The sequence below is a fragment of the Lutra lutra genome, chromosome X (assembly GCF_902655055.1).
Source record: "Lutra lutra chromosome X, mLutLut1.2, whole genome shotgun sequence".
Taxonomy (NCBI): Eukaryota; Metazoa; Chordata; class Mammalia; order Carnivora; family Mustelidae; genus Lutra; species Lutra lutra.
This window is the reverse complement of record NC_062296.1, coordinates 36122340-36266518: the sequence shown is the minus strand read 5'-3', so window position 1 is coordinate 36266518 and position 144179 is coordinate 36122340. Positions and strand designations below refer to the sequence as shown.

The 144179-nt window shown below is 42.0% G+C and overlaps 2 protein-coding genes across 11 annotated transcripts; both read right to left on the bottom strand.

Moving 5' to 3' along the window:
- Positions 1-43916: 43916 nt before the first annotated feature.
- Positions 43917-45347, bottom strand: KCNE5 (potassium voltage-gated channel subfamily E regulatory subunit 5). Its single transcript, XM_047715967.1, has 2 exons — positions 44649-45347; positions 43917-44546 (listed from the first exon to the last, which is right to left on the bottom strand). The coding sequence occupies exon 1, from the start codon at positions 45248-45250 to the stop codon at positions 44837-44839; it is 414 nt and encodes a 137-aa protein (XP_047571923.1). The 5' UTR covers positions 45251-45347; the 3' UTR covers positions 43917-44546; positions 44649-44836.
- A 14619-nt stretch (positions 45348-59966) lies between these two features.
- On the bottom strand, positions 59967-141761 carry ACSL4 (acyl-CoA synthetase long chain family member 4). 10 transcript variants are annotated; one of them, XM_047715537.1, is made up of 17 exons: positions 141574-141761; positions 115662-115736; positions 109325-109379; positions 96511-97041; positions 96100-96277; positions 94652-94761; positions 94397-94535; positions 89907-90057; positions 89631-89754; positions 86727-86798; positions 82407-82546; positions 81312-81484; positions 79233-79307; positions 76987-77178; positions 75600-75714; positions 71365-71522; positions 59967-62848 (listed from the first exon to the last, which is right to left on the bottom strand). In XM_047715537.1, exons 4-17 carry the CDS (start codon positions 96859-96861, stop codon positions 62691-62693), a joined length of 2136 nt encoding a protein of 711 aa, XP_047571493.1. In that variant the 5' UTR covers positions 96862-97041; positions 109325-109379; positions 115662-115736; positions 141574-141761; the 3' UTR covers positions 59967-62690. The 10 variants fall into 10 exon arrangements, with proteins under 10 accessions (XP_047571493.1, XP_047571502.1, XP_047571499.1 ...); XM_047715546.1 differs by having other exon boundaries at positions 96511-96793; positions 141574-141760; XM_047715543.1 differs by having other exon boundaries at positions 96511-96750; positions 141574-141760.
- Between the last annotated feature and the right edge of the window lie 2418 nt (positions 141762-144179).

Below are 144179 nucleotides of genomic sequence, written 5' to 3'. Positions count from 1 at the left end.
GCTGATGTTTCAGTTTGGGATCAAATGCTGGAAAAGACCAACATCCATCTCAAACACTCAGGCAAAAGGAGTCCTCTCTTCCTCAGGCTTTTTGTTCTATGTAGGCCTTCAGCTGATTAGATGATGCCCACCCACACTGGGAGGATGATCTGCTTTACTCAGTCTACCAACGCAAATGTTAATCTTATCCAAAAACATCCTCACAGATATCCCCAGGATAATGTTAGACTGAAGAGATGGACACCCATAGCCTAATCAAGCTGGCACATAAAATTAACCAGCACACCATCCTTCCTAAAAAGGCACTTTTTTAAAGATTTTTTATTTATTTATTTCACAGAGATCACAAGTAGGCAGAGAGGCAGGCAGAGAGAGAGAGAAGCAGGCTCCCTGCCGAGCAGAGAGCCCGATGTGGGGCTCGATCCCAGGACCCTGGGATCATGACCCGAGCCGAAGGCAGAGGCTTTAACCCACTGAGCCACCCAGGCACCCCAAAAAGACACTTTTTATATCACTCTCTATCCCTCTACTCTGTTTTATTTTGTTCCAGAGCACTTTCCCCCACTGATAAATTATATATCTCAGTTTTCACTGTTTATCTTTCTCCACTGTAAGTTCCAAGGCAGAGACATTGTATATTTTGTTCACCTAGTAGTTTGTAGTTTGTAGTTGCTCACTAAATATTTGTTAAATAAATGCATGATTGAACTGAGTATTAATGAGTATGAACATTTATAGCACTTCATCTGTGAAATACCACTTCATTTCCTTTGCCAGGTTTTCCACTAAAATTTCCTTTTCTTTTTCTTAATTTTTATACCTTTGGCCATGCAGATATTTTATGTCCTTTATCCAGTCAAATATGGCACTCCTTTCTTTTTTAACTTCTAATGTTCATAGTCAGCTTAGGGCAGTATTCCCTATCCCCAAATGATAACTATATCCTCTCATATTTTCTTCCAGAACTTATAGAGGTTTGGGGATATTTGATACTCTTGGACTTTTATAAAGTTTAGATTCATTTGATTTTTTTTTCACCAGGCATAAGCTGTAAATAGAGAACTGACTTTATTTTTGCATTCCTATTTTAGGAAAATGTGTGTCAGGCTTGCTAATATAACTGGCCAGCAAACACTGAGTTCGTGATTCCCATAACCGATTTTCCTGCCAATCTCTGCCATGAAGAGAAATAAGGTAACCTCACCCACCTCCACTCTCTCCTATTGTCAGATGAGAAACCAAGGGATTAGGGAAAAAATCTCTGAAACAGAACTCTGGACAGAGGAGGGGCGAGTGCCTTTTAAAAAAGATTTTTAATTTATTTATTCAAGATAGATAGAGAATGGGAGAGGAGCAGAGGAAGAGGGACAAGCAGGCTCCGTGCTGAGTGCAGAGCCTGATTTGGGGCTTGATCCCAGGACCCTGAGATGATGAGCTGAGCAGAAACCAAGAGTCCAAGGCTTAATGGACGGAACCACCCAGACACCCCAGGGTGAGTGCTTTATTGACATAATATATGCCATCTACTCCCAAGAGACTATCTTTCCTTAAACCTGTCCTCTGAGCTCCCGTCTCATTTATCCAACTGTCTGATTGGCATCCTTTCTTGGACAGCTAATTGCCATATCTGACTTATGTCCAAAAGTGAACTCGCCATCTCCCCTACAAACTGGTTCCTCCTCAATGAATGACACCGCTGTTGCCTTAATTGTCTCTCCACCCTAGAGCAAGCCACTGTGCGATCATCTCTTGCCTGAGCTGCTTCAGTATCTTCCAGCATGATCTCCTTGCTTCTGCTCTTGCCTCGCTAGAGCCCATTCTCTGCCACACAGCAGCCAGTGATCTGAAACAGAAAATCAGATTATGTTACATCCCTCACAAAACCACTGGGGGATTTTCTTCTAAGGTTCTGTCTAGTTGGAATCTTTACACCTCTACAAATCAGTTGTCCACAGGCCTGGAGCAAAGTGACAGAAACTAATGATTGTCTTTCAATATATACCTTTCACTTTTTCTTTTAATGATAGAAACCCCAAGTTTTAGATTGGTACTGGCCTCCCGGCTATAGACTATATTTCCCAGCCTCCACTGCAGCTAGGTTGAGGTCATGTGACTGGAATAAAAACAGAAGTCATATGTGCAAACTTCTGAAATACACCTTTAAAGGGAAGGTACACATAGAAACATGACAGTAAGAGCTGGAGAAGCTATCTTAGATCTTGAGATAGAATCTTTGTATTAGAACACTTTATCTCCATTTCCTTTTCTTCTGACCTCTGTTACTATCACCATACTTTAATAAATTCTGCATATTATTTTGTTAATTTTTTATTTTTTCAGCATAACAGTATTCATTATTTTTGCACCACACCCAGTGCTCCATGCAATCCGTGCCCTCTACAATACCCACCACCTGGTGCCCCCAACCTCCCACCCCCCACCCCTTCAAAATTCTCAGATCGTTTTTCAGAGTCCATAGTCTCTCATGGTTCACCTCCCCTTCCAATTTCCCTCAACTCCCTTCTCCTCTCCATCTCCCCTTGTCCTCCATGCTATTTGTTATGCTCCACAAATAAGTGAAACCATATGATAATTGACTCTCTCTGCTTGACTTATTTCACTCAGCATAATCTCTTCCAGTCCCGTCCATGTTGCTACAAAACTTGGGTATTCATCCTTTCTTTTTCTTTTTCTTTTTTTTTTTACAGCTTTATAAACATATATTTTTATCCCCAGGGGTACAGGTCTGCGAATCGCCAGGTTTACACACTTCACAGCACTCACCATAGCACATACCCTCCCCAATATCCATAACCCCACCCCCTCTCCCAACCCCCTTCCCCCATCAACCCTCAGTTTGTTTTGTGAGATTAAGAGTCACTTATGGTTTGTCTCCCTCCCAATCCTATCTTGTTTCATTTATTCTTCTCCAACCCCCTTAACCCCCCATGTTGCATCTCCACTTCCTCATATCAGGGAGATCATATGATAGTTGTCTTTCTCCGATTGACTTATTTCACTAAGTATGATACCCTCTAGTTCCATCCACGTCGTCGCAAATGGCAAGATTTCTTTTGATGGCTGCATAGTATTCCATTGTGTATATATACCACATCTTCTTTATCCATTCGTCTGTAGATGGACATCTAGGTTCTTTCCATAGTTTGGCTATTGTAGACATTGCTGCTATAAACATTCGGGTGCACGTGCCCCTTCGGATCACTACATTTGTATCTTTAGGGTAAATACCCAGCAGTGCAATTGCAGGGTCATAGGGTAGTTCTATTTTCAACATTTTGAGGAACCTCCATGCTGTTTTCCAGAGTGGTTGCACCAGCTTGCATTCCCACCAACAGTGTAGGAGGGTTCCCCTTTCTCCGCATCCTCGCCAGCATCTGTCATTTCCTGACTTGTTAATTTTAGCCATTCTGACTGGTGTGAGGTGATATCTCATGGTGGTTTTGATTTGTATTTCCCTGACTGCATATTATTTTGAACTCTAAAAGACATTATTTTGTTTTTTTTTAAGTGGATATTTATTTAGGTTTATCCCTTTCATTTCTATTCATTCCTTCCTGCATTTTTACGCTTTTACCTGGGACCATTTTGCTTCTACCAAAGGATGGCCTTTATTATTTCTTCCAGCATGGGTTTGGTGGTTTCTCAGGGTTTTTTTGTTTGGAAAAGTATTTTACCTTCCTATTTCAAGATGTTTTCATCATGTATAGAATTCAAGATTGGCCATTAATCTCTTTCAGCACTAAATCCAGCACTCTGTATTCTAACTTCCATTATTTCTATTGAGAAGTTAGCTAATATCTTATCATTGTCCCTTTGAACATAATGTGTCTTCTTTCTTTTGGCTTCTTTTAAGACTTTCTCTTTAATTTAGTTTTCAGAAATTTGAATGTGATGTACCCTGTGGCTTTCTATGTATACTTGGTGTTTGTGGTGCTCTTGAGTCTGTGATTTTATATATCTTTAAACAAGTTCTGTTCATTCATCTTCTTTATGTCCAATCTGCTGTTAACCCATCTAGTGATTTATTTTTGTATATTTTATCTTTATAGTTCCAGAATAGTCATTTGTGTGTTTTTTTTAAGATTCCAGTTCTCTCGTGATGCTCTCCACATTGTCACCTATGTTCTTAGACATATTAATAACATTTATTTTAAAGCCCATGTCAGATAACTCTAATGTCTGTGTCACTGAGCCTTTCTCTATTGTCTGTTGGCTTTTGAGGGGGGTTGCTCCCATTACTTTGTATGCATGGTAATTTCTTATTGAAATGCTGAAAATTGTATTTGAAAATTTGGAGAAGCTCTGAATTATGCTATCTTTCTCTAGAGAGGGTCCCCCTATCTTCTAATAGTCACTGTGGGAGGTCAGAATTCACCTAAACCCAATAGGGGACTAAACAGATGTGAAGGTCAGCTTCAATCTTTGTAAGGCTTAGTCTACCCCTGGTACACTCCCAGTCCCAAGGTGTAGCCCTTTCGTAACTGAGAGCCTGAGGGGTCTTAGTAGGGCTCTCAGTTCTTGGCAAGTACTAAATTCAAAAGTTTTTCCTTTAAGTGTTACAGGATGTCTGAGAACTCCAGACTGCTTTTCAGTGGCTTTCTACTTGGTTCCTTAGCCTCTTGCTCTCCACTGCTTAAGAATTTGGCAATTGTCGGGAGCCTGAGTGGCTCAGTTGGTTGAGCAACTGCCTTGGGCTCAGGTCATGATCCTGGAGTCCTGGGATCGGGTCCCACATCGGCTTCCTGCTTGGTGAGGAGTCTGCTCCTCCCTCTGACCCTCTCCCCTCTCATGCTCTCTCTCTCATTCTATCTCAGATAAATAAATTCTTTAAAAAAAAAAAAAAGAATTTGGCAATCGTCTTGAGTCAAAAAGCACTGAGTGCCTGGCTAACTTCTCCGCGCTTCACCTCTGTCTGGGATATTAGCCCCTTGGCAGCTCCAAACCCCAATTGTTTTCTCCTCAGCTCCATGCAATTTCTGAAAGCTCTGATGGTTTCACTGCCCCTTGACAGACAACTTGGTCCAGATTCTCAGTTTCTTGTCCTGCACCAAGAGTCAACAAATGCCCAAAAGCTTTACCCAGAGGCTCTCTTCTCTGTTGTCTCCTTTTCTCCAGGATCTTCAATCCTCGAGGTATCTCTGACTGTTTCAGCAATTCCTGATACCTTCAAATAGATGGCTTTTCTAAGTTGTTTTCATACATTTGTTCTGCAACAATGTGTTCTATCATAACTAGAAGCAGAAATCTCTAATTAATACATGCAGATATAAAGCCATTAATAAAATATTCCCTAATATGTTTCTGATGTATGATCTTCAACACTCATCTTCCTAGAATGTTCCCTAAGATGTCAAAGAATCTGGAAAGTTGTCCGGAGCTGCTCCCTTTTCACACATCCCATATCCCACTTACGGCAAACTGTTTCCTCGTAGTGCTTAGCTTTCCCTTCAACCTCTTTTCGGTCCTTAGCACAGTGGAGGAATCTCCAAAGTTATAATTTGGTCAACTTTGTTCCTGGGTTCCTTTTCCCTTGGAGCCTTTGATGAGACTTGTCAGGGACTTTCCTCTTGTATGTCCTGCCTTCTATGTGGTTGATGCCTTAGCACTCAGGACGGGAGTGAAGAAACTAGAAGATACTCGTCCCTGGTCATTTCCTAAACCATATCTAGTCCTTACCCAAAAGAGGCTGGAGCTGGTAATGAATTCACCTATTTAAATCAGACCTGTTGGCTCTGAACACATCAGTACTCACCACCTCACCACCCCATGTCCCCCACAATCACTGCCCTCTCTCTGGTCTTCAGGAACTCCAGGATCCACACAATTTATTCCAAGTATGGGAAACTCTGCACTCAGATCACAGTACCTAGCCCTGTCTAGTCTTCTAAGGGACCATGAGTCAGAGACTATAAAATAACCCAAATATAATAGCTATTTGAGACTCACTCTATAGTTCCTCTTGGCATAAACCTTCCACCATTCCACCACATCAGTGGTTCTCAATCCTGGCTGCACATTAGAATCATTTGTAGAGCTTTTAAACCATGGCCTCTTTTCAAAGATTCAAAATTAATTGGTCTGGAGCAGGCCTCTTCACCGGTGATCCCACTAGCCTCATGGGAAAAGGCTGGAGATGCCGAGTGACAGATCTGATGGGAAGAAGTTGGACTGCCCCTGAGAAATGGGGCCTATTATTTCTTGGAGCCTGGCTAGCTCCAGCCTGAGAGCCCCAAGCCTATTTATTTCCAAACCACTCTAAGCATTCATGAACATTTTCCCAACTTTTTCCCAACTTTAGGGAAGCATTCCCTCCACTGATACATTCAATTTGCTGACAAATACTTCTTATTTGTTGGCAGTGGGGTGGGGAAGGCAAAACTATGAGCTTCCCAGGAGTTCCTTCCTGCCTTTCCAAAGCCTGCGAAGATTTTTCTGAATTTAATTTTCTTTTCTTTTCTTTCCTTCTCTTCTCTTCTCTTTTCCTTTCCTTTTCTTTTTTCTTCTTTTTTTCCTTTTCTTTTCCCTCCTTTCCTTTCCCATTCTTTCTTTCTTCCTTTCTTTTGAGTGAGAGAGAGGGGAGAGAGAGAGTGGTGGGGAGGGGGACAGAGTGAGAGGGAGAGAGAATATTAAGGAGGCTCCACACTCAGCATGGAGCCTGATGCAGGGTTCAATCTCATGACGCTGAGATCTTGACCTAAGCCAAAATCAAGAGTCAGACACTTAATCAGCTGAGACACCCAGGCGCCCCTGAGTCTAATTCTTCTTAATGCAGCCACAAACACCTTAAAGTGTCACTCTACCATGACTCCTGCCTGCCCCATTAGGCTGAAGATCCAAAAAAAAAAAGTTCTCACACATACACAAAAATTTCTCACAATCCTGTTTCTTTCTTTCATTCAAAATCTCCAGCGTCCTCTTTCCCACACTCCACACCCCTCTCCACCTTTCCAGTTTGATAGTAATCAGAAAAATGGAGAGAGGCACATACTTTAGACCCTTCATCAGCCCCAGGTTGGCTGGCAGAACCTGGCTTTACTGTCTTCCCCAGTACATGTTTGATCCTTGCCTGCTGGTATGATCCTATCCCACAGTCCCAATGGGAACATTTATTTCATCTTATCACCACTTTCCTCTTCTGTCTGTAAGAAGGTCAAGAACTCATCATACCTTTTTCACCATTTTCCATTGTGGATAGTCAGAGGCCTTCCTTTGTTCCCCACAATCCAGTCCTTTTCCTCCTGGAAATCTTTCACATCCCCATCCCAAGCTTTCAGTCCCTGGCCTCATCTACCATAGATCCCATTGCTTGTCCCAAGTCAGCCCAGGGGGCCCAGTGTGAGAAGAGCTACATCCAGGGATAAGCCCACTCTGGCTTATGAGAGCAGCTTATCCACATGGCCTCCTTAACCCATGTTCAGTGATGTCACTTTAGTAACTTGAAATCAACCACAGTTGTAAGTTTTTACATCATAGAAATTGGAGAATGTTACAAAACGGAGCTCCTCCCCACCTCTCAGAAAGCCAGTTGTTAGACACTTACTAACAGCCAATGGAGCCTGGCTCCAATGTTGGTTAAAAAAGGGATGGAAAGAATAGTGTTACACACCATTCACTCTAGGCACCAGTTCTGTGAAATCTGCAGTACCTTTCCTCCTGTGATCACCTTTCTAAACCTACAGAGTAACATGGAGTCCCAGCTTCTAGATGAAACAAGGCTACAGGATCCCTAGTGGTGGGGAAATGCCAGTCTCTTCTTTGGATGGAAATGCTATGGAGAGATGTTCCTAGCATCGCACTGGGATTACCTGGATTGCTTCGATTCTCAGCACCATTTGGTTAATGGTTCTGTGGCCGTGGAGAATCATTACTGTACTGATTTTGTATAGTAGGGCTTGAATCAGTCATTGCTAGTTACCACCAACACCTCAACAGCCCCACACAGTAGCCCCCCAGGTGTCAGCTCCTATAACCCTCACCCCAGACCACCACCAAAAATCTAATCAAGACCTTGTTTGGGATCCAAAGGATGGTGTGTTTTGTCCTAGCATGCCTCACATGGTTCTCGGAAGTTTTTTTTTTCTTTTTCTCTTCTTCTCTTCCCCCAACTCTGACTTTATCCCAATTCTGTTTCTCATGCTTGAGCTAACAAGTTTCATTTTGTAGTTGTCCATGTAATTTGAAGCATCAAGTCCAATTTGCTTTTGACTGTCACATCCTTCTGAAGGAAAATTCCTATGAAGGAAATTCCCAAACATTCACCCTGTCTCACAGCATAACTTTGATGGATTAGTATTCTAGAAAACCCTCACACACTAGAGGTGAGGATGGGGAAGAGTGAAAGGAGAACTTGCATCTCCCATTGTACTTGAAAGTATGACCATGTCAGAAGGAAGGAAAGACAGAGGTATGGAGCAAGGGGGGAGGGAAGGAAAGAAGGAAGGAAGGAAGGGAGGGAGGGAGAGAGGAAGGGAGGGGGGAAAGGAGGAAGGGGAGGAGGGAGGAAGGAAGGGGTTTTGGGTTGACATTTAGAGACATTTAGAGCTAAGGACTACCAGAAAACTTCAAACCTCATGTATAACCTGGATTTTCATTATTAAACGGAAGAAGGAAAAAGTGAGGCCATAACTGCTATTATATTCCAGTCTGAATTCAAGATCTGGGAACTGACACAGGACGTATTATGTTAAGACAGATTAGGGGGTGCCTGGGTGACTCAATCAGTTAAGTGTCTGCCTTCAGCTTGGGTCAGGATCCCAGGGACCTGGGATCGAGCCCTGAACTGGGTTCCCTGCTCACCAGGGAATCTGCTTCTCCCTCTGCCTCTGCCCCTTCTCCTGCTCGTGTTCTCTCTCTGACTAATAAATAAAAAGTTAAAAAAAAAAAAAACAGATTGGAGTATTGGCAACAGCTTTAAAACTCCAAACTCCACCCTTTGAGAAGAGAAGACTTGTAGGCTCACACCCAAGTGAACATGTCCCAGCTTTCTTTCTTTCTTTTTCTTTCTTTCTCTTATTTGCGGGGGGGGGAGGGGGCACCAATGTGTACAAAATTTGAAATGGCTGGCAAGCTGAATACTTCCTGGGGAATCACTCCCTGGTGCTGGAGAAGATGCATGGGAATGGTTCTGGAATCAAAGGCCTAAAATGGGACAGTGCAATCATAACTAGGCTCCACTTTACCGAGCAACTCTAGGCCCATCTTTGTTACTCCAAGGTTAGTTGGCAAACCCTGGTGTCACCTGGCTCTACCAGCTCTTGTTTGATGTTTAACTGCTCAATTGATCCCAATTTATACTTCCCTTGTTCACTGCCCATATTCGGAACCTTGGCCCCTACAAGTACCAAGCAGCACCACTGAATGAGACAACTCTTTCTAGGAATTCCACACAAATCCCAAATTTCCAATCTCTGATGGCCTCCACCATAGATGGCAATGCTTTGTATCAGAACCTTTTTGCTATAGGAGTGCGTGTCCTAGGCAGACAGAAATTGTCATTCAAAAATGAAGACGAAATAAGAATATTTACAGATCCAAGAAAGAGAATATAAATTCCAAACCAATAGCGGAAAAAAACTATAATTTTTTTAAATAAATGGTAATAACAATAAAATCAATCCCTTAAGAAAAAATGAGAAGAGAAAAGACAGGACATAAAATTAAGATGATAGAAATAAGCTCAGATACCTGAATAATTGCAATAATGTACATAGACTTAATTGACTAGGTAACAGATTGTCAAATTGAATTTAGTTTTTTTAAATTTATTTATATGCTAATTGCCAAAGACCCATTAAAACAACACAAAGAAGTTGAAAATAAAAGGTTAGGAAAATATGTACAAAACAAATACTAACAAAACATTTTCTCTTGCTGCATTAATATCTGACAAAGAAGCACTATTAGGGGTATAGAACATCACTACGTAATTATAAAAGGTGAACTTCCCCAAGAAGACAAGGCAATCCTAAACTTGTATATGCCAAATTAAGTAGCCTTGAAATATGTGAAACAAAAATTGACAAAATTTCAGGAAGAAATGGACAGACCCACCACTGAAGTGGAAATTTTCATTCTACCTTTCTCAATTATTGATAGGTCAAGAAGACAAAGAATTAATGATGATACAGGAGATTTGAGGAATAAAATTAACATGTATTAAACACATGGGATGTTAAAAAAAAATCATGTTTTTGGGGCACCTGGGTGGCTAATTTGGTTAAGCATCCGACTCTTGATCTTGGCTCAGTTCATGATCTCTGGGTCCTGGAATTGAGCCCCTAGTTGGGCTCTACATTCAGTGGGAAGTCTGCTTGTCCCTCTGCCTCTCCCCACTTCATGCTTGCTCTCTGTGTCTGTCAAATAAATAAACAAAATCTTTTTTAAAGATCACATTCTAGGCATTTTTAACAACCCCCCAAAATAACTATCCTATAAATCTCATTTTTTCACCAGCATGCAATTGGGTGTGAAATCAAGAGCAACAAGAATGGAAAAATCCTCTGTGCACTTCAAAAAATTAAAAAAGAACACTTCAAAATGGTTCATGGATCAAAGGAAAAAAAATCATTAGATATTAGGGGAATACATAATAAAATCACAACGAGATCCCACTTTATGCCCACTAGAATGGTTATAATAGGAAAGACTGACAATAACAAATATTATAGAGGGTGCAGAGCAATTGGAACTCTCCTACATTGGTGCAGCCACTTTGGCAAGCAGTTTGGCAGTTCCTCCAAAGGTCAACATAAAGTTATCATATGAGTCAGCAATTCCAGTCCTAAGTATATCCCCATGAGAACTGAAAACATATGTCCACACAAAAATCTGACCAATGGTCAGAACAAGATTATTCATAATAGCAAAGGTTCAAAATAACCCATGCCTATGAACTGAAGAATGGATAAATACAATGCTGTGTATCTATTCAGTGGAATATTACTCATCCATAAGAAAGAGTGAAATTATGACTCTAAGTTCTATTTTGGGCCACCTTACCAGTACTGACCTGTTAGACATGCCTGTATCTAGTACAGGACCCTTGATATGTCCCATCAGGGTTAGCCTATTAGGATTACCTAATCTGTATATGTGTAAAAGTCACAACCAGTTGGGGGAGGAAAGGACAGTGCCATTATTTGCACTAAATCATATTTAGAACCAACCTATGCAGATTCAGTAACCATTAAAACCCTGAGTTTTCACAGATGACTTGACATATGATGCTTATACCCACGATGGGGATACATGCTGTCCTACTGCTCTCCTCACACTACAAGCCCAATCATCTGGACCGACACTCTAGACTGCACTCTAAGGATAGCCCTCACAGTGGTTTCAACCCACACAGAAGGCCTATACTGCCACAGGGGAGAGATAGAGAATGCATACCATACCTACAAAGAAACTAAGGTAATGTGGCCTTCTACCTAGATCCCAAAGACTGTGTTTGTGTGGTGTGCAAAGTAATAGGAAGTTTTCATTTAGAAAGATTAGATCATTTTATTTGCGGAAATGTTTTGGTTGCATTGCATAATTGTATAATGGCTGTAATTTGAAAAGCCTACCTCTGATTAATTTCAACTTTATTAAATAAAAACTAATGGAGGGAATATAACAAAATTCACTCTAGGTATCAGGTCCTCCCATAACTTCAAAAGTTGGCTACACAAGTGCGTTCACTTTGTAAAAATTCATAAAGTTGTACCCTGATGATTTGTACACTTTTTGCTTTTTGTATCTATATGTAATATAGATTTAGGTGTGGAAACATATAGATAGATAGATGATAGATAGAGAGATAGATATCCATGTCTTACACCAGACAACAATACTAGATAACTAAATGTTAATTATGCCAAACTTTCAGGGAACAGGCTACTCTAAATTCATACAAAGTCTTCCAGAAAATAGAAAAAGGGAGAATCCTCCCCAACTCATTCCAAGGTTGGTATAACCTGATATCAAAACTGAATAAACAATGTATAAGAAGGACAATATAAGTCATTCTTGCTCATGGATATACATAAAAACATTATAAGCAAAAATATTAGCAAACTGAGCTCAGCAGTTGATAAAAAAAAAAAAGTTGATAAAACAGCAGTTGATAAAACAAAAGAAGACCAACAATAAATATAAGTTCTGAAATGAAAATGTTAGAAACATTTTGTTACAATCAGAAACATGATATGGATGACCACTATTACTGCTTCTATTCATTATTATACTGAAGGACCAAGTCAGAAAAGTGAATGTAGGGCGCCTGGGTGGCTCAGTGGGTTAAGCCTCTGCCTTCGGCTCAGGTCATGATCTCAGGGTCCTGGGATAGAGCCCGGCATTGGGCTCTTTGCTCAGTGGGGAGCCTGTTTCTCCCTCTCTCTCTGCCTGCCTCTCTGCCTACTTGTGACTTCTCTCTCTCTCTCTCTGTCAAATAAATAAATAAATAAATAAATAAATAAATAAATATCTTTTAAAAAAAAGTAAATGTAAAGAAAAATAAATCAACAAGGTATGAATTACAAAAGAAGGAACTAAGACACCATTATTTGCAGATAATATAGTTATTATTAAAATAACCCTTAAAATCTACAAATTATGAGATTTATCAAGTTAATCTGCTAAAAGATCAATATTCAAAAATCATTTGCATCTCTATATTAGCAACAAAGAGTTAGAAAATTCAGTGATAAAAAAACCATTCACAGCAGCAATGAAAAACATAAGGTACCTAGAACAAAGTAGATCAAAAGAATGCAAGACCTAATCAAAAAAAATTATACCACTTCTTAAAAAAACATTAAAGAAGATTTAAATAAATGAAACCAAGTTACAAGCTTATAAATAGGCACACTCAATAATCATAAAAATACCAATTCTCCCCAAATTTATTTCTAGATTCAATGAAATTCCAATCAAAATCCCAATAGGACTTTTCACTGAATTCAACAACTGATTCTAAAATGTATATGGGGTGTAGGGTAGCTCTATTCTTAACATCTTGAGGAACCTCCAGACTGTTTTCTAGAGTGGCGGTATGTACCCGAAAGATACAGATGTAGTGAAAAGAAGGGGCATGTGCGTCCCAATGTTCATAGGAGCAATGTCCACAATAGCCAAACTGTGGAAGAAGAAGGGATGCCCTTCAACAGATGAATGGATAAAGAAGAATTGGTCCATATATACAATGAACTATTACTCAGCCATCAGAAAGGATGAATACCTACCATTTACCTCAACATGTACGGAACTGGAGGGGATTATGCTAAGTGAAATAAGTCATGCAAAGAAAGACACTCATATGTGGAACATAAGCAATAACACGGAGGAGCATAGGGGAAAGGAGGGAAATCTGAAGGGGGGTAAATCAGAGAAGGAGATGAACCATGAGATACTATGGACTTTGAGAAACAATCTGGGGGTTTCAGAGGGGAAGAAGGTGTAGAGAGGACGTAACCGGGTGATGGGTATTAAGGAGGGCACGTGTGGTGATGAGCACTGGGTGTTATACTTAACTAATGAATCACTGAACACTGCATCAGAAACTAATGATGTACTATACAGTGGCTAACTGAACATAATAAAAAATAAATAAATAAGATAAAACGTATATGGGACAACAAATTTCCAAGAATAGCCAAAATTACTCCTAGAGAAGAATAATAAGGTGGGGAGATTTGCCTGAACAGATATTAAGACTTATTACAAAGCTATAGTAATAAAGACACTGTGCTCCCAATGCAGGAATTGACCAATTGGCCAACAGAAGTAAATGAGTGCTCCGAAATAGACCGAGACTTGTATGGCACTGTGATACATGAGAGAGGTAGCACTGCAGATTATTGAGGAAGGAGTGATTATTTAATAACTGGTCTAGATCAAGTAGTTATCTATATGCCAAAAAAGAAACTAGATCCTTGTTATACACCATACACACAATAATACCTGGATGGATTAAAGACTTAGAAGCAAAAAGCTAAACTTCTAAAACATAACAGAACATCTCTACAACTTTAAGGTAGTAGTGGATTTCTTTTTGTTTGTTTGTTTTATGGAAGTATAGCCGACACACAATGTTCCATTAGTTTCACGTGTACAAAATGGTGATTTGACAACTCTAGACGATATGCTATCCTTACCAACAAGGGTAGGGGATAGTAATGGATTTCTTGAACAAATCACACACACAAAAAAACACTAACCATAAAAAAAAGACCGACGAATCCAATGACATTAACACAGAGAACTTCTATTTTTCAAAAGGGACCATAATGAAAATGAAAAGGTAGCAACAAATTTGGAGATATTTGTAATATATATAACTAAAAAAGGATTCCTAACCAGAAATGTAAAGAATTTTTACAAATTACAAATATATATATAATTCTTGAATCACTATATTGTATACCTGAAACTAATGTAACATGGTATGTTAATTACACCAGCAATAAATAAATAAAAATAAAACATGGGCTAAGGCCACGAACAGTCATTTGACAGAAGAAACACAAATGGTCGGTAAGCCTATGAAAAGAGGCTAAACTTCATTAGTAATCAGGACAATACAAATTAAGGCCACAGTGAAACTACCTTAAGCCCATGGCAAAAATTAAGATGTCTGATACCACCAACTGTGGCAAAGGATGTGGATCAATAAGAAACTTTGTGCATTTCTTGTGTGATTGTCAACGGGGCCAGTCCCTTTTGGAAACGAGCTGGCTTTATTTTGTATTTGCATACTCTACAATCCAGCAACTCTACTCCTTGGTCTTCTCTCTTGCATATGTGTTTCAGGAGTCAAAAATAGAAATTTTCATTTAAGTACTGTTGATAGTACCAAATATTTGGTGGCAACCCAAGTATTTATCAATAAGGAAATGGATAAATATATAATGGGATATCATGTAGCTGTAGGAATGAATGAAATACGGTTACAAAAATAACATGGATGGATCTTAGTAACATTATGGTCAGGACAAAAGAAAGTCCAAGAAAAGACTATATCCAGTAGGATATCCTTTATGTACCTTAAGAAATAATCTTTAGCCTTGCATAAATACATAATAAAACTATTCTTTAAAGCAAAGAATAAAAACTCAAAATTCAGGATACTAGTTATCTCTGGATTTAGGAAGAGAGTAGGATGGCATAGATAAGTATCAATTACTAATAATGTTCTATTTCTTGAGTTGAGTGGGCTATTATATTATTATGAATTTTGATATATATGTGTTATGTTTATAGCTTTATGTATCAAAGAACAGATTTAAAGAGATAAAGAAAAAATAAGTGTGAGGAATATAAGAATTCACATTTCAATATGTACCTACTTGGTTATGATTTCACTAGAGAAACACTGAAGCATTCAGTAGTTTGTACTTTTTTGTCAAAGCAATCATGACTACAACAGGCATAAATGTAGACTGATAAACGTTTGTGGTATTTTCAACTCAAATACCACGACAGATCAGTGTTGTGGTTTTCCAAAATGGCAAACAATTCTTGGTAAAGTTTCAAACAAGACGTAGCACATTTTTCTATGTATAAGATAGTTACGTTCTTGGAAAACGCAATACATATTCAAATCTTCTATAAGTTCCTTTCTGTGTGTACTCAACATAGAATTAGGTCCTGGGCTCAGATCATCAGATTGTGCACCCATGTGACTATCCAGCAGCGCTTTTGAAAATCTTGTGGGACTATTTTTCATTGTGTGGGATGATTCCAAGCATTACTAAGGTTAACTATCCTCAGCCCCCATCCGCTAAATGTTAATAATGTCTCCAAATCACTGTGACAACCAAAAGCATCCCTATCAATTTCTCAGTTGCTCCCCAGAAGGGACAGTATCACCAGGACCACTGCCCTAGCAGAAGCGGGTGAGGGTGGGCAATTACCAGCTTTTCTGTCATTCAGGTTCTTATTTGGAGAAACCAGTTGGCTCATGGGAGAATCTTCCACACTTGACCATTGAGGATGGGGAGAAAAGAGAGAAAATTTATTTAAAGTGGATAAAGTGGATAAAGTGGGCAGGAGCCAGAGACAGAAGAAGGCAGAAAAGAAACAGAAGCCTGAATGCCAGGCAGGTCCCCAAACTGGTAAAGTTATTCAGAAGAGCATGCTGTGAACGGTCTAACACTGCAAAACTACTCCAGAAGGGGCCTACCTTCCAGGACCATTTTAAGACTTCAGGGGACCTTGGGGCACCTAATGGGTGAAGGGGAAGACCCTATACCAGACTTTGGAGTGAGTGGGAAGGGTGTAAATTGGATCCAAACCATGAGAGTACAACAGTCCGGGTCAGTGGAAAATGGACCTCACAGTTACATAACTAGCAAAAGTGTAGAGATGTTGTACCCTGAGCAAAAGGGGCAATGAAGCCAGCATGTGGCTTTCCAGGCAATGCCCACAAATGACACCAGGAAGGACTCCAGCAGGTTTACTCACCCTTTACTGATTTTTGCACTGAAGCCCCAGCTGTCCACTGACCTCAGCTTCGGGGTAGAGGGCAGGGTGAAGAAGGAAACAGACTTAACAGATACGCAACTGAGCCAAAGGATAAGGTGGCCCAGAATAACCTAACAAGACAAATAAAACACCTGATATACAGGTGCAGTGCCAGGAGTCGAGGACCGGAGATTGGGTCCAGTTGTGGAAACTGGGCATCCTGAGTCCGTCTAAGATAGCTAAGGGTTGGAAGGGCACACAGTATGTGGTAGGGAACAACAAGAATGACTGCCAACATATAAAGGCCAGCCTGCGGGAAGCCAGGAATGGGGGGAAGCAGCTGTCAAGGTGATATATTGTAATAATCATCTGCCCATTAGGCAGCTGGAAGGGCAAGGTCAGGGGAATGAACTCTGAGGCCACAGGTACTGGCTCACAAGAAGTAAGTTAGAAGTTATGTTAAGAGAAGAAATATGAATCTTCCTTACCAATGCCACTGGAGGAGAGGGAGTTGAAAAGAAAATTAATCCTTGTGGAATCCAGTCTAAAGTGAAAGGCTGGGGCGCCTGGGTGGCTCAGTCGGTGAAGTGTCTGGTTCTGATTCTGGCTCAGGTCATGATCTCAGGGTCCTGAGATCAAGCCCCTTGTCAGGCTCAGTGAGGAGTTTGCTGGACATTCTTCTTCTCCTTCTCCTTCTGCCCCTCCCTTCCCTTTCTCATTCTCTCACCGTCTCTCAAATAAATAAATAAATCTTTAAAAACAAAAAACAAAATAAAGTGGAAGGCTTCCTCCCCACATATCAGAGTTCCTTCAACCCCACCACTCACAGGATCAAAAGACAATAAATTGACATATCGTTTGAAGGGGCAAATTGCACAGTAACGCATTGGCTATAATACCTTTTAAATATTTTTTCTAATATAGGGAAAACAGATACATGCCCACATACACACTTGTAAGAATGTAGAGAAAGATGTGAAATGATACACACTAAGCTGTTAGCACTGGTTACTTTAGGAGATGTAATTAGTAATGGGGGTGGACAAAGAAGTCAATATTTTTCTTCTTATACCTCTCTGCCACTTCACTTGTTCAACTAGCATGCGAACATTTTAAAACAATGAAATCTGATAGAAAGACTTCAGAACTCAAGTTCTGAACTCAAGTCTCACCCCTCCCCTCTGCAGATGCAGCAGACATGGGGCAGGGGAGGAAAGCCATCGACATTCAACAAACACCAAAGGCAGCAAAAGACATGGGACATGATCACTTCTACAGGAATGGGTGGGACATGTTCTCAGAAAAGGAGAGGCAGGGACATGGCGGAAGAAAAGATGAACGGCGAGAGGACGAAAAAAAGAATCGGCGAGAGGACGAAAAAAAGAATAAAGAAAGGGACAAATCAGAGAAGGATGGCCTCTGTCTGAAGACCTGGGAAGGTTTTACGTGTGATGCCTGCAAGGACCAAAGCAGTGAGGGCTCTTGTCCCTTTGTACATGAGGCAGCTAGGCCAAGGGCACAATGCCTACCCTCACCCTCAACTTGATGTGGCCTTTGATCAGTCACTTGAGCTCTAAGAACTGCTTAAACCTTCTTTAGGATCCAAGGTATATGGTAAACTTTAAAGGCAAGTGCAGCAGCAGAACAGGGAACCGAAGAGAAAAATACTCCTCTGTGTATATGAACAGCACCCTCGTGTGGACAATGGGGTAGCAAGGAATGCCTACCTGCAAAGGATTGTGGGCCACAGGGTTTCAAGGATTAACCACCATCACCATCCAAAGATGGTGATGCAGCTGGAGAGACAGTAAAGTCCAATTCCCCTACTCCCCCCACCAGTGATAGCTAGAGACTCACCTTGAGGGTCAGAAAATAGAAGGGACCATCACCCCCATGCTGCTGCATCTGGAAGCATGCTTGACCCAAGCGCCCTCTGCATCATCAAAGAAAAAATGCATCCGTTTAGGGACAGTTCCGATGATTTTTTTAAATTTAAGTTTTGAAAATTATTGATATGATGTATCAGCTCAGTCATTCTCTCTGAGTACAGGGTGTTCAGAATTATCTGAGGGTGGCAGGAGTGCTTTTAAAAACTAGATATTTTGGTCCCCAGCCACTGAGAATCTCTGCCTTTGAGAGCCATTGCTATGAGCAGAAGTGTGTCATAGCACTCAGATGTGCTGGGACAGAAATGAACAAACAAAAAGGTAAGAACCACTCTTTTGGCCCAGTTGTTTTCAAAGTATGGTTCCCACACCAGCAGCATCAGCATCACCTGGAAACTGGGTCAAAATGCATATTATTTTCACCCTAACCCTAACCTTACTGAATCAGAAACTCTGGGTTGAGACCCAGAAATCTGAGACCCAACAAACCCTCCAGGGGATTCTGAGGAAAGCTCAAGTTAGAGAATCACTGCTCTAGCCAAATCCCAAGCGTTAAAGAATTATCAACTCCTTGGCAGACCATCCACTTCTACAACCCCCTTGTAATTATTGAACCCTTTAGACCACCGCCTTTTGCTTTAATACCTTCTCCTTGAGTTTCTGCAGTTCCTATTTTTTGTTGCTCCTTTGATGTCTTTTTTCCTCTTCCCTTTTCCAAAATGCGATTGTATGCCCAATGCTCAGACATCTACCCGTACATGCCTTCTCCGTTCTTCTACCTTCACCCATCATCATGATTCCAGTGATCATTTCTATGCTAATGTAGCTTGACCTCTAAGCCCTTCATGACCAAATACCTACAAACTAACATCAGTGTTTCCTACCAAGTGAGTATCTAGTCATTGCTTCAAATTCAACATCTCCAACCCTCCCCATTCTCCACTGTAGCCTCTCCAAACTAAAAAAGCTCATGTTTGCCTTTGATAGCTCCTTCTTTCTTATCATCTAATCTATCCAAACATCCCACTGAATGTTTCTTCATACAGTCTTCTGGATATGTCGCTCTCTAGTCCTTGGCACCACCGAAGTCTAAATTCTTTCCAGCTCCCACGCAAACCTCCTAAATGATCTTTGAGATCATTCCCAGTCTCTGCTCCTTCAAAGCCTTCCCAAACGTCAGACATCTTGTTCACAATAACATTGTCTGTAGCACATTAGCTCCCTGATTAAAAGTCTACTGATAGCTTCCTATTATTCACAGCTTCAAATCTAAATTGCTCAGCCTGGTTTTTGAGACCAAGCACAATCTGGCCTTTTTCTTCGCATCCAACCATCTCTCCTCCAGGGAGCAAGACCCTCTTATAGCTGCCATATTGTAGCAGACACCTAAATGTTAGCCATGACTATGGCAAGCCATCTCCCTAGACTATTTCTGGTTTCTCTTAATTGGCTGCCTCTTATCTCCCTGGATCTCCAATCCCTGACCTTTGCTCTCAATATCTTTTTTTAGCCCCTTGGTTTTGGTGAATTTGTCCAAATTTCCTCTCTGCCTTCAACACCACACTCCTTCAGCTTAGGGAAAGAAGATTGTTGTACCAGCATTGGCCACAAAGAATCCTTCCAGGTATAGAGCTCATCCTGTACCTCCCAGTCCTCCTCCATCAGAAGAACTTCTTGGACACTGTCTCTACATTAAACCTGCCATTCCAGTAACCTGGCTACTCATTGATAACACCCTGTGCACATACACACACTTCTCTCATCTTCATGGTCAGCTCTTTGCTCTTTCTGCTCCTCTCATACCCTGTCTTTATTTTTTTGAAGATTTTACTGACTCTCTGAGAGAGAGAGAAAGGGAACACTAAAGGTTGGGGAGAGGAGAGGCAGAGGACAAGGGAGAAGCAGGCTCCCTTCTGAGCAGGGATTCCCCACCTGGGATCGAGACCCTGGAATCACAACCTGAGCCAAAAGCAGCTGCTTAACTGACAGAGCCACCCAGGGGCCCCTCCTCTCTGTCTTTAGAGACCCGTCCTGTACAGCCTGTCTGAATTCCCTGCACTCATAGGGCAGACTGGCTCAGATACTAGCTAGCAGATCAGAGTCTGAGGTGGGGTTCCAAGGGCCACAAAGGCAGGTACTCTTTTCCAGGCTGCCCAAATCAGGATGTGAAGGAGAGTAGTGGGTCCAGTCCAAGCCCAAGTCTTGAAAGGGAGTAAAAGATCAAGAACTAGTGAGAAAAGATGCATTCAGTACCAAGGATGAGGGTAGGGTTATAAAAAAAATGTTGATTTTTTTAATTGGATTGTTACATATTGGAAGTAATTGCAGGTCAGAAAAAAATGAAAGAATATATTGGAGCAGGGAGAGCTGTGGAATATCTGCCAGGAACAATGTTGGACATTCATGGCTCACTTTACAAGATGGCAGAAGCATGAAGGTGACGATATTGATTGAAAGTTTCAAGGTTGAAACAGATATCATTTCTACCTCCTTCTTGGCTTCCAGATTATGGCATAAAATTAATTTTTTCCTGCTCACACTGAACTCTCCCTCTGTATGTTCTTTTGTACCTACAATCTGTGTTTCATAATCACTACCTTTCTCAATTCTGTTCTTCCCTCTAAATATCACTCCATTTTTTTCAGTCCTCATAACTTTGTTGGATTGTATTATAAATTTAATGATAAATACAATTCACATAAATTAGATTTAATTAGAAGACATAAGAGTTACTGGAACTCAAAACAAAATGATTGTCAAATGCAAAACTTCAGGAGAGACATGGTTACTGCTGAAAACAAAATTAGTTTTCCAGAGAATGAACTAAAGAAATAGCCCACAACATTAGAGCAAAAGAACAGGGAAATTGAAATTATGACTGAAAAGATAAAAGATACAGATCTAGCCTGACAACCTGACATACAAATAAAATAAGAGTTCAGGAAGGAGAAAAAATGAACAAGTATAAACCTGACAATTAAGGAAATGATTGAAAAAAACTTCCCTGCATTTACAAATTCCACAGAGAAAGGAAAAAAAAAAACATACAAATCTTCAGACAAAAAAAGAGAGTTTTTTTTTATTTGATTTTACATTTGATTTTGCATTTACTAAGGAAGGAAACAGACAGGAATCCGAGTTCCCATCTTCCTCACCGAGAGGAGGAAAATGATAGAATAATATCTATACTCAACAGACAGAACTATAATTCAAAAATTTACTTTTTTGAAGAGTTATTTATTTATTTATTTGAGAGAGAGAGAACCCCATGGTTGGGGGGACAGCACAGAAGGAAACAGAAACTCAAGCAGGCTCCTCACTGAGCACAGAGCCTGACAGGCAGCTCCATCTCACGACCCTGAGATCAGGCCCTGATCCAAAACCAAGAGTCTGATTCTTAACACGCCGTACCACCCAGGTGCCCCTCATTTAATAATTTTATATTCATCCAAGATATCATTGGTCTGCCTGGACAAAAGACATTTTCAGACACCCATGGCCTCAAAAACTTATGAAAGAAACAATTCTAATTGAGTTAAAATGAAATCAAAACAAAGATTTCAAGATACATAAAGATTTAAGGTCCAAGAAACAGTGGTTATAATATTTATAGCTAATTCTAAAAGGATGATAATGCGACAGTTGACCGTATAGTATGTGTTAAGAGTACAAACAAAAGATAGATGATAGATGGATAGATATACTCGAAGGGAAAACTACCTATTTGAGCTGGAGTGATTACCGTGTAATTGATCTCCCCACCTTCTGTTGAGTCCTCTCTAATCAATTCACCTCGCAATAGCCACTGATCTTAGTGAAATGTGTGGCAGAATGAAGAAACATGCTTAAATGTGAGTGTTAAAAATAGGAATGGAACCACTAGCAAAAACAGAGCTATATTTATAAAACTTCTAAATTCCTCAGGGAGAGGACGAGGGCAAATAAAAATGTTTTACAACTTGATACATCTAGCAAAAGCTAGCAAATGTAAAGAAACAGGAAAAGAGGAACAACAAGTATGACAAAACACGAGGGAAGATCCAATACAGTTGTTATCAAAGTAAGTGAGGATGGGTTAAATTACACTTTCCTCCAAATAAAGAAATAAATAAAAAGGATTCCCTCCATTTGGGTTTTAGAAAAAAAAAAAAACTATATGGTATTTCTAATGAATACGCCTGAAAAAAATAAAGATTGACAATGAAGCTACAGAAAGACCATCTTAGACAAGTGCAAGCAATAAAACAATATTAAAACAAAATAAAGTGAAATTCAAGGTCAAGAGAATTAAACAGAACAAGGATAAGTTCTTGTAATGATAAAAGGCACATTCGCAGAGAATTTATAAGTCATAAATCATATGCAGTAAACAATGCATCAGTGAATGCATAAGGAAAAAACTAAAAACACAAACACAAGGACAACTTAATAGAAAACCATAGTTTTGATGGGAAAAGTTATTTATCTGTAAATATTTAACAAACAAAACACAAAAATTAACCAAGGATATAAAGAATCTAAAAAATGTAATGAACAAATTCAGTTTAACATAAAATTGAACTTTAACAGAGAATACACAGTCCTAACATATATCCATATACCATTTCTAAAAATCAGTCATGCACTTGGCCATAAAGAAAGTCTGATAAATTCCAGTAGGGAGAACTTTACGGGCCACATTTTCTGACTAAAACAAAATAAAAGTAACAAAAAAGATAACTCCCCAAAATTTCATATTTGGAAAGGAAGAAAGACTCTCCTGAACATTTACTGGATCAAACAGGAAATCAACACTGAATTTACAAATTTTTAGAAATTAATCAAAGAAGAAAATTTCATAAAAGAAAATGTTTAAGATGTAGCAAAAGAAATTTTAAGGAAAATGTATAGCCTCAAATAGTTTTATTGTTAAAGAAAGAGTGAAGGAGCGCCTGGGCGATGTCTGACCCTTGATTTAGGCTCCATACTCAGCCGGGGGTCTGCTTGAAGGCTCTCTCTCTCCCTCTCCCTCTGCTCCTCCCCCACCCCTGTTCCTGTGCTCTCTCTAAAAAAAAAAATAGAGAGAGAACATGAACTTAAAGAAAGTAGAAAGAGAGAATTAATAAAGATAGAAGCTAAAATTAAAGAAATAGAAACTACCACCACCACACAGAGCCACCTCCCCACCTCCCACAAACATTGACACACAAAGGAGAATGGATAAATAAGATCAAAATCAACAGATTTATAAAATAAACCCCCTCCTTCAGCAGCCTATTGTTTTAAAAAAAAAGATTGCAATGTATACTGTTGGTATACAATTGGTATACAATACAATATACCAATATACTATTGGTATACAATGTATACTATTAGTATACAATGTATACTAAATCTGAGGTATAACCACTTCAGTAAAACACTGATAAACAAAATCATAAGCAACATTGTCAACAACATTGAAAATGTCAAGAAAATGAACATATTTCTGGCAGGACATAGAATGTCATAATGAACACAAGACGTGGTGGGAAACATGAACAGACCAGTAAGCACAGGGGAAAAAAAAAAAAACATAGGAAATTGTTCAGTTCTATTTATCTTTAAAAAAAAATAGAATTTGTGTTGCTCAAACTGTCCCAGACTTAGAGAAGGCAACCTTAAAGCATTCTACACATAAGCTTTTACAAACGTGATGAAAGAATGTGACAAAGAAAAACAAAAAACATGGACCGCCTTTATTTATGAATATAGACGCAAAATGTTTTCATAAAATATCAGCAAATAGCTTCCAGCATAGTATTAAAAACATAATTCACTCTGATGAAGCAGGGAATATTCGTGGAACGCAAATATGGTTAAATTAAGCCATCTATCATCGTTCATTACATCTACAAATTAAAGGGAATGCATGCTATCCAACTGTATCAAACAGGAACAAAGAAATATGTGATACAACCCCTCCGGCATGGATAATAATAAAACCTTTGAAAAAGAAACTTAGAAACAAACCAATGTGAGCTGGGAAGGCCATCAAGCCTGTGATGCCCCAGGCTCGTTACAAAACCAGCCCCTTCTCTTCCAGCGCTGAAACAAAAGAGTGAAGTTCAATGAGAAACATCTTGTCTATTGTGGTCCTGGTGCAGAACTCCCCCTGCATAAGGCTTGTCCGTGAGTTGCCTCAGGCCCGCAAGGCTAGAACTCCCTATCGGATAAAGCAGACATTGTTTTTCACTGAGAGAGAAACGTCCTTTGGTTAGATAACTGGGAGCAAATTGTTAGACCGTTAGTTACCTTGTTGCCACAGACACCATCAATTCCAGATGGATTAAAGATTTAAATTTTCACACAGAAAAAAAAAAAAAAAAAACTAAGAAAACAAGTGATTTCTAGAACCAGAGTGGGAGAGGCCTTCGTCAGCAAGATAGGGAACTCAGAAGCCATAAACTGACAAATGATCATTTGAAACTTAACAAGGCTGACATGAAGGACAAGGCAATGTAAAACTTTCTGAGGAGCGAAAAGACTCTGTAAAGATCCCACTGAGAAAAAAAAAAAATAGTTACAATTAAGTAAAACCGACCAGTAGCCCATACTGGAGAGAATTCCTAAAACTTTCTATGAAAAAGACAACAACCCAAAGATGATGGCAAAGGCCATGTTGAGGCAAATCACAGAAGAGCGAAAAAAAAAAAAAAAAAACAGATAATAAGCACCTGAGATGTTTCCCACCTCATAGGTTGTCAAGGAGATATAAAATATTAGACGTGGTGGAAAGGACCCTTTTTTTTTTTTTAACCTTCAGGCTGGCACCATTTAATATAAATTGATACTATTCAGTCCTGGCAAGAATCTGGGGAAACAGCACCACTCTTACAACTACCTCTGAGTAGAAGACTTGAGTTGCTACAACCATTTTGGAAGGTCCTCTGGTAGGAACTACCAAAAACGTAAGTACAAACCTTTGATCTGGCAAGATGTCTTCTAGAAATGGATCCTAAGACGTTATTTTTACCAGCGAGCAGAGACCTCTGCCTGGGGATGTTCACTACAGTTGGCAGTGGCGAAATAGAGGATAACAATCTGGAAGTCCGTCAGAATTGTAATAGTTGAGTAAGTTACTGGAGCCACACCCCGGGATACTGAAATGCTGGAAAAAGTGTAAGTTAGAGCTCTGTATCTGTTGGCCAGAAAAGTTGTTCATGATGTATTGTTGTGGGGTTTTTTGTTATGAGGCAGATTATTGTGTGCATTATGATGGTCTTTTTATTCTAAAATAGGTGGGGGAAGGGGCCATATACCTGTGTGCATACATGCCTGTATTGGGTAGAGCTCAGGGAGGATCCGTCCACACTCACAGATACTAATCCCAAATCTTCCTCTGAATTCTACTCAGTGCACTTCATGAAATGTATTTGAATAACAAGCTACAGGGGAATATTTATATGGGAAATATGTGCCCATGTCTCTCAAACCAAAATGCTTCACTTCTGTCACAAGATTGTGATACCGTGGCTATCCTGATACATTTATGAAAGGGATACGCAGCAAGCCAGAAGTTTGCAAGTAACCGAGAACAATCTTGCAGTTTAGGCGAGGTTTTCAAATCTGAAGAAAGCATGCATCAAACTTAGACTAAGTTTGTGTGTGTGTGTGTGTGTGTGTGTGAGAGAGAGAGAGAACGCTTGTTAGTATACTCATGGAGAAAAATGTGAAAGGACAAAGGAAGGGGACGGGCGGGAAGGGAAGGGAGGGGAGGGGAGGGGAAGGCAAGAGGAGGGGAGGGGAGGAGCAGAGGAGGGGAGGGGACGGAGGAGGGAAAGAGGGAAGGGAAGGGGGAAGAAAAGAAAAGGAGAGAAGGGAAAAGAAGAGAAAAAAGAAGAGAAGAGAAAAAAAAAGAAGCAGGCACTGAGTGGGAGGGGAAGATGGGGATGCGGGGCGCGGAGAGCCAGGGTCTGGAGCTCCTGGCAGCCCGGGAGCTGCCAATCCCCGAGCCTGCGGCCAGCTTCGGGCCGAAGGGCTTGAGTGGCGGGGGCTCCACTAACGTGGGAAGAAACAGGAGCTCGCATAGAAATTTTCAGAAATCAAACCTAAGGTGAGGAGAGCAAGCCTCTGAATACGTGCAGATGGGAGCAGCTGCTGCGGTTGGAGCCCGCCGGTGCAGGAGATGACTTGCCCGGAGACGCCTCGGTCTACGTGTTTGGGCTGCACTACCACATCCTGCTTCTGCCTAGGCAAGGGCCGCCTACCCCCTTGAGCCATTAAGCTCCTATATAGCAAGGACCTCTTGTCACAAGAGGGTGAGGATCTGGAGGAGGAGGAAGCGAGGAAGCATGGTTGATCACAGAGAACAGGACAGGAGCCGGGCCCCACAAGCCAGGGCTTCCCATTCCTCCGCTCTTTTTTAAATTGAATTATAGTTGACATACACTATTATGTTAGTTTCAGGAGCACAACATAGAGATCCGATATTTTTCTATATTTCCAAATTATCACCAAGATAGATCTAGTTAACTAACCATCGTCACTGTGCAAAGGTTTTACAATATATCTTCAGTATATTCTCAATGCTTGACAGTAAATCCCTGTGGCTTGTTTTAAAACTGGCAGTTTGTACCTCTTTCACCCATTGCCCCACCGCCCTCTCCTCTGGCACCCACCAGCTTGCTGTCTGTGTCTCTGCCTTTGAAGGGGAGTTGGTAGAAAGCTCCTCTCTCCACACCTTGTAGATGGACAGGCCACTGGGCTACAGACGGGAGGACTCTTCCTGGGGAGAGGTGGAGGCCGAACTCTGGGAAGGAAAAGTCTGCAGTTGGTGACATCTGCTAGAAACTGAGCCCCCTTATCCAGCCCACCCTGCCCATTTACCTCCAGGCCTTTCACCCAAGACAAGAAGTTGAGCAGGTAGGCCCCACATTCCGATCCCAACCCTGCCACTTGCTAATTGCGACCTTGTGCAAGCTAGTTGACCTCTCTGGGGTTCAGTGTCTTCTTTGTAACCCGGGGACAAGATTATTAAGCCTCCCACAGGGTACTGAAGAAGCAGAGAAAGAAAGAGAAAAAAGAGAGACTTAAGATGATCGGGTATATGCAGTATATAGGGCCGGGAAAATTTAAGTTCTCAATATATCTTAGTTATTATTAGAACATTAATTAATGTGTCAGTTGTGGACAGAGCCTCAGACCAAGTGCAGCCTTAATAGCCACAGAGGCTGCTAGATTCCATCTCCTTCCACCGTCTCCAACCCCTCCCCATCTCTCCTTCCTGCCCCCACCAGTGCCGGAACTAAAATTCTATCTTGCCTTGGAGTGTCTCCAGCTGTTTGCTCATTTTCCACCAGCCCGCTGTGGGTACCCCCCCCACCCTGCATTCCCGTGGGGCGCACCTTCACTTGGAGAGAGAAGCACACGCACACCCCGCCCCCACGAAGCCTCCCGTCTTCCAAGTCACTTGGCAGAACAGAGGGGAGTATGGACTTTAAAGGGGGGAGTCTTAAGTCGCAGACAGACACCCAGAGAGAATCAAGAAAGGACACAGAGCCCTGCTTGAGAAGCCTTTCAGGGTGCTCGAGGCAGCCAGCAAATAGCAAATGTTGAAGGTTGTTTTTTGTTGTTGTTTTTTCCATTGAGCATCTGCAGTTGCTGGGTGTAACCCTAGCCTCCTTCCTCTGTGAAATGTGTGAATGTGCTATCGTCAAGCATTCCACATATTGATTCTCTCACATTTCACTGACTTGATCCCTCTCTGCCCCCATTAACCCCACATAATGGGCGCTTTGCTCTTTCAAATCCAGGTCGACCCCCGCAGATGGCCCAAGGCTGATAAGGAATGGTTAACCAGCTAGCCCGTGCTCTCTGTCTCTGTGCAGAAGGTGTTATTCTGGAGATGAAAATGTGGGGTGTAAGGAGGAAGCCAAGGATTATTTCTTTGAACCTTCGCTTGTTTTGCCAGAGTCTAAATATGATGCTGCAGAATATGTCCAAATGTTCCTAAAATAGACCCAGCGCTGAGGAGACTGTGCTCATGCCTGGGCATTCCCAGAACTGGCTTCACTAGCCAGCTTGAAGTCACTCTCTGTCCACAAGGGGGTGAGGAATTCTCACTTGATGGGGTGCTGAAGAGTCAATCCTTCAAGATTAGGAAAGCTTCTTGATTTAGGAGACATTTGTTATGGAAAGATCTCGGTCCTTTGGGGGCATCTCTCCCCTCCCATATCCTCCGCCCCTTCTCTGGCAGGTTAGAGCCCTGGGGCAAATGTACCAGTCCCTGGTCAGCCTGGACCACTCTGCACAAGCACAGCTCTCCACATTCTCATTTTCTTTCTCCAAGTCCCACAAAGGGATTATTTTTAATAACATCATCAGCCCCCTCACTCCTCCTCATCAGCAACCACTGTGTCTTGAAATATGCATCTTAAGCACGAGTAGGGAAGTTAAGCATGATTATCATAAATATGACAAAGTTACGGGATCACAGTCTAACCATAAGGAACACATCAGTCATGCCTAAATTGAAGGACATTGGATAAGATACCTGACGAGTGCTCCTCAAAGCTGTCAAAGCCATCAAAAGCGAGGAAAGCCTGAGAAACTGTCACAGCCCGGAGGAGCCAAGAGAATGATAGCTAGTATAATATGGTACCCTGGATGGCATCTTCGAACAGAAAAACTAGTGGAAAAACTAGTGAAATCTGAATAAAATGTGGACCTCAGTTAATAATAATGTGTCAGTGTCCATTCATTAGTTAGTGATAGTGATGTAAGAAGTTAACAGCAGGGGAAACTAGGTGTGGAGGTACACAAGAACCATGTATTATTTTACAGTTTTTGGAAATTTCAAAATATTCTTAAAGTCAAAGTTTATTTATATATTTTCAAAGTGACAAAAGGGGGTGGGATGTGATTGATTGGAATGGGCAGAAGGGAGCTTTTCTCAGGTGACGTTAATGTTCGATGTCTTGATAGACTCTCGGGTTACACAGGTTATCCATTCATCCTCACCTATTGAATGGTGCACTTAAGATTTGTGCAATTTGTTGTGTATACATTTTATCACAAAAAGGAAAAAAACTGTAAAGAAATAGTGAAATCCAGCAAATAATATGCATGCTGAAGTGTTTCAGGGAGAGTACAAATGTCAGCAACTTTCTTCGAAGTTAAAGTGAATATAAAATCTTTTTTTTAAGAGAGAGAGAGTGAGCAAACTTACGGCCAGGCGAGAACAGAGAGGTGAGGGGAGGAACAGAGAGAGAGAAAAAATCCCTAGCAGACTCCACACCCAGAATGGAGCCCAACTTGGGGCTCAATCCCTAAAACCCCAAGATCATGACCTGAGCTGAAATCCAGATTCAGACACTTAACCAATTGAGCCACCCAGGCACCCCTCCATCATATGTTTATATAACAATTTTCTTTTGTAGGAAATTTGAGTTGTGCACAGGGGTTTTTGTCTGGTGGCTTATTTTTTGTTATTACGAACTTTGACACAGTGGCTATCATTACACATATATCTGTGTACCTGTGTGAGTATACCTGTGGCACCACTTGCTAGAAATGGAATTCCTGGGTTAAAAATATTGTGGGGGTGCCTGGGTGGCTCAGTCGTTAAGCATCTGCCTTCAGCTCAGGTCATGATTCCAGGGTCCTGGGATCAAGCCCCACATCAGGCTCCCTGCTCGGTGGAAGCCTGCTTCTCCCTCTCCCACTCCTCCTGCTTGTGCTCCTGCTCTTGCTGTCTCTCTCTGTCAAATAAGTAAAATCTTTTAAAATATATACATATATATATAGTGTCAGTTTGTACTCCTGCCAATAGTGTATGAGAATGTGTGTGTCCCCATACCTTGAACGACACTTGTTATTACTGATTTGTTTTAATTTTCATAAATCTGAGAGGGGAAAAATACACAATTATTGTTTCAATTCGAATTTCTGTATTAGCGAGGCTGAACGTCTTTTCTGTGTTTATGGCTCTTTGTAGTTCCATTCATTGCTTACTTATTCTTTTTGCCCATTTTTTTCTACTTTTTTTTAATTTGCAAGTGCTCTTTGTAATATGTCTTGCAAATGTTTTTCTCTTATTTTTAACTTTCCCACAAGGTAGCTTTCAAAGTGTTTCTGGTCGAAGTGTTTTTCAGTTTCTCGGGTTTTGCCATTTTCCTGCTCTGTGTATGGATTTTGTTGATCATCATGGCCTTTCTTTCACATCACAGCACTTTGGGGTACATCAGACAGGAGATGTGAAAAGATCACATTAATGGTCTCACGGTCACACAGCTAACAACGAAACACTGGACTTGAACCTGGGTCTCCTCAGTCCTAGCCCAGGGTCTTTTCCATTACCAAGAAAGGGCCAGAATTGTTATTTCCACTTAAGAGAAGGGAGAATGTCTTTCTTCATGCCTGTTGCCAAGCCCTGCTGGAGAAAGGCCCAGCTGGCAGATGGTTCCAGATTCTACAGTCCAGACTGCGATCTCAACTGGGCCTTACTGCTGCCCCAGGATCCTTTTGGTTTCCTAATTAGTTCATTCAAACCTCCCCCACAACAACAATTGCAAACATTCTTCTCTTTTATCAAACCTCTGGTTGCCATCCCTCACCATCCCACTCTCTCTCTCTTTCATTTCACAGACAGAACAGAAATTCTCAGGTGGGAATGCTCAACTTCCTCCCCCACCCCTCCCAAATCTCCTAACTGGGTGGGTCCCCTTCAGTAGGGGAGACAAGACTGTTTGGTTGCGGGGGGGTGCGGCAAATGGGGTTTTAGCTGAGCAGAGAGGAGACCAACTTGGGAGACTGGTCTGGCTCCTGGTCCCCTTCTGGCCCCCAGGGTTGGGTTGAAGGCCCTGCAGTGGGAAAAGCAGACAAAGCCACAGGTGTTGTAAGCTACTTGGGGAGCGCTGAAGTTCAAGGACTGATGGATCAATTTGCTGGGGACTTCATGAGACTCGAGGCAAAAGCGGGCCCAGCTTTGGGCCCCACTAACCCAGCATGGAAGGGAATGAGAGAAAGGATGGTTTGTCCAGCCTTGGCCCAGAGCTCTGCCCTCCAGCAGCTCTCAGAGGGGCACAGGTGTCCCTAGAACACCAGCATGGTCGCCCTCAGCAGCAGCAATGCAGGTGGACAATGGGCTCTGGAGTGGAAAGAAGAGAGCAGAGCCCCAGTCTCTGAAGAGAATGTGAGTTCTGCCTTGGGCGTGTCTGGGAGCGATTGGCCATGGTCAATGGACTGGCGCCACCTCATCTTTCTTCTCTCCCAAAGGATGACCAGTGTATATGGAAGACAGGGCTCCAGCAGTCAGGGGAAAGGCCTTTCTGCTCCCTAAAGGAATGAACATGATGAGAAGTATGCTCTGTCAGTGTATTTGGATTGGGTCTGGGTTTGCAGGAGAAATGCTGCTTTTCTATAGATGGATACGAGCAGGTTTATTTCATGGAAGCCTGGGGCTCCCTTCTGATCAGCTAACAGGGCTCAGTGGCAGGCTTCTTTGAATCTGCAACAGAAACCACTTGCTCCCTGCCCCATTTCCCCTTCTAGGCATTTTGCTTGGATTCTGATTCCCTACTGAAACAGTCTCCCCCCTTGGAAAGCTCTAGTCAGTGTCACCGGATGTGCACAGGCAGCAACTTCAGCCATGGGAGAAATCCTTTCCAACTGGCAGTCAGTTCTGACACTGACCTAGATGAGAGAGAAGGAGAGGTTGTAACTGTGGGTGGTCACTCCAACGACTCAAGGAAACGGGGCAGAAGAACAAAGACAAGGGAGATTTTTTAAAATGAGAGTGGGGTAGAGAGGAAATACGTGGAGGAGAAGTGTAACATCCCTTTACGTGTCAGTTGCTTTTTTTGCTAGAAACTCCTAGAAGCCTACATGTTGCTCAGACAGCACTTGTTCTCAGTGGGTCTGTAAGGTGAACACTGAAGTTATCTAGGAGCCTCAGTTTCATGAATGCCACTGTATGCCTTGAGTGCTGGCAGAATTTTCCCTGAGGAAAGCATGTCTCTGATGGACTTCTGTTGATCCTGATCTAGGAGATCTCAAATGATCTCAAATGACACATAGTGACCCAAAGTCTGCCTTTGGGTCACCATGCATCAAAGTTTGAGGAGAAGAAGATGGCAGGAGAGAAAGTTTTTTACATGAAAGCAACTGTCAAGGAATGACATGAAGTCAATGCGGATTTCAGAATTTTTTTCCACAGCTCTTAGAGATACCAACCTGAATAACAGATACTTCTGACTTCTGGGTTCTTGCAAGATCCTTAAACACATTCAGAATGCTGCCAGAAAAAAAAATAAGTAACATTGAGGATTTGGGCATCACACGCATTCCATCTTATTCTTGTTTTTAAGAAGACATAGTATTTGTGTGGAGTTTATGGAAGTTTGCGAGAGAGAGGGAGGAAGAGAGAGAGAATTTCTCATCTTGCGAGTGTGCAAATCTCCCTAAACACCTAATGCCAAGATGCTTTCATCTTGATTTGCTCCCTTAGGTGCTCAGAAAAGCCAGGCCAGAGAAAGGTCTGTGATAAGTCATTCCCCCTTCGAAGTTCTGGCTCTCTATGTAGTCACTCACAGAGTTCACACAAGTTGTACCCATTTCACTGTATGGGAGGTGATGGGTTGAAGAGTCATCTAGCTTAAGCTGTCGGAATTTGAGTTTAACCCCCACGACTTGACTCTGGTCCAAAGTGACCCCCAAAAGGGCCTTTCTATTGACAGCCGTTGGCAACTCCAGTCTGGTCATCCGTGATCTCAAAGACCCTGAAGAGGTTGGCTTCCAGAATTTTCTGGATACTCAAGATCGTTGAACTAGAGTCATTGGCATTTATCTAACAATTAATAACCGTAGCTCATCAATGGATGTTGTACATGCATCTTCTCAGTTCCTAACCCCATTGTAACAGGAAGGCCCTGTTATTACCATGACCAAACTGAGGCTCCTGGAAGCTAAATCACTTAACCAAGGTCACTCAGCATGTAAGTGGCAGGACAGGAGTCTGATCTGTCTGCATGATCCAAGAGGTGGCACTGACTCCTTCCAAAACTTTATCAATCATTTTTCCCCTTCAATTCATTTCCAAGACTCTCAAGAACAGCCCACACTGGTTGCCTTCTGTTCCTACCACCAAATCACTCCTTAACCCTTTCCCTACTCCCCACTAACCAGCCATCTGGAAGGGGACCAGTGACAATCACCAGCAAATCCAGTGTCCTCTTCTCAGCCCCTCAGTTATAACACATCTGCAGGATCAGACACTCCCTCCTTCTTGGAACGCTCCTCTCCTTTGGTCTCTGCAAATTTCCCGTTTTCCTGTTACCCTCCTGATCTCTTCTCTGTTTTATTCAGTGGACCCCTCTTATGCCTTTTACCCCCCTCCCCATAGATGTAGATTTTCCTTAAGGATCTGTCCTCAGCCTTGCCCCTATCCCTCCCAGATTCTAGTATTAGCCCTCTGCTGATGAAATGGCCTCTGGGAGAGGCATCACAAAGTAATTGCTATGAGCACTGACCCTAGAATCAGTCTGCCTGAGTTCCAATCTCCTCTCTGTCACATGCTAGTAAATCTGGTGAGTTACACTGTACCTCTGTTTGCTCATCTGTAACATGAGGACTCCTGGGGATCATGTACATAGTGCCCTAGTCCAGTGTCTGACAAGCAGTGAGCTTCACGCAAACATTTGCTGCTACATAGTCCGGGCACCCCTTCACCTTCCCCCAGGCCCCAACTTCCACCTGCACTCCAGATCCACTCCAACTGGTTGCATCATATTTCTGCCCTGAAGGTCACTAAGAAATTCACCATGTCCGTGATTGCCTTCATGTCTCCTTATTTCTCCCCACGAAATATCCTGCTTGTTATTTACTTGTCTATGTTGGAGATCACCACTACCCGGATCAGTATGCCATCCAGGCCCTCCCTTTCACTCACCATGGATATTCCATTGGTTATACAGCACCTCTCCCCCCAGTCCTACATTTTCAGATTCTCTAATCTGGGCTATGTAAATGTTCTGAAATGGATCATGGCTGAGCACCATGTGAATGGAGTAAATGCCACTGAACCACACACTTTCACTAATTAATTAATTAATTTCTTTATTTTGAGAGAGAGAACATGAGCATGCATTGGGGGGAGGGGCAGAGGGAGAGGGAAAGAGAGAATCCCAAGCAGGCTCCATGCTCAGCATTGAGTCTGGCACAGGGCTTGATCCCACCACCCTGAGATCATGACCTGAGCCAAAATCAAGATTTGGATGCTTAACCAACTGAGCCACACAGGTGTCCCTGAATGGCACACTTTAAAACAGTTGAAAGGGTAGATTTCATTTTATGTGAATTTTATCACAATAAAAAACGTCATGTGTGTCTCTCCACCTCTGTAGCTTACCACCATAGTCCAGGCCACTGGAATACCATCAGAGCCTCCTAAGTGATCTTTGATGTTTCTACTTTTGCCTACCCCCAAAGGCACGGATCCAGTGGGTCTGAGGGTAGGGCCTGGGGACATGCCCTACTAACAAGTACTCCTCAGAGTGCTTACTTAAAGTTTAGGAATCTCTGCCACAGGATGAAGTTCCAACTCCTTTCTCTGGCAAGATCCTTCACGTTTTTCTCTAGTGTGCCCCCTTCCCCTTTATTTCACTTTTTCCTATAGTTGCTTTATGTTGTGGCCAAGAGTGCTAATAGGTCATGAACTAAGGAGTAGGATTAAGAGAACACTCTGAACTTCAAGGGAAAAGAAAGCAAAAGAGAGAGCAAGAAGGGGGGGAGAAGAAAAGAGAGAACTCTGGATTTAAATCTTAGTTCAAGTCCTAGCTTCCCCACTTACTAGCTCTATGATCCAAAGGAATTTACTTTACTTGTCTGATCACCAGTCTTCTTCTCTGTTGTTGTTGTTGTTGTTGTTGTTTTAAATAGTACTATGCTACAATCTGGCTGTGAAGATCAGATTAGGTAACATATGCCAAGTCCTTAGTGTGTGCAATACTTTTGTAAAAAAAATTAATGGGTTTTTAAGCTTTGAGAAAAAAATGATACATGTTAAAGACATAGTTTTTCAGTGAATATTATAGTTGTTTCCTTAGTACTTAGCCCAGTGTGTGGTCCATATCCAGAGCGAGATACATTCTCTTTGGCTGTTGTTGTTAGTACTAAGATCATAATAGCTGGGGCTAGGATCAAGCACACCAGCAGAGAGCCTAACCTTGGCAAGGTGAAGGAGCAGGTCTTCCTGAGTGTCGGAAGAGTTTGAGATGGCTGTGTGCAGATGGGTCGGATGGAAGCTGAAGAAGCTTCTGTCATTTGCCCTCAGTCTTTTCAGTAATGAAGGAGGTGAAGTCATCTCCTGAGAATGAGCGGGAGGGATGGGGCTGGGGGCTTGAGAAGAGGGCAGGAAGTTTAGAGCAGCTGCTGCAGGGAATGTGATAGGGAGTCAGCAAGCGAGGAATGAACGGATTGTCGAACAGCCAGAGGGGCCAGTTTAGGCTAGAGAGCAAGTATTGGCAGTGAACCCAATGAGTAGGGTTTCTCCAGCAAGCCAACCATGGAAATAGTCACCTTCCAGGGGTCACCCGGGGGTGCAGATTGGAAAGGCAGGACTAGGACAAAAGTTAAGGAGGTGATGGATTCTTGGGTGGCCACAGGCATAGTGGAAATGCCCACGGACCTGGGCTAAAAGGGAAGGCTCACTTATTCATTCAAAAGATATTTAACTACCACATACTGTATAAATATTATGCAAGTACCTGACATGGGAGATACTGTAAAGGACCAGACCCACAAAATCCCTGCTTTCAACATATATCTATGCAAAGACTTGCCTACAAATATTCATAGAAGCTTAGCTCATCATTGCAAAAACCTGGAAACAATCCGATGTCCTTCAGTAGGTGAATAGATAAACTTTGGTACATCCTACAACAGGTGAATAAACTTTGGTACATCCTACAATTACTGTGTAATAAGAAGAAACAAAGTAGCAATACATGCAACAACATGTCAAAATCAGTGGGCTGAGTAAAGGAAATGCATACTGCATGATTACATTTATACAAAATTCTAGAAAATGCAAATTAATCAATAATGACAAAAAGCAGATCACTGCTGGTCTAGACCAGCAGGAAAAAGGCACAAATAATCAAGGGGAAATTTTTGGTGGTGATTGATATGTCCTGTTCATTAACTTGATTTTGGTGATGATTTCACAGGTGCATACATATGTTAAAATCAATCACAGTATATATATTAAATATTTTTTTTTGGAGAGAGAGAGAGTGTTCATGAGTCGGGAAGGGGAGTCAGAGGGAGAGGGAGAGAAAGAATCCCAAGCAGGCTCCATGCCCAGTGCAGAGCCCGATGCAGGGCTTGAACTCACGACCCCAAGATCATGACCTGAGCCCAAATCAAGAGTCAGATGCTCAACTGACTGAGCCACCCAGGTGTCCCTCATGTTGTATATTTTAAATGTGTGGACTTTTTACATTTTGGCCTGAAGAAAATCCCTGCCTTCATGGAAACTTACAGCCTAAATGGGAGAGACTGGTAATAGACCAGTAAGTAAACAAACATGGTATTTTTAGACAGTGCTTCATACTGTGAAATTAAAATAAACAAGATAATGGGATAGAGAATAGGGTGGGGGCTGGGAGAAAGGAACAACTATAGATAGGATGGTCAAGGAAGGCCTCTGGAAAAGTGGCATTTGAGCTGAGACTTGAATGAAGAGAAGGAAAACAGCCATGAGAAGATGTGGAGGAAGAATATTCCAGGCAAAGAAGCAGCACAGGAGGCAGGAGTGAGCTTGATGCATTCAAGGAACAACAAAAAGATTAGTGTAATTTGAGTTTAGTGAGCAAGAGGGAAGGGTATCCAGGAGATGAGGTTTAGAGAGGTCTTGTAGACCACGGGGAGGAGTTGGGATTGTATTCTAATTGTGTGGGTAATCCAATGGAGGTCCTTACATAGACACATAGAGACGAGACATGATCTGCTTTATACTTTAACACTCCTCTGGCTGTTGTGTGAAGAACTGATTCCAAGGGGTCAAAGGTAAAGGCAAGAAGACCAGTTAGAAAGTGCTATATTAAACCAGGTAAGAAATGATGGGGTGCAGACAACGGTGGTAGAAGAGATCATGAGAAATGGTTATATGTAGAATTCCTTTTGAAAGTACAGTTGAAAGGACTTGTCTCCTAAATTGAATATGGAGGGGTGAGGGGAAATGGAGAATCAGTGTGACTTCTGTTTTGGCCTAAGCAGCTAGATAAATAATGGTAGTACCATTTACAAAAGAAGAAAGAGGAGGAGAAGAAGAAGGGAAGATTCATATGGCAATCCCCACCTTCCAAAGACCACCAGGAACAAACCCGTGGTTGAACAAATTGGGTTTATGATTCATGGCAAGAAGGAGAATTAATACCACGGGTAATCATGGGTGTCTCGATAAGAGGTATTAGAAAGCACTTACTAATGGATTGGAGCTTCTCTTGGGCGATTTGGGGAATGGCCCAAGGAAGTGATCATTTGCTCTGGATTGGATGCTATTAGGAGGGGAGGCTAATTCTGGGATCAGGTATCTTAATAGCTCTTATCTAGAATGAAGGAAGACTAAAGCTATAAGCGGGGAGAGAAGTAGCAGTTAGCTGGGAAGAGAGGATGTCTGGTATTTTCGAGCTTCACAATGACCTTGTTTGTGTCTGTACTTAGATAATGTTATGTAGTGGTCTTGTTTGGTATCACTTTATCATGATCACAGAGATACGTTTTGTCATTAAACTTATCCGATATTGGTGTTCTGTGAGATGGTTTACATTCAACACGAGAATAATGTGACCAATTCATGAACACCAGGCCAGCTTCTAACCAATAGTAAGGCCTACATGTAATTGTCAGACTGGTTCCCTGATGACAAGGGCTGTTTTTTTTTTCTCAAGTAGAAGAGCAAATTTGGGGTACAAAGTGTCAAAAGCTCTGTTTTGGACATGTTTATGTTTAGACAGGTTTCAACACTCAAGTAGAGATGTTAAGTAGGCAGTCAGATATGCAGGTCTGGAGCTCAGAATAGGAGTTTGGGGGGATTTAAAGAAACATAAATTTGGGGATCATCATAGTTAAGATGGTATTTATATACGAAGAAGACATTTTTGCATGTTGGGACTACTCAACATCACCAAGGGAGAGAAAATAGAGGAAGGAGAGAAGGGGTCTCGGGATGGAGCCTTAGGCAATTGAATGGCAGGGGGAACCAGCAAAGGAGACCAAGAATAAAAAGGACTGGTGAAGAAGGAGATGAACCAGGGGTTGTGAAAGTCAAGAGAAAGTTTTAAGAAAGGAGCATGAAATGCTGCTGAGCTGTCATAGAGATGAAGACTGAGAATCAAGCAACACGCAGGCCATTTGTCACCATGACAAAGCTGTCTGTCTCACTGCTGTGGTGTAGGTGACAGCACAGCTGCAGTGGATTGGGGCAAGACTGGAAATTACCATTACTGAGCCTTGACTATGAACCAGGCATTATGTTAAGCTACTCAATCTTCACCACAACCCTGGGAGGTAGGTGCTATTTCTTACATCCATTCTACAAATGCAGAAAGGGGCTTGGAAAAGGTTTAGCAATGGCCCTCACATTACACAGGTGGTCGAGCTCTAGAGCTCATGCCACACGCACTGTGCTAGTCTGCATTAGCAGATGATGGAGACCGTGAAGAGGTGGGGCTCTTGAACTGATCTGCCCTTGGACTTGCTGGAGGGAACGTTGAACCTCTGAGGGAGGGTGCCAGTTCCTTCGGACATGATAGGAATTCCATCCTTCCAGGTCCTCAGAGACTCTGTCCTGGTATTTATTCCCTCAGTCTCCTCAGCCATTCCTCTCCAGCATCCTGTTTGCTAAGTTAGCCTTCCAACAGACAGAGTCTAACTGGGGAGCAGGCCAAGGGCTTCTCTCCCCTTCTGTCTGTCCCACTTAGTCCCATCTCCACCCCATCCCACCCTCCACCCCGGGAGATTCACATAGAAATGCAAATACCCTTCTAGAGGGTTAAGGGTCGAATCTTCCCAACAACCCCAGAGGTAGTGGGACAAATTAAAAAAAAAAAAAAAAAAAGCCAAAGTGCTGTTCTTGAGCTAATCACAATGGTTGGTATCACCAGAGCAGCCTTATCCATCTCAGGTTTGGGAGTCTAGGACAAGCCCCCTTCACAACTCCCACCCTCACAGGTGTGGCCATGACAAACAAGGTTTCCCCATGAAGCAGGAGCTCTTAACCCTTGGCCGTGTCTGCCTGCTAATGGGTAAGGGGCATTCCTGCTGCAGACCAAGGAGGACGGGGGAAGAAGGCACAAATCCGGGTGGGGTTGCATTGTGGGTGCCAATCTCAGTGCTCTCAACTTGGTTACTATGAAAATAAAAGGAAGAGGAAAAGGATATTCCTGGACTCACTGATACTATTGTGCCTCGTTGCCAGGGGCCCCCAGACTCTCTCAGAATCCACAGACTCTTCCATATAAAGAAGATGATGTCCACCAGTATGTTGTGAGAAAGCACCTGAACTAAGAAGGTAAGCATCCTAGGACCCAACTGCCCAAGATTCAGCATCTTGGTCCTCCACATGTCCTATAACACAAACGTCAGATTACTCTGAAGAAACAGTATGCCAAGCAAAATAAGAAAGAGGCCACAGAATATACTAAGCTTTTGGCCAAGAGAATGAAAGAAGCCAAAGAAAAACACCAGGAGCAGATTGTCAAGAGATGGAGGTTGTCCTCTCTTCAGAGAGCTTCTCTCTTGGGGCCTGAGTCCAGCCAAAATGGAGAGTTTTCCAAAAGTAACAAATCAACAAGATCAGACATCAACAAGGATGATTCCTTGGGTCATCATGGGGAAGAACAGCAGATGAGATGTAAATGAGTAAGAACATAGCCCCTGGCACCAGGGAAGGAACTGTTCTGGAAGCTGGGACTGAGAGTGACAGTGAAGCTTGGAACAGAAAGGGAACACATGAGATCAAAACCGATCCCACAGTTCCACCCAAGGCTGGTCCTGCCCACCATGCCCCCAGAGGAGTGGCCCCGTGAGAAGAGGAGCAAAATTAACGTGCCCTCCTTGTCTCCATTCTTTCTCTTCCAGGACTGTTGGAGGTGGACCCCCTGCTAGATCATCCTGAGATCCTAAAAGAGCCAAGGCGAGGCCCCCTGTTTCTTCAGGGACCTGATGTGTTTTCAGGACTGGACATCTCATGGGTCAGGTACGTGGGAATTCAGCAAATGCATCCAGCAAGCCAGTCCTTTGCGACCACCTGAGTCCTCTGCAGGGTTCTAAGTGTAGCTGGCAGTAAGAGGAGGATGTGACTTGAGAAGCTGTGGGAAGTTATGCCCCTTCCCACCCAGCCGGCCCCAACACACACAAACCCTTCAAGATATCACTCTTTCCAGATTTCACCAAAATCCACAACTAGAGATTCTTTCCTTGGGTTTCACATTTACATTGTCCTGAGTGATCTATTATAAACCGTGAACACCCCTTCAGGGGCTGAGAGAGAGCTCGGTACTCCACATGTGCTGTGCTCTGAGATCCAGCACAAATGGAAGAGTTGCTTTAATCACATTATTTGTCTTCCTGGACTGGTGGTAGGTTGTGTTAAGTGACAACAGGGGCTGAAAAAGTGACTTCTCATCCAGCTTCTTCTCCCAGAAGCCATTTTGATAGGTGATTCAAATTCACCTGGGGTTGGCTATTGACCCATGTGATCCATTCTCTCTTGGTGGTCCTCAGTCTCCCTCCCTAACCTTCACAGAACATTCTAAATTGCTCTTCCTCCTACCTCCCTCATGAAGCCTGTGATTCCTTCCCTTCATTCTCTTCTCTTCTGCCTTCTCTCAATCCTTGACCTGCGTCTTCAAAGTCTAGGCTCCAGTCCTGGTGGAACCCTGAAAATACAGTATTATTGTCGTATTTTTTTTAAACAGGTTACTGTGGGCCTGCGGGAAGAGGGGATGAGTAGGATGGTGAGATGGTTATGCACAGACTCCTAGTCATCCAAGATTCTGAGAATGGGGGAGATGGGCTCAGAAATCTGGGAGGTAGTGGCCAAGTCCCTACAATCCTTTCTCTGAGCAATAAGAGCAGGCTCTCCTGAATGGAGAATTTTCTCTCCCCACACCCCCCGCCCGTCCTCCCCCATAGGACTGTTCAAAGGCACTCCCCCAAGGAGGGGAAAAAGGGAAATATAAACTTAACACCTTATGCTTCTTATAGCTGTTGTACTTCCAGCTTTTTCCCATGCATTATCTTACTTGATCCTCAAATCCCCACAGCTGTGGAGACAGGCCCGGGGAGGTTAGGCAGCTCGTTCTCAGAAACAAAGCCGGCTAAATGGCAGAGCCAGGGCTGGACCCCGGCTCTCCCAATTCTGGTCCTGTGCTCTCCACCACACCACACACATTTGCTTGAGCTGTCAGGCAAGATCCTTTGGAAAGCAGCCCAGCCCCTTTTCTCTTTGTTGATACAAATCATGTTCAGATCTTTGGTTTCTAAAAGAGATGGAAAATTGAAAAGGAGAAGGTGGTAACTACAAACAAATGAAAGACCCCATTAACAGCCCTCTAGAAAAGTGAATTGACAACACAGAACTATGTCTGGAATGGAAGTAAAGTTTCCGTTTAGTTTTGCACTGTCGATGAGGGCTTCCAGACACTGGAACTCCAAACATCTCCTAGTTGTGCTCTGGTGAAAGCCTCAAGTTACAATTAAGAAAGCATGGGTCTCTTTCTGCATTATTATTATGGAGCAAAGATCTGACCTGACCTAAAACAGGATCTGCTTACACAGAAGGGAGAAATCGGCTGCCGGGTAGGTTGGGGAAAAAAAGAAAGAAAAAGAAAAAGAAATCACTCCAATTTATTAGAATCACGTTCAGGAGAAGGCTAACGGTTCCCCAGTTTGGACAGTTAGCTCATGCTATTCAGGAATATTTTATGAAAACGGCCAAGCCCCTGGTTTTCCTTTCTTCTATGTTTTGCTAACCACAATATGAACATTTCAATGGTGTTCACAGCCCACCCCCCTTCCTGCTGGTAGAGATTCATGTGTCTGGGCTTCTGGGAAACTCCATTATCTGGGACAGAGTCGTAACCCTGGATGTACTTGGGAAAAGTGACTGGACAGTAAAGCAAATCGTCCTCCCCACTCCAGGTCACTTTTCTCACTGGAAGAGTTCTGTGGCTCCTCTTACTACATGTTCTTCACAGTTCCCCTAATCGTCATTAAAAAGTTAAAATGTTTTTGAAAGCAGAAATAGTTTTGCAGCAGAATTGGTTTTCCCGCAGCTGACACATTAATGTTAATTATGGGCATTGCCTGGGAGCAGTTTCCTTTATATATATATTATTTTGGGCAGTATGTTTTTTTAATGTCTGTGAAAAATGGTACCTAATTTGTCAACACCTAACCAGTGATTATGCTCATTATCAGAACAACTTTGTGTCCCCATTCATGCTGGATAAATGGGGGACAATGTTGTACTTGACATATGGGGCTGAGGACTGTTCCCCCCCACCCCCACCACACTCACCCCTGGCGTGGCTGGGTATCCGTGCCCTCCCCCAACATCCCACTCAGGCCTTCCTGCCTGACCCTGGGGAGGCTCTCACAGCATCTCCTTTCTCCCTGTCATTGTCTTGGACTGCTGCCCAATCCCCGATCCCCACCTGCACGGCCTTAAGGCTGAAACCAAGACTGGAGATCAGCCAAGGCAGCAAGGCCAGCTGATCTTTGGGGAGTGGAGTGGATCCTGGGAACGAAAGTATGTTCATTTAACTTATTAACAGCTCCAATAAAATGCCAGATGGGCTACAAGATCAAAACCAATGACTTGAATATGGTTTATATCTTATCAGCTCATTGAAGTGCCCCACAATATACTTGCTTTGCTGTCACAGAAACCACAACTGTATTGAAACTAGTTGGCTTAATGCTAAGAGGTGATTTATTTGTGTTCAATGAAGACCAAACAGCCACCATCAGGTCTAAGCTGTTAAGCCCTAGCAGGCAAGTTCTGCTGACCTTCTTGAGACAAGGGAGAATACATCAAAAAGTGTGCACCTGTAGCTTTACCCATCACTGGCTGAGATTGCTCAGCTGAAGCACTGTCCCTCCCACTCATGACTTATGCTATTTGATGGCTTTTCTCTTTTAGTACGCCACATGTTTGAGACTTGCAAAGGTGGCTTCTAAAAATTAACTTTGATAATAGCTAATAGCGATGGGCATGAGAGGTTTTTTAAGTGTAGCCTGAAAAACTGCTTCAGTGGGAGAGCCTCATTTAGCATTGTGATATTTCAAGGTGCTTCAGAATTAAGGGGGGGGGGAAGAACTTTTGAAACCCTTGAAAAAACGACCCATTTAGCCATATCAACCTTTCCTTCCCCCACAATCACCTCTACCATGTTGGAATTGAATATACAGATATAGACACCATAACAACCCAACCCTCAAATCTAAACATCATTTCCAAAAGCAAAAAGGATTCTTTTTCTACATAGTACCTGGTCTCAAGGCTGGCATCTCTGAGACAAGAGTCTTAGGTTATTGCTTCAACAACATTTATTACCTGCCTCTGACATTCCCCAGGTTACAGAGGAGGCAAACGTCTGAGCCTCGTGTTCCACACAAGAAGCAGACAGCTGCGGTAAAAACTGAATCCACACAGCGGGGAGGGGGGCGGCATTTGCAGGTATGGAGGGGATACACCCAGCCATGGTTACCCACATCAGAAGACGGCAGAGCTGCTCAAAATCGGGCAAGTTACCTTTGGGATGAGAACTGGATGCAAGAAAGCCATACAGTTGGGGTCATAGGTCTTCCCCTGCCCTTGAGCTTCCCTCCCCCTTCAGTCCCCATTCAGTCCATTCTAGCCCACAGACTGGTCCTAGTGTCCTGCGAGCTCCCTGCGGCAAGAGGGAGGGAGGAGAAAGATGTCTGAGGTCTCTTGATCTTCTTTGTCTTGGTCCCTAAGGCAACAAGAAGCTGGAGCTGCTGCGGCCTGCCTGGCAGCGATGGCAAGCCCGCTGGCTCTGCAGAGCGAGCAGTCCCTGGCAGGCCCTGGAGCAGCTGCCCGTTAGACGGACCAGAGTTCTGATGGACTTCATGGCTCCCCTTCAATGCCAGGTGTTGGACGTTGTGGGTTCAGTTTCCCAGAGGGCTGGAGCGTGCTGTCAGGGCTGTCTGAAGACAAGAGAGCAGAGGCAGTTTAGTGCAGTTGGGTGTGGGGGGCGGGGCGGGGGGAAGGAATAGGGGGTGGAGAGAGGAGGGAGAGGAGGGAGAAACCTGGCTGGGCTGGGTAAGGGGGTGCTTCTTCCAGAGCCTGTCAGACAAGGTCTGCGGGCCTTTCCTTGTCTGGGCCTCGGGTGAGGCGGCGCCTGGAAGGGAAGGAAAGGAGCAGGCGGGCGCCGCGCCCTCGGTGGACGCGGCAGCTGAAGAGAGCGCGCGCGCGTGGGGCAAGCGGGGCGGCGGGTCTAGACCCCCTCCGTGCCCGTGGCCTGGATGGTAGGCGCCCCGGGGGCGAGCTGGCGGCGGCCGGCGGCCGGAGAGCCAGCTGCGGTCTCGGCGTCGGCGGCGGCCCACTCGTGCGCCGCGCAGGCCTGGGCCGGCTCGTCCTTGGCCTCGACGAGCTTGCGGGAGCGGGTGTAGGCCAGGATGAGGCCTCCGGCCAAGCAGGCGTAGAAGATCATGATGAGCAGGATGTAGAGATAGGCGTCGTCGCCCTTGGCGCTGGTCGCCTCGCGGCCCACGAACGGGTCGGGCACGACCCCCATGCCCATGCTCGGGCCGGGGCCGGCGCCCAGGCCGCTGGCGTTGCCCCGGTGGTGCAGCTCGAGCAGCAGGCGGCTGAGGAGGGTGCGCAGCCGCTGGCTCTCGCTGCAGTTCATGGCTGTCGGGGAGGGGCACGGCGGCTCCAGGACGCTGCTGACCTTTCCCCCGAGGCGAGGGGAAGCGGGCAAGAGGCGGCGGCGGCACCCGGCTCCCGGGCGGGCAGTGGCTGGGGGCGCGGGCAGCGCGGGCCTCCTTATCCCCTCACCCCCGCCCTCCTCCCCTTCCCCACCACGCCCCCTCCGGCCCGAGGCCGCCTCTTCCCAGGCTCCGGCTGTCTGGGCGCTCGGGGAAAGGGGACAGCTGGTGGGGGGAGGAGAAGGGGACAAGGGAGGGGGCGAGGCCCCCGGAGGGGCGGACGGGCGGGGGCGCGGAATGCGCTAGGCCCCAGGCAGCGGAGGCTGGCAGGGCAGCTCGCCGGGGCCAAGCCTGGACCCTGGGCTGCGGAAGAGAATTCCTTCCAAGTTCTGGCCACCTGCCCTTGCAGGCCCGGCTTTGGCCCAGAGACAGCATCTGGCCCCCCAAGACAAGCCCTGCCCCCCGGGGTTTCCATCTGTGCTGCCTGCCCATAACGGGGCCGCCAAGGCCGCCTGTCCACGTCCTATGACAACTGCTCCCACAGACAAGGACCCTGGCCTATCTTTCCAGCCCGTTCTCCCCCCCCCCTCCCCCGCGCGCGCGCAGAGGAGGAGAGCATCTCATTCCGAAGATGCTCAGGACAAATTGGGTGGCTGAAGCAGAGTACGACTCCCTGGTCTCCCAGAAGGGGGGCTGACATACACCAGCCTCCTTGGAAGGACCCCTGCCCCGACCTCCTATCCCATTTTTAGAGAGGCCTACACATCTTAGCATATGACTATACCTTCCACGATGTGACCCTGTTTCCCGCCAGCAAGCCCTCTTCCCAGAAAGGAAACCAAGTTCTTCCATTAAAAGGAGCACAGACATTAAAAAGGCCCTTGGATGACAGTCTCTAGATGTATCAGGATGTGAAAAGTGCGTCTTCTAGAGAATACGCACACCTGCTTTCTCTGCGTCCGGTTAGGCCCTCCGGCCCCCAGCCCTGAGCCCCTCCAGGCCTAGGCCCTGCCGGCTTGTTGTGAGGCAGCCATTTTTCCCCCAGAGGGTATCTTCTTTTAGGGGAAAGCAAGGCCCTGAGACCAATAGCCTGGGCTTCACCAAGGAAACATACCCAAAGGATTGATTTGTAGACAGTGAGTAGGAAAAAAAAAAAATCAACAACAACAGGAGATCGTGCCGATCAGGTCTGGTTACCGAGTGAGAATAGAAGGAATGAAAAAAGGATATGTCTTTATGCACGCCTTGAGAATCAAGCTGCCTGTTCGAGACAGTTTGGTCCAACAGCCATTCAGTCTGCAGGTGCCATGGGTCAAAAAAGGAGGCCTTTTGGGTGCCTCTGCCCCAGCTGCCCTTCAGAGAATGCAGGCTTCTGCATCTTGGGGTGAGATTGGCACACTGGGGAACTATATCCAGGGTCTCAAACAGAGCCTTGCTTAATAGCTTCTACCCCGGTCTCAGAGGCATTCCACGTAGCCCTGAACACTGATTCCCTCCCAACCACCGTACCTCAAGGTCCTCAACTCCAACGGGCTCAGGAAAGAATTGTTAAAGTGACTTGGCATGAATTGAATGCCAGAGGACACAACTAGAAAATTCTCAAAACAGTATCAAACCAGGGACAGGACTAAAAAACTAAAAGACTTCGGTTACCTATTACATCATGCCCAGAAATCTCTAGGGCTTGGGGGTCTGTGGGTGAGGAAGAAGCCCCTTCGCTGTCACATAAAAGTCATCATTTAAATTTCTGTTGTACTTTCAACAGCCTTATGGACTAATATAGGATTATTCCCATTTTCTGAAGAGGAAATGAGTTCAAGTAGTTAAGTAGCGGGACTAGAATGATAAAGTTTAACCTTGTTCTTCTCACTCCTAACACATTATTCTTGTCACATGGATGGTATCCATGAACTGCCTCCATTTTTTCACCTCTCCCTGCCGTGGAACCTTCTAGATTCTGGCACATTTTGCCAAACCGCTCTCTGTAAGTTCACTAATGACCTCCTGACCAAATTCAAGGGTCTCTGCTCAGTTTGCATCTCTGACCTCAAAGATGAATTTGATACTATCAACCACCCACTCCTTCCTGTAAGTGTCCTACCCTTGGCTCTCATGGCATTGCAGTCTCAAGTTTCTCTTCTTATCTCTCTGAGCCATCATTCTCTGTCTCCTTTGCTGGCTCCTCTTCTTTCCTTTCCTCCTCCCGTTAACTGTTGGAATCCCTGAAGACTCAGTCCTCAGCTTTTCTCTCTTAACATCCATTTCCTTGGAAAACTTCTCCTTACATGGTTTCACAGACCACCTGACATGTATGTAGCCAAATCTGAATCTCTAGCTCTGATTCTTTCTCAGATCCACCCCCTCCTTCCTTTCTGGTTTTGCTACCATAAGCTTAACCCAAGCCCTCATTACCTCAGGTCAAATAGGCAAACTGCAGAGTCTTCTGGCAGATCACCCTGACTGTAACCCAATCCTCCCTGCTCTGGCTAGAATACAGATCTTCCTCGACTTACAATGAGGTTATGTCCCAATAAACCCAACGTAAGTTGAAAAGACCTTAAATCGAAAATGCACTTATTATACGTAACCTGTAACACAGCTTAGCCTAGCCTATGGTAGACGTGCTCAAAATTCTTCCATTAGCCTCCAGTTGGGCAAAGTCCTCTAACACAAAGCCTATTTGATAATGAAGTGTTGAATGTCTCGTGTAACTTACTGAATACTGTGCTGAAAACAGAATGGCTGTGAGTGTATTGGTTATTAATGAGAGTGAATCAGAACACGTACAGCCAGTCCGGGAAGAGATCCAAATTCAAAACAATTTCAAGTACACTTTCTAAGAACATGTATTGCTTTTGTACTATTGCAACATCAAAGAATTATTAGTCAAGCCATCCTAAGTCAGAGACTGTCTGTCATTGTCTTCCAACACCGCTTCTGCCAATTCCCTTCTATGTTCAGAAACCCAGAGTCACTTCCTTTTGCTTCTTTAATGAAATCCAATCTTTTTGGCTGGGCCTGAGGTCCTCACCAGCAGTGGACACCATCTCCTCCCCTTGAATTTGAAGAACAGCTTATTTTGAAAAGCAAAACCCTGCAAATAACCAGAAATCTTACGATAAGAGCTAAAACGATTATATAAATATATACAAAGCTAACTCTAATTCCATTAAATGAAATAATTGCTAGAGAGAGAACATGTTATTAATTTACAGAAGACTGGCATGGTGGGGCCGGAGATGTGGAGAAGGGGGTGGAATCAGGAATGGAGACTAGTCATAAAATTTTAAAAGGCCCAACCCTCAGCAAAAAAAACAACAGGTGTATGTGTGGGGATTCTGGCCTTCTTTTCACTCAAGGGGCTGCTGGGCATCCCTTCAAATCCCAGTCCCAGGCCAGCCCTGAATGGCTGAGATGCCAACCCCATTTCCCCACCACACTTAATGAAACTACATCAGACAAGGATTCAGTCTCATTCCTCCCTACTCTTCCACCCCACCCCGCCCCTAAACCTGCCTCCATACCTGTCACATAATCATCTGTTTATCCATCCTAGTCTAGAACTCACTTACTTCCTGGATGGTAATCAAGTGTGTCGACAAAGGGAAGTAATTTATAATCATGTATTTAGACTTTCAAAAAGTCTCGGAAAAGGTTCTGTCCCATGCCAAGTTTGTTTTAAAAGTACAATTGAGGCGCCATGGGCTAGGAAATGCTCTCGCCATTCCTTGAGACTGTGAGTGCTTCCTGCCAATAGTGCAGCTCCATGGAAGTTGGTTGAATTGAACCAGAGTCGAATTTGGCTCCTGGCCAAGGGACAGGCGCAGATGGTAAGCACTGTTGGAGTCCAGAAGGCTGGCAGACCCACAATGGGCTCTGAGGAAGTGGCAGAAAGGAGGCTTCGTGAAGCATGAAGTCCAGACCAAGAAGGAATCATTCATTCGTTCATTCATTCCACAACTATTGATTGCATGTTTCGCTGGGCAGGGTGCTGTGCTGGGTCCTATAGACACATGGATCAAAGAGTTATCCTGGTGAACTGTCTGTGGCTTCATGACTCTCACAGCCACTTGGGAAGCTGCAAAAAAGCAGGGAGCGAAAGGATCCAGAATGAAATGCATAGTGGGTGTGAAGTCTCACCGGAGTTCTGTTTCGGAGAGAATGCGAACCCTGGACCCACACGTGAAACACTAGAGTCCAAAGCCTTGTTTGAAGAAGGAGATACCTGGTGGTCTGAATTTACTGTTATGGCAACCCACCCTACCCCTTCCCACTCCTCCAGGGCAGGTGCATTCTCAAAAGAGGGAGGAGAACAAATGAGAAATTTCCTGGGTCCAACTGAGGCTTCTCAGTTGTTCCATAAGAAAATGTGTGGTGTTTGGGGAGAGGGAGTTGGCTGGAGTTTGACAAAGGTCACAATATTTATGGGCTGGAACGGGCCTGAGGGACTTTAAGTGCCTACTTTAGAGACTTTGAGACATCTCGGCGGGCTTGTGCTGAGGACATCCTCTATCGAAGCCACAAACCCGAGCATCAGATGCGGTTCTCTGATCCTCGTGGATTGAATGCTTAACATGTGCTGGGCAGATTCCATGTGTTATGTTCATTAACCTTACAGCAACCCTGCGAGGCGGGTAGGGGTGACGTCACACATATTTACCAGCAGCCTGTCTTGGGCACTGGCCGTGCAGAATAGACTAGAATTCGGAACAGACACTGGCTGTAAACGACCAGTTTAGCCTCACAGAACCACAATCTAGTGGAACAAAGAAGTAAGAGAAGGGCATAGACTAAACAGCTTCCTCTTTCCCAGAAGACGGGAAGGAGGAGAATCTCATCTCCTCGACACTGCCTGGGTCATTGTGCACCTCCCTCCCCTCCATGTACGCTTCCATCTGTTCTCTCTGCTCATTGTATGTACATAAAAAGCTCCCTTGCCTGCCAACCCCTCTAAAGCAATGATATCTGTTGCAGCTGCCCCTTTTCTCCCAGCGATTTTCCAAGGATGTCACTCGTTGGCTTAAAATTCTTGAATGGGCCCCATTGGATCGCCAAATTATCACCTTAGTGCAGCCTTCCAGACTCTCTGCTCTGGCTTGAAAATCCCTTCCAATCATATTTGCAGCAATAACTACCCACACGTCTTCAATGCCAGGCACTTCTCCTTTTGTAATTATTATTATTATTATTATTATTATTATCGCCCTGCAGTTGACTTACAACATTATGTCAGCTTCGGGTATCCAACCTGTAGGTTTGATACATTTATATGTTGCAGTATGATTACACTGTAGCATGAGCTAACACGTCTGCCATGTGACATACCACTTCTTTCTTGCGGTGAGAACAATTAAGACATTTTCCCACCAGATGAAATTTCACTCTCCTAAGCATCCCCACTGGGTGGGATAACAGGGACATGTGGGCTTGTCAGATGGTCCCTGCAGTCCTTTTGAGGGCAAGTGCTGCTTTCTTCCTTGTGTCCCTCCCCTAGCGTGGCGCAGTGCCTGTCAGATCATAGGTGTTCAGGAAATATTTACCTAGGTTTGCGGTCTGCCTTCCTCCGATGAAACCTTTTTACATTTGAAAAAAAAATTCACTCCATGCAGTATGCCAAACCTGGTGGTTACATTTTTGTTCACAAAGAAAAACTTCATTGTGCAAAATTTCAAACGCACAGCAAAGCTGGAAAAATTTTATGGTGGAAACCTTATCACTTCCTAGCTAGTTTCCACCACTAATGTTTTCCCATATGGGCTTTATCCACCCATCACTTGGCCATCTCTCCACTTGTCTGTCTAGCCACTGTCTTTTTTCTTTTCGAAGATGCAGACATCAGCGCACTTCACTCCTAAGCCCTTTCCACCTGCCTAGCCTTAACTTGAATTCAGTATTTGCTTATGATTGTTCTCCTGCCGAGGTAAAATACCCCTAAGATCATGCATAGACATTAACCGAATATTTGCTGAGTTTTGACAAGTGTAACTGTATAACTGAACTGCCACTAAGATATAGAACCTTCTCACCACTCAAGAAGGCTTCCTCTTGTCCCTTCCCAGACGTTCCCTTCCCTTCCTCCCCAGGGGCAGCCTCTTTTCTAATTTCTTTTTTTCCCCATCATTGGTTAGTTTTGCCTGTTACATAACTTCATAAAAATGGAAGCAAACAGTATGAATCCTTTTGTATAAGACTTTTTTTACTCAGCCTCATGTTTTTGAGAATCAGCTACATCATTACATTGTCTGTGATCACAGTGCAGTTTCATTTACCATTATCCATTCTCCTACTGATGGATCCCTGAGATATTTCCGGTTTCTGGCCATGAAAAGCAAAGCCTTGGCACCTGGGACACCTGGCTGGCTCAGTCAGCAGAGCATGTGACTCTTGATCTTGGGGTTGTGAGTTTAAGCACCCGTTCTGGGTGTAGAGATTGCTTAGGAATGAAATCTTTAAAAAAAAAAAAAAAAGACAGCTGCTACGAATGTTTTCATACAAATCCTTTCGTGAACATGGGTTTTCCTTTTCCTTGGGTAAATACCTAGGGGTGGGAATGCTGGGTCACAGGGAAGATGGTTTTAGAAGACACAGCCAGACTGTTTCCCAAAGTGGTTGTATCTTTTTATACTCCCAAGGTTTGTGGTTGCTTTTAACCTTGACTTGTACCCGTAAAATGCATTTACTCTTATACTTCTGAAGGGGCCCGTCCCGACCATTTGTGGTTTATTACTTAAAGACTTCCCCCTGTTTTGCTGAGTGCTAAATGTACATCCAAAGTGTAGATAAAGTTGCTAAAATGTGAGAGTCAATTATGTGTGAGGACAGCTTTCGCTGAAAGCTTATGTGTACCAAGCACTGGGAGAAGAACTTCATTGGCACTATCCCACTCAGTCCTTACAAGAACCCTGTGAGGTAGGTATAGTACCATTCCCACTAGACAGACGAGGAAACTGAGGCCCAGAGAGGTTATGTAACTTGCCCAATGCCACACAGCATGCAGGTGGCCAGGGTCGGTAATCTTCATTACTGTCATGCTCTAATGCTGCTGTATAACTTCCTTCAGACAGAGGTTAAGGAGGGGAAAAAAAAACCTTCTGTGTCAGAAGACTCATCCGACCCCCCTTATTTTGCAACAGAAGACACAGAGGTCCAGGCAGAGGGGACTTGCCTAAAGTCCTCCATCGGTTCATACCGAGCCATCTGAATCCAGCCCAGAGGCCTTTCCACTCCACTGCACAGCCCTCTTCAATGCTTTGCACAGGTCCGATTTTATTTCTAGCTTTTTAATGATGACAAGAGTCTGTAACTCCTCTTGAGGTCTTTCAAAGCAGTGCATGAAATCAAAATGGGTGGCAGATCAACCCCTCTTTTGGGGCCCAAACACAAGGTCATAAAGTCAATTGTCAAATTTGTGTCAATACACGCCTCGACCTTATCTTAAAAATGTTTCTCCCACCCATTCAGTTTTCTCTGGAAGGGGAAAGAAAACAATGTGGGTACTTGGTGTTTTCTGTGGGAAAGGAAGCGTCCGGGGGGGGGGGGGGGGGGGCACTTTTCTCTTGGACTCCCACAGCGCCATCTGGTGGAAGCCCGGAGTTTTCGAGCCGCTTCCTTCAGAATGTTTTTCAACCGGAGCATTTGATGCCGGTTTCTGTGCCAGGCACTGCGTTAGGAGGTTAAGCACCGGGGATCCAGAGAGAGCCTCCTTCTAGCATAGAGCTCACTTTCCAGGGGTCAACAGCTACCTAGACCATTGCAAGGCGGTATGGTGGATACCCTATAGGAGGCAAAGAGTAGAGTATGGTAGTTGAGAGCAGCCGCCGCTCTCAGCATTTTAATTCTGGTTTGGCCACCTCCTGGCTGTGCTACCAGGAGACATCACTCAACCTCTCTGTGCTCGTTGCCTCTTCTGCAAAATGGAAATACTAGTAAAAGTGCTCCCCGCAAACATCCCTGAAGATGTGACACTTGGGATGTTTTGAGTTCTCCATGTGCATAACATATGGGTAAGCGAAACAACAAGGTTCGCCTCCCTGCACCCCTGCATCATGAGGGATGGCAGAACAGCCTTTGGTTCGGGGTTTGGGGGTGGATGTGTGTGCCAGGGAGTTCAGGGAGGGCCTTTGAGCTGGGAGATGATCTGGGAACATTTAGAAAGCACTGGAATCGGGACCCAGACCAAATGAGAAATTGGTTCCCACAGTGAGTAGGCACAGCTTGACATAAAATTAGATGCTAAGAGAAAAATCAAGACCAGTTGTGTCAACTGCCGTGTGTTTGTTTTAATTTTTGGCTTTGTTTTGGGGCAATAATGCTTCAGTGGCTCTATTTATCCAGCACTATGCTAAATAGGCATGATGGGGCTTGTTAATTTCCCACTGCCTCCAAACAAGATCAGTTCTCAGCCCCTCAGCTTTTTTTCCCAAATTGTGTCTGGTGCACACCACGACTGTATATGTCTCTGTTTGTGCTGTTCTTCCCTGCAAATGTTTAACTCTTCCATGTTATTCAAATCTTACTCATCCTCCAAGGTCTGAACTCTCTTGTTCATTTACCCATTCATGAAATCTTTTCTTTTCTTTTTTTAAATTGAGACATAATTGACATGTTAGTTTCAGGTATACAACATAATGATTCAATACTTGTATATAATGTGAAATGGTTGAGTGAACATATGTCACCATATGCAGTTACAGATTTTTTTTCTCATGATGAGAACTTTTGAGATCTACACCCTTAGCAACTTTCCAATACGCATCACAGTACCACTAACTATAGTCACCATGCTGGACATGACATCCCCATGACTTATTTATTTTATAACTGGAAGTGTGTACCCTTTGACCCCCTTTACCCATTTCAACCACCACCCAACCCACTCTGTCTTTGGCACCCAACTACCAATCTGTTCTTTGAATCTATGAGCTTTTTTTTTTTTTTTTAAGATTCTACATATAGGTGAGATCATACAATATTTGTCTTTCTCTCTCTGGACATTTCCCTTAGCACAATGCCTTCAAGATTCATTCATATTTTCAGAGATGGCAACATTTCCTTCTTTTATAGCTAAATAATATTCCTCTGTGTTTGTGCACGTGCACACGTACTTCCTGTATTTTCTTAATTCATTCATCCATCAGTGAACGCTTAGGTTGTTTCTATATCTTGGCTGTTGAAAATGATGCTGCAATCAACACAGTGCTACAGATCTCTTTTTGAGTTAATGCCTTATATTCTTCAGATAAATACCCAGAAGTGGAATTGCTGGATCGTATGATAGCACTATTTTTTACCTTTCTGAGGAAACTCCATACTGTGTGCCACTGTGGCTGTACCCATTTACAGCAGTGTACAAGTGTTCCCTTTTCTCCACATCCTCACCAACACTTGTTATTTCTTGTCTGTTTGGCACTAGCCATTTGCACAGGTGTGAGGTGATATCTCATTGTGGATCTGACTTGCTTGAAATATTTTCCTGAGAACTCACCACATGCCAGGCACAGTGGCAGGCCCTGGAGAGAGAGCAGTGAATGAGACAGACATTGTCTACCTTCCCAGACCTGACAGTCTGCCTGGGACTACAGGCATGGCATCATGGCCACGTGTTACCAAGGTTTTCCAAGATGAGGGATGTATCTAGAAGTGTATTTCCCATAGTTTTCACCACAAAGCACACACAGATAACGTCTATGATGCCCTGGGATGAATGAATAAGAAAGTTAACCTTCCAGGGAGCCCTGGCCACTCCCAAGGGCAGAGGGCATCAATAATTCAGCACACCTGGAATCTCTGGGCAATCTCTGGTCTAGAGTCTCAAGCTACGAGATCGCTATCGCTCTCACTCCACTTCATCCTTGCGGGCTGATGGGCACAAAAGCGATGCTGCTACAGATGAGTACACACTCTTCGATATTAGCTAGAAGCTGCTAAGAGTCACTCGTGTCTCTTCAGCATTAGGCTCAGGCTGGAGGCTCCAAGGAAGACCTCCCGGACAACTGAATCCTAAAGGGATCTCTGCCTTTGCCAAATTCCTACATACTTAGAGACTTCAGCTCACAGTCCAGCTTCTATTGCATGCCCATCGTCTGATACTAAGTGCTGACAGCACAAGCCCTTCTTCTGTCTCCCTTAGAGAGACACAGAGAGAGTGAGAGGGAGAAAACACAAGCGGGGTGAGGGGCAGAGGGAGAAGCAGACTCCCTGCTGAGCAGGGAGTCCAATGTGGGACTAAGACCTGGGACTTGGAGATCATGACCTCAGCCGAAGCTTAGCCGACTGAGCCACCAGGGGCCCCTCAGGAGTACTTCTTAACTTTAATCACCTTAAAAAAAACTTTACAGAGAGAAAGTTACAAAGTTGTAAGAGGATACACAGTTACAAAGTTGTAAGAGGATAAAGTCCTACAGCCTTCCTCCAGGAGGCAGAATGCTGAATTCCCACAGCTCCCAGGCCAGTTTGGAGTTTTTCCTTCTCTGAGTGAAACCAAAAGCCAACCAAGATACCCCACAACCCCGGGGTGGAGGAGATTGGGTCGAGAGAGCTCTTGTTTATATCATAAGCCCAAGGAAAGACTTCACAAGCAAAGAGAGCCCAAGAGCCCTCTCGCAGACAAACCAAAGGCTCCTGCTGAAATGAAACAGAAGACCCCATGTCCTTTCCTTCACTCAGACCCCCCACCCAGGGAGGTTAATGTTCTTGCCACAGGGAGTCTCTATGGCTAATGAAATGCAGATCCGGATTAGAAACAACGCAGACTCCCCCAAATCCACCTTTCCCTCCCCCTCCAGGGAGAAGGCTGGGTATCAAACTGGACGGAGTTTTAACTCATCTCTTAGATCCCTCATTTCGTTCATGCTTCCAACAGTCACTGTCTGGGCAGGAAGACATCCCTGGGCTTCCCTCTCTGGCCCCGTCCCTTATCCACTCTTGGGGAGCTACGTTACAACTCCTTACTACTCTTCTGTGAGGATATGTGCGGTTCACCATCCCAAACTGAATTAGGGCATTGGAATGCCCTGCCCTAAGGAATGTGGAAGTTACCCCTAAGGTAGGGCTGTTGGCCATGAAGAAGAAAATACGTTTGGACATGTCCGTAATAGATACGTGCGTGTGTGCGTGTGTATATCTGATTCTGAGCTTCCTATAACTCTGTGGGCTTGCCAAGAGCCAGGCACAGGAAGAAATATCTGACTTTGAAAGACTCCTTTTCAGATTTATGCTGCAAAAGTCACTCTGGAGAGATAACAAGATATGGGAGTCTCTTGACTTGTTTTGTTTGACTGATCTCTTACAACCCCAAGGCAAAAATATAAATTATTTAGAGTTGATAATTAGCACTTTTGAGTGGCCCCACCACAAAAGCCTGTTTCTGATTCTTGATACCTTTAGGAATGCCACCTGAGAAACATTCATTCTCTAGAAACCTCTCAGGTTTGCAAGCATCAAAGGAAATCGTCTGCCAAAGCAAAAGAAAACTCAGTCTTGCATAAATAAGAGAGGGTTATGGGAGCCGACTGTTAACCAGGAGCCTCCTTCCTTGGTAACCTATGAAGACCGTCCTCTCCTCTAGGAATTATTTTGTGGCTTAGTCGTAAAAAGAGGTGCTTCTGGTGGGGGCCTGGGTGGCTTGGTCGGTGAAGCGTCTGCCTTTGGCTCAGGTGATGATCCTGGAGTCCTGGAATCCAGCCCCGCATCGGGCTCCCTGCTGGGTGGGGAGTCTGCTTCTTCCCCTGCTCCTCCCTCTGCTCGTGCTCTCACTCTCTCTCTCCCTCTCTCTCAAATAAATAATAATGTATTTAAAAAAATAAAAATAAATACAAAGAGGTGCTTTTTGTTTATTTGGGTTTTTGTTGTCATTGTTGTTCATCTTGAAGTGCAGCCAGGGTGAAGAACCACTTAAATGGATGAGCTCGCCTTACTAGGGATCCAGGGATTTGAATACCAAGCTGACATTTTGATTTGAATAAGAATAGCATCAACAAGGTGGTATTTTAGCAAGATAAGTTTGATGTTTTTTTTTTAAGATTTATTTCTTTGTCAGAGAGAGAGCCAGAGAGAGCACAAGCAGGGGGAGGGGCAAAGGGAGAAGCAGGCTCCCCGCTGAGCAGGGAGCCTGACACGGGGCTCCATCCCAGGACCCCAGGGTCATGACCTGAGCCCAAAGCAGATGCTTAACCGACTGAGCCACCCAGGTGTCCCCCGTTTGGCAGGTTTACATACGAGAGAGTAGACCAGCAGTGAAGGAAGGAGTGGACTTGCCAAGAAACAGGTTAGGAGGTCGATGTGTAGTTCTAGGGGGAAAGGACTGAAGGTCCGGTCTAGGGTGGTAAGAGTGGGAAGCAAATAAGAGATGAACTGTAGGTATGTGAAGATGCCATGTCTCACAAACGAAGCTCAGCGGAAACGACAAGCGGGTGCCAACACTGACAGACACTCATCTGTGAGCAGGTGTTTTAAGGTCACTGGAGTTGTCTTGTCCCCTTCTTCACAGCCGTCAGGCCCACAGAGATGTTTCTCATGACCTGAGCCTCGGGCTCTCCTGCACCCTTATCGGAACACGCTAGTTCCAAAGACTGATCCTTCTGAGGCTTAGCACGTTCTGGACAGAAAGTGATGAACCTAAGTGATTCATCTTTTTCACCCTCAACGTACCCAAATACACCCATCCTTCAACCTCTTCACTGTATTACCTATCTTACCTGTCTACGCCAACCATCCTACTCAGGATGCTCCTAAGAAAAAGACAGAGGACAGGGGCGCCTGGGTGGCTCACTCAGGTGTCTGACTCTTGGTTTTAGCTCTAGTTGTGATCTCAGGGTCCTGAGATCAAGCCCCGCCTACATTGAGCCCCACGTTGGGCTCCACACTCAGTGCGGAGTCTGCTTTAGATTCTCTTGCCCGTGGTGTGCCTGGGTGGATAAGTTGGTTAAGCATCTGCCTTGGGCTCAGGTCATGATCCTGGGGTCCTGGAATTGAGCCCTGCATCAGGCTCCCTGCTAGGTGGAGAGTCTGCTTCAACCTTTCCCTCTGCTGCTCTCCCAACTTGTACTCTCTATGTCTCTATCTCTGTCAAATAAATAAATAAAATCTTTAAAAATGAAAAAAAAAAAAACCTCTTTCCTGCTCCTTGTGCCCCTCCCCTACCTAAAATAAATAAACAGTTTAATTAAAAAGTAGAGGTACAGAGGCTGGGGCCCAAATCAGGACTAGTTGAGAACTGTTGTTATGGACTAACCGTTCGTGTCCTCCTTGCCAGAAAAAAAAAAAATTTTTTAAGATTGTATTTATTTGAGAGAGAGAGAGAGAGATCGAGAGAGAGAGCAGGAGAATCCACACTTCTTGTGATGTATTCATCTACAGCCTCATATCCTTCTAGGAAAATTCGGGACCTAGGGTGTCGTTAACAAACCACAGTCACAGTGGAAAGCTAGAAGTTCTCAACCCTATAGGCAACATGACATGCCTTATTTCCTCTGTCGTTCGCCGTTCCATTTTTACAAAGGGTGTCTTCTTCAAGGTTTGGTCCTTTGATTTATTTATTTTTAAATAAAGGAAGAAGAAACTGAGGCTAAGAGGGTATCATGAGATTTGTCCAGGGTTACAAAGCTAGTGATAGAATGAGCCAGGCCTCCTCTCCTCTATATCCAGAACCCTCCATGGTCTTCTGGGACCAGCAAGCCTGAAAGCCTTAAAGCCCTCAGTGTGCTAAGTAATACGTGAAACCACCTCGCTGAGGAAATTGCTTGGCTAAGGAAGCCCTGATCCAAACACTTTACATGGACTAATGTGTTTTAATCCTCGCAACCACCATGTGGGGTAGATCCTCTGATCAACCAACCCCATTTATTCAGATGGAAAAATGCAGCAGGCACACATTCATGAACTTGCTCACAGTCATAGAGCGTGTGAGGAGCAGAGCCAGAAAAGAGACTGAGGACAGTGTTTTATTCCACAGTATCAGGTGTTCCAAACAACCAACCCCATTCATTCAGATGGAAAAATGCAGCGGGCACACATTCATGAACTTGCTCACAGTCATAGAGCGTGTGAGGAGCAGAGCCAGAAAAGAGACTGAGGACAGTGTTTTATTCCACAGTATCAGGTGTTCCAAAGCAGTTCTACTCTATTAATTCTATCAGTGTAACAGCTTTATGTTCAGATGCTCCAAACTAATGGGTGGGACATATACAGGCCGGATGAACTGCTTAATGCAAATCCATAAACCTACAGATGAGTGCTTTTAAAATATGTGCTTAAAAGTCTGGCTAAGGGGCACTTGGGTGGCTCAGTTGGTTAAGTGTCTGCCTTCGGACTCAGGTTATGATCCCAGGGTCCTGGGACAGAGCCCCGCATCGGGCTCCCTGCTCAGTGGGGAGCCTGCTTCTCCCTCTCCCACTCCCCCTCCCCCTGCTCACACTCTCACATGCTCATTCTCAAATAAATAAAGTCTTCAAAAAATAAACATAAATAAAAGTCTGGCTATTTAGGGGTGACAGGCTGGCTCCACTGGAGGAGCGTGTGACTCTTGATCATGGCGTTGTGAGTTTGAGCCCCATGTTGGGTACAGAGCTTACTTAAAAAAAAAAAAACTAAATATACTTTAAAAATCACCCAATTTAAATGAATAAAGAAATAATGGCTGACTAGCAGTCTCCAAACCTCTGGGTTTTATCTTGGCGCATCAATGAGGTACAAATCAGCTTGATAACATGTGTGGATTTATTTCTTAAGATTCGAGTGCAAACTTAAAAAACAAGAACAAACCAAGCTTTTCATTAGGAATAAACACAAAAATCGAAGTAACAACCCCACGATCATGCATTTTAACAGAAAGTACAAAAAATGAATACATTCTAATTTGTAACTACATTCGAAAATTAAAATATTCCTCTGGAGTTCCAAATACGACACAATCATTAACCTGTTCTCATTCTGTCCCCTCAGACATATCCATCATATGCTATCAGGAAAACACAGGCATGGATTATTATTAATCAGCCTTTATGCCCGAAAGAAACATTCCTCTCCTTAACTTCTGACTCTTTGAATCATTTACCTGTATCTCAGTTCTGAAAGCTATACAATTATACCTCTGCTCTAAGAAAAAGAAAAGAAGCAATACAAGTATCAGGGAGGCAAGATATTTTCATGTCATTAAAGCAAAAGTCACAAGTGTTCAACTTAGAAATGTACAGAATTGTAGTAAATTTTTAAAGTACAACTCCATTTGATGGCTGACACGTCATAACAGTGAACAATTTAAACAGGTATAAAAATGTAGGATTAAAATCTTTAGGCTCAAATACTTGAAAAGTCACTATGAATATGGTAAGATCGGTTTACATAACCATGTATTTTTTTTTTTTCTGATGAAAAATCAGGTGGGTAGTGGCATCTCCCTTGGTCCCTTAACAATATTTGGATTTTCTCAAAGAATTAGCAGCACCCAACTTTAAGTGTTGATTCCATGTTTCTAAAGGACCTTATACAACAGATTAGTTGGCAGTGTTCTAGCTTTCAGGAGATGGGACTGGGCAGGGGTGCAAACACGGGAGTATGCATGCATTCACATATTTGAAATCACCATTCCAGACGGGAAAACAATTCACATATTGAAAAAAAAATCTAAGGGACTTGTCCTTGAAGGATCAACAGTGGGCCAGAACAGTAGAAGCTGAATAGTAGTCTACTTGATGACTGGTTTTTCACGCTTCCAAGGCAAGTTGGGAAAAATGAAAATACTCACATACACATAACTTCAGAGAGAACTTGCCTTGAATTGGACACTGCAGAACACTGAACAAAAATCTTTACAAAAACCTTCATTCTTGCTTATAATAACATCAGATTATTTTTTCCTTTTCACCACCATATACATAATATTTAAATATTTTCATTATAAATATCTTAGAGCAAAAAAGAATGTATTTAATTGCAGTGGTGGCCCACATCTGTACAAAGCAATGTAAGCAACATATATATATATATATATATATATATATATATATATGCATATGTGTGTGTGTGTGTATAAAATGATTAAGAAAAAAGTGCAAATAACAGTATTAAGAATTTTTGCTTTTTACAGTAACTATGGTTCAAGTGTGAAAACCTGTCAGATCTAGAATCCCAGATTTTAATGAAAGAGTCAAAAAGAAGCCAAAATGCTGCACAAGTATCTTCCCTTTGCCCAAACCGAGCATTTCCAGTCTCTAAACTTTTCACACAATCAGGAAAATAGTGGTAACAGTGTGTTCTTTCCCTGTCACTTCCCCAAACCCATCCATGTTAAGTCATCACTCAGAGATCCAAACAAGATACTGGGGAAGTCAGTCATCATAACCCGCTTTGCTCACATTAAAGCTAAATGAAAGGCTTTCTGAAATAAACTACGGATCAAGAATCAAATCAGTAACAGCAAAGAGACCTTCAGTTCCAAGTGTAATTTAATACGAGGACATTTGCAAATCAATCCCTGTTATCATAGGTAAATTCCAAATGGAAATCCTTTCCTAGGTTAGGTGCTATGCAAGGATCAGAATTCTAAGTATTTACGATGCTTTCACCTTTTCGAACAAAGAAAGTGCTTCCTGTTAAAATTGGATTCATTTTTTATCATCTTACTCTTGGTCTCAGTTTTTTCTTTTGAAAAGACAGACAATTTTTGGCAGTCTTTAACATAATTTACCCTTAATCATTCGAATAATTAGTTACTGATTTTAAGACCTCCAAGTTTCAGAAAACCAGTTCAATATCCCTTTAAAAATATATTACTAAATATTTTTGGTGTGTTTAACGTTGTTGTACTCAGACTTCGGGCACTGTAATTATTCACAATATTACAATGATTCTATGTCTAACTTATGCCAACAATTATGAATCCTAAAATGGTTTCCAAGGTACTACTATTTGATTCTATTATATTGTGATTGAATTTTGCCTTCAAGAGAAATGGTTGGAAGAGAATTTCAAAGCCCTGCAGAACTCCTGCTTTGAGTAGTGTTAATACATATTTTTTTGTCATGCTTAGTAGTTTAAGCTTCTTCTGAACTAGGAAGACAATAGACATTGGAAGATACGAATTGCTGCAAACTACATTCTACTCCAATTTATTTTGTTCCACATTATTTTCCTTTAAGAAAACAAGCATATCTTGGGCTGATTTTTAAAACAGAATTTTTGCTCTAAAATTAATAACACAGCTAAAGGGAAACAACTTCTCAATTTCAGCCACATGAGAACTAGGCAAAACTAAGTTAAAGTAGACTCAACGACTATCTTAATCACTTTGGGTTTTTTTTTTAAATTACCATGTCTTTAGAATGATACACCCCTTACATTCTAACAGCTCAACAAGGCTTAAAACTCTAAAACCGAAAACCCGCCAAGCCACCTCCTGCACAGCTGTAAATGAGAGGCAGCATTCTACTTGCCCCCGTACATTCGCTCAATGTCTTTGAGGTAATGGTTCTTCAGCTCCTTCCTCTTCAGTTTGAAAGCATCTGTGACCAAACCAGTTTCAGGTGTCCATGGCTCTGGACTTAGGCGAACCTTGATTGGAATTTCAAATCGCTCCAATTTCACTGAAATGAGAAGGGGGGAGGTAGGAGAGAGGGAGGGACAGGGGAGAGGGGAAGGGTTGGTTAATTTAGGGTGCCAGTATCTTACAATCTCAGTTTCATTGTAGAGTTCTTGAAGTGTACATAAATCGTTTCAGTTGCATGTAGTTTAGCCCACACATTTTTTTTAATTCTATTGTATATGTAGACACCCTCCTCTTTTGAGTCTTCCTATTTGTCATTTCCTCTGCCTGGGCTTGTCTTCCCTGTTGGTAGCTGCCTAGCTCACTTTCTTACTCCATCTTGGTGTCTGCTCAAATGCTACTCCTCAGAGAAGGCCTCCTGGACCCTTCAGAACAGGAGTCCCTGTGTCTGCTTAGCCTCTCTATCCTCTGACATTACACTTTTTTTAAAAGATTTTATTTATTTATTTGACAGAGAGAGACACAGCAAGAGAGAGAACACAAGCAGGGGGAGCAGACTGGAGAGGAAAAGCAGGCTTCCCTCTGAGCAGGGAGCCAGAAGCAGTGCTCCATCCTAGGACCCTGGGATCATGACCTGAGCTGAAGGTAGACACCCAACTGACTGGGCCACCCAGGCGCCCCATACATTACACTTTCTTCAGAATGCTTCTCACCAGCCCACAGATTATACGACCCCGTCTGACCTACTAGAAGGCAAGCTCCATGCAAGCAGGGGTCTTTTGTTCCCTGCCATCCATGGGCTCCATCAAGAGGCCTCAATAAATGTGGACGTATGTATTCATTCATTCTGCGGAAAACTATGCCTCTAGACAACTGTTCTTCAGGAGCTGTATTCGACACTCAAGGAAGAATCAAAAGGGGGATGGTGAATTTCACACTTCAGCAGCATAAGGATGTGAGACAGCACGTACCGTATCAGAGTTAAACAACTCAGCGCGTGCGGAGAGGTAATGAGGCCACGCAATCAATCAACCAAGTACTCCATAATTTTAAATTCAATTATATCCCCTCAAGCTACTTACTATTAATACGGGCTCATCCTGAAAATCCTGACGGCCCCTTAACCGCAATGTCAAGCTACAGAGGAGCTTTATTTCACATGCCATGAGGTGAAGGGACATGGACCTGCATGGGTACAGTCTACCGCTAACCAGCCTGGGTGACTTTAGAAACAACTAGGTTTCCATGACAGGTGCCAAAACCTCAAATTCATGGAATTTTTGACCTAATACTGGCCTGGAGGTTTAGGAAAGCTTGCTTCGATTACTGAATTTCTCATTAAAAATGAGAGAAAAATAGCTGAGTGTGGAAAAATAATCCTTCAAATTACATAGAACCAAATTCCTAAAAGTAGTCCCTGAAGAGGCAGTAAAAGAACAGGAAACTTGCTCAAATTTACCACATCTATTCTGTCGACACATCACAGCTCAGTTACGGGGAGGGGGAGGTCCAAAGTAAACCCATCTGCTCCCCAAGCTCACATGTGGTTCTCAAAGAAACACTTCCATTCTCAAGTATAGATTTGGCTCCAGAACCTTTTATTTCATATTCCTTTCCTTATTTACATAGGCCCTATTCATAAAAGTCACTATATTTCATTTTTATTAACTAAATTCCTGTTCAAAGTGGGGAAAAGGCTACATGAGAGGTTTCATTTTGGGAACTCCTAAATATTATCTAGTACCACAAGCTTTAGAGAACAATGGGCAATCACCTCGTTTCTTATAAACAGGATATACTGCCAGCAAGTGAGAAAGAGCAGGGGGAAGAAAAAACAAACAGTATTTTACGCATGCCATTTTATTTTATGGGAATTACCTACATTATGAAACAGAGCCTGTAGGTGGCAGCAAATGTCGACATTTCAAGCCACTGGTCTTTCTCAAATAACCACAAAACTACTAATTTGTATCCTTCTCTTTTAAATTAGACTTTATTTAAGAGCGAGCTAGCGAGCACACCTATGAGCAGGTAGGGAGAGGGTTAGTGGCAGAGAGAGAGAGAGAGCAAGAGAGAGAGAGAGACTCTCAAGCAGGCTCCATGCCTAGCATAATGCCCAACCTGGAGCTCCATGCCATGACCCTGAGATCATGACCTGAGCCAAATTAAGAGTCCAACACTTACCTGACTGAGCTACCCAGACGCCCCTATTACTTTGTATTCTTAAGATAGATACTACTTATACCTGAAACCATGCCCATAAGGTCAATGAGGCTGAAATGAATAGGAAATTTCAAGCTTGTTTTTCAGAGACCTGTTTCTCCCGAATCTGCTACTCTTTCTTTCCAGACCCCAACAACGAATCCACTAGCCCCCCTGGTGGAGGCATAAACTGAAGGTCAAGGGTATGGTTTTAGCCTGTGAACAAGCAAGGCTCTGCAAGCATTCCTTCCCAGAGATAAGGAATCCGAGACCCCATTTAGTTTATACTGGTTCATGGAGCTTGCACCAAGCCCTTCACCTTGTCCTAAGACGACCTCCTGAAGGCAGGGGCCAAATTTTGCCTCATTTTAATATTAAGTCTGTATCCCCAACAACACAGCATACAGGTTACAAATGTTTGCTCAAAGTCCACGCTCCATCTTTCTTAAGAATCATTAAGTTTCCCATGCGGGGGGTGGCTCAGTCAGTTAAGCATCCGACTCTTGGTTTCTGTTCAGGTCATGATCTCGGGGTTGTGAGGTCCAGCCCCCGCCTCAGGCTCCCCGCTCAGCATGGAGTCTCCTTAACACTCACTCTCCTTCTCCTCTTTCCCCCACACTCTTTCTCTCAATAAATAAATCTTAAAAAAAAGAGGCATGTTCCCCCACCCTTTTCATCAATATGTATATAATCTCAACCCCTGTAAATGTTAAAAACCAACAAACAAATAAACAAACCTTGTCCTCTCCTGAACAGGTAGTAAAGGAACATGAAAGTTGCTCAAATTAACCATGTCTACCTGCTGAAACATTACAGCTCAGTTATGGGGAGGCGTCTGGAACTGTGGAATCACTATATTGTACCCTAGAAACTAACATAACACTGTATGTTAACTATACTGGCATTAAAATAAAATTGAAAAAATAAAAATAAAAAAGGCTTTGTGGATGTCGGATGCTACTTCTGATTAACTGTTTTTTGAGTGTTTGTTGTTTCCCTATAAAACCTGGCCGGGTACTGATTTCTTCTCCCTGAGTATCTGCCTATGACCCTTCCAACCAAGGCGTCCAACTTTCTCTCAGTCCCTCGACTTGAAGTGATTTAAAATGAAAACAGCCCTTTTTCTAAAGCCCTAGGAACAGATGCTAGGCTACTTGAAATGAATGTCAGCGAAATGGCCACAGCGGCTCAACTTTAGACAACCTTTTTACCTGCTGCTGTGCATGGGCCACTCGGAAAGATCACCAGAGACATTAGAATGGCAAGCCAGGGAAATCTGTCCAGGGGCCACCGCCTGCCTCCCTCCAACTAAAGATGCTTCACACCTGATAGCTAGAAACCATCTCCCTGGCAGCTCTCAGGACTCAGGACAGGGGGTTTATACTTTCCCCCAACCACGAACGTCTATTTTCCTTTTGTTTCCAGAGAAATGTCACTTATTAGTTCCTTGACCGCTTGCATAATATAGGCCTAAGTGTGAAAGCCCACCTGCCCCACCGCCTCCCGAAATGAGACAGCTGTTTAACTGAACTGAACTTCTCTAAGACTACTGCATGAGATGAGAAGCACACCTCTTCCCTAAGGTCCACAACACAACTCCGGCTACAAGGGAACAATGCACACAATCTGTGTGATGTTTTTCTAAGAAAAATCTTGGTCTAAAGGGGGATCTCCCCACTACTTCTAACCAGATCTGGGGGAGCCGTGTCTTGGCAGTTGGAAGATAAATCTGTTGATTTAAAAATTTGGTCCCCCCTTTCTCTAGTCACAATCCCAAGGAACCCCTTTCTCACATGTGCTGTCTCTCTCAAATAAATCTTAAAAAAAAATGTATACTATTATTTTTTTAAAGGCTGTGTCTCCTGCAGAGCATGACTCCTTCTGAACAAGTCTGGGGCTCTCTCTCACTTTGCGTTTCAAGGTTAGGAGTCCTGTGTCTTCTCCAGGGGTCATAACCAGAGGGGGCCCTACCTTCAGGTGCAACCCCCTTCTCTTTACAGATACACTTCTCAACACACAACAACTGCTTAAAAGGAACATAACAAGGGAAGCCTGGGTGGCAAAGTCAGCTAAACATCTGACTCTTGGTTTCAGCTCAGGTCATGATCTTGGGGTGTTGGGATTGAGCCTCGGGTCAGGCTCCATGCTAAGTGGGGAGTCTGCTTAGGACTCTCTCTCCCTCTGCCTCTCTCTCACCCCTTTCTCACATGTGCTGTCTCTCTCAAATAAATCTTAAAAAAAAAATGAGGTTGAAACGAACAGGAAATTTCGAGCTTATTTTTCAGAGACCTGTTTCTCCCGAATTAGCTACTCTTTCTTTCCAGACCCCAACAACAAATCCACTAGCCCCCTTGGCAGAGGCATAAACTGAAGGTCATGGGTATGGTTTCAGCCTATGAACCAGCAAGGCTCTGTATACATTCCTTCCCGGAGATAAGGAGCCCGAGACCCCATCCAATTTATACTGGTTCACAGAGTTTGCACCTAGCCCCTCACCTTGTCCTAAGATGACCTCCTGAGGGCAGGGGCCAAATTTTGTCTCACGTTAATGTTAAGTCTCTACCCTAAAGTGAAATGAGATGTATATTACCTGTCTGTTCAATGCACAAGCTCCGTCTTTCCTCATTAAGAGTCGTAAATCCGCCCCCCTTCCTCCGTATGTATGTATTCCCAATCACTATGATTATTTGAAAAAACAAAAAGAAAAACCAAAAACCTAAGAAAAAACCCTGTGCTCTCCCCCCTCGGGGAGGTGGATGTGAGACTTGCCCTCCTGTTGGTTCGGCTGCCTCTCAATTAAGCCCTCTCCTTCCTGCACACTCGCTGTCTCAGTGACTGGCTTTGCTGTGTGGCTGCACCCATGCTGGGTCGGGTTAGGTACCTCATGCTTCTATTTAAAACATGAAGAGGCCGTCTATAAAAGATGTATGATTTCAGGCAGATTTAGCTGAATACAACCAAGACTATTTTATACTTTTTGCATTCAGTCTCTGAAATTGTCATTGGAAGCAAAAGTTTGGCAAGATAAGTATTTTGTGGCACAGGAAAACTAGGATTTATACATTGAAGCTCATGATTATTGTGTATTATCAAAATCATCAACTGTTTGATTTCCCGCCTCAGTCTAGGAAAATTATGAGGACCTAGAATTTTATTCCATTTTTCATCTGATTGTGATCCAGGTTGACTTTCCCCATTATTGCTTTTACACAGTGAAATGTACAATGACAAATTATTTAAGTTGCACTTTCCCCATCAGTACATTCAGAGAGTGACTAAGAATAACAGCTTATTGGCTGAAATACTTTTTGAAATAGTGAATTTAAAAAAAATTAGGATCTGTACCAAAGAAAATTCTGGGAGCCCAGTGACAGTAGTATAAAAAGTGTGGTATATCAATAATACTATAACTGACAAAGCCATCTTCAGGAAAAAAACAGTAAGTGCCTGTTTTCAGGGTCATAAACTTAATTTTGTATCTGTTAATAGGCCATCTGTCATTTAAAACTTTATAGTGTCTAGAGTTAACTATAAGAATGCTCTTCTTGGCGGAACTGGGGGGCCTGGGTGGCTTGGTGGGTTAAGTGTCTGCCTTCAACTCAGGTCATGATCTCAGGGTCCTGGATCAAGCCCCATGTTGGGCTCCCGGGTCAGTGGGGAGCCTGCTTCTCCTTCTCTGTCTGAACCTCCCCATGCTCATGCTCATTCACTCTCTCCCTCTCTCTCTCAAATAAATAAACAAAATCTTTAAAAAAAAGAATGTTCTTCTTGGGGAAAAAAATTTTTTTTTATTTCAACCTGGTAGTTAATATTATCAAGTAGTGAGTAGAACCTAAATAGTTAATTTAAAAGAATAAATTATAGTAGACTAGTTAGGGAAATAGCGGTGCTTATATACCTCAGATAAAAGCATAAACATGTCTACAGGTTTTCTGAGAGACGAGGAACTTATACAGCAACAGAGTTGGAAACAAGCCTTTAAAATATACATTTTCTTTGACTCAGAAATTCCATTTCTGGGGATTCATACTTACTGACTAACTAAATAACTAAATAAATAAATGAGTATACATGACAATATGTTACATTTGTTTATAGTGTGTTGCCAGGGAGAGGAACTCACCCTAAAATCCAACAAAGACTTAAGGGGATATTCCTATGCTGGAATACTATTTAGCTATTGAAAATGACAATGCAATTCTTTATCTACTAACTTAGAGATATGTCACTGATGCTGACAGGCTGGGTACATATACCATAAACAATGTAACATTACCACCAAAGATACCACTACTAGAAAGTGATTTTTTTACTTCCTCCTTTATAATTTTCTGTACTGTCTGGTATTTTATGATGAATATACATAACCTAATCAGGAAAATTATGTCTTCATTTTTTAGGAGGGAAAGCAACAGGGTAAAACTAGGTTAATAGCTTCTTCATAAACATGAAGAGTTGGGTGCCTTGTTGGCTCAGTTGTTAAGCGTGTCTTCGGCTCAGGTCATGATCCCAGGGTCCTGGGATCGAGTCCCACATCGGGCTCCCTGCTCGCTGGGAAACCTGCTTCTCCCTCTCCTCCACTTCCCCTGCTTGTGTTCCCTATCTTGCTGTGTCTCTCTCTGTCACATAAATAAATAAAATCTTAAAAAAAAACACAAACATGAGGAGTTCACAGTTTCTCTCTGTTCCCTTGGAAAGTAATTTAATCAGTTTAAAATAATCTTTTAAATTAAAAAAGGTAGTAACCACAAGGAAACAGCTGAAATGAGAGAAAGAGGACACTGGGTGAGTGTTCAACAAAATTTTGGAAGACCCAAAGCAAACGGACTAGCGGTAACTGATGGAGAGTTGAGGGACTTAAAGCTCACTGTCAAAAAAAGAGAAAAGAAAGCTATAAAAGCTCACTGCCAACAGAGGACACCAGTGAGAGGCAAATGGACCTCTTGAGCCCATGCCTCTGAAGACAGAGGTGAGGGATACACTGAAAAGAGAGTTCTGGCCCTCGGCCCTTTTTCAGAGGACAGCTCTTCTCCCTCGCCTTGCTCTTCTCCAAGCAGGATGGCAACAGGTTTACTTTCTGGAAAGGCTGAACTAGAGAGACTCTGGACTCCAAGGACACTAGGAACGACAGAAGGAGGGAACAGAGCTGAAAACAAAAGGATGCTGTGAGGGTAAGAGCCACCCACCCCACCCTCAGCCCCTTTCCAATTTCTTCTTTTTGGGTCCCCAAATAGGCAGTCATGCTACTATCCTCCAGGCAAGAGACTCAAGAAATCTTTACAGAAATGGTATGACTTCAGATACTAACTTTGAATAACCTCTCAGTGAAGCCCAGTGAGCATTCCAAACACTATTTTAGTGCCTCGTTCTCAAGTATGAATGGACAGACAGGGATCCACGGGTATAGGAGAAGCTATGAGCAAAGCAAGCAGGAAGTGGAGCTTGTAGGAAACGAACAATAACAGGAGAAGAATACGCAGAAAAGGAATCCCTTGAACATCCTTGGGGGGAATAAGAGGCAACACAGTGAGTGCATTCATGAAAGAGCAATAGGATGCTATTAAAAGAACATGGAGAAAAGAGGAAAGAGCTCTTGAAAATTAAAATTCTGACACTGGAAGTTGGAAATTCAATAGACAGAGAGATGACAAAAGTGGAAGGATTCTGCCAGAATATAAAACAAAAAGGACAAGACAGAAAACAAAAGGAAAAAAAGGATAATAAATCTAGAGGATGAAAACAAGAGGTCCAACAGCCATATAATAGTAGTCTCAGATAAAGACACAAACACAGAACTTGGGGGAGAAAAGCCATAAAAAGAGCGAGCAAGCAAATAAAAAAAGATGAATGGATGTTTCCCGGAACTAAAGGGCAGAGATCTATAGATTGAAAGGGCGCACACCAAGTAACCGTATGCAATGATAAACGATAAGAGATCCACACCAGGGCAGCCCATCATGAACTATCAGAACAAAGACAGACCATTCCAAATACAGGATAGATGACCAGTTAGCTGGGATGTTGTAACATGCAACAAAGAACTAGGTAAGTTTTTCTACTATATGATATTTAAGGATCTTTCCAACATACAAATACATTTACATATATATATATATTTATATACACTCACACATATATACATATATACACACTAATGTATATATATAATATGTATATGTATGAAATTTGTATACATACATATATATATGTATGTATGTATATGTGTATATATATATATATATATATATATAAATTTTTTCAAGATGCAGGTTTTAAAAACCCTGTATTATGAAAACAAAATAGATAGACGTCTCAAAGAGCCTAATGCATAAGACATCATTAAATGACTTCTAGGTACTTAGTAGATTAAATGACTTCTAGGTACTTACTAAGTATAAGCAATTTCTTACTTACTGGCATTGGCAGCTTCTCTAATTTCTTTCAGTATTTCAGCTTCCATGGCAGGGTTATTGCAGATATCAACCCAAGATCCTTCCACTCCTTTCTGTTGTGCCAAAAGTGTCAACCTTTTCTGATTAGGAACCACAAAACTAATCACATAGGACTGATCACTAAAAAATTAGAAAATAACACAAAATGGAAATTAAAACATGGAGAACAATTATTTTTACATTATCGACTAGAACAGTACACATAATTTCAAATACATATTTCTGTTAAGTGTTACAGTTTCATTAAGAAGTAATAAAACCCACGGCACCTGGGTGGCTCAGTCAGTTAAGGGTCTGCCTTCAGCTCAGGTCATGATCCCAGGACCCTGGGATCAAGCCCCACGTTGGGTTCTCTGCTCAGAAGGGTGCTTGCTTCTCCCTCTCCCTGCCACTCCCCCTGCTTGTTCTCTCTCTCTCTCTTAAATAAATAAAATCTTGAAAAAAAAAGAAGTAATAAAATCTTACTACTGGCATAAAGATAGACATTTAACCAATGGAACAGAACAGAAAGCCCAGAAATAAATCCCTGCACATATGGTCAAATGATGTTCAATAAGGGTGCCATCACCACTCAATGGGGAAAGGACAGTCTCTTTAACAAATGGGTGTTCAGAGAATTGGATATCCCTTCGTAAAGAAATGAAGTTGGACCCTCAGCCCATACTACATATGAAAAATAACTCAAAAAGGATCAAGGACTAAACATGTAAGAGGTAAAATTATAAAATGTCTAAAAGAATATGTAGGGGAAAAGATTCATGACACTGGATTTGACATGCTTTCTCAGATATGACACCCAAAGCAGAGGCAATAAAAGAAAAAAAAAACTGATAAATGGGAGTACAATAAAAATTTAAAATTTCAGCGTATCAAAGGACATAGTCAACAGTGTGAAAAGTCAATCTATGGAGCTGGAGAAAGTACTGGCTAGCCATATAGCTGATAAGAAGTTAATATCTAGACTATATAAAGAACTCCTGTAACACAACAGCAAAAAAGAAAACCCAAGTAACCTAATTAAAATATGGCCAAAGACCTAAACTTATAAAACTCCTAAAAGAGTATGGGTAAGCTCCTTGACATCAGCCTTGACAACATGTGTTGTTGGATTTGGTACCAAAAACAAAGGCAACGAAAGCAAAAATAAACAAGTGGCACTATATCAAACTAAAAAGCTCTGCACAGCAAAGGAAACCATTAACAAAACAAAAAGGCAACGTACGGGGTGCCTGGGTGGCTCAGTCAGTTGAGCATCTGATTCCTGATTTTGGCACAGGTCATGATCTCAGGGTCATGAGCTCGAGCCCCATATTGAGCCACACATTGGGCTCCTCGCTCAGTAGGGAGTCTGCTTGAGATCTTCTCTTTCCCTTTTCCCCTCCCCCGCAAATAAATAAACCAATCTTTTAAAAAAGGCAACCTGCAGAACGTGAGAAATATTTGAAAATCATTTATCTGGCAATGGGTTAATAACCAAAATGCATGAAGAAGTCCTGCAACTCAAGAGGGAAAAAATCCAATTAAAAAATGGGTTGAGGGGGCACCTGAGTGGCTCAGTTGGTTAAGTGACTGCCTTCGGCTCAGGTCATGATCCCGGGGTCATAGGATCGAGTCCCACATCGGGCTCCCTACTCAGTGGGGGGCCTGCTTCTCCCTCTCTCTCTGCTATTCCTCCCCCTGCTTGTGCTCTCCCTCTTGCTCTCTGTCAAATAAATAAATAAAAAATCTTAAAAAAAAATGGGTTGAGGGACACCTGGGTGGCTCAGTAGGTTAAAGCCTCTGCCTTCGGCTTGGGTCATGATCCCAGGGTCCTGTGATTGAGCCCTGCATCAGGCTCTCTGCTCAGCGGGGAGCCTGCTTCCCCTTCTCTCTCTGCCTGCCTCTCTGCCTACTTGTGATCTCTGTCTGTCAAATAAACAAATAAAAATCTTTATAAAAAAATGGATTGAGAAAGCGAATAGACATTTTTCCAAAGACGACACGCAAATGGCCAGCAGGCACATGAAAAGGTGCTCAGCATCACTCATCATCAGGGAAATAAATGCAAATCAAAACTACAATAAGATAACATTTCACGCCTGTCAGTATGGCTATCATCAAAAAGATAGGAGATAACAAGTGTTGGCAAGGATGTGGAGAGAAGGGAACGTGGCACACTGCTGGTGGGAAAGTAAATTGGTGCAGCCGCCATAGAAAACAATGTGGATATTCCTTAAAAAAAAAAACAAAAACGAAAAATAGAATTACTGTATGATCTAGCAATCCAATTGCTTGGACAAAGAAATATAAATCCAAAGGATATGAAAAGATATTGAATAGATATCTGAATTCCCATGTTCACTGCAGCATTAGTCACAAAAGCCAAGATATAGAAACAACCTGTGTTCGTCAATCGACGAATGAATAAAGAACATGTTGGGTGTGTACACACACACAAGGAAATATTCAGCTAGGAGAAAGAAACTTCGGCTATTTGTGACAACACAGATGAACCATGAGGGTGTCATATTAAGTGAAATAAACCAGAGAAAGACAAATATTGCATGGTATCACTTACATGTGGAATCATTAAAAAAAAAAAAAGTGAAACTCAGAGTAGAAAAGTGGTTGCCAGGGACTGGGGAAAATAGGAACAAGTTGGTAAAAGGGTACAAACTTTCAGCTAGAAGACAGGGTCTGAGGGTCTAATGTAAAGCATGGTGACTACAGTGGATAACACTATATTGTGTAACTGCAAAGAAGAGAGAACAAATTTTTAACGAGCAAAGGACTTGACATTTCTCCAGAGGTGATACACAAATGGCCAATGAGCATATGAAAAACTGTTCCATGTCACTAATCATTAGCGGGGAGATAGCCCTTCACACCCATTAGGATGACTCCTATCAAAAAAGAGAAATAAGTGTTGGTGAGGATGTGAAGAAATGTGAACCCTTGAGCAGTGTTGGTAGGAATGTAAAAATGGTGCTGCGGATGTGGTAAACAGTATGGTGGTTCCTCAAAAGATAAAAAATGGAATGACCATATGACCCGGCAATCCCACATCTGGATATATATCTGGAAGAACTAAAAGTAGGATCTTGGAGAGATATTTGTATAACCATGTTCATTGTAGTAGTATTCACAATAGTCAAGAGGTGGAAGCCACCAAAGTCGGCCATTTATGGATGAATAGATACACAAAATACGGTCTATACACCAAATGGAACATTTTTTAAAGATTTTATGTATGTATTTGAGAGAGAGGAAAGAGAAAGAGAGGGAATATGAGCCAGGGGAGGGGCAGAGGGAGAGGGAGAAGCAGAGTCCCTCCTGAGCAGGGAGCCCAACATAGGGCTTGATCCCAGGACCCTGGGATCATGGCCTGAGCCAAAGGCTGATGCGTAACCAACTGAGCCACCCAGGTACCCCCATCCAGTGGAACATTACTCAGCCTGAAAAAGGAAGGGAAATTCTGACATCTTCTACAATATAGATGAACCCTGAGGACATTATGCTCAGTGAAGGAAGCCAGTCACAAGAGAAATACTGTATGATTCTATTTATACGAGGTATCTAGACTAGTCTAACAGAAACAGGAAAGAGAATGGTGGGGGCCAGAGACTGGGGCCAGGGAAAATGGGGAGTTGTTTAATATCTAGAAAGTTTCAGTTCTGCAAGATAAAAAGTTCCAGAGACTGACTGCACAATGATGTGAATATACACAACACTAGTCAACTATACACTTAGAAATGGTTAAGATGAGGGCGCCTGGGTGGCTCAGTGGGTTAAGCCTCTGCCTTCGGCTCAGGTCATGATCTCAGGGTCCTGGGATCGAGGCCCGCATCGGGCTCTCTGCTCAGCGGGGAGCCTGCTTTCTCCTCTCTCTCTCTATGCCTGCCTCTCTGCATACTTGTGATCTCTTTCTCTGTTTCAAATAAATAAATAAAATCTTTAAAAAAAAGAAATGGTTAAGATGATAACTTTTATGTTCTGTGGGGTTTTTTCTTTACAGTTATATTTTAATTTTATTTATTTATTTGACAGACAGAGATCTTGAATGATCTTCAGGCTGGTGAACTTTCAGAAATGTTTAACATTCCCCAGTGCTGATGAAATGTTGGAGTTTCCCTTATGATTAGAAATGATCAAAATGTCTTCCAGTTGTCCTTCTACCGTGAGTACAAGGAAGCACAAATGCAACTTTTGAAAAATTACCTTTTGGCAAATGCACAGATGTTGTCTATAAGTGGACAATTCTTCAGTGCTGCTTCTACTTTTCCCAGAGATACATATTCTCCTGCTTGCAACTTCACCAGGTCTTTCTTACGATCTGTAAGATGAAAAATGAGGAATGTTAAGTCACCCACAGTCCATTTTATTAAGGTATGCACAATTCTGATTTTCTTTCACTCTCACTGCCTTCATCTTGACTGACAAAGAGAATTCTTCTAAAGTCTCCTAAAATCTTCTTATATATAATGCTTGCCCATGCACAACACTTAAAAAGAAAACACCTAGCTGAAGAAGTACTGGCTAAAATGTTAGACCCCATACAGAATGCTTCGGTATCTTACTATAATCTTAACCACCATAATCAAGTGAATAGAAGGAAAAGGATCTCAGCGCACTTGATTTGAATGGGTGGCTCGGCCCATTATAAGCCATGCGAGCCTGGGCACGTCAGCTGACCTCTCCAACTCTCAATTTGATCAGAGATATTGACACAAGCATGTAGCACAATGTCAGGCATAGGGAACACAATTAATTAATGTGAATTCCCTATTTCCCATATTTGACATCATCTTGTTAAAACGACAGGGCTCCTGGCATGGGATGGCATGGCTTGAATAATCATCCATTGCCTTACGACTTTCGTACGAGTGCCAGCTTGCCTACCTCTAGCCTAACCCACTCTACATGCCCATAGAAACTACCTTTGATCCCAGGGCAAATAAGGATCAAGGGGGAAAAAAAGGCAGGGGAGGGAAAGGGATTGGTTCGAGATTGAACCATGCTTACTGGGGATTTCCCCAGCAGATCTAATTTCTAGATGAAGAACCACTGTTCCTGGGAGATCTCTAACTATATTCAGGTCAGGCATGGGTCCAGAGACAGATTTAAATGGACCACTGGAGATACAACTGAGGAAATCTGATGGCTTGAAAAGGACTGGACTGGGACCCTACAGACTGGTCCTTGCCAGCTAGCTCGTTGAATTTTACTTTCAGGTTCTGCCTGCTTAAAGTGAATAGCATAAAGGCTCTCTTGGAGTTCAAAGTCTATCTCAGTTGGCTCAGTGAGGGCAGTGTCAAACCAACCGACATTCTCAGAAGAATGGACTGCTATTGAGGATTTATAATTTTCTAAGGTTCAAGGATAACTGGGGCTATATAAATAACCACTAGGTAAAGTAATGTGTCCACACTGCTTCTTGAGTGGAGAGGTAAGTGGTGAGGGATTCTATTCTGTGGTGTTCTATGGTATTCTAGGTAGGGTATGTTACAGTAGATGGTTATACAGTGCCATGTGTAGTTGACCAAAAAAAAAAAAAAACCCTCTTTTGTGCAATCTTTGTGTTCTTGCAAAATGAGAATACACTGACCTATAATCTGCAAACATCCGTCAGGATGAAATTCTCCAATATCACCAGTACAAAACCACCTTTGGCCATTTTCATCCACAGAATAATCCTCTGCCGTTTTCTCCTCATTCTTAAAATAGCCCATGGAGATATTCTGTCCACCAATTACAATTTCACCTCTGGGGTTCGGCTTGTCGTGAATTGTATAACCGCCTGGAAGTCATTAAATGAAATTAGTTACTGTTCTAACACAGAATGTACTTGCATTAATTCTTAAAACTCTTACACTGTTTCTGTGGATCAAATTTTCTGTCACGTCCGGTGAGAATATTAGTTTATATTTATTCACATGGATGTGAGGACCATGGGTAACTGTAATTTCAGAAGCAGTAAGGAAGGCTCGATGATAATCACCAGCCACCAACTATGCCAAACCTCCCCATTGTGAAAAAATTTTCACACTTCGAAATGGGCTTCATAGAGCTCTGTTAAGACAAAAGTACCCCCAGAAGGGTAACACTTGAAGCTGTTATAAGTTACTAGTATGCGGTCATCAATGTATTTCAGATTGCTTCCCTAAAGACATTTTATTTGCTTAATCTTATTTAAATCTGTGTTAGTAACATACAGAGCAGTATTGGTTTCAGGAGTAGAATTTAGTGTTTCATCACTTACACATACCCAGTGCCCATCACAAGTGCCCTTCTTAATCCCCATCCCCCATCTAACCTCTCCCCCACCCACTTCCCTCCATTGATGCTGTTTGCTCTCTATCGTTAAGGGTCTCTTAGGGTTTGTTTCTTTCTCTTTTTTTTTTTTTTTAAAGATTTTGTTTTAGACAGAGAGAGAGAAGAGAGAAAGAGTATGCACACATGTGCACATGCATGAGTGGGAGGAGAGGCAGAGGGAGTAGCAGACTCCCCGCTGAGCAGGGAGCCAGATGCAAGGCTCCATCCCAGGACCCCAGGATCATGACCTGAGCTGAAGGCAGATGCATAACTGACTGAGCTACCCAGGCACCTCCCTCTCTCTCTCTCCCTTTCTCTTTCTCTCTCTCTCTCTCACGTGCGCACGTACGTGTACGTGCACTCACTCTTTTTTAAGGTTTTAATACAAGAGAGCAGGTAGAAAGAGGGAAAGGGAGGCTAGGAGAAAAAGGAGGGAAACTTTGTTTTCTTAACTTTGCCTATGACCAGTCATGACTTTAAAAGTGAGAACACTGAAATAATTGACAATAACTCTAAAATATCTTACCACTACTCATTACCTGTTTATTACTGAATAAAACTTACTTGCTTACTTGAAGGGAAATATACAAAAATCTGAATTCATAATCTGAGATGTTGATTGGATTTTATGTCCTAAAACAATTAAAGCTGCTCTTAAACATTTTAAACTAGTCGGTATTTGAATTGGACGAAACCCACTGTACATAAAACATTAAGATCATTCCTATCTAGAGAGCAGAGTTTCCTTCACAGCAAGAAAAATTCCAAATACATTTGCACAAATGGACCCACTCCCCCAAATGAATATTAAGGCTCGATGCCAGAAAATCAGAAACAAAAATTAGAGGCAAAATTTGCCTTACCCAGTTGTAGCAATATACCTCGTTTCTCTGATTTCACTGCCTCATAAACAACCCATCGAATAAAAACAATTGTGATGCCGACGCGCAATAAAGAAATTGTCCTAAAAGGTAACTAACCGGTCCTTTAATTTTTCCATCTACGGCTCCATCCCAAGGTGAATATTCCCTTTTAAAATTGTAAGTTTCTAATTACTTTGCTTCATCTGGCAAAGCCAGGCTGCTAATTATTTTGCAGTTAATGCAGCTAAGGGGTTGTTGGGGTGTGTGTGTGTGTGTGTGTGTGTGTATGTGTGTGTGTGTGTGATCAGTCACTCAATCCCCCAACAATCTGGGGTTTCATTTCCCAGCCCCAATCTCCTCATTAGCAAAGTTGAGCTTCAAAAGATGGGATATATCTCCTTCTCCAAACCTAGGGAATGGCCCACTAAGAATATTTTTCCTCTTTACCATCAAGTTTTCTCAAGTTCAGAATCACCACGCCTGTATTCTAGAGATTTTCTTTTCCTCTTCAGAACCTGACGATGTTACCAAGGAGAAAGCAAGCACTGGGAATGAGCAGCAGAAAAGACTCACACAGCACCACAGACTACCTAACACTTTAAGGACTGGGCGTCTTGAGGCTCAAGGTGGTGTGCAGCATATCTAGAGCCAGTGGAGCTTGTCATAAAATTCTTACCTTCCTGCCAGTCTTTTAGCTTAATTTCACAGCAAATGAGAGGGGCTCCAACTCTGCCAGTAGTATAGTCAGTAACTACGAGGGAAAATGAAACAAAGATATTAGCATACCACATTTCAGACCCACGTGAGACCAGCAATACTGGAGTCCAAGCCAGAGTCTCACCAATGACAAAAGAGAGGCCATCATGAGTGCAGTGCAAAGTGCGGTCAGTGTTTCGATATTTCAAGCTCATTTCAACAGTGCAATCAATTCCAGCTGTTGTTACATCATTTTTGCTTCTCACAGGCCATATTTCAGATAACGAAGTACAAAGCCCTCCGGTAAAGGAGAGCTCGCTCCACCATTACCTACCTAGGATTACAGTAAGACAGATTTGGAGTGGAATCCCTTCTCTACCATTCACTGACTGGCTATGCAACTTGACAAATTACTTAACCCCACTAAGCCTCCATTTCCTCATCTATTAAATGGGGAGAGTAAGAAAATCTACTTCTTAATAGGGATATATACTATAGGGATTAAATGAAATGATGTGTGGAAGGTGCTTAGTACTTCCTAGCACAAACTAAGTTTTCAATGAACGTTAGATGTTTTTACCAACATGAGGATGACGATGATGACGATATTCTCCTTCTATAAGCTGGAAGTCCTGCTATCCATAATCAATTATTTATAGATAGCCAGTAATGTACCTAGCATTATAGTAAATACTGAAAAGAGAAAACACATAAAGGACCACATGTGTTATGTGCCCTCAGTGAGCTTACAAACAACCTACCTGAGCCAAAATGCACATGAAGCAATTTAGAGCACATTTAAATACTCAAGTGCACAGTCATGGAAGTGAGCACCACGGTTACCTCAGAGACTAGCAAGATCAGTGTAAAACTGGGAAAGACTTCACTGGGGAGTCGAGCATGAAAAGGCAGCCAAAGGGCATTCTAAGAGAAGGGAACAGAAGCTGCAGAGAGGTGAGAGCAAGAAGGCCCAGATGAGAAAGAGTAAGAAGACTGGCTGGTCTGGAGAGCAGAGTCAGGTACAAGGAGATGTGAGAAATCATGGAAAATGACAATGGCTACAATGGCGCCAGATCAAAGATGTCTGGAAAGCTCGGCTGGCCGGGAATGAAGCAGTGTTTGAGGTGGAGGCATCTAACACAAGTACACACGATGAATCCAAAGCGCAATCATGGAGGCTGGCACAGCTGCGGAGAGGCTGTTGCGGCAGAGCATTGTGAAGTAATAAAAGGCGGGATGCCAAAGGCGACATGAAGGGAGGGACCAGTACAGTGAAGAAGTGGGAAGATCTGATCCGAGTTAAAGATATTTAATTAGATGACTTTAAAGTGAATGCGCTGAATGAATTTAAGGATGCTAAGACCACTGTCACAAATAATTTGTGAGGTGGCGAGATGGTCTGGGATGTTGGATATGATTCTGAACATAATAAACTTAAAGTGAAAGTGGGATGATCTCCCAAATATCACCATACCCAGTATTTCCCAATCCAAGATGATTTTGCCCCTCGGGGGATATTTGGTAATGTTTCCAGTCATTCCACTGCCATAACTGGGAGGAGTGAGTTACCCCTGCTATCCATCCATCCATCCGCTGAACAACTTACGACACACCAGACAACCCAAACAATAAAGAACTCTCTGGTTCAGGATTTCAGTAGTGCCAAAGTTGAGAAACCCTGCCATGGGATGATGGAAATGACAGAAGAAAAAACAAACAAGAAGTCAGGGCCGGAACATGCATTCAAGAGGGAGAATGAAAATGATACTTTATTCTAAGAGTGCAGTTCTCTGAGGAAGAAATCATTTGGAGAGAGAAGTTTAATGGCCCAGGGTGACAGAATTCTGAGGACTAACAAAATGGCATAAATATTTACAAGGCTTAAAAATAAAGGGCACACATGATAGTTCAATTAAAAGTTACTGAAAGTCTTCAGGTTTGCCCTGAACCTGATATCACATAATGAGGTATAAAAATACCATAGTTCCTAAAGCTAATGCAAATGGGTTTTATCAGCACCAACTAACATCGAATTATTTGCCACGTTACCAACACTTACCTTCAGTAACTGTCCCAGCACCACACGATTCTGTGAGTCCGTAACCCTGACCCACTGGGCAGCAGAAGCAGACATTCATGAATCGGTGTGTCTGCGGCGATAGTGGCGCTCCGCCAGACAGCATCATACGGACATTCCCCCCCAGCAAAGCCTTTACCTTCTTAAACAGTAACCTTGAGAAAATGAAAAAGGAGGAGGGATCGTTTTAATGCATGCATATGTTATTCTTGGTGACATCCCAATTTATAAGCTCTGAGCAAGACCGCTCAACTTGGCTGGACACCTAAGTTTGAGAACCATGGTGGTAACTAATGAGAGGTTAACAAAGTGACAACCAGTAACACTTTGAAAAAAAAGTCAGAAAAATGCCAGATGGTAGTGACACCTGTGGTGAGCCCAGCATAACATCCAGAGAGGTTGAATCATTATGTGATATGCCTGAAACTAAGGGAACATTATGTGTCAACTGTACTTTAATTTTTAAAAATGCCAGAGAAACTCTTAAAAATGCAAAAAAAAAAGAGTGCAGTGTTGGGAAATTGCTTTGACATACAGCAAATGAAAGAAAATGATGTCATTGAAGGAAATAAATTACAGCTCTCTTTAGTACATTTAGTTATCAACTTCTCTTTCTCTTAATGAAAAATGTTTCCCCATCTCCACTCTCCTAGCACTGCACTTTAAATAGCCGTTATCGTCATATACCTATTATACTGTTCTATGAAGACAATACATTGGAAACTTTATGCAGAATAAAATCTTGAGTATCACTTTTAGTTAGACATGACCTTTTTTAAACTCAAATATCTTGATTTGAAAGTCTAGTTTTTCTTCACAAGACCAAATTTTATAATTGAATCTTAACTATTCACTCGATTATTAAAATCTATTAAATTGCCACAATCAGAGCTTGGGGTCCTCTGTGTTGGCTGTGTAAGCAGTGAGGGTTAGAAATGAATAAAAGAGAAATGCAAGCCTTATGATGATGGTGCTGATGCTCAAACTAACTTAACTTGCTAGTTACTTATTCAGCTTCCAGATGGAAACACACAAGATCTAAAGGCTCACACTATAGAGTCTATCAAATGTACTTACAGATTGCAAAGTGGTGCATCATATCCCTTTTTGATCTGTTCCAATTTGTAATCATACCCAATCTTGAACAGTGTTTTCTGAATATAATTCATCTCTTGGACTTTGCTCATAACGTTCTTATAAATTCTATCCATGATTTCCTAAAAGGTAAGCACAATAATCAATAATCTGAAAAGAATTACACCAACACTGAGACAGTCTTTAGTTGAAGATACCTTCAACATCTTAGGTAAAAGTCTTCACTATAATGGATATGTGTATTACATAATTAATTTCACTGAATTCACTTGTTCACTATTTCAAAAAGACTAGGGGTTTTTCAGTTCTATACACTAAGTTTACCTAAAATTTTTTTTAAAATGTTAACTAACTAGAGTGTAAACAATTCATTCTCCTCCCACATAAAAAACCTTTTTTAAATCTTTTCTTTCACATATATTCATTTATTTTCAAAAAACACCAAAATACCATGTTGAATCTAATCCTGATGTTTTTCTCACTACTACCTTGTGACTGTTAGAGCATGGCAGAGAGATTTACAGAGCTTCTTAAGAGTTTACTCATACAGTTTTCTAAAGTTCTATGTCCCTATAATTTAGATATTTTGATTCCCTTTCAACAGAAGCTAAGACAACAAAAAAGAATAGGTTTCTTGCTAACAGCTCCTTGGAAAATTAAATGTAGAACTAGGTTTGGGATATGGGGATTCCCAAGATAGTATATTAAAAAAAAATAAAACAGACAAGCAAAAAGGCCCAGACTATCACTAAATGTTTTCTTGAAATGACTTAACACAAATTAATAAGAATTGTTGCACAAAGCACATCTATTTGCAAATACCTGGTTAAATATTTGAAGTAGCAATCAGTATAAATTCAGTTGTGCTACCATGAATGACTTTAGGAATGGCTCCTCCCATATCAGAATAGAGCCATTCACAAATGAAGACAACAAAACCATCTCTTGCATTCTGCTACATGAAATAAGGCAGACGGAAAAAGACAAATACTGTATGATCTCGCTTATACATGGAGCCAAACTCAGCAACAGAGAGTAGACTGGTGGTTGCCAGAAGTTACGGGGTGGGCGGAAATGGGGAGATGTTGGTCCAAGGGCTTACAAAATCACAGGTAGAAGATGAGTTACATCCTGGGGATGTAACATACAGCACAGCACGGTGACCACAGCTAACAAGAATGTATTGTATATTCGAAAGCTGCTAGAAGAGTGGGTCTTCAATGTTCTCATTGCTCACAGACACATACACACACATACACACACGCGGTAACTATGTGAGGCGATGGGTGTGTTAAGTAATCATTTCACAATATCTGCATATATCAAATAATCACACTGTACACCCTGAACAAACATAATGCTACGTCAACTGTATCTCAGTAAAGCTGGCGGGGGTGCAGAGAGGCTACCTCAGCATTCAAGCATGGGACAGCGTCGTTCTGTCCATTTCCACAGATGGAAGCATTATTACAGAACTGAAATATTTGTCTAGATCTGTGATTGAGAAATTCCAAAACTTCCCTGGAAGGATTTTAATATCCTGTAACTGTCCCTCTGAAAAAAGTGAATGGGATGTTGGGTGGGAAAAAAGCATATGGGAGTGAGACAGATGTGTGAGAAGTAGCCCCCCCGCCCCGCTCCTTCCAGTAGATACGAGTCATCAGCACAGAAAGGCCTCAGTGAGGAAGGAACACAAACAGTACGGTTACAACAAGTTGGCAGGATTTACTGTTAGCCCATTAAGTCACCCTTTAGTTCAACCTAATAATTACATGATGTTCAACTGAGTCACTGCTTACAAGAAGCAGCGATTTATTCTAAATTCTGTGAATATACGATACTAAATGGATCTTTTTGTTCTGACCCAGGAAAGAAATTAACTCAGATAATAGAATCTATCAGTTCTCAGCAAAAAAGATTTTTTTAAGGCCTATTTGTAGAGGAGTAGGAAGAACTAAGGGAACCAACAAAGTTGGGTGAAGCATCAATGGACCAGCAACATGGGGATTGTTTACTATCCCTAGGCCTGAAGAAGTAAGTGGAGAGAAGTATCATTGGAACTGGTAAGGACTATAGCCATGGGCAAGGCCTGGTTATGGCTAGTGGGAAAGAAGAGACTGTCCAATGGGCACCTGACCACTTCCCCAAATCACAGCCCAAGAGGAAAGGAGCAAAGTATGCAGAACACCCCTCCACCCCTCCCCATGCCTCCATGCCCCATGATCTCTCCTGAGTGCCAATAATTTCGCTGAAGCCAACCACAAATCAGAAGGCAAGCAAGCCGTGATAATTCATCCACAGAAGCGACCCTTTTAAGACACAAAGCAAAGAAGAATGGACGATGGGCAATTGGAAGATAAATAGCATATCAGCTAACTCCTGCTTATCTTCAGACCTAAATTCGGACATTACTTCCTATAGTCCTGGCCCTTTTCCTTCCCTTTGTTCTCTGATATGATTTACTAAGGATTCCTGTACTTTGGGTAATAAAGCCAAAATACTGTCTCCCAAAATGAAACAATCCTAAATAGATAAGCATAGTAGTTAAGTCGACTGATTCTGGGATCACTGTAGTTAAGATGACTCAGTTCACACTTGAACTTTAGCACCTGCGGGCTCTGTGACCTCGGGCAAGTTTTTTTCCTTAAAAAAAAAAAAACTGGAGGGGCGCCTGGGTGGCTCAGTGGGTTGCGCCGCTGCCTTCGGCTCAGGTCATGATCTCAGGGTCCTGGGATCGAGCCCCGCGTCGGGCTCGCTGCTCAGCAGGGAGCCTGCTTCCTCCTCTCTCTCTGCCTGCCTCTCTGCCCGCTTGTGATCTCTCTCTCTGTCAAATAAATAAATGGAATCTTTAAAAAAAAAAAAAAAACTGGAAAAACCGAATCCACCTATAGCACAGTGCCTGGCACACAGTAAGTACCTTGTGCTACCTATCACTAGTGTCACTTTCTTATGCTTTAGTGAGAAGATTCTTTCAGTTGGTAAACATGCTGAATCCCACAGCACCTCTAAATAAAAAGGCAAAGGCCACTCTGATCTATCCTAACTTTTTGGTTATTTGGTAATTTTGTAATTAGAAGCTAAAAAAAAAAAGTAACTTCCATCTGTAATTCTTAGAAAACATGGGCCAAACACTTCACGATGTAATCTCTGACTTTCCGTGTGCAAAAAGAGTTCTGAGAAAGATACTGGGATAAGTCTTAAAATCTGATGATAATACAAGCAAGTCATTATACACAATCCCACTGCAGTTGCCAAGCCTGAAAGTACTAGAATATATTTCACTCTGCAAATTGGAAACACTGTGTTAAATATTTCAGAATTTATTATTAAAAGGTCAAAAAATGGGGCACCTGGGTAGCTCAGTCGGGTAAGTGTCTAACTTTGGCACAGATCATGATCCCAGGCTTCTGGGATCCTACCCCATATTGGGCTCCCTGCTCAGTGGGGAGTCTGCTTCTCCCTCTCCCTCTGTTCCTCCCCTCCCCCTACGCTTGCCGCTTGTGCTCTCTCTCCTCTCTAATACATAAAATCTTTTTTTTAAAAAAAAGACCAAAAACTATAATGTCTTCCTTTTCATAAAAGACACTATTTCACATAAGGATTTTAAATATCTAGAAGAGCTTCACTTTGGAAGCTCTCTCCAGTGCCACTTTTCCTGGTCACCGTAAGGGTAGGGAGGCTCGGATTCGAGACTCAGTTTCCTAACCTTGGATAAGCTGCTTCAGTTCTCTGGGATGGCCTACATTCCCTCCGTTTTGTTTTGTTTTTGTTTTTGTTTTTAAATTGTGATGAAACAGAAATGATCTATAGGATAAACTTATACCTTTGAAACATGACTGATTCTCACATGAGGTGATCCGAACTCAGGTCATTTTCAGCCCCTAATTTTAAAGTATCAGCAACACTAGCAGGCATATATTTCAGAAGCTTGCCATCTCACCCCTCTTGATACTTATTGAAGCTCTTAATGAACACATCTGCCATAATTTCAACATAGTAAAATTAACATTTAAAACCGTACACAGGGGCGCCTGGGTGGCTCAGTGGGTTAAGCCTCTGCCTTCAGCTCAGGTCATGATCCTGGGGTCCTGGGATGGAGCCACGCATTGGGCTCTCTGCTCAGCGGGGAGCCTGCTTCCCTTCCTCTCTCTCTGCCTGCCTCTCTGCCTACTTGTGATCTCTCTTTCTCTGTCAAATAAATAAATAAAATCTTTTTTTAAAACTGTACACAAATCCCTAAGGGTATTACCTTTTAAAAAGTCCAAGTGCGAGCAGTAAAGAACATTTACATTCTGTACTCACCGGAACAGCTGCCATGAGTGTAGGCTTCAGTACAGTGCAATCCCCTTTGCTTCCTTTTTTAATTTTGCTGGACTATAGCAAAGACAAAGTAAATAGGATGAGGAAAACCAATCTTCACAAAAAAATGTTGTAATTCAAATATCAACGCTGACAGTGACAGAAATTTACACATGGAATTCATCTACTGCCCTGGGAGTTATCAGAACTATCATAACCTACAAAAGTCTAAAGCATAAGTGCTTTATTGCTTTGGCCCATAGATTATTTCTTCTAGCATATTTCAGTCTTCTTTAGAGCAGAAACACTGATTCAGAATGAAGAAGAATGGGATATTTCGGTAAATTGAGCATTATTATTTATGACATAATGACCAAAACAAAAATCATCCATTAGGGGCAGGAAAAAAAAAAGGAAAAACAGAAGCCCTCCACTGAGGTAGGTGGGGCACTAAAACAAAATTGAGGATACTTTTAACTTTCTTGGATGAGCCAAATGGTAAAGCCACCTCTCAAAGTCACTGCTGTCAATTAACATCATACCAAAATGCTCAAAATTTGATAACATTTTGGTTGACAGGATACTGAAGACACTGCCAGTGACCATGGGAGATTTGCACATACATATGTCAATGTGTATGTACTACTTCTTTCTTTTGTTTTCCTTTCTTTTACTTCTTATACACATAAATACTGTTTGGGATTTCAAATGTCAGATCAGTAGGTAGAAACAATGATAAAGGAGCCCACTGAAAAAGGGAAATGAAAATAGAAATCTGTTAGGGTGCCTGAGAGGCTCCATTGGTTAAATGTCTGACTCCTGATTTCAGCTCAGGTTATGATCTTGGGGTTGTGAGGTCGAGCCCCATATCAGGCTCATGTGCGGGGTGTGGAGCCTGCTTCAGATTCTCTCTCTCGTCTTCCTCCTCTGCTCCCCCCTCTCTAAAAAAAAATAAATAAAATTTAAAAATAAAAAGTGAATATAAGAATCTGCTATAATGCAGTTTGCTAGTCTGTAAGCTTAGATGTAGGCTGTGTTAGTTGTGCTGCCACAGGCGGGAAGAAAACCAGCTCTTAAGAAAAAGTGTGATATTCCAGGTAGCACCAGCCTTGTCACACAGAAGGTTCTGCTGGAAGAACTCAATTGCCTTTACCCTACTTTTCTTTAAGATGGATAAAGGAAGGGGCAGGGGGTGGGAGGTTGAGGGAACAAGATGGTGGGTATTAGGGAGGGCACGTATTGCATGGAGCACTGGGTGTGGTGGAAAAACAATGAATACTGTTACGCTGAAAAGAAATAAAAAAATGTTTTTTCTAACAAAAAAAAGTCTTATATTAAACTGAAAACAAACAAAAAGATGGATAAAGGAAATAAAATAACTACTTGTTGTTTTGTGTATGTGCAAGCATGTGCACTTTTGCGAGTGGGAACCCATCTATCCCCACACAGGCATACCACACACAGGGTGGGGGGAGGCGCTGCTCTATAGGGAGAAAGATGGGCTCTTAAGTCCTTTGAGAGAGAGTTGCCCTCTGTGTGGTGCTGACCACTTGTTGTTCTAGAGAGCCATTCCACAGTAGATGCAGCCTAAAAAGCCCTTCCTCACTTTATTACTCTCAGTAATGACATCAGTTCTCTTGTCTTATTACGATTGCAAGAACCCTAGTTAGAACATCACAGTGATCTCTGGCTTCATATGTGGTGCCTCTCATCTCCCCACTTTTTCTGATTCCAGACATGAGAGAGATTCCTGGGTCTTAGATGCCTGGTAAAATTTGAGACTCTTTCTTATAAAGGTCATTAAAAAGGTAGGTGGGGCATTCACTCCATTGGCCCCCTTCCCTACATGGATGCGACTGTTTTCAGAAAGGCAGTGAAAACAAGGGCTGCTAGTCCCTGGCTTCTGAACTTTCCCAGGGGTGGGGGGGAAACCACACTCAAAGCCTATTGAAATGTTTTTCACATTTTGAAAACATTTCTAAACATTAAAAAACCACACTACAGTGCACTGACACATAAGCATCACAGATCTCCCTCCCTTTCTCCCTTCTTTCCTTCCTTCCTTCCTTCCTTCCTCCCTCCCTCCCTCCCCTTCCTTCCTTCCTTTACCATTACAAAGCTTTCTAAAAAATCTGTTTTACAATTCAAGCCCCAGTGTTAGTCACAGGTCTATTTTAACTTGACTACATCAGGTGCCATTTACTAGCAGGTATTGGTTGTGTAATTTCAAGTGGGCTTAAAGTACATGAGTTCGCTCTACACGCTGCTGGCCTTGCTACTTGTGAACACCAGGGAGAAGGGAGATCCTGGACCCAGGACACAAAGCTGAGGCCTGTCTTTGGAGAGGCAACAGAACTTGCCATGATGTTTGGTACCTGTGCTGTCCAGCGGGGTAGCCACTAATGACATGCAGCTACTGAGACCTTGAAATGTGGCTACAGCAATTGAGAAATGAGATTTTTCTCATCTAATTTTAATTCTTCCTACTTCAGTGTGTGGCTAGGGACTACTGCAGTCGACAGCACAGTACTAGAGAAAACCCGGAGTAAAACCAGGCCCCAATCCCACCACCACATCTCTGCCCCAAAACCCATCACTGTTGACGGATAATGCACCCAAAAGGCCCAGAGCCTTTATATTCTCTATCCTAGCTATCCAAAATCAAAATCTAATAAAGACAAGATGAACTGTGAGTTTCAAAATCGTTTAAAAAAAAGATGCAGATAAAGCAATGCTAACAAATCCACAAGATTCTTTTCTACGGCTACATATCTGCTCATGGGAGCTATTTTTGAACTCAAGGAGAAAGCTTTCACAGAATTAAAATATCTCAAGTTTCCGCAATATGTTGTCAGCCAAACAATGCAACTTAATCTGATCACGCCGATATAGTGAAAAGCTTGTCACCTGGTCAGAAAGTGTAAGTGGAGAAGAATACCCAATCCTACAGCCATAGGTAAAGCAAGATATCTCTGCGGTCAATTCTAGTACGTGAGCCAGAGGCAAGTAGCCAATGTACGTGTCCTTTGGTCTAAAACAAAATGAGAGAAACATTTTAGCCATTCTTAAAAAGGTGTGGTAATTAGGAACATCAAGAGTCTTGTCATTTTAATATAGACTGGGCTCAGGGAAGGCCAAACACGAGCTCTGACTTCTAAGGAGAAAGTGGAATAATTCTCTTACCCCAGTCCAGGAATTCGCTCACACTGGCCAGTCATGCCAGCGATCAGATTGCTATGGTGCATCATCACTCCCTTGGGACGGCCAGTAGAGCCGCTGGTATACATGACAATGGCCATGTCCGAAGGGGTCGGTCTGTTCGGAGCTACGCTCACTAAATAAACGAAAAAGCACCACATTTTCTTCAGTTTAAAAGTTAAACTGCTAAACAAAGATGAAGATTTTTAGGTTTCTGCATCATGATAACCTGTGTAAAACAAATACTCTCTACTGATACGCAACAGAAAAATGGTGATCGAATTCTGGTGACCTGCAGTGAAAATTTCAAACTTGATTTGGCCCATTTTCCGGATACTCAGCCTAATCCCGGTCTACACCTGCCTATCAGCAGTGTTATGGAAAGCTATCCAGGACTTTGAAGAATTGGGAGAATAGAGTATTGTGCACAAGCGCCTCAGGTCTCAGTCTTCCCATCTTTAAAATGAGAGAGTTGGACCTGATTGTGGTTCTTAACCACTGGTGGGCATGAGAATCACAAAATACCATCTCTATCTCTGGTCCCTAGCTTGGAACATTCTGTGTCTGGGATGGAGCAAAGGCTCAACAGGTGACACTCATACACGCCCCTAATTGGAAACCACTGGACTTGATCTTTCTTTTTTTTTTTAACTTTTTCTAAAAATAATTTTATTTTTCAATAACTAAACCATGGGCACTGAATTAGATAACCATAATACATTTAACAGGTGATTTTAAGATCAGATTCCAAGTGGCAAGTAAAATCCAAAGAACACCAAACCAAAATTACCTTTTCCACTGTTTTTATCATTGCTTCTTGAAATCTGTATAGGAAATCATTTTTTCAAAGTACTGAATGTGCAGTTAGATAAAAATAATGGTGTAAGAGGTCCTTTCTCTCTGACTCACTTGCTCACTCTCTCCTGTAGTCAGAACACTTGTCATGTGTCTGGCTTCAGGACTCCTTTAGGCCTTCCAGATTTAGTGCTTCTTGCCCTGCCTGGATTGGATCATACTTTGACTCTGTGTAATTGAAATTAGGCAGGAATTTCCAGACACCGAGAGAGAGAGACCACGTGGAAGGGTTTATAACAACTCCATTCCCTACCAAAGGTAATATCTACATAGTATCTAAACTTCCCTACCAAAGGTAATATCTACATAGTATCTAAACTTCTCGTCTTCTAGCCCTCTGTCTGAAGGCAGGGCTATTTAATGATCTTAAAGGTCTTGAGCTCCAGTGCTATCTTTGCTTACTGAATGATTGAGAGAGGAGAATAGAGAGGTGCTCCCCACTGATTAGCTTCAGCTATCTTGAGCAGGGGGTCAGCAGACTTTTTTTTTCAAAGGACCAAACAGCAAATAGTTCAGGCTCTGAGGGCCATACAGTCTCTGCCAAAACTATCCAGACATAGATGCTTGTTAAACAATTGGAATGGTGTTCTAGCACCAGTTTATTAACAGAAACGGAGAGCAGGCTGTAATTTACCAACCTCTGTGCTACAGTCATGCTTCTCAAACTATGTGTGGTAAGGACTCCCCCCCCCCATAATTTGTGGATGGATGCTTTCAGAAAATACAATAAAAATGCATTCTTGGAAAAATGAAATAAAAAAGACACAACACACGAACTGAAAAAGCTTAGATTATACAGACAACAAATACATTTCAATAAGTACAATTAGAGCAGTCATACACAGGGAAAGCGAATTAGAAAAACTGTAAATATTGTTACTTGAAAGTATCTTTGAGCCTACCAAAAAAGAGAATTGCTATTACCGTTATTACTTTTTTGTCATTCCACAATACTAACAGTTGAGTGAAATCGAAATTCCCCCTTTATTAAGTGCCTAGATACACACTCCAAGCAAATGTTGTATATGTCAGTATTTTAAAACTAACACGACAGAATTTGTTTCTTGTTGTTAATTTACCTACTCTAGACTGACAAGTGTTACACAGAAGATATAATGTTTACCTAAACTGTTCCCTATGTTGTTTTTTTTTAATAGCTCTGCTGAGGTATAATTGATACACAAAGAATTACACGTATTTAATATACACAATTTGGTGATCTGAATTTGGTGATCCCCACCCAGGCAACCCGATGGGTGGCTTTTTAGAAATCACTTTATATCCTTTCTGGTCCTATAATGGTGCCACTAGGACAGGGAGACTGGAGCGGTGGTACTGTAACGGCGATGTAATGATTATATGTGTCTAAACTCGCAGAACGTCCAACACCAGAGTCAACCCTAGTATAAACTATGGGCTTTGGGTGATAAGGATGTGTCAGAGTAGATCCATCCATTGCAACAGACGTACCACTTGGGCAGGGGATGTTGGTAAACAGAGGAGCCTATGCTTTGTAGGGGCAGGGAGTGTATGGGAAATCTCTGCACCTTCTGCCCAATTTTGCTATGAACCTAAAACTGCTCTACAAAATAAACTTTGTTTTTTAAAAATCAGTTTAGAAAAATGAATTCTACTTTTACATACCAGTTAAAATAAAAAAATTTAAGCAGTGTGATTTACCACTGAAATAACCAAAGATAAAGTTATCCTTCAACTGGGTCATGCTAATGCTCCTTAAAGAGATGTACTGTCGGGGTGCCTAGCTGGCTCAGTTGGAAGAGTATGCGACTCTTGATCTCAGGGTCGTGAGCTCGAGTCCCATGTTGTGCGTAGAGGTGACTTAAATAAATACAACTTAAAAAAATCTACTGTCAATTTATAGAATCAAGCAAATAAGAACTGCATTCTTTCTCTGATGACTAAGGGAAGCAGTAGACATGTTAAGCTCTTCTCAGTCTAAGGACACAACGTGACGCTTCAATTCTTGTTATCATAACAACTATTAACTAAGGTAAAAAAATACATGTGTCTCATTACTGTAGAGATAAGTGGCACTAGGTGGGATATGTGGTCTATCAAGTTACCACTGACACAAAATTATGAAGATTAATACTCCCACAGTTTTGTATCAAAATCATCTGGTGAATCAACAGCATTGGCAACAGATCCCTGCCGCTAAGGACCTCCCAGATGACCTCAATCTTGCAGTGTCAGTCTGGTGTTGAGAGACAATTCTCCACGGGTCTCTTGAGTTTCTTTCTGCATGTCTCGTGAACAGAGGCAGTGACTGGGTTCTAGACCATCTTTTCAAGGATGTTTGTGCAATAAACCACCTTGGAAGATAGAGATAGCATCTACCTCCAGAGCAAAAGAGTAGATGTGCTTCCTGTCCAGTACAGTAAAAATAATCTCTCTCTCACCAGAGCAGTCCTACTACCCTCTATAAAAGGTCTGGGCTCCCTAAGCTCATGGTTGCTCTCCTGTAACACGACTCACTGCGGGTACAGGCAGCATCCCAACCCTCTTCACACCGCCCTGTGAAAATGGGAATGTGGGGAAGCAAAATGAATGCTGACAGTCTGACTACTGCTTTGGCTGAGAGTAAAAAACTGTCCTTCATCTCTGACCCAGGGATTTCGGACCTCCAGGAAGCTGCGGCTGGCTCACTTGTTTGCTTGAAAGGGGGGCGAAATCTCAGCCTCCATGCCATTCTCCATACGGGTAAAGGGCTATACAGTCTCTCTTTTTCATTGCAAATGTGTTTGGTACCTAATGGTCAAATACTCAGAAGCTAAAGAAGAGGGGTTCAACCAATGTTTTCTCCTATCAAAATTAGTCCTTTTCTCATCTAAGTAGACTTTCGTGATCTTCACATTAAACATGAAGAAAGAAACTACTTAAATGGAGTCTTTAATTTCCTCAACCCTCTGTCCTGCTGACCAGCTGACATTCTGCCATAAGGTGCATCTGCTGGTTTCAAATGAAATACCAAATACCACCTCAGTGGGAGAATAAATCTGACCATGAGCTTGGCCAACAGTTTTTTGCATCCTCTAAAACATCAATAAAATCACTAGCATTAAACATTTAAAAAAAGTTACTGGGGGCACCTGGGTGGCTCAGTGGGTTAAGCCTCTGCGGTCAGCTCAGGTCATGATCTCAGGGTCCTGGGATCGAGTCCCACATCGGGCTCTCTGCTCGGCGGGGAGCCTGCTTCCTCCTCTCTCTCTCTCTGCCTGCCTCTCTGCCTACTTGTGATCTCTGTCAAATAAATAAAATCTTAAAAAAAAAAGTTACTGAATGGAAGTCCTTAGATCTTTTCTTTACGTGAGCTCCAGGCTGGAAAATTACAGTGAGTCACTTGAAAAAGAAGTTCAGACTTCCCTAAGCATGAACCACTGAATACATTAACTATTTGGTAGATTTTTAAAAAATGGTTACCTTTGAGGAGAAAAGGAGAGTAAACTTTAATCATATATGTTCCTGATAGTTTAAACATTTAAAAAAAAATTTTTTAAATCCAAGAAGTTTATGGTTTTCACTTGCATTACTTCTTTTCCTAACCTACCGACATAAACCTTAAATAGATGAATAAATTTTGTTTTCACTGCTTTACTTACCATTTTCTGGCTTGGATCCCAATTCTTCTACTGATTGCATGCTGTGAATCTCAAATCCTTCAGGGTATTCTGCTTTATTGATAGTCTTATTGTCCACATAAATGATGTGTTTAACACAACTGATGTCTGACAATGCAGTCTGTTGAGCAGAAAAAAAAATCCAGCAGTTACATGTAGGCCTGTAATATACTCAATTATTGGACATTTTCCTGTCAGAGAACACTACCATGAAGTCAAAGAAGAATTCTTATTTACCTTAAGTTTGCTTTCCAGAAGTTCAACGCTAGTGATCAGGTAGGTCGCCTCAGATTCATTTAACCCATGAACTACAGCTTCTTTGCCAAGTGTGGCATATAAAGTCACAACTACATAATAAAAAATAAACACATATGTTAAATGATAAACATTTATGAGATAATATTATTTAAATCGGCCTTTTGTGATGGGTACACTCATGGATGCAAAGACATTTTATAATGTCATTTGATTTCATGTTCTCTGCTATCACCTTCAAACGTTGCCTGAAACTTCCCTATAGCCCCAATTTGTCCTTACAGAGTCTCAGGATTCCAACCTCCTAAACCTGAAGAAACCCAGGCATACTGGAAGCGTGCAACTGTTAAAAAATTAGTCAATCAAGATTCTCAAGGCCAGTAAGTTTCTGGCTGAACTCTTAATTTAGGTCAGAGCTAGCCCACCTAGAACTACCCTGTGCCATGCTCTTTCATTGGGCATAGCACCAAAGAATGAGTAAGTCCTTGAGAATCTTCAGATTGAGGATTTCAAGGTGGAATCATGTCCCCACTCCTAGGGAGTGTTTTTAGTGGGCCTAATATCCAAGCTCAATATTGGTGACCTCCAAGCCTTAACTGGGTGGGCCAACGAGATCTACTCTTTAGGGGCTGCCAGACAAAGGAAACATAAGCTGAAACCAAGATGAGTTAGAATCAAGGGGTGTCTGTTAAACTTCAGACTGGAAATTCAGCTCTAGACGAGCAACCAAAACAGCAACATGGTTAGGAAGAGTGACTTTTCACAAGCTGTTGATTGCTGAAGGTGGGTGATGGGTATATAGGGGATCATTTCATATTCATTTTGTTTGAGATACAAACTCTTGATCACTACACTGCACTTGTAGTGTTCTTCATTCAGTAAACAACTGAGTGCCTAGCATGTGGTAGGCACTGTTCTGGACTTTGAATTTTCAAAAACAGTATCATGCACAACAGCAAAAACAAATGCTTATGAATCAGGAATACACTCTGTACTTTACTTTCTGGCCAATGTAGCTACTGTCAGTTCAAGTTGTTATGTGCTCATTTCACATGTAAAATGGAATAGGTCAAAGTAGAGGCCTTGAAGTAAAGCAATGAACTAGAACGATCCTAAGCAATGATTTTCTTTTGTTTTAATCATTATCCTGTATGTCATGCCCTAAAAAACACTCCCAAACCTTTCATATATAATTCACTTCCAAATGAAAAGTAAAACTAAATTCTATTAAGCCGCCAATTCCCATACTGGCTATTAGAAATTACTCTCTTTAACAGAAATTATCAGACAGCTTTTACGAACAGTACATAGCGTTTTATGGATAGAACTTATGCAGAAAAATTGCTAAAGAACACAACAGCATCACAGGACAATTTCACATGTTACTAAAACCCCTTTTCTCCCCCGCTCCAAAAACATAAGGCACTTACGAGGGAAGTTGTACTTAAAGCAAGTCTGGGCCGCAATCATCCATTCGGCCCTGGTCTCGCAGAAAATGGCAATAGTGTTCTTTGGTTTCAGTCCCAGGGCAGTGAGTCCGCTACCAAAATTATTCACTCTGCAGTTCACTTCAATATAGCTCATCCATTTATAGTTCCCAAGAATTAACTGTTAAAGGAAGACATTCTCTAATATGAGTATGTTTATTTCAACAAGCAGTCAAAATACTATTCAAAGAATAGAACTCTAAAACTGCCTTTAAGTGAATATGCAGAAGCTGTGAGCACCCTCTAGGAATTGGTTACACAGTGTATTTAAGTGGAATGGCAGCATATTCTAAATGATCAATTGATGCATACCTTCCCCTTAAAAAAAAATTAAAAAGTGCAAGAATGCTGTACCTTCTTAAAAACCTTTCCATTAGGCTGCATTTCGTTTTCTTCACTTAGGATTTCTCTGGTCCCAAGGCTGTCCTTCTTCCCAAACTTGGACACGGCGTGATCGAATAACTTATCCAGAGTGTCGGCTCCAGGGATGTCTATGACAGCTAGCGAGTCGAAGTGCGTGACAGAGCGATATGGACTTCCAGGTTTGTCTGAAGTGGGCTTAGCTTTTATTCTCTTTGCCATAGCGTTTTTCTTCTTGGCGTTGGTAAGAAAATACCATGGAATAAATATAAGGGCACTGTATATTGTTATTAACAAGTGGACAGGCAGCAAAATAATGGTGAGCACGTTTAGCCTAAGTTTCATAGTGGCAAGGCTTCTACAGTGGTGTTTGTGTCTTGTTATTCTTTGGCTGCAGAAAGCCTTATTTTGCTGAAGAAGGCAATAATGGAAGCAGCAGTGAGAGTAGCAGTATAGCCAAGGCAGTTCAATTTTAATGCTACAGATAGAAGTTAGTAATCTTTGGAAGCCGACAATAAAGTACACCTGTAGGTGAAGACAATGAACCAGGCAGAGAGCAGGATAAAGGAAAAAAAAAGAAAAAACAAGAGTATTAGCAAGTTGATAGCAACACTGATTTAAATACTCAGGTCTTCAGTAGTTTATGTAATTGATCTGATACAGAAAGTTGAAATAACTGGTCTGAAAGACTGGCATTTTTCAGTTCCAAGCATTGCCATAAACTTCTGAATTTAATGTTGAGGGACGCTACTTTAATGCTTACACGAACGTATGGATGGGATACTGAAGTCTAGTTGAATTTGGGGAATGCCAGTAGTGAGATTTCTCTTAAGTATGTAGATGTAAAATGGGTAGTTTTAAACAGGATTCGGTTTTATATGCAAAATGGGAGAAATCCACTAATGTAGGTTTATTTCTCAATGACCAACCCGGAAATACTATTTCTGAGGTAACGCTGTTCACGATCTCCTGGCCCCCAAACTGTTGAGCAATAGAATTACAAAGTCATTTCCTAAGTGCTCTTTTGTGCTCAAAATTGCACCCCAGTGCCTGGGAATAGTCATAGCAGATCCAAACTGGTATCAGTCCAGTCCTGGCCCTTGTCCATGACCAGTTAACACTTATGAGGAAGTCAGCACACAAGTCAGATCCAATGTCTTTCAAGCTTCTTTCCGGAGCGGGGGGAGCAGCTAAACAGCTTCTTCAAATAAAAAGTCACGCAGACTTTCCACATATGCAACTAAAGTGGAACTGCTCTGGCTGAATTGGGGGCGGGGTACTGGGGGTGTCCAGAGCACCCACACTGGACTTCCTGGAACCCCACTCCCAAAGTGACTGCCACTGAAGCATTTCCAGTGAAAAGCCTGTGGAAAAAGCTAAGTGCTCCGGTGTGCGGTACATGCAATAAATGCAAGAAGGCGTCCAGGGGAAGTGTGAAATAGCCACCAGTAGGTAAGGGAGGCTCTGTGGACATGGGACTTAAACTGGACCCGGCAAAGGAGGAAAAGACTGGAGAGCATTCGGGCAGGGAAGCCACATGAAGATACACAGAGATAGGGGTGAAAGGGCCTTGGGGGAGTAGGAAGTGCCAATAACAAGGACACTAGCCTGACTGGGGCACAGAATGCATGCATGTGGGCTAAAGAGGCTATGGGTAGTACAGGGTCTGATAGATCAGACAAAGTCATTTTGATTTGATTAGGCACAAAATCGGGGGCCATGGCAGGTCAGGAAAATAGTGCCAGTTGGAAAGGAAGTGCAGCAACAGCCTCGGGGACAGTACTAACTCACAGGCAGCTGGCCTGCCTTCAGCTGAGAAAGCTGTTTTGGAGAGTGGCGGCATATTTCAACTATAAAAATTAATAGTTCACTTGGCGGAGACAAATTGAAGCCCATCCTTTGGCAACTCCTGTGGCAAGAGAGGGACTATCAATCCCAGGACAGCTGTATGTTTTTACACCAGTTACCATAAAGAGGTAGTTTAATCCTGCCTCAGTTTTTGTTTATGCCCTTCAACTGAGTGGGGTAAAGTGAGCAAGAAACTACAAGTGGAAAGACCTGGGTTTTGGTTCCCATCTTGGTCACTAACTGGCTGGGTAAGCTTGAGCCAGACAACAGATCTAAGCTTAGGATCAGACTAGATCAGTAGCCCTTAACTTCTTGAGGCGATGGACCCCTTTGAGAATCCAATGAGAACTATAAACCCAAGCTATACAAAATGGTATCTATAAATTTAGGGGGTCTGTGGTTTCCCGGAAATCTATCCACAAAACTCTAAGGGTGACACCAACACTGAAGTAAGAACTGCTGGCCTAGATGATTTCCTGGGATCCTTCCAACTTTAAATTTTGTGATTTACCCTACCTAGAAATTGCTTCCTTGGTCTGACAAGGCTGGTCATTCACTTCTTCCTCTAACTTCCTATATCACTTGAAATGTCTAACACTCATTTTGATCCTTGATTATATTACCAATATTACCAAACATCTAAGCACCTAAGTATATAAGCAGAGACCAGTATGTAGTTCTCAACCCTATCAAACCAAACACCTTTTTCTTAGAACGAATATCCTGTAATAATATTCTTTTATCAATCTTAAAGGATAGTCACAGATGATAACCTACTTATGTTCATAATTTAAAAAAAACAATTCCTGCTGGTAAGAGAAAGGAATACCAAAAGGAAATCAACTCAAGACAATATAATATTTATTTCAATATATAAATTCTCAGAGACAATACCAGAAGATCAAAAATAAAGTCTTGCCTTCAATTGAAAAATTGTCAGACTTGGGGCTGAAGATCTATAAAGAAGACAGCTTTTGAAGGGTTTATAATCTAATTGGATTAACTGTACTATATATTTTTAGTCATTCATGTTATATACACTTAATCTTTTATACATATTTGCCTTAAGCTTCAGAGGTAGGGACATGTCTTCTACTTAATCCTCATAGAAACACACACACACACACACACACAACACAACACACACAGAGTAGGCACACCTAGAAGAACATTTAGATGAGGAGAGATCAGAGACATCATTTATTCCAGTCATTTTGAAATTCTTTCTGGTGGTGGCGAGGGGGACATGGGTCATCCATTTGAATAAAATCTTACATGAACATGGGAAATACAAATATGTATAGATAAAAGCCAAAAGCAGAGCTGTTTTGGTGGGAGAGGCCTGAGAGCCCCTGCCTGGACTTCTTGGAAGCCCCCAGTTCAGCTGAATGACCCACTGTTGTTGGTGAATAAGTAGCCAAGTGCACATCGAAACCAACCCCCACCCCCCAGTCCGGTGCTCTTTCAAGCCCATTGGCCAGCCTCTGCCCAGTTTTGCCTGTCATCTTAAAATTTTTCCTTGCCAAAGATTTTCTAGGGTTACACTCACATCTATTGATAAATTCATATCAAAAAGAGAGAGGAGAGAACACCTACCATGTGCAAGTTTTGAGCACTGGGTACAAAGATGAGTAAAGGATGCATTCAGTCTTTTAAATGCATTTACATATGTGTTCATATGTATGATAGATGGCAGGGAAAGGAGTTCACAAACATGTAGAATATATCCCATAAGAGGGGTACCTGTCTGGCTCAGCTGGAAGAGCATGTGACTCTTGGTCTCAGGGTCCTGAGTTCGAGCCCCATGTTGGATGTAGAGATTACTAATTTGGCGGGGGAGGAAAGATGGTTGAAGTAGGAAGTAGAACCATCTGGAAACGTTTCACAGAAAAAGAGCAGTTGAGGTAGACAAGAAGGATGGCGTGTTTTCAAAAGACGAATAAAACAACTGGAAAAAGAGGACAGTCCTAACAGAGAAAACAAATGGATGGGCGAACGGATGGAGGCAGAAAAGGGCAGGATGGCAGAGAAAAGCTTTAATGCTTTAAATGAAAAGAATTTTTTTGGACCCAATTTTACGAGCATGCAGCTGTACCCTAAGAGACACACGTGTCTGACGAGTCAGCAACTCAAGATTCAACGCCTGCCTATTGTACTAAGGGGAAATGAACTATTCTCTATGGAAGAGAAAGTCTGATTTCTTGGGTGGTAAATGGATTAAACTAAGGTAGGGGATCGAGGTCTAACCTCACATGTGCTGATAAGCGGGACTCTGAACAAGTTTACCGACCTATCTGAAGAGCTCGGGGCCAGTGGCATCACACAGCAAACAGGATGCTACTTCGTGGCACCGTTGGCAGAATTCCTCCCCATAGCCAGCTTACAGTCCACGGACACCAATCATCAGTGCTCGGAACACAGTCTTGCCCCCTTTCACTTTGTTGTACTTTTTGGTGAAACTTCAACCCGGTTAAATCTAATTCTCCACTGAAGTCTGCCCCTGTACCCACGCAGCTGAATTTGGCTGGAGAAAAACTGGACTGTGCTGAATGCCCCCTGCCCTACATGCATGACGGCTCCTTCCAGCAGGCCCTCCATGCCGCGCAGGAACCACACTGCACCAGACCGCTCCGTTCACTGGCCTGCTCTCCTGGGTTTCTTGTCTGCTCCTCGCACTTCTGACCATTGACATCTGCTCTGCCTTCGTCACTCCCGCCACTGTACCTACCCGCCTTCTCGCACCTTTAGCCACGTGCTCTTCCCTCTCCTGTGACTCTGCCCGTGGACCAGTGCTGCGCCCAGCTGGCACTGACCCCTGCCCAGGGGCTCCTGGGCCCATGTCCGCCTGGGCCCTGCCTCTAGCTGGGGGTGCCCGTGCCCTGCTCCACAGAATCAGGCCCATTAGCATCAGACCAGGGCTATTCTTTCTCTCACCTTAAAAACCATAGTGCATGGAGCCCTGGATGTGGTGCATAAACAATGAATCTTGGAACACTGAAAAAATAAAATTAAATTAAAAAAAAAAACACCATTGCCTCTCTCAGATGTTCTCTGGCCACAGCCCCATTTCTTCACATCCTCATCAGGACTTGAGAGTCACCTGCACTCTTCCTCTCCCCGCTCTCTCCCCCTAGCTCCTCTTGAGCCTACTACTCAGGCTTTTACCCCCTACCACTCCACAAATTGCTCTGATCAAGGACCCCTGAGCACCTCCACATCTTCACATCCCAAGGTCAGTTAAGGCTCCCTCATCTCTCTTGACTCATCAGCAGCCTTGGACAAGGCAAACCCCTCCGTTCCTGGGATTGAAACCTTCACTTGGCTTCCAGGAGACCACACTTCCAGTTTTCTTCTGACTTCTCTAGCTATTCCTCCTCAGTCTCCTTTGCTGCTTCTTCCTTATGTCCCTGACCTCTAGCCACAGTCCCTGGTCACCTAACCTCCTCTTGGCCTTCTCTACACTCACTCCCATGGTGACCTCATTCAGTCCCACAGCCTTAAGATGGCGTGTATGTATATATATGCTGATGAGGCCCATATGTCTCCCCCTCTCCTGGAGGTCTTCCCTAAACATTGGATTTGTAGATCCAACTTTTTCCTCAATAGATCCCTATCAGTCAAGTACCTCTGACTTAACATGCTCAAAGCTGAGCCACTGACTGTCCTGCCACAAACCGATCCCATCCAGTCTTGCCCGGCTCAGTAATTCCAGCTACTCTGACCAAAAACCTTTGAGATTCCCTCTCTTGCACCTCTCTCTCTCTCTCTCTCTTGCTCCTCTCTCTCTTTCTCTCTCACACACACATTCCACACCCAACTCAGCAGCAGCAAATCCTACTGGCTCTACTTACAAAACACATACCAAATGCAACTATATCTCCCTACCTCCACCGCTACCATCCTGGTCTCAGCCACTATCATCTCTTACCTAAATAAATGCAGTTGCCAATCTGATCTCCCTGCTCCCACTTTAATAACAAACTCTAAACTCGGCAGCCAGAGGGCTCTAGTTAAAATGTAAGGTAGATTAGGTTTTTCAAAGAATCCCCATACAACCCACTCAGAAGTTAGTCCTCACTCTGCCCTATGAGACGACAGGGATTTTTCCCCTCCTCTCTTATATTTCTGACTTCATCTCCCATGCTTTCCCCTGGCTCATTCTGCTTTAATTCAACCTGTTCCTTGTGGTTTCTGGAACACACCAGGCATGACCCTGCTTCAGGCCCTTTGGACATGTCTTCTCTCCCTGGAATGTTCTTCCAGCTCCTTTTTGTCTTCACTTAAGTATCACTTTCTGCAGCCATCCTAAAATGGCACCCCAACACCTCCAGTCCCTTTCTCGCTCTGTTTTTCTCCTCAGCACCTATCACCAATATGACACATGCTTTCCTTTTCATATTTGTTACTGATGTCCCCATAAGCTCCATGAGGCAGGGTTGACAGTCTGCTGCTGAACACTAAGTGACCACAACAGTCCCTCTGTGCATTAGCAGTGCCATAAATCTGCTGACTGAAATAAGAACAGATATGGTGGGCCGCCTGGATGGCTCAGTGGGTTAAAGCCTCTGCCTTCAGCTCAGGTCATGATCTCTGGGTCCTGGGATGGAGCCCCACATCGGGCTCTCTGCTCAGCAGGGAGCCTGCTTTCCTTCCTCTCTCTGCCTGCCTCTCTGCCTACTTGTGATCTCTGTCTCTGTCAAATAAATAAATAAAATCTTTTAAAAAAAACATTAAAAAAAAAAGAACGGATATGGCATTGCTCTGGAACAATAAAGCAAAAAATGTACGCAAGTACAACAGCCTGAAAGCCACCAACCTTTGTCATCTTTTAAAAAAAAAATCACTCATCTGTGTTGACATTCTAGGACAGGGTATCCTCTTAAAAATCCCTATAATAAACTTAACCTGTTTTTAGCTGCTTAATAAAAAACATGAAACTGGAAAAACTGCCTGTTGCACAGCAGTAAAAGACTGCTCTTCTAAATGCATGAAGGCTATGCAGTGGGGACTCTGTGCTTTCTCGCCCATGCCTCTCACTGAGGTATGCTGTCCTTCTGCATATCAAGAGCGATACCTGCTGCCATGAACTCAAAGCTGTGCTTCCTTGAAATCAAGAAATTCATTGGTATGGCCTCCAGGAAAGGGCAGGCCATCATCTTCGGTCACAAAACAGTTCACTGTTCCTGTTGAGGATTACCATTTCATATGGAGAGCAGATGAATAACCACTCACTGAGCATGGACTCTGGGCTAGGCACTGTGCTCAGTCCTCCAGATGCATTATCTCACTGAATCCTTTAAGAAACCCGTTTGAGGTGGTACCTCATTTTACTGATGATATAACCAGTCTCTGAGAAAGCATCTGCCCAACGTGACCCAGTAAAGTAGGGATTCTGATCCAGGTCTAATAGATTTTAAATAGATCATAATAGCTTCAAATAGATTTTTAAAGCTATGTTTTCATCTCTCCTATCTGTGACCCTGGTCGTACTGGTATAATCTAAATAGGTGACAATGACAAACTTTGTGTATGAAGAAATCCTGGCAGCCTATATCCCGAGGCATTTTTATAGGTGAAAAAATGTCCTCTAGGTATTGAGGGAGTCCTACAAGCTTAGGGGAAAATCAAATAAAATTTTACCTTTTGTCTTAAGGTCAAGTTTAATGTTAAATATTTCATTCCAGTTACTTCAAATGCTCTGAGATAGTTAGCTTAAACACAAAAAGCATTAGTGATACAGTTAAGCTCTAGTACACAAAGTAAACAAATGCTATATATTGATTAAAGTCTGAATTTATGGGACGCCTGGGTGGCTCAGTTGGTTGGACGACTGCCTTCGGCTCAGGTCATGATCCTGGAGTCCTGGGATCGAGTCCCACATCGGGCTCCCAGCTCCACGGGGAGTCTGCTTCTCCCTCTGACCTTCTCCTCGCTCATGCTCTCTCTCACTGTCTCTCTCTCAAATAAATAAATAAAAATAAAAATCTTTATAAAGTCTGAATTTAAAAGAAGAAATCATCTCCCCCAGAAGCATGTGACACAACATCGATTTAAGAATGAAAAAGAAAAACTAATAAAGTGAAGTCCATTAATGCCCACACGTTTTTCTCCCCCCAAAGTCTGGGAAAACAGACTTCACTAAGCAAGGATGCATGCATTTGCCAAGTTGAAACACACAATAAGGACAGATGAAGGTCATCTGTCCTTTACAAACAACCTTATGAAAATGTTAAAGGTATCAATTTGAAAATCAATGATTAACTATGTAAGTGCTACTTTAAGAAATTACATTTTCAGGTCACACATCATTTAAAGGGGTAATTTAAATACCAAATAAAGAGAAAATTTGCCTTCTGTATCCACTCAACATTAAATCAGAAAACAATTACAAAAGTTCCAAGAGGGGTGCCTGTGTGGCTCACTCCATTGAGTGGCTGCCTTCGGCTCAGGTCATGATCTCAGGGTCTTGGGTTCCAGCCCAAATGGGGCTCCCTGCTCAGCAGGGAGTCTGCTTCTCCCTCTCCCTCTGTGCTCTCTCTTTGTCTCTCTCAAATAAATAAATACAATCTTTAAAAAACTAATAAAATAAAAATAAATAAGTAAAAGTTCTAAGAGATTAAACAGATAACATACCTGTGGCACTTTAAAAGATCCTATTTCTACATAGTTGTTGCCTCCCCGAGACTTATAAATGGGTGGAGTGCTTTTAAAAAAAAAAAAAAAACCTTTTCTCTCACATACTATTAAAAAGTTCCAAATGATTTTAAAACACAGAAAAGAAAGCTCAAAAATGATGTTAAAAGAATGGTTGCATTTGGTTAATGAAATCAAACCTCACAGGAGCTGTATTATAATAAACTTCATATTTAATATCAAAACTTTAAAAATGGTACTATTTTAAGAAAATAAAAGGCATTAAGGGCAGCTAGTAGGCTTTCTTGCTGTTAGTTTGCAAGACTGAATAATCATGTGAAATATATATTCATCTGCCCTTTGTTAAGTCTCACCTGATTCAAACTGACAGACCAATCTAATTGACACGGTATAGTTTGTACAATCAAACTTTAGACCCGATATACAGTAATTATAATAAATACATTTGAGAGCTGAAAAAGCAAAACAAAAACAAAAACCTAGGAGGAATATATGCTCGCCCTGTCCCAACACACCGCACCTGCGCCTAGCTAGCTATTTTAACTACAAGCCTCTCACTACCACAACTGATGTTTGGGTGCGTCTCCAGCAAGATTACCCAAACCTGTCTACGTCCTCACCTGGAGAGGGATTAACCCCTGAAGTCGCCATCCTGCCAGTCTCTTCCCAGCTTTTCCCAGCAAAGAAAGCACCTCAGCTGCCATGCTGAAGATGCTCTTTCACAGTGTAGCAGAAGTCCCCTCCCATAATGCTTTAAGAACATCCCCAGCATGCATCAGATTATGTTTTTTCTAGGTCATAGGATCTTATAATTGGGATCCTATCTATATGTGTTGAAATGAGGAGATCCAGCAGCCAATGTTGCTGCCTACACACTTTACATACACTGTGTATGATGATGCGGCTATTCCTCATTTCAAGTGATCACAACACGCGGCATTTTTAAATATGAAGCTTTCAAAAGTCAGAAGTTGGTTGTAGAGCTTTAATTCAAAGCTCAAATTAAAGGAATACTGAGGACAGACCAAGCCAGAAGTGGCACCTACTGACCAAGCATGATGTTCCAATCCAACTTGATTAGACAACAGGAGAGAGGCAGGAAAACTAAGTTCTGGGGGGTACGTATTTGCAGAGAAGTAAGAAGGGTGCAGTGCTATAAAACGGGAGTAGGTAGCACAATGCCAATTTCAACATCCTAGGCTACTGCTGAAGATGAACTCCTGCAGATCCCTGTAGACAGAACCCTGCTGCTAAATTAGAGGGCACATAGCGCCATGGGGTAGACTTTAATTTTGTCTGTAAAGTCTTCTATTTCCCAGGTATTTTTTTTCTCTAGGGGAACACAGTCATGGCTTATCAAAAATCATTCAAAATAACTTCAAAATTAACTTTCAGTTATAATAAATGCCTTGCATCCAAGTGAGATCCTACCTCTCTTGTCATGTTACCTATTTATTAATAATAAAGTAATACAAACCGCAGGCTGCCAACCGTGAGTATAGATCAAAAAAAAACAAAAAACAAAAAACAAAAAACCTGTGACCAGCATATTACTTCCCCTAGTAATAACTTTGTATACCGGGGACAATTTTGCAACCATTCCTTTTTCTGCCACATGACCTACCTTCCACGTTTGCTAGAGGAGGAGCCAGTTCGACAGGTTAGTTCTTTGCTAATGTTTCCCGGTACTCTTTACTTTTAAAAATTATGCAACAATGTAGTCTTAAGTCATTTCTATTTTTTTTTTAGATTTTGTTTATTTGATGAGAGAGATAGCGAGAGGGGGAACACAAGCAGCAGGAGTGGGAGAGGGAGAAGCAGGCTTCCTGTGAGCAGGGAGCCAGATGTGGGACTCCATCCCAGGACCCTGGGATCATGACACGAACCGAAGGAAGATGTTTAACAACTGAGCCACCCAGGCACCCCTTCAGCCATTTCTTATAAAATGGCCAAATAAGTCACTACAATTCAGCCACATGGCCACCATGTGAAACTGTGATATGGTTTTGTCTTGTTTTGTTTTGTTTTTACAAGCTCACTCTGTGCTTCCGTATTAAAATACCTTTAAAGTGAGATTATTAAAAGAACTCAAAGACTGATGAATCTGTTGAAGACTGAAATCCTGTAGCCATTCAGACAACTCTCAAATATTAGCACTAAGAAAAAGAAGAGCACAGATATTCCAAAGACTGCAGAAAGTTCAAGATTTTTTTTTTAATTCTTAGCATTTCATTATGGCTGTACCTGACATTTTAGAAATTAAAGAATTCTTCCCTAAAGAAGGAAGCCACATGATGCTAAATACAAGAAGCCAGGGGAAAGTACTTTTAGAGTTAATGTCTCCATACTAGGGATGAGGAATACTTTCCATTCTTTTCTCTTCACGTTCATTTGTTTCCCTGGCCCATGCATGCTTCACTAAGGTGAGTGAGGGAAGGGAATAAGGGAATTAGGTATTTCTGCTTTGAAGTGTATTGGGGACAGCGAAGGCCCAGCTATGCCAATCAGAGTGGAGTCTCTGAAGTGTCATAGGCACTCCAAAGTATCTGTAAACTCCTGAGTACAACTGCATATATGTTTCTGCCAATGTGTTTGGCAACTCCTACTCTCTGCCTTGGTAATTTTTTTTTTTTTTTTTACCTATCTAGATGGGCTGTAAGCCGACTGCTCTAAATGTTTATCTGTGTTTGTAGGGTGTGTGTGTGTGCATGCGTGCTCACACATGCATGTGTGCATGTGGGGCATGGCAGGGAGAGGTGGGGGAGAGAGGAGGATGGAGGTGGGAAGGGAGGCCAGAGGAAACAGACTCTCTGTGCACAAATAAATCAACTACAGAAGCCTGAATACTACTGTCCTCAAGATGGCACCACAGTCTATTTCCCAAGGAAACACTAGCCTCACTGATACCTCACCACTTTTACGAATCATGGGGTAGCGTGCTAAGCAGCTGAATTCAGAGATGACTAATTTGGGCCTGCTGAGGAAAATCTCTGGCCATGTTTTAAGATTTTTCTAATGCAGGCTCATCAGCAGCCTTTAGTACCAAGCTACACAAGAACATTAAGTCTTGAATTTCTTTACACTCGGAATTCAAAAATAGTTATTAGCACCTAAGAACTACTAGATCTTCTGTTTCAAGTTTATAACCAATTATAATTAAAGTGATTCTCAGAAGACCAGAAATACAAGAGATGCAGCATCGTATACAGGGTTTTAGTCCCGGTTCAGCAGCTTGCTGAACAGTAAGATGTGGAACAAATCAAATAACCTCTTGTCTGTGTCCTCATCTGTAAAATGAGAAAACTGGATTCTTATTTTAAGATATAGCACAGGCCTGTAATAGTTTTAAAAGCAAAGAAGGATGGTGAGGGGAATGATACAGCTGCCTTGGGTGGGGGGCAGGTATAGACATTAAAAAAAAAACCCTATGATTTGCTATCACCATCATTTCATAAAATACAGAATGTATTTAATGCCCCTAAATTAGATGGGCAGATCTCATAATAACAAGAAATCATTTGAAGGGGAAGAGTTTAACCTTAAAAAAAAATGCATGGCCTGTTGTCCTTACTTTCCTCACTTCACCCTGGACCACGAAAAACTCCTCACTGACCGCCACTGGTCTAAAAATCGATGCTTGGGAAACACTGGACTAGGTAATTTTCAAGGTCCAAGACTAACACTAGGACTCTAATTTTAAGTGTGCTATTGTGTTTCTTTTAAGTGTGCTGTTATGTTTCTTTTATTCCATGCTATGGTCTAGAGAAGATACTCCGGTGAAGGAAAGGGCTAATACCTAAAATTCTGCAAATCAGAAATATATTTCAATCAGTTTTGAGAACCAGTAACTAGAACGAGCTTCAACTTATTAGGGCGAGCAGCCACTACTACAGACATCCTCTCATCGAGGATAACGAGCCTCCTTACAGTTAGCAAAGTGAGGCAAAGGGAAGCAAACTAGCTTGCCAAAGACTCTCGGCCTGTAAGTCTCACCAGTCAGAACTGGAACACTCCCATCTGTGGCTCCACTTTTCGGTAATCACTCAAGGAAAAACATTTTACTTAGATTTCAATTATCACTTCCCCTTCCAAAAACGAGGGGTGGTAGCTTAAATTTTAGAAGCTGTACAGGGTAAAAAGTTATCCCGTTTTACTTTTCCAAATATTGCCCTTTTAACACAAACATGGAGATTGGCAGGGTTTTTCCACAACAAAAAGAGTCAAGATGCCTGTTAGTATAGTTAAAACTTAATTTCCTCCAAAAGCTGATAAAATGACAAATTTAGAATTTTCAAAGACTACTTACAGATTTCCTTTTTCTCTTAAGAAGAACACGTGTATGTATCTTTTGTGATTTCAATCTGCAATAAAAGACAACATTAATGGGTACATTGACACAAGAGAAGAACCCCTTTTGAAAACACTCAAGTGCTGTTTCACATTACCCGTGCATCTTAGCTCATGATGAGCCAGGTATCCAAGACAAAATAAGAAATGACTCAAGATGGTCATCTGGCTAGAAGTAATGCTATTAGGATCACAGAAAAGTAACTTAGCCTAAGAAACAGTAGTCAAAACTCTGTGGGAAAATGGTAAGATGAAAAAATGGGCAGAGGAACTAAATAGACATTTCTCCAAAGCAGACATCCAGATGGCCAACAGGCACATGAAAAGGTGCTCAACATGACTCATCATCAGGGAAAGGCAAATCAAAACCACAATGAGATACCACCTCGCACCTGTCAGAATGGCTATCATCAAAAAGACCAGAAAAAACAAGCCTTGGTGAGTTTGTGGAGAAAAGGGAAGCTCTGCGCAGTACTGGTGGGAACGTAAATTGGAGCAGCCACTCTGGAAAACGGTATGGAGGTTGTGTAAAAAAAATTAAAAATACGACGATCACATAATCCAGCTATCCCACTTCTGGATATACAGCCAAAGGAAATGAAAACAGGATATCAAAACCAAATCTGCACTGCCATTTTTTAAAAAGATTTTATCTATTTGAGAGAGAGACAATGAGAGAAAGTATGAGAGGGGAGAATGTCAAAGGGAGAAGCAGACTCCCCACGGAGCTGGGAGCCCGATGCGGGACTTAACCCTGGGACTCTGGAATCCTGACTGGAGCCGAAGGCAGTCACTGAGCCACCCAGGCACCCCTGCACTGCCATGTTTACTGTAGCATTATTCACAGCAACCAAGATAAGCAAACAGCCTAAGTGTCCACCAATGGATGAACGGGTAAAACAAATGTGGTATGTACACACAATGGTATATATTCAGCCATGAGAAAGAAGGAACGCCTGCCATTTGCAAAAACATGGGTGGACTTTGAGGGTGGGCTTTGTGAGATGAGCCAGGCAAAGACAACTGTGGCATGATGTCATTCATTTGTGGACTCTAAAAAAGCCAAACTCACGGGAATAGAGTAGAATGGTGGTTACCGGAGGCTGGAGGGGGGACCCAGGGAGATGTTGTTAAAGGGTTGTTAGAAGATGAGTAAAATCTGGAGATCTGATGCCCAGCACAGTCATCACAGTCAACAATGCCATGTCATACACTTTCAAAACTGCTAAGGAACTAGACCTTAAATGTTCTCACCACAAAAAAAGAAATGATAATTATGTGATGCAACAGAGGTGTTAGCTAAAGCTAAGGTGGTAATCGTAACAATATATAAATGTATCAAATCAACATGTTGTGCACCTTGCACAATATTATACGTCAATTATAGCTCAATAAAAATTGTTAAAGTAAAATGAAAAGAAAATGGCAAGAAGCAGGAGTCATGCTGTTAATAGTTTTATTTGTACCTCTTGTTCCACCCCCCAGCCCCAGTCGGGACAGGAGCCATTCAGGGATAAAGTGTGACCACAGGAAACTAGTCAATCTACCCAGAGAGCCTCAACCCCAAGTGCCTGCAGACGCCTAGCGATTTTCCCATCAAAATCCAAAATGAATAATTTCCTTTAAACAGTGCAAGATTCTTTCCAAATCAAAACACAGCACTGCTCTAGGCAAAAACCTACAGATATTTTCATGTTCCCTCAGCGAACATACAGATCAGCTTTATGATGCTCTTGAAGCTATACATGCTATGAAGGTTTTGGACTGACCTACGTTGTATCGTGCAGGAGAAAACAACCTATCATCTGAACACCCAGAATAGTAAACTACGGCCCTTCTGTAATTTGACATTGCTTACTTACATTTCAACACTGCGGGGGTGTCCTAGGCACAATTATGATTTTGAAGAAGAAATGAAGTCCTATCTTCATGAGGTAGTACTCAGTACTACTTACACGAGACTGTGAGAAAAACCCTTCAAACACTTTTTTTTTTTTTAAATCTAGACACTCCAATGGAAGTCGCAAACATCCATATGACTAACAACCACACTAACTACTTGGTGTTAACTCAGTTCATTTTCTCTCCTGCTACCATCAGAACAGGAGGGCAAGAATGATTTACACCCAGACCTATCACCAACAGAGCATTCCTTTTGTTTGGTTTCACAGAACTACTTCTTCACTTCAAGTGAATATCCACAATCTACTTTTGGAGAGGGTGTGCTGGGGACGGTGTCAGTATATGTGTGAACACAGATGGTTAAGACTACTTATAAACAGAAGGCATGCTACTTAACATTTTCTTATTTTTCTCCCACAGGGCTAACAATTCATATTAACATAAGCAGAGTAAATCTCTGCATATACACACTCAAATAAAGTCCGAAGAGCTCAAGAAGAGGATGTTGGAGAAGAAAAACTTCGTATTTCTAAATACAAATGGATAGATTTCCCCCACAGATTAATTCAGGTAACTGATAAACAACAAAGACCAATTTTCTACAAAATCATTTAAAGGCCTATGGGTGGCAGGGGGGAGATACAAAACTATCCACTAGCTTGCTTAATTTGAAAAATAATTTCACCCATAAATATTTGTAAAGAATAGTTTACACTTGGTTGTTGGTACCATGGAAGGAGAAGATGGAGAGGTGAATCAGAAGTGTCAGAGAATTCTCTCAGCTGGATGAGAGGCCCAGTTTCAACCTTCTACTCATTTCCAGTCTCACAGTCCTCCATCAATCAGGCAAGACAAAGAAACTCTCAGAGGTTCTTAAATACAAGAGACAGGGATAAAGTCCTGTCCTGATTTTTTTCCAGCATCTGTACATTTAACGGTCATTTATTTCATCATTTAAAAAACAAAACAAAACAAGCTGCCGCTGCCCAGCAGATAGAAGGGAACTAAATCACATTTCCTCACCTTACTTTTTCTACACGATGGAAAAACACTCTGAATGTAACCTCTCTCCCCCTAGCCTCCCCCTACCAAATAGCACCCTGTTCTTAGATTCATTCTATTAAAATAAATTGAAGACATAATTTTGTACGAAAGATCTAAGCAGATGACCACCTTGCAGCTTCCACTTACAAATGACTGGGACTAGAAAGAGGAATGATCTGGCTGAAATCAGAATGCAAATTTGGAACACAGTTTTAACTTTTACATGTATATGCAAGTTTTTGTTAGCACAAGGAAGTTGGAAATCCTTCACAAAGCAAATTTTTAACAGACTGAAGCATATAACATAGTTTGTTTCGACTTAATGATCACCTGATACCATGGAAAAAAGAGAATAGAGCATCTAGAGTTTATCGCCTTTCAATTAGGAAATGAGGCAGCCCTGAGAAAGCCTTACTCATCAAATACCACGGAGCAAAACAGTGTCCAGGCAGCTAACAGGATAGTGATTAAGGAAAAAGCAACCACAAATACAAGGCAGGGCTGTTCAACTTCAGACAACCCTCATATTTTGAGACAGACTTCAAAATAAATCATTACTGTGTTTAGTTTTTGCCCTGTTGCAAGTAAGTTAGTCTGCTAACCAGTATTTTGAAAACATTCTTCTAGAAGTCAAGTCAATACTCAACTTGTGATAACATCTGTTGGAAATGTTTAAAGCACAATCTTCCTCCTGTCATTAATGTCTCAAGGACCAAGCTTAGTACGTTTAAAAGAGGATGTTTCAAAAAGAGTGGGAAATATTAACAAAGTCCTGAGCATTTAGTGTCCAAATCTAAAAGTAAATTCTGGTGAGTCCCTTATAGAACAATCTCCTCAGCAATGGTCCTTCACAGGTCTTGCTTCAGAGAGATGTGCGTATGTCATGTATCCACTAATGGATGAAAACTGCCATAACTATAATACAGTTCAAAGGTAAGCAGTATTGAAATCAAGAACAAGGCAAGTACAAAATAGTATGTATGACTCCGTGATATATGCATTTCTTTGAGTGGGTACATGTTCATAGAAAAATTAGCAAGATACACACCAAATATCAATTGCTGTGTGGCAGCATTACAGGTGCATTTTGCGTTTTAATTTTTTTGTTTTGTTTTTTATACTTTTGTATTCTTTGCACTGATTTTAAAAGCTTCTGACGTTTCCATAAATATTGTTTATCTTTAAAAATGATTTTTAAGGGGCGCCTGGGTGGCTCAGTGGGTTAAATCCTCTGCCTTCAGCTCAGGTCATGATCTCAGGGTCCTGGGATGGAGTCCTGCATCGGGCTCTCTGCTCGGCGGGGAGCCTGCTTCCCTTCCTCTCTCTCTGCCTGCCTCTCTGCCTAGTTGTGATCTCTGTCTGTTAAATAAATAAATAAAATCTTTTTAAAAAATGATTTTTTAAAAAAAAGTCATAAAGAAGAAGAAAATGACATTTAGAACAGGCCTCTGTAACTATCACAAGCCAATCAAACTACTAGAGGGTACTACTCAGAATCTAAGCTATAGTAGAATCTTTTCTTTTCCCCTTAGAATGTATAAAGTATTGGCAGTTCAAGAGTCTTAAATGTTTTGTAGGCTTGTAGGTCACCTGGTTCATAAAAATTGAAATGTATAAAACAAATATTATAACCTAAATAATAAAACTACCCCAAACTATCATGTAATAGTGTAAAAAATATGGAGATGATTCTAGGCTGTCATAGACTAGAATGCTGCTGGTTCTTGGAAAAGTTAGGTAACCTAAAACAAAATGTTTTTTAAAAATATTCATGATATCTCAATAAAGTCTTTTTTAAAAAAACATTACGAAATATAAAATACAGAGTGAAAGTATCTTTTATATTCAATTCTCCAGAAATAACAGCTTTTAGTAGTACGGTGGGTACTCCTGGGGATGTTTTTGTAAACGTAGTCTAATAAACATGTGTGCACACAGGCGCACACACACACACGCACAATTTTTAAGCAAAAAGTGAATCATACTATCTACACAGGTTTGCAACTTTCTTTTTTAAAAATATGACTCTCTTACGTGGCTTTCCATGCCAGAATACATAGATCTACATACTTCTAAACAGTTAGGGATGGCTGGATGGATCACTGGATTAAGCAGTTAAACATCTGCCTTCGGCTCAGGTCATAATCCAGGGACCCTGGGACTGAGCCTGGCATTGGGATCTCTGCTCAGTGGGTAGTCAGTTTCTCCCTCTGCCCCTCCCCTCTGTCGATGCTCTCTCTCTGGCTCTCTCAAATAAATAAATAAAATCTTTTAAAAAATACTCTTAAACAGGTATATGGTATTCCGGCAAAGAATACCCTTAATGATATATTTATGCCAGTGTGTCTATAGGATATATTTCTAGTTGAATTTCTGGGTCAAAAGGGTATGTGACCATTTTAGGTTCTAGTCTTTTAAAATTGCCCTCCAGATCTAGAAGCAAAGATACTCAGTAGCAGTGATCATACCTAGTACCCAGATCTTGGGTTTCCAATTACCATTCTCCAGTAAAAGGAACCAGGGCCCTTTAGAGAAGTAGTTGATTCCAGAGCCAAGGCAGGAAAAATGCCAGCTGAACCTCGTATCTTCTGGTGCCAGAAAGTAAGGAAGTGCTTAAAAAAAAAAAGATGGGGATGTGCCAAAGGGACACAGGGGCCAACCCAAAAGAGCTCTCAGTGGTCAAAGCTGGAACAATGTGAACAACAATATAAATGATAGTATTAAATTATATCCAAAAGAATAAAGTAAATATCCATGAGTCCACACAAATACAAATAAATGATTGACCAAATAAATAAGTATAGGAGGGAGAAGGGACAAAACTTCCTTATATAAGTTCTAATTAATAAATGTGGAAGGAATAAAGGAAATAGAAAATCTCCATTCAAACACTACAGTAAAGTCCTGGGTGTCTCAGTCAGTTAAGCGTCTGCCTGCAGCTCAGGTCATGATCCCAGGGTCCTGGGATCAAGCCCCACATCAGGCTCCCTGCTCAGCAGGGAGTCTGCTTCTCCCTCTGCCCCTCCCCCTGCTCATGCTCTCTCTCTCTTTCTCAAGTAAACAAAATATTTAAAAAAAGCAGCACTACAGTAATAATTGGCTGCACACAAAATCCACTGATGGATGCTAACACTGGTGAGTGGAAGTTTAAAGTTGAAACTGGATATATACATGGTCCCAAAATACCACCTCCAAATATATATTAATACAATATAATAAAGTATTTATAATACCTATTAACTACAAAGGAAAAAATGATAACTTTACTGTGGAGAAACACAATTGAGATCACCTTAACCAGGTGGTCAAGATTACCATCACCAATTACAGGGCACACGAACATCACATACCTCCGACAGGACACACTGAGAAGAACACAACACAGCTTTTCTATGGTGTTCTTGCCCAAATTACATCATCTTGAGCTACCAAGAAAGAACATCAGGTAAACCCAAATTAGGGGCATTCAACAAAGTCCTGAATATTCTTCAAAGCTGTTAAGGTCACAAAAGATAAACACTGAGGAGTTGTCATGGAAGAGACTAAGGAGGGGTAGAGAGTCTTAAGTTACAGGAAATCAGTCAAAGATAAATACTATATGATTTCACTCATATGTGGAGTTTCAAAAACAAAACAAGCAAAGGGGGAAAAAAGAGAAACAGAAAGACCAACCAAGAAATAGACTTCTAACTCTAGAGAACAAACTGATGGTTACCAGAGGGGAGGTCGGTGAGGCGCTGGGTGAAACAGGTGATAGGGATTAAGGAGGACACTTATGATGAGCACCATGTGATGAAGGAAGTGTGAAATTATTATATGGTACACCTGGAAGTAATATAACACTGTATGTTAACTGGAATTAAAATAAAAACTTAAACTTAAAAAAAAAGGAAGAGACTAAGGAGACATAATAACTAAATGTAATGTGAGAGCCTAGATTAGATCCTGGAACAGAAAAAAGATGTTAGTAGAAACACTGATTAAATCTGAATAAAGTCTTGGGGTGCCTGGGTGGCTCAGTGGGTTAAGCCTCTGCCTTCAGCTCAGGTCATGATCTCAGGGTCCTGGGATGGAGCCCCGCGTCGGGCTGTCTGCTCGGCGGCGAGCCTGCTTCCCCCTCTCTCTCTGCCTGCCTCTCTGCCTACTTGTGATCTCTATCTGTCAAATAAATACTTGAAATCTTTAAAAAAAATTTTAAAAATCTGAATAAAGTCTGTAGTTTAGTTAATAGCATTATATCAATATTAATTTCTTAGTTTTAATTAATTATACTATAGTTATGTAAAATAGTAACACAGGGGGAGCTAGGTGAAGAGCCCATTGATATGATGTACTATCCTTGCAACTCTTCTGTAAAAGTCTAAAGTTTATTCCCATCCCCCCAAAATTTTAATGACCTCTAAAAGAGAAGAAACTATTTCACATTCCCACCAAAATTAACATGCCCATCTCAGGGCACCTGGGTGGCTCAGTCTGTTGAGTGATTTCAACTCAGGTCATGATCTCAGGGTCCTAGTGAGCAGGCTTGAGGATTATTTCGCTTCCTCTCCCTCTTACCCCCATCCCCATGCACTTGTGTGTGCTCTCTCTCTCTCAAATAAATCTTTTAAAAATATATGCCCATATCTCCATATCCCCTCCAACAATGAAGTGAATCCTACCAAAACCACTTTTTTTATATTTTTCAATGAATATATTAAAATGTTTCACTATATCTAAATTTATTTTCCCTTTTTAAAGATTTTATTTATTTGACACAGAGAGAGACACAGCGAGAAAGGGACTACAAGCAGGGGGATGGGGGAGGGAGAAGCAGGCTTCCCGCTGAGCAGGGAGCCCGGGTTCGGGGCTCGATCCCAGGACCCTGAGATCATGACCCGAGACAAAGGCAGCGGCTTTAACCCACTGAGCCACCCAGGCGCCCCATGTATCTAAATTTCTTATATGAAAGAATATGAATCCAGTAACTTTGCCCATTTTTTCACTTGATTATTCATATTTTCTTGGTGATTCATAAGAGCCCTTTGTATATTAAGGAAATAGACCCTTTTTCTGACATATTACAGATACTGTTCCTGGTATAGATTTTCTCTTTTTGGGGGCCAAATATTGGTTTTTATGTTTTAAGTAATAACACGTACCAGTAGTCTCCTTTGTGGCTTCTGGGTCATCTTCCCTCCTCGAGATTTAAAAACCTCCCTCATATTTCCTAGAAGTGTGATTACCAAGTCAAAGATAGACTGGGTGATGGTGGGGAGTGTGGGAAAACTCTTGATATATACCTATAAAATTACTTTCCAGAAAGGCTGCACCTATCTATACTCCCATCAGCAGCATTAAATATTTTACTATAAAATAAATCTTTTAATTGAATAAGAAAAATATCTACCTTACCTATATCCTACCCAAAAGAAATCACTTACCACCTTGGGGAAAAAAAGCTGACATTCTCTGAAATTCTCCTGTGTCAAAGATTTTATGCATGCCCTTCTTTATATCCAGAATTCTGCTCAAAAGCCAGCTTTTCTGGGATATCTTCACTGATACCTTGAGCTAACATGTCTTGTCTTCTTTTGAACTTTTATAGCTCTTCCCTAAAAGCTTGAAACTTGTAATACATTACCCAAATGGGCATCATCTCTTTGCCTTCCACTCAGGTGACAAGAAGGATTTTGAAGGGAGGGCATTTCAGAAGTTAGTTGTATTATTTATAAATTTATCTTAATCACTTATCTAAACAGTAAGCTCATTTGGGAAAAGGACTGCATCCTATTATCTCTGTATCCCACATGGGCTTGGAAATAGCATCAAATATTGGTTGGAATGGATAGGAGAAATAATCTAACACTTCTCAGAGAATACAGCTGGTTGAAGTCATTATTTTTTCCTTCACAATTAACATCAGCCTTCATTTTATCTGTGACCGTTTTTTAATTTATTGAAAAATAGATTGAACCATAGTTGACAAAGTGTTATATGAGTTTCAGGTGTGCAACATAGTAGTTTGACAATTCTGTACTATTTTTAGTATATAAAAATATATACTGTTAATACATATATTAATGGTATAGAAAATATATATGACATATGATATATATTACATATATTAATAGTATATAAAAATATACTATTTTTAAACTAGAATTTCTGTTTACATTATCATCTTTGGCAGATATCTGGGGAAAACATTTACACCAAAAAATTACGATTATATTTTAGAATGATGATAATCAATGTTAGCCAAACAGAAAGTCCTTTGTTCTACTCATAACTCAAAGATTATTCTTTAACTATTTTTTTTAAAAAGATTTTATTTATTTGAGAGAGAGAGAACCCGAGAGGAGAGAGGTCAGAGGGAGAAGCAGACTCCCCACCGAGCAGGGAGCCCAATGCAGAACTCGATCCCGAAACTCTAGGATCAGGACCTGAGCTGAAGGCAGTTGCTCAACCAACTGAGCCACTTAGCGCCCACTCAAAGATTATTCTTGTCACTACTGGAAGAACATATCACTTGTATATCCATGACAACAATGAATATTTCCTCGTGTAGTTAAATCTGCAGTATTCTGCGGTAGTTTCTTTGTTTTGCTTTCTCAGTTCTGAAGCAATGCTTATGTATGCTATGCTACACCCAAGCTTGAAGACAGAGTCTAGTTGCAATCCCAACAGAAATACTCCCAACTTTAGTATTAGGTTACCACCCATTTTGTTATGTAAATGCTTCCCTTATCATTAGTATCTTTACACACACACACACACACACACACATCCCTACACACATTTAGTTTTACCATTAGTATGGTAAAATATACATTAATACATATTATACACACATACATATGTAAATTGTGTATATAAAAATAACAAGTACCTAACCTACAATGTAAGTACTATGCTTCACCTGGGACAGGAAAATAAACTAGACGTATATGAAAGTTGTACACTTTCAGAGCTAAAATGGGCTCTAAGATGGGAGTAGTGAACTAGTCTCCGAAAGGAAACTCTTCTCCCTCTCTCCCCTCCCAATGACTACAGGAACTAAAATAGGATCTACTTTCTAGAACATTAGGAAAACATTTTATCTGCTTCTTTATGAGAAACAAACTGAGGGTTTTGGTGGGGGCAGTTGGGTGAGCCTGGTAGTGGGTATTAAGGAGGGCACGTATTGCATGGAGCACTGGGTGTGGTGCATCAACAATCTTGGAACACTGAAAAAAATGATAGAATTAAATTTAAAAAAAGAATTAAGAATTTCTTTATAATCAGTATTGATTAGTTTTACTCTTAAGATGAATATAAAAATACCAGAAAACAGGGGTGCCTGGCTGACTCGGTGGGAGGAGCGTGTGACTCTTGATCTCAGGGTCATGAGTTCAAGCTCCACACTGGGTGTAGAGATTACTAAAAAAAATAAATAATTTTTTAAAAATAGAATATTAGAAAACAGCAAAAAAAAAAAAAAAAGTGCACTGTCCCTATCCCTTCTGTTTCGTAGGATTAAATTAACAACAGCATCAAGAGGGAAAATTCTCTTTAAAAATTCTTGATGTATCATCACATTTAAATAAGAATTTTCTAAGTCACAAACATCAATAAATCCTACTTGTAAGGTCTGCGTAAGGTATAGCTTTGCCATTATGAAACAACCACTGGGAGGAAGACGGTTTTAATAGATGAAAATTGCTGTCACACTGGTGATTCCTGACTTGGGACCAACAATTTCATGACACCGATTTTTAAACATTTTGGCCAAATAGATTATATCATATCAAACACTGGACTTACTAAATCCCTTTCTTCCAAGTTTACTCAAGAAATGTATTGATACATGGATGGTTCTGAATTTATAGGGCTTCCATTTAAATACTAAGGATCTGAACAATACTTGGAGTGCTTGTTGCTTTAAGAAAGTACTCCTGTGTGATGACCAAAACTTCCCAAACTCCACGTGATTTTTGCCAGAGGTTACATTTTGTTTTTAAAGATAACAAAAGCATGGTTCTTAATAAATGCCCAGAAAGGTCTAAGAAATGATAAGCACTCATGGAGCAATAATTTTAGGAGAAAAAAACTAGAACTTACCCCTCAAGTTGTGATTGATAAACTGCTTGAGAGAGGAAAAATGTATTTTTAGAAGCACAGACTCTTGAAGCTAAAACATGGCCTGTTTCGATGGTTCTCGAAGTATCCTGGGCTACCAGTTCCTTGCAGTACTGCTGTTAATATTACATTCCCACCTTCAGTTACCAGGAATAGTTTTTTTTACTAGAACAGCAATGCGTGGAAGTTCCATCAAAAGGAGTGCCAATTAAGAATCAAGAAATCACTCAGTCCTGCCAAATATACACACAAAAGCACTTTATATACTGTTGATAGAAGTGTAAACTGGTACAAGCCTCACAGGAAGCAATTTGGAGATATACATCAAGAGTTCTTATATCATAACTCCCCACCTAATAATTTCATTTTCTACTTCTAGGAATATCCTAAGGAACTAATCAGAGATGCACACACACACACACACACACATAGATAAGAGTCATCACTGCTATAAAGGGAACAGAAAACCTAGAACAAATTTCACATGCCCAAACGGAGATTGGTGAAATAATGATGCATCCATACGATCACATGCTACACAGTCATCAAACGCAGCACTGCCAAAGAATATTCAAGGATACAGGAAAATGTTCAAGATACGCACAGCTTAATTGGCTTGAGAGGTGACTTAAAGAACAATAGCAACTTCCTCAGATATAGGCAGGCTACAAGTTAAAATGTTAACCCCTAGTTTGGAGAATTATCGGGGATTTTTAATTTTATCCTTACATTTTTCCTACACTTCCTGAAACTCCTTCAGTGAACATATTAGTTTCATCATTTAATAAATCAGTTGGAAATAGAGCATCAGTCTTTCAGTTCATTCTAGTGTTTGTGTATGTTGGTAGGTGACAATGAATACGGCCCCCAAGGCACTTGACACTACTCAAGTGACAGAGGGACACTGTAAAAGGAGCCAAAAGTCAACTTCAACTGCACTACGGGAAGATTAGACACTTCTGTTTCTTTTTTTTTTTTAAGATTTTATTTATTTGACAGAGAGAGGTCACAAGTAGGCAGAGAGGCGGGCAGAGTGTGTGGGGAAGGAAGCAGGCTCCCTGCTGAGCAGAGAGCCCAATGCGGGACTCAATCCCAGGACGCCAAGATCATGACCTGAGCCAAAGACAGAGGTTTAACCCATTGAGCCACCCAGGCGCCCGACACTTCTGTTTCTAAACTAGTCTCAAAGTAAAAGAAACTTTGTTTGCTCATGCAATATAATCTGTGAAGCCGGGCACGTGAGTGGCTCAGTCGGTGAAGCATCTGCCTTAGGCTCAGGTCACGATCCCGGGGTCCTGGGATCAAGCCCCAAGTTGGGCTCCCTGCTCAGCAGGGAGTCTGCTTCTCTCTCTCCCTCTGCTGCTCCCTCTGCTTCTACTCTCTCTCTCCCTCTCTCTCTCTCTCTCTCTGACAAATTAATAAATAAAATATTTTTAAAAATCTATGACACAAAATAAAATAGTTTCTTTTTTCTTGCTATAACTACAACGTTAAAGTTTTCCCAAAGTTAACTGTCCTTGTGGTCCCCTATGCCAAAACGCGACTAAGAAAAATTGACTACTACTGCCAAGTGAATAGAGGATATCAAAAAGCCAGACAATCATGAGGGGCTCCACACAGATTGAAATACAAATAATTTCTTGAGGGCCCAGAGTTCCACTCATTTATTCTATTACAACAAACAGGAACTCAAATGTCAGATGATATCTGCATAAGATTTAATAGGCACCTCATACTTGCCAACTCTTCTGCCTCACGAGGAAAAGATTTTTCATCTGACCAGAATCAGTACCCTAGGAGTAATAAAGGCCTTCCCTCAGAAAAAGTATCACAAGCAAAAGGTACCTGATGTGTATCATTTCTTTGTCTTCCACTTGGGTGGTAAGAAGGATTTTGAAGGGAGGGCATTTCAGAAGTTAATTTTCCATCAATATCCACTTGTTTACAATCTCAACTCTGGGACCAACTACTCTGAACTTGGAAGTATATCCTCTTACCCAAGACTGTCTAGCTTCAGACATTCCAATCCACTGTAATATCACATTACAAATGTGTACTAGCTTCAAAAAGGAGTAGGCAGGAAAGGCTGAATCATTTCTTTCCCTCAAAGTTTTCACTTCAAAATGTTTTGGGTAACAGTAAAGTATCATTAAGTAATCTTACTTCCTGTAAGGCCCCAGACAGCTATGAGCATGTCCTGTAATAACCTCAACAGGGCCCAGCAGCACAGAGTTCACGACACTAAAAATTATCCAAAGAACCCAGCTGATTGATATATATACAATTCCACCACAACATGCAATAATACATCTATTTGAAAATTAATGTTTTACTCCAAAGTCAAGAAAAGTTGATCTGTGGCTGCTGGTTAATTCAACTGGGTTGAGCCAGTGAGTCCAAAGCTAATCTCACAAATTTGATCCCATATGAACTGGTTAAAATGATGGTGATCACACTTGCCAGTTTGCCAAAGTCTTTCCCCTGGTTTACCTGTTGGTCCAGTGTAATTATTGTCAGAGTCCCCACCCTTTTTTTTGGCGAAACGTCCTTCATGATGACTCTAGTGATAACCCTAACTCTGTCCCACAAAGGAACAAGGCAAGAATGTATGGCTACATCAGCAAAGCCAACATTCACTCTAGACAGAAATACTAACTCTTGATTGAATCCACCGTCATATGCAAATAGGCAAGTAAATGAAAGTACAAGCCTCGTGCTATTAAACACACAAACATATACACACACATAATTCTTCATTCCACCTGTTTCAACAATGCAAAATTATGACAACCTTAGTTTACATACAACTGAATCTTTATAATCCAACTTCTAAAATCTAAATTAAAACCTTAATTGAGGGGTGTTTGGGTGGCTCAGTAGGTTAAGCATCCGATTCTTGGTTTCGGTTCCTGTCGTGATCTCATGGGTAGTGACATGGAGCCCAGGGTTGGGCTCCGTGCTCAGCAGGGAGTCTGCTTAAAGATTCTTTCCTTCTACCCCTTCCCCTACTGGAGCAACTCTCTCTCTCTCTAAAAGAAATAAAACCTTAAAAAAAAACCTTAATTGAAAAATTCAAACTGAAGTCAATTCCTCAATTTACAAAATACATACATGTATTTGTAAGTACATAAAAAGATAAATCAAATCCACTATAAGAAAATATCTCCATTTATAGGTCTTCAATTTATACAACTTTTAAAGACTGTAATCCTATTTAAGAAGTTGTATTTACCCAGTGTACCTAGGTGGCTCAGTTGGTTAAGTGACCAACTCTTGATTTCAGCTCAGGTCATGATCCCAAGATCATGAGACAGCCCAGCGCCAGGTTCCATGCTCAGTGTGGAGTCTCGAGATTCTCTTCCTCCTCTTCTTCTGCCCCTCCCCCTCCCCCTGCTTACATGCACATGTGTTCTCTAAATAAATAAATAAATTTATTTATTTATTTATTTTTTAAAAAGTTGTGTTTACCCTTTAACTAACTGAAAGGTCAGAGAGGAAGATATTGCCAAATTAACTTTAGCAATCAGGCAAAAATTCCAGCCTTGCAGGAAATACTGTTACTTATCTTTAACACACACACACACACACACACACTCAAAACACTAACTGAAACTTCCCATCTATGATTTTCTGGAAAATACGGGTTAGCAACCTTAGAGTTGCATATCAAATGAAGTATCTGATGTCCAATCAATGACAAAGTACCAGCGCAAACCAGAGAGTTTCTGGGCTACCCCAGATGCTATAAGCTTAAGGAATTTTTCACATATTTATAAATTCTAGCTCTTGGAATAGTCTGCGTCTAGTACAGCCTAACATTGTTTACTAAGAAAAACTGTATTTAATTTGGCCAATCCTAAGAAAAGACCACAGATTTAACAGGATAAGGTCCTATGCTTCATCGAAGGCTAAAGAACCACACAATGAAGCTCCAGTCTAACCCAGTGCCCTGCTGAGAGACCGTCTACCACAGAAGTTAGGAGCCAAAACACTGGAGCCAGATGGCCTTGGTCCAGCTCTTGGCTGTGCCCCTTACTAGCACTGGGTGACCTCCAGCAGGCTATTTAACCTCTTTAATTCATTTGCCACAGCTCTAAAATGGAGGGAATATTATTACTTCCTGTTGAAAGGACTTTTGTGAGGCTTAAATTGAGCTGATCTCAGGGCTCTAGCCATTATAAACTTCTTTTAGTTTCTCAAAAGCACCAAGCTTAATCTCTCACCTCTGAGTCTAGCACACGCTTTTTCTTCTGCCAAGAACATTCTCTTCTCCCTTTCCCTGGCTTCCTTTACGTCTTGGTTAAAATGGCACTTCGAAAAAGCCTTCCTTGACCTCGCCATGTTACATCAGGTGCCTCTGCTTTTTGCTCTGTGGGCACGCATACAGCAAGGCACTTAAACTTGTTCAGGTTGCTGTTCCCTTGCTGGACTGGCAAGCTCCTTACTGGCAGAGGCCATGTCTGTCTTGACTCCCACTATAATCCCCAGAACCTAGCACAGTGCAGGAACACTGTAGGTGCTTACCAAACAGCTTTTGAACAAACAAAGAATGAATTAAACCAGTAATACTAAGCAGAAAGGAAACCAAAAAGTCATTTCCAAGTTAAATCTTTCACTCTGAGGTGGACATGCATGCCTCTTCCAATCTGAGCTGTATAAAAGGGCTTCGCTTGGGGCACCTGGGTGGCTCAGTGGGTTAAGCCTCTGCCTTCAGCTCAGGTCATGATCTCAGGGTCCTGGGATGGAGCCCCGCTTCGGGCTCTCTGCTCAGCGGGGAGCCTGCTTCCCTTCCTCTCTCTCTGCCTGCCTCTCTGCCTACTTGTGATCTCTCTCTCTGTGTCAAATAAATAAATAATATCTTTTTAAAAAAAAAAAAGGCTTCCCTCTCCCATAACTGAGAAGTTGAAAATTAAACGTGACAAGTGTCATATTCTGACAGGATACAAACTCGATGCCCTTGTGGGGTAGGAATCATGACTTCATAAGCAGAGCAAATAACATTCTGTTCGGTGTGTTACTTACTATTTCATGTCTCATGTTCCAAAGCCTTTATTTAAATAAGGATGATCACAGCAAAATTACATGACTAGTGTATCTCCCTGAATATTATCAGCTGTGCTAAATGAAACCCATAAGTGCCTGGCAGAGGTGGGGGGAAGAAAAGGAAGGGGAGATCATGAATAAGGAAGCGCATGAAAGAAAGGGGAAAGGAAATGAAAGTATTTGATAATGCTGGAGAGGGGGAGAGCAACGCGCCTCTGAAAGGTACCACTGGGTGGCACCAGTGTCCCTGGCTCTGCCATACAGGTGTGGGACCAGGTGAGAAAGCCCCGCGGGCTATCTTGCATAGAGCTTGGGTTGAATGTTCAGAAGTCTTTTTTCCTTATACACATGGGCAGATACAATTCACTGGAGCGCAAGTTCTTTGCATATGTCACCAACACAGGCATAGGTCTTAAGGATCCTGTTTATCAGCGACACCTGGAAGGGAAGTTTGTCAACACTTTTGCCTGACAAAATGTTGGTGTCAGCTCACCACTCTAAATGCAGAGATACTCAGCAGAGTGAGAAGCCAGGGATTCTCGTGGAATGAGAATGGCAGGAAAAGGGAGCAGAATAATCTAGAAAGCTTTTTCAAACGATGAGGATGACCCATACAAAATTGCCAATATAGTCAAAAACTTGTTACGTGCCAGAAAACAGCAATTTCAAATGGTTCAACCTAATACACAGGTATTTGGACTCACTGGCTTAATGAGCCATGGTTACTGAGAAGAGGGTGCCAGACTTCTCGGGTTTATGGCAGGGGGAGTTATGCATAGTTTGGCCTTAGGTCATGAAGAATTAACTAAGCTCAGGAATGGAAACAACAAAATGTCTTAAGGGAAGGAAAACACGTCAGATGAGGGAAGACGTAAACACACACAAAAATATTATATTAAGTGTAAAAAAAAGCACATTACAAAACAGTACATAAAACATATCTTGTGACTTGTCTTTAAGGGGAACCCAAATAGTTTTGGGGGGTAGGGAACAGATTTCTATTCCCTATAGAAAAAAATATGGAAGCATGTGTACTAAAACTATCAGTAGCTGGCTCTGAATAGGGGGGATTACCCATATTTTGTCTTCTTATCTACACGTTTTCTAAAATAAACATGTATAACAATTTTGGATCCTGGAACAGGAAAAAAAAAAGACCAGTAGAAAAACTCTAGAAATCCAAATAAATTTTATAGTTTTGTTAAGAGTAGTATGCTATTGTTACATAAACATGAAGGGGGAGCTGGGTAATGACGTACGGGACCTCTGAACTACCTTTATAAATTTGCTGTAAGTCTAAAATTATTCCAAAATGAAGCATTTATTTTTCAAAATAAGCCATTTATTAAGATCACATTTGAAAAATCTAGAAAAAGGAATCCATTTGGTTAAGGGATCCCTACATATAAATGAGAATACATTGAAATAAAACTTCTTTTGACAGGAAAATTTCCTTGTGCCTTCTAGCATGACAACAGAGAGGCATAAAGATGGTCATACAATATGGCCTCTCCTAAATATGACAGTGATGTCTCCCTATTGGGCACAGCCTCACTGAAGCAGGAAACAAATGGTTAAGTCTCTTTTCTTTGGTTTTATAATCATCATTACTGAAGACTTACCACCATATTCACATTTCTATTTGAGGAAAGGAATTAAAAATAGGTACAACCAGTAATGACCCATTTCCTTTGTAATATTTTTTTTAAAACTTAGTTTCCCAAATCCTGGGCAGTTACATGTGCATGCACATGCGTCTACTCAAAAACTATTCAGTGAGCACCCACTGCGCTGTCTTTACAGGGCTTACTATTCAATAGATAATACTGTAAGTGGACTAACACAGATAGCAGACATAATAGAATAGGAAAGGAGGGTCACCCATGAGGTAACCCTCGACCCTATAATAAGCCCAACCAGGTCAGTATATACATTTTAAAAAGCTAATAATAATAGCTAACCTTTGGGATTATCCAGTTATACCTATTACTGCTTAGGTCTAAGTTGGCTTGCTTAAAACGTACTTTTTTTTTTAATTTTTTTTATTTTTTCAGCATAACAGTATTCATTATTTTTGCACCACACCCAGTGCTCCATGCAATCCGTGCCCTCTACAATACCCACCACCTGGTGCCCCCAACCTCCCACCCCCCACCCCTTCAAAATTCTCAGATCGTTTTTCAGAGTCCATAGTCTCTCATGGTTCACCTCCCCTTCCAATTTCTCTCAACTCCCTTCTCCTCTCCATCTCCCCTTGTCCTCCATGCTATTTTAAAACGTACTTTTTTAAAAACCTCCTTCAGATAATGGGGCAAGGGAAAGTTTGCAAAGCCAAAGAATGAGAGTGAGTTTCTGACAAACAATAAAGGAAAGAAAGATGCAGAGCTGGAAAACACAGACCCAGAACTAAAATGTCACAATCAATTCCACCTGCACACCACTAGCCAGCTACTACAAAGAACACTGCCTTTGGGTTACACCACTACTCTGGCAAGCATAAAATTTGGAATAGGCTAGCTCCACTGTGGAGCATATCCAGCAGAGGTTTTATTACTTGGAGGTTTCGTTACTTAAGTATTTAAAAATGCCTTAATATAAAATGCCTCAATATACAACAATTTTGCACAGGATGAGACCCACAAAAAGAATTTCAAAAACAGATTTAAAGAGAAGCACCAAGGCTCTAGAAACTCCCAAGCAGAGCAGTCTTATTCCCCATCTCCATGAAACAGTGCTGTTTAAGGGAAGGGATGTATGCGCCACACAAAGGTCAGCTAAGAAATCTGCTACAATGTCAACAGCGTTTCTATTTCCTGCTAGCAGATCTCACCCATGTATCCCTGAAGCAGGGAACTTCTGCTGCATCTGCAATGTAATTTACCTAGAAGACACCCCTTTGCAATTATTTCTGTGAACATTTAATCTAAAATATATTGTCTTTAGACTAGGTTACAATTCAGTCCTCCTTGAAGCATCTGCAACCAATGTGAGCATCAGTAAAAGCTAAGAAGGTGCTCTGTTTTTATAAGAGTATGAGCCAATCTGTTGCTTACTCTTCCTCAAAAGCAAAACCAAGGTCAACCCAGAGGAAGGTCTGAAAACCAAAGTTCTCTGTTACTAAACATCTTCAGGTCTGATGATTATGTGACAGCAGCTTACCGGTCAGATTTTTAAAGAATAAGAAAAGGTATTATCAAAACAGTTCCAACAGCTCCATCTTAGAGTTTCCAGGGCTGCCCCACCAGTGAGTAGAAGAGGAAGGCCCTGAGGTTCAGCGCCTGGTGCCAAGCCCAGGCAACATCCTGATCTTTCAGCAGCAATGGGGCAGTGCCGGGAAAAGCAAGAGAAAAAAAGAATTTTTTTGAAGGTTTAGCAATAGCAGGATGCGGCCCCAGACGTGGCCAAATATCAAACTCAACACAAATTCCCAAAGTTTAGAAAATCATCCCACAGAACAATTTTATGCAACCCAAATAACCATGACACTTTGAAACATCACTGATTTTCCCTCGCATGGGAGGTAGAGGTCAGCAGCAGAGGCAACAAATCTAAGAAGGGATTTTGCATCCTAAACAAATTCTGAGTCACTCTACCCAATGCAAAAGAAACTTTTTCTCATGATCTCATGACAAAATGCTGTAGCATCTAGAGGAGAATGGACAAAGAAAATTACCATAGTGATACATTAGCTAGGAAGGGTGCAAAATTAGAGAAATCAACTCTAGGTTGAAAAACAGTTCCTTCGGGGCGCCTGGGTGGCTCAGTGGGTTGAGCCTCTGCCTTCGGCTCAGGTCATGATCTCAGGGTCCTAGGATCAAGCCCCGCATCGGGCTCTCTGCTCAGCGGTGAGCCTGCTTCCTCCTCTCTCTGCCTGCCTCTCCGCCTACTTGTGATCTCTCTCTCTCTCTCTCTGTCAAATAAATAAATAAATAAAATCTTAAAAAAAAAAAAAAAAAAAGAAAAACAGTTCCTTCAACCCAAATTAGCTGCTTCAGAAAGAATTGCCTGTGTACGGTGACAGAGGGTAACTAGACATTGTGGTGATCATTTTTGCAATGTATCCAAATGTCAAATCACTATGTTGCACATCTGAAACTTATGGAATATTGTGTGTCAACTATACTTCAATAGAAAAGATAACAATAACAAAATAAAGGATAGATCTTTGACTACCTATTCGATAAAAATGAGTTGCTTGCATCTCCTGAAAGTCATTAAAGTAACATGTTACGTACCAGTAATCCCACCTTTGAAAAAGACAAAGAGTTTTGACTCCATTTTGCAGATTTCCACTGGAGACTGTGGTATCATCCAATAAAACATGACAGGGCTTCTCAATACATACAGTCTTAGCTTAAGGAACCCCACAGGCTACAACTGGTTTTTAAAATATGTCTTTATAGCACAAATGGGTTGAGATTCCTGGTTTCAGACCTTAAGATACACTCTGGGTACAGATCATATATTCACTGCCATTTCCTAGTCCTTTGGTAATGCCCTAGTGTAGCATCCACTTCCTCTCTCCTGCCTGCTATGCCTTAAAGCAACATAACCCTCCAAACAAAGGCAGGCACTGAGGTGGTCTGGCTTCCTCAGTTGAGGACAACGAGAACCAAGATTGTACGCAAGCCCTTTCTCCCTATGAGGTTTTTTTTAAAAAATGCCATCTTTAGGGCTAGGGGCTTTCTGAGAACAAGATCAGCTGTCTGAAAGTTGTGTTAGGGACAGCTCTCCCATTTCACCAAATGTTATCACTGCAACCGTGGGCCAATCACTCCACACAATCATTTCATGTAAGCAAAGAGAAAGGACATAGATGCAGGCTACTACGGAGAGGAGACAGGGCTTGGCGAGCCATCTGGGCACTAACATGTCTGACACATCTTCCTCCCGAGGGTCGAAGGGGTGCCACCTTGTACAACAGCTTTGCTTACAGAAGCTCCGGGCAGGGGGTAGGGGAGCATGGAGCTAGGATTCAAGACAGCTAGCAGGGCTGGGGCAAGTGTCATTTTAAACCCACTGAATCATCCCTCATTCACTTCTACCCAGGTAGTCCCCAAAGACATGCTGTGAAAGTGAGGTGGGGGGAGGTCAATCAATTCAAAACAAGAATAAAAAAAAGGTGGCAGGGGTTTCAAGGAGGTTTCCATGTTGCAGCTGTCTCCTCCAAAACTACTTTAAAGGATACCACCTGTAAAGAATAAATTCTTTGGGGGCTAGTTCCTAAAGAAAACTACCAGCCTACAAACATTTAAATGTTCAGCAATCTCTTGGTGGTCAAGCAAATATTAAGATTAATGTAAATATGCCTATAAGTTAAAAATCTGCTTCCACATAAAAACCCTGGCCTTCATACTTGACACTAAACACAAAATCTAGGAATCCAAAAATTTCTGGGGGAAAATGTGAGTTGTACAACATCCTTATGAGTTCAATCATTTTACTTAAAAAATGTGTAATGTAACTGTATTGAATGAATATGCTAATGCTTACATTTCTTTCTACATAGCTTCCCATCTGTGGGTTCCTATAATTCACCAAAAATGAGCCTGAACCCTGTGCCTTTTCTAGTTTCCTGGTTATGGAAACTACTTACTTCATAGAAATTCTAACCTACTCCTGTAAGGAACTGCCTGGGCACCAAGAGAATCCCAAAGACTTTAAACCATCCTAGACCAACCTTGCAGTTGACCAAATCCTGAAGGTTTCTGTGGTTCCAGGCAGAAGAATGCCATTTTCCCTGGCCTGCTTTTCTCTTTTCTGCTCTATTTGCCTAAAACACATTCATCTGACAATTGTTTATAGCTAGTTCTATCCAGTTTGGCCCCTCGGTCAAGTTAGGATTTTTCTTTTTTATTTATTTATTTTTTTAAAAAAGATTTTATTTATTTATTTGACAGAGAGAAATCACAAGTAAGCAGAGAGGCAGGCAGAGAGAGAGGAGGAAGCAGGCTCCCTGCTGAGCAGAAAGCCCGATGTGGGGCTCCAACCCAGGACCTGGGATCATGACCTGAGCCGAAGGCAGCGGCTTAACCCACTGAGCCACCCAGGCGCCCCACGTTAGGATTTTTCCACTATTCTTTTAAGCAACTTCTCTGTATCTTCAGTGATCATGTGGAACACAGCAACTTTTATTTGGATTCATCCCATGAGACCTTAGCACTAGCTCTGTCTTCTCTCTGGTTTTCAAAGCCACAACTGAATTTTAAGCTCATTCACCAAGTTCCTGTTTCCTGTCTGAAGGAAATGTTGAGCTTTCAGTTCATCTAAGAAGCAGAAACGGCTGACATATTCTGAGCCTAGTGAATGATCCCCATCTCAATGGTAGCAGCTCTGCTCATTTCTCTAGATTTTCTTTGATGACTCCTCATCTGGGTACCTCTAGGAGAGTGGTCCTTTGAAACCTTATTACTGCTTGTTTTTTAATCATATTAAAATCCTTTAACCACATATTAAAGGCAATGCACAGAATACCTAAGAGAAACCAGGTATTTCCCCAAGCCTTCCACTGCATTCACCTCACAACCAGTAGAATCTACCAGAAACATTTTCAACAACTCTGTAACAGTCGAGTCTCACATGCCCCTCTCATTAATCAAGTGGGAAATACAGACCCTCTATCCTGACTCTCCTGTAAAATCTGCTCCCTTGACAGCTTGACAGCACCCATGAGAGAAAAATCCTCATATTGCAAAATCAGTTTCCAAAAAACTGAGATGCACAGCTTTGGAGAACAGGGACACTGTTTCAATTGCCACAGCAAAAACAAGAGCATCTACCATGGGTCTTCACATTCACACCATTGTTGGCAAGGTAGACTCTTCTTTTGGTACTCCATTGAATTCACTAAAAATGGCTAAAGTATCAAAAAGTATTCAGTGTAACGTAAAGTAAGGTAAAAATTTTCACTTCTAAGTTCACAGCATAAATCCAGGAGAAGTTGTAATGAACCTGCAATGGATGTGCTTAACTAATGCTTCCAGATGGGCTCATGGCTGGTTCAGTCAGAAGAGCACGACACTCTTAATCTTGGGGTTGTGAGTTCAAGCCCCACGTTGAGTGTAGAGATTACTTAAAGTTTTTTTTTTTTAATGCTCCTAGATGACATGAGAGAGCAGAATGCATACATACGTGCCCAAATCAAATGTGATCTGCCAACACAGCTCTAATATTCAGTTGTATACACTACAGATGGAGATATCATAGACAAAGATTCATGTCATTACAGAAAAGCTAGATTTTCTTCACCTTTATAACTTGTAAAAGAATATAATTATGCCCACACCTTTACCAAAAATTAGAACAGTTGGTTTTTCTCTAAATCAAAGTAACTCTTAAAGTTCAGTTCTAAAATCCTTATTAAAATCCTTTAAAATACTTATTAAAGCCAAACTCCTTGGGGTGCCTGCAGTTAAGCATCTGGCTCTTGATTTTGGCTCAGGTCGTGGTCTCGGGGTTGGGAGATGGAGCCCCATGTTGGGCTCCATGCTGGGAGGGGAGCCTGCGTAAGAGTATGTCTCTCCCTCTCCCTCTGTCCCTCACCTCTCTTTCCCCTTCTTAAAAAACAAAACAAAACAAAACAAAACTCCACTCAAAACAGATTGTTAATTACATTCTGATACATTGAACTTATACATCATTACTAGTAACTACAATTTAAAGAACATGCTTATATGGGGCGCCTGGGTGGCTCAGTGGGTTAAAGCCTCTGCCTTCAGCTCAGGTCATGATCTCAGGGTCCTAGGATCAAGCCCCGCATTGGGCTCTCTGCTCAGCAGGGAGCTTGATTCCTCCTCTCTCTCTGCCTGCCTCTCTGCCTACTTGTGATCTCTGTCTGTCAAATGAATAAATAAAATCAAAAAGAAAGAAAGAAAGAACATGCTCATAGTTAAATTCAAAACAGAACTGAACTGGTTCAACAGTGAGAATTTTAAAATTCCGTGGCTATTTACTTTTGGTGACCATGACTTTTTTTTTTTTTTTAAGATTATAGTTTTCCCTAGAAACCAGTTATTTTAACCAGAACACTGTATTTACATGGCAGTGTTTTTCATTTCCCACCAAGAGGTCTTTTTCAAAGTTACTCATTCAAAGTTACCCATTCTGAAAGATGCTCATGATATAATGCCACGTTGAAGGAAGTGAGTTACAAATCAGTCTATGCTGTAAGAACCCATTTTTGCAGAAAAATACACCTTTGCGCATGTGCCTATGTATGTGCGCAAGTGCCTACACATGTGTATACAGAATGTGTGCACAAACAGATATAACCAAAAATTAGCAATAGATCTCTCTGGGTATGGAATTACAGTGCCTTTATACTTCTTTGTACTTATATTTTTAGTGTAGAAAATCTAAAAGATACAAATAGTACTTTACCAAAGGGAGAAATTACCAAAAAAGTAGCAGAGTACTCATTAAACACAAGACACTGAGTTTCTAGCATGGTGTCATTGTTTAATGCACAACGTCGGGACTGGGGTGCGAGCACCCTCCAGAGTGTAAATGTGTCAGACTATTCATCTGTATAATCACTGGTAAAACAGTAATCACAAATTTATTTTTTTAAATATTTTATTTATTTATTTGACAGACAGAGATCACAAGTAGGCAGAGAGGCAGGCAGATAGAGAGGAGGAAGCAGGCTCCCTGCTGAGCAGAGAGCCCGATGCGGGGCTCGATCCCAGGACCCTGGGATCATGACCTGAGCTGAAGGCAGAGGCTTTAACCCACCGAGCCACCCAGGTGCCCCAGTAATAACAAATTTAGAAACTCACCATAGAATTAGGCAGGGTCAAAAATTAAAGTATCGTGCTCGCTTCGGCAGCACATATACTAAAAAAAAAAAAATTAAAGTATCCCTTAGACTGCCTTCCTTTAACAACACACCCTTTCCCCCCAGAGATAACCACTCAGGGTGTGTATCAACTGGACCTTTTTGTATCATCCGCACACATAGTAAGGGTCCGCTGTTGTTTTTAGGTAAGTGGAATTATGGTATGTGGACAGTGCTGACTGCCTCCTTCCCCTACCTCCTTTAACAGTGTACTTTGGAACTCCTATGTCAGTTATTACATAGGTCTATCTGAGGGTTTCTTTCCTTTAATAGCCCTATTGTATCCCATAGACCAGCATATTATCATTCAGCTCATTCCCCTACTGATGGACATTCAGGTTGCTCTGAAGGTTTCACTGTTATAACCAGTTTCACTGCAGTGAAACCTTATACATATCTTTATACACATGTGCAGATATTTCCCTAGGTTCCTAACAGTATGGCTGGGCCAAAATATACATACATTTTAAAATGAGAGGATGTGGGTATTTTTTTATCAAGAAGCTATACAATCCGCACTCTCAGTGACAGTGTATGACAGTACGCACTTTTTTGCTAAAAGTGGGTATTATATTTAGTTTTGCCAATGTATTTGGTGAAAAATGGTTTTCATTTCCCTAATTACTAGAGGGAACTTGAGCATCTTTTTTCATATTCATCATTTTTATTTCTTTTTCTGAGAAATGCCAATTCATAACCTTCTAATGTGTACCTTTTTCTTATTGATTTTCAGGAGCTCTTTACATAAAGTGGGTATTACATAGCAGAAGACTTTTTAGTAAAAGATGTAAGATTTAAGCAATCTGCAGAGAAACCAAAGTATATAGTAGAAGCCTTTTTATCTAATGTTATTTGGAACAGTTGATTAGTTATTGAAAGGGTTAATTAAAGTAAACAATCATAAAAAATACGCACATGACAAACATTTCATTTTATCTTCATTTCATTAGCAGTAAATGCACACATGTACCTCAAACTTTTGATAGAGGGCAAAGAAGCCGAGACCTTTTTCTTTAACTCTAGGCCCACTAACAGTGAAGAAATTTAAACTGAATTTTTAGAAAATGTATAACTTCAAAGAACTTAAAAGACATTTACAAAGCACTATGAGTGAAGAAAACTTTAGATTTTTATCCTTATTTTATACAGATCTTTTATTGTCTTACCCACACCTAACTGGACAGTAGTCACTTGCTTTCATCAACTCTACAGAACACTCTATTTGTTTTGTTATAATGACTTGAATATAACTATTACCCAGCTTAACAATTATTCACATGTGCTGAATTTTATTTTTTTACATCTCTATGCACTCTGTACCTCCCCCCACCCCCCACAAAATTTGAAGCAAACCCCAGACATCATATTATTTCATCTATAAATTTTTCTAGGTTAAGTAATAAAAGTATCTATTCTAATGGTGGGTCCTCAAGCATACTGGCATACTGGAGACCAGCCTACTGACAGCAAGTGCTCAATGCCATGCATTTTACAAAGGAAATGAAGAGCATCATATCATGTGCTGAGTCGGTGAGGGAAATGTCAATTAAACCTTCCACTGCATATGTAAATGGCATTTCCCCCTAGTCCCATCACTTGCATTTTAACTCTGTCACAGTTGTCTTATGCTTTCCAGAAGTTTTTCAAACATATACCTAAATTTTTAAAATACATCTTTAATTTCTTTTTGTATATGATGGGAGGCAGGGATACATCTCTTTCCCAAGGTAGAGCCAACCCTCTTAACTACCATTTTCAACAGCACCCACAGGGCATTTAAGAAAATTCAAGTGTCAACTTCAAACTGACAAAAGAAAGCTACGCAAACAAAACAGTAAGCCAACAGTCTAAGTTCAGCTTGCCAGGCCTGGACTATGGTGTATTTAAAGGTTAGGGAGCAGTGCTGGGAGCAGGAACAAGGGCACTGCCCTACCTGGCTCGGTCATGAGCACTCTGGCTTACAGTGGGGTCCTCCAAAGGACTTCACAAATGCATAGACCTCTTTCCGAATCTCACCAGCTGAAAATCTACATCACACTGAACTCGCCCACACTTAACAAGAACAACAAAATCCACATTCCCACCCTTCTATCCATTCCTTCATGCTGCTCCTAGACCACAGGTCCTTGTAGACTTAGTGAAGAAGATGAGTACACTCTCCTGAACCACAATTTCCCATGGAAATGTAACTAAAAGGTACTAAAAGTCCAGGTAAAGTCTGCTGAATTTCCTTTATAACACAGAGACTCAATAATTTATAACACTGCTTTATCTCTGGGTAAACTTTGTCTATAAAGGACCAGAGAGTAAATAGCCTTTGGCGGGTCATACATTCTCTGTTTTGACTCCAATAATGCATTTTGAATGCAGCCAGACAATATATAAACGAATGGATGTGGTGTGTTCCAACAGAAGTTGATTTACAAAAACAGGTGGTGGGCAGGATCTGGATGCCAGCAGTATTTTGTCAGCCCTTTCCTTACACCAACGATTGATCTTTATCAAATAGGAATACACTACCCCAGCTGTACACTTATTTGAGCAAATATGGTGACACTGAGGGAACAAGTAATACTTTCAGTACCATCTTACAGAAATGAATACTCCCAAAATTAATCACTAAACTTTTCCTGTAAGTTCTTCTCATAAAAGGAGTACATCCATTGTTCAAAATATAAAATTGTAAGCCACTTTAAAACCAATGCTTACTTTTAAAGAAAATGAAAATGAACACTAAGTAACTACTCTAAAAGGAAAATATACAAAATATATTTTGTAGACGTACAAATTCAGCAGTCTTTTATTCATTATTCTGGTAATCAACACTGAGTGTAAAAAGTCTCCTAAATACACAGTAAAGATTCATGACCGCAGTACTCGAAACACAGAAGTAAACTTTAGATGAGAACACAAATTTGTTCTTTGGATCACTTACTTACCAGAAACCTTGATATAAAAAAAACTATACAGTTTTGCCAAAATAGTTTTAATTTAGAAAGTGAAACCAAAAATCTCCTTGGCACATCATGCCTACTTAATTTTAAAATATTAATTTTAACACTTCACAGCCCAGTAAGGCAGAATATTTTCAAGGGACAAAAGATGGCAGCCACTTTAATATAGCAAGAGCATGTGTGAGTATGTGTTCACACTCCAAGCCATCAAGACCACTTGTTCACAGAACACATTTGAGCTCCAGGATGGTTGAAATGAAAAAAGTTCCACTGCTTACAGAAATATTGACTGTTCTACAGAACAGCAAGGAATAAAATTAAATAACAAAGGCACATAAGACCCTTGACACCCAAGGCACTACCCCTAAAAGGAAAAATTGATAAACTGGACCTCATCAAAATGAAAGACTTTTGTTCTTTGAAACTCCCTGTGAAGAGGACAAAAAGACAAGTTACAGACTGGGAGAATATATTTGCAAACCACATACCTAAAAAAGGACTAGTATTTAGAATATATAAGGAACTCTCTGAACTCCACAGTTAAAAAAAAATCTCACAAGAAAATGGACAAAATGCATGAACATACATTTCACCTAAGAGAATACAGAGATGACAGATCAGCACATGAAAAGATGTTCAACATCATTAGCCACCAGAGAAATGAAAATTAAAACTATGACAAGATATAGCTAGACACCAAACAGAAAGGCTAAAACAGAAAATAGTAAGACTGGCAAATGCTGGCAAGGATGAAGAGCCTTCATACACGGATGGTGGGAATGCAAAATGGTACAGCCACTCTGGAAAACAGTCTGGCAGTTGCTTTTAAAATGAAACATACAACTACCTTACCACCAGCAACTGCACTCTTAGGCTTCTATCCCAGAGAAATGGAAATTTGTGTCCACACAAAAACCAGTACACAATCGTTCATAGGAGCTTTATTTATAATTGGTTCAGAACAAAAACCAGAAAACAACCAGATGTCCTTCAATCGGTGAATGGTGACACAAACTGGGGCACATCCACACCATGGAATACGGCACAGCAAAGGGGCACATCCACACCATGGAATACGACTCACCATTGAAAAGGAACTACCTGGATACAAGGTAGACTCCCTACAAGAATCTCCAGGGCACTACCCTGAGTATAGAGCACCTGGGTGGCTCAGTGGGTTAAGCCTCTGCCTTCAGCTCAGGTCATGGTCTCAGGGCCCTGGGATCAAGCCCTGCATCGGGCTCTCTGCTCAGTCCTGCTTCCCCCTCTCTCTCTGCCTGCCTCTCTGCCTACTTGTGATCTCTGTCTGTCAAATAAATAAATAAAATCTTTAAAAAAAAAAAAAAGCCCATCTCCAAAAGTTATATCCTCCATGATTCCATTTATATAACATTCTTGAAATGATGAAATTATAGGCATGGAAAATAGATTAGTGGCTGCCGGGGATCAGCGAGGGAGGGAGATAGCTATGGCTATAAAAGGGCAACACCAGGGATCCCCGTGGTGATGCAACTGTATCTTTACCCTGGAGGTGGTTACATGCATTTACGAATGTGATTAACACTGCACAGAACTAAATACACACAGGCAAATGGGTGCATGAATAACTGGTGATCTCCGAATTAGGTGGATGAATTGTATCTATTTCATCAGTTCCTTTGTTGTGATATTATACTAGGGCTATGCAGATGTTACCACTGGGGAAAGTTAGATAAAGGGTACTGTTTCTTAGAACTGCATGAGAATCTACAGCTACCTCAAAAATGAACAGTTAAAAGACAATGAAAAGAAGTATAGAACACCAGCCAGTGATGGGAGTGGAAAAATAAAGCTTTTATTTTTGCTACCATCTCAGGAACTAAAAGTCAAGGAAGGGGGAGAAAAGGAATGCCAGGAAGAGAAGCTATAGGCTACAATTAATACAATCATCTCCTCCTTCCCTATGGAGCTTTGAGGTCCCCAGGATTTTGTTTGTGTCCCTGATTTGAATGCTGTTGTTGCTGTTAATAAAAATAAACTGTATATACATCTATCTCTTTACAACCCTCCCATAACCATCCCAGACTATAAAGTCAGAAAGATGGTTTTCTTAACCATCATATCCTAGTGGCCTGGCACAAAATAAGTGACAGCTGAAGGAACGAGATAAGTTCAAAGAGCGATAAATGAATGAATGAGATGCCAGCATATTCTTTAAAGTTCCTAGTCAACTGCAGTTACAAGGCAGTAGGCTGCATGGACACATTCACTTTCAAACTTCTAAAGGCCACGAACTTTTTTTAAAAAGTTTGAAATGCACACATTTCACATGCAAGCAGAAGTTAACAATACTCGACTTTTGTAAAATGCTTCCCAATTTATAGACTTCTGCATATAGTCCCCCCTCATTTGATAAGGATGAATTAAGAATGATGCACACATACATTGGAACAGGTATATGCAGATCTTTGAGAAAAACATTCTAGACAACTGGTATAACTAAGAACTTATGGCACAACATTAATGCAACTTACGTCATATAATCACATATACAGATTCATTATGTATATATTTTCCAGTATAAGAAGAATTCAAATTAGGGGGCTTACAGTTCACTCTGTCAATCACCACAGCGCTTTTACTGATGCAAAAATGAAGAGAGGCTAAGTGAGATGTCCAGGATTATACAATTAGCTAGAGTTGCATCCAGAGCCTCTCCAAGCCCCAATTCATTTTTCCTTTTACTGCATTGGGCAAGACTCTCCTTCCTCCTCCACCCATCCCACCCCTACCCAAAACACATACAAAAATGTTCATCTGAATCACTTTTTTTAAAATAGGGTTTTCAGGGGGAAAACTTTCTTTTTTAATGTTGCATTACACCTCCCCATGGATTTTTGAAGTGTCAAATTACCTCCCATATCAGAACAAAATGGTACTTTATCCTATGGCAGAAGTACACTAACGGTCTACTGTTTCATCCTCCACCTAAGTGGTGGCGAGGGTGTTAATTCTAACAGGAGGCTTACATGTCTTACACTTTTGTGGCTCCAACTGAAAAAGAGAGCTACTTTACAATTCAAGAAGAGGTCTTATGCGATAAAAAGCTTGACTGATAGGCTCAGTGACAGTACTGTAATTGAATCGCCACTTGCACACAGCCATATGTATCAAGAACAGTTACAACTATTAAGAGGCAAAATCCAAGAAAAACTAAAGTGACAAGCAACTACCAGGAAATGGGGCTTTAATTAGGTTAAATCTCCGTTATGCAGCAATATGGAACTAAGCATGAATTTAGAAGTCCTAGAATCACACTGGAAGAACCTTATTTGTGCTCTAGTCCAACATCCTCATTTTTGTACATGAACAGAGGCGTCGATTTAGCCACTAACCAATAAAGCAGACTGCTTACTCTTTCAAAGGGATTCATTTCTTCAAATGCCATTTTGCCCTTATTCTGCATCTCACCGTCGTGTCTTGGAGCAATGACTGATTATTTTGAAGGTGAGACACTAGAGCAAAATTCATTTCAAGAGGGTGGAAAAATGCCTTTGAAGGAGGAGATGTTGGAGTGCAGAGGAGAAATGACGTCCTATTTAAAATATGTAACCCCTTGATGGGGGTTAGGCAATGAATCATATTCTCCTCGATTTTTCTATGTGCTATAGACATCGGCTGCAATTCTTTCTGTAGGGTACTCAACTGAGAGGAAGAGGAAGTGAATAAAGCTCATGCTAAATATACAGCATTCATGAGGACAGGGATGTAGATAGAAAGACAGGAAAAAATACGAGCATGCTTCTGCTAGAATTCAGCTGTTTTCTAACATACCTAAAGATACGGAAGCTAAAAGGATATCGGAAGCCAGGGCATCCCTCAAAGCTAAAGGGCGGATGCTGCCCTCGGAGCCAGACCTATCCAGAGGGGACAAGGTGGTGTTGAGGTCGAGGGGCACCGTAAAGGTCGTTTGGAGGTCTGGCAAGCACCTGAGGTGCTCCTTCGGAAAGGGTCAAGGCAAAGCCCAGAAGGCCGGTCGGGAGGATGCTTCAGGCTCTCGCGAAGTGGGGGTCGGTGGGCGGCAGGAAGAGGGGCAGGCCGGGCTCCCTAGGACCCTGGACTTCAGCAGAGGAGACGATGCAGAGACCCCGGGAACCTTCCCGGCCCCGGGGGAGGTGGGGAGAGAGGTTTGCAGGGGGGCGGGTAGCTCGGCCGGGCTCTAGGAGAAAGCGAGCCGGTTCCGGGAACTGGGACGTCCCCTCCACCTCCGCGGGGCTCAGGTGTGGGACGGCGGGGCCGCCGGAGCTCGGGCGCCGACTCCGACAGGGGTGGGCAGCTGGGGCTACTCACCGGAGACACGGCCCCCGGTGTCTTCGCAGCCGGCCGGCGCCTGGCACTCGGAAGCCCTCGGAAGATCCGCGTGCCCGCTAGCGCTGGGGCGAGGAGGGGCGCGCCGCGGAGGCCGGAGAAAAAGCCGCAGCGGCGCGCGCGCTCCCGGACGGCTGGCGGAGGCGGGACGAGGCGCGGCGTGGCGCGAGCCCGGAAAAGACGCGCCCGGAGGGGCGGGCGGAGCGGGGGCGCGCGGTGGTGTGGCTGAGCTGGCCGAATCGCGGGCGGCCGACGTCTCGGCCCACCCACGCTCCCGCCTCCGCTCGCCCCCGACGTCAGCAGCGGAGGCGGGGCCCGGCGGGCTTCTCGAAGCGAGGGAGGGGCGCTGCGAGCGAGCAGAGTCGGCTAACGGCTTCTCGCTGGGTTGCCGCAGCCTCTTGCTCCGGCTTCCGAGCCGCTGGGAGGCCCGGCCGCCTTATCGACTGTGTTTTCGGAAGGGCCTAGCGCCTATCTGATATCAGCGAGGCTTGGAGCGCGCCCACGCCGGCACCTGTGCTCCCTTCTTAGGACTCAGCCCCGGGAGGAAAGTTCCCCTCGGGTCATGTTCCAGCTGCCCTTTAGAGATATTCATCTTTGGACTTCTGCTCTTTCTTCCGACGGAGATCCTATTCTTTGATTAAAGACATCCTGCTCCTCCACGCCTGAGCTACTGCCTCCGTTCTCTTATCTCGCCTCTCACTCCGTTAAGACCCCGCTCCCTCCTATTTCTGAACTACCACTAGGATGAGGGCGGTGGGGGGAGGGGAGGTTCCCTTGATGCCTTTATTTTCCACCGCAGGGGTCATGGCCAAAGAGCCCACAACTGATAAGGAGAAGTCCCTTCAGCATTGTGACATTTTACTGGCCATGATCATGGCTTAGGAGCCGGTCTTACAAAGACCATTCCCAAGAGATTCAAGAAATAGCTGTTAAAAGTAAGATTCTGGTGAACCGTTTCGGGACTGCAAAAGGGACAGACCATAACTGTAAATGAGCCATGACGACAAGCTGCCTAGAATGTATCACCAGAAGGATTAAAGCACCAATATTCTTCCAAGTTCCCTGATGCGAAATGGAGGACTAGCTTCCTCTCCCTGCTAGTAGTGGTCATTTCATTTCTCTTGCTGTTTTCCATCTTCCCATAGAATTACACATGTGTGTGTCACCCTTTCAGATTACAGACTAGAGTCGTTCTGGAGCTTTAGTATGCATCCAAATCATCTGGGGTGCTTGTTGAAATATGGGTGCCTGGAGCTACAACCTCCAGATCCTGTGATTAGGGTCTGAGTGGGTCTGAGAAATTTGATTTTTTAGTAAGCATCCCCGGTGACACTATGCGTGGTGAGAGGCCCACAATTGGAGAGCATAGAACTACAGCTCTTTTGTGTAACTTACTCTGAAGTAGGATTACTCAGCCAGTTTTCAACAGGTCAACCCACCTACCTATAATATGCCTACGAATTTTACTATGGCAGTCATGAACTTCCTTTTTCGATACTGACCTAGAAAGTTCAGGACTTCAAACAACGAGTTTGTTGTGTTTATTTTATGAGCGATCTTGTAATACCAGAAATAAGTAATCATTTGTTAGCTATATAATTCACTAGGTACCTGCAGAGTACAGAGCACTATCCTCCATAACAGGGTTAACACAAATGAAGTAGAAGAAATGATCACCTCTGCCCTCAACGAATTTAGTGTCTAGTCATGGAATTAAAATACAGACACAGAACAAACCCAGTGTAGCACATAAGTCAATCCATTAGACCGGGAAGAAAAAGGACTTATAATTAAAGAGTACTTTTGTTGAGGTGCCTGGGTGGCTCAGCCAGGAAAAGCCTCCGACTGTTGATTTCCAATCAGGTCATGATCTCAGGGTCCTGATATCGAGCCCCTGAGAGAGCCCCTTATTGGGCTTGGAGTCTACTTAAGGATTCTCTCTCAGCCTCTCTCTCCCTCTCTAAAAAAAATAAATAAAATAAAGAGTACTTTTGTCCATTTCCTTCACTAACTGTCATTTAGCTCAGACCTCTTCGACTAGGTGATCTCCCCTGAACACTGAGCCCTTAGCTTACTGAAGTTGCTCCAACTTTAAAAGGTATCGAAGAAAGAGCCCAAAGCTATCTGTTTTTGTTGGTATGTATGACTTTGTATACATACATACCTATGCATGGACCCAAGTGTATAATAGAGATATAGATCTATTTATCAGACCCAGAAACTCTTTCAATTTTTCAAGATCTTTATCACTTAAGTTATTCATTAACGCAGACAGTTGGGGCTACCTTTATCATAGACCACATCTCTTTGTTCTACAGTGAACCACACCCAGGACGAAGACGGAAGAAGAGCTACATCCCCCAAAATGAAACCAGGTAGCTCCATACAATTTCTAGCTTTCCTTTCTTACGTTTTCAAGGTCAAAATAAACCTTGTTTAACTTCTTGTCATCAGAAACCCTCCAGCACTCCTACCCAGGAACAAAACATTCCCCCAGCCAGCTGCCTGACATTTTAAGAGAGAACATTTGCACAGTTGTTTACCAGTTAGGAAGACAGGGTATTATTATCGCTGTTTTACAGGTGGAG

Excerpts from the sequence above, each read along its gene's own strand:
- KCNE5 (XM_047715967.1), bottom strand. The coding sequence starts at position 45,250 with ATGAACTGCAGCGAGAGCCAGCGGCTGCGCACCCTCCTCAGCCGCCTG.
- ACSL4 (XM_047715537.1), bottom strand. The coding sequence starts at position 96,861 with ATGAAACTTAGGCTAAACGTGCTCACCATTATTTTGCTGCCTGTCCAC. Across the intron at positions 96,278-96,510 it reads ATGGAAAGGTTTTTAAGAAG|TTAATTCTTGGGAACTATAA; the intron begins GTACAGCATTCT and ends TTCCTTTAACAG. Across the intron at positions 82,547-86,726 it reads CACTCATGGCAGCTGTTCCG|GAAATCATGGATAGAATTTA; the intron begins GTGAGTACAGAA and ends CTTACCTTTTAG.